The 144,179-nt window shown below is 37.8% G+C and overlaps 2 protein-coding genes and 1 long non-coding RNA gene across 11 annotated transcripts in view; 2 read left to right on the top strand and 1 right to left on the bottom strand.

The window, feature by feature from the left end:
• Window positions 1–29,831: 29,831 nt before the first annotated feature.
• LOC130457087 (uncharacterized) lies at window positions 29,832–37,483 on the bottom strand. The gene is made up of 2 exons (XR_008916088.1): window positions 36,757–37,483; window positions 29,832–34,388 (listed from the first exon to the last, which is right to left on the bottom strand). It is a non-coding gene; the product is annotated as an uncharacterized LOC130457087 (long non-coding RNA).
• Window positions 37,484–37,588: 105 nt separating this feature from the next.
• On the top strand, window positions 37,589–87,099 carry UAP1 (UDP-N-acetylglucosamine pyrophosphorylase 1). 7 transcript variants are annotated; one of them, XM_003340118.4, is made up of 11 exons: window positions 37,589–37,732; window positions 50,870–51,195; window positions 59,923–60,127; window positions 61,631–61,806; window positions 66,548–66,720; window positions 76,403–76,596; window positions 78,024–78,164; window positions 79,008–79,196; window positions 80,876–80,926; window positions 84,471–84,537; window positions 86,619–87,099. In XM_003340118.4, the coding sequence occupies exons 2-11, from the start codon at window positions 50,916–50,918 to the stop codon at window positions 86,709–86,711; spliced, it is 1,569 nt and encodes a 522-aa protein (XP_003340166.1). In that variant the 5' UTR covers window positions 37,589–37,732; window positions 50,870–50,915; the 3' UTR covers window positions 86,712–87,099. The 7 variants fall into 7 exon arrangements, with proteins under 7 accessions (XP_003340166.1, XP_056671441.1, XP_016285402.2 ...); XM_056815463.1 differs by lacking the exon at window positions 37,589–37,732 and adding an exon at window positions 37,813–37,931; XM_056815461.1 differs by lacking the exon at window positions 37,589–37,732 and adding an exon at window positions 37,867–38,037.
• A 42,646-nt stretch (window positions 87,100–129,745) lies between these two features.
• Window positions 129,746–144,179, top strand: part of DDR2 (discoidin domain receptor tyrosine kinase 2) — a 226,503-nt gene continuing 212,069 nt past the window's right edge. For 2 of the 3 annotated variants that reach the window (XM_056815466.1, XM_007480672.3), the window contains exon 1: window positions 129,747–129,959. The gene's annotated coding sequence lies outside the window, so the exon portion shown is untranslated. Of the gene's footprint in view, window positions 129,960–144,179 lie in introns of all 3 variants that reach the window. The other variant, XM_056815465.1, reaches the window with a different exon arrangement.

Here is a 144,179-nt window from a genome sequence, read left to right on the forward strand (position 1 = left end):
GGGAAATGCAGGAAGAGGGTAAGTGCATTTCTTTCTTTCTTTTTTCACACAAACTGTTTCTTTTATTAGCCATGCAAAGAAAGAGAATCAAGAAAAAAATAAAAGCAAAATTAATACTTCAATCTGCACTCAAAAGTTCATCAGCTCTGTCTCTTAAGGTAGAGAGCATTTTTCATCCTGAGTCTTTTGGAATTGCTGTGGATCATTTATATTGATCAGAGTGGCTAAGTCCTTCACTGTTACCATATTGCTGTTACTACTTACAATGTCCTCTTAGTTTTGTTCACTTTGCATCTGTTCATTGCAGATCTTAACAGGTTTTTCTGAAATTATCCTACTCATCATTTCTTAAAGCACAATTGTATTCCATCACAATCATATACCACATCCAGTTCAACCATTCCCCAACTGATGGGCCTCTCCTCAATTTTCAAATCTTTGCCACCTCAAAAAGATATATCTCTATATAAATATTTTGTATATTTTGTATATTTGTATATATAAATATTTTGTATTTTGTATATAAATATTTTGTATATGTATAAATATAAATGTATATTCCTTTGATCTCTTTGGGATATAAATGTTGTAAGTGATGTTGAGCACTAAGACAAGAAAATAAAAGATGAAATGTTGTGCGTGAAGAACAGCAAAAAAGACACGTTAAGAGTCTTCACTTAGTTTCAGAAAATCAGTTTCACTAATGGACACTTGGTTAAACAATTCATGTGAAAATGATTTTGAGATTTTAGTGGGTAATAAGCTTAATAGAATTGTGTTACTTAAAATCTAAGAAAGTCATCTTAGGCTTCTTTTAAAAGAATAATAGTAATGGGGGCAGCTGGGTAACTCCATGGACTGAAAGCCAGGACTATAGATGGGAGGTCTTGGGTTCAAACATGGAATCTGACACTTCCTAGGTGTGTGATCCTAGACAAGTTGCTAAACTCCCATTGCCTAGCCCTTAGTGCTCTAACACCTTGGAACCAATACATAATATTGATTCTAAGACAGAACATAAGGTTTTTTTTAAAAGAAGAATAGTTTCCAATGAGAAAAAAGTGATGACTTTGCTATAGTCTGCTTTGGTCACCCCACATCTGGACTATTGTATTCCACTTGAATACATCATTTTGGGAAGGATGTTGACAAGATTCTGGAGTATATTGATAAGAGAATGACCAGCATGGAAAGAAGACAGTCTATGTTCTGAAAATTGCTTAGAGAATTTAGGCATTTAATCTAAAGAAGACAAGAATTGGGGCATTGACATGAGTTATCTTGTGGAAGAAGTTACACTTTTCTACTTGAAAAGACAAAGTTAGGAGCAATGGGTAGAAGTTTCAGAAAGTCATATTTAGGTCTCTTATTTTTTTAACTTTTATTTTTAATTTCATACATTGTTCCTTGGTTACAAAAATCATTTTATTTCCCTCCCTCCCCTCCCCCACCCCTCCCATAGCCGATGCGCAGTATGACTGGGTATCGCCTGTGTTCTTGATCAGAGCCTTTCCCCATGTTGTTGGTATTTGCAATAGGGTGTTCATTTGGAGTCCATTTCCTCATTCATATCTCCTTCGACCCATGTCATTAAGCTGTAGTTTTTCTTTAGTGTTTTTACTCCCACAGTTTTTCCTCTGGATGTGGATAATGTTTTTCCTCCTGTACACCTCTAGGTTGTTCAGGGTCATTGCGTTGCCACCAGTGGAGGAGTCCATTACCTTCAATTGTACCACAATGTGTCAGTCTCTGTGTACAATGTTCTCCTGGCTCTCCTCCTTTTACTCTGCATCATTTCCTGGAGGTCGTTCCAGTTCACATGGAATTCCTCCAGTGTATTATTCCTTTGAGCACAATAGTGTTCCATCACCAACATATACCATAACTTATTCAGCCATTCCCCAATTGAAGGGCATCCCCTCATTTTCCAATTTTTTGCCACCACAAAGAGCGCAGCTATGAATATTCTTGTACAAGTCTTTTTCTCCATTATCTCTTTGGGGTACAAACCCAGCAGTGCTATGGCTGGATCAAAGGGCAGACAGTCTTTTATCGTCCTTTGGGCATATTTGAGATTGTTCTCCAGAATGGTTGGATCAATTCACAACTCTACCAGCAATGAATTAATGTCCCCACTTTGCCACAATTTAGGTCTCTTATAAAGAAAACTTAGAATGATCTGCAAAAGATGTCTCCTTTAGAATATGAAAGTTTTCAAACATTCTGAAAAATGATTTGTCAAAGCTGTTATAGAGGGGATTAATTATCAACTCTGCTGGATTAGAAGATCTTTGTTTGAATTAATGGTCTACCACTTAGTACCTGGTAACCTAGGACAGATCACTTAAATTCTCAAAGCCTCAATCTTCTTATCTATAAAATTAGAGGACTAGATCTCGTGATTTCCAATGTCCCTTTCAACTCTACCCCTGTGATCTTGTGAGCCTATTACCCTATGATCTTTTGACTCCCCTCAGCTCCAATGTTCTGTAATCGATACAAATATGTTCTTCATTTTTGCTCTTTTGACCAAATCATTCTTCTAGAGGCAGTGATGAAACTAATTATGTTATTCCTACAAATTAGATATTCATATTTTCTAATGAGTGTCCAAATTTCAATTCTGTCACTTATTCCCAAGAGGACCTTGGACAAGTTGCTTAAGCCTGGACTTTATTTCCTATGCTGTAAAATAAATGAGTTAGTTTAGATGACTTTCCAGTTTTAAGTCTATGATGCTATGATACTATGGATACTAAAAGGTCCTAACCTTAATCCCTAGAATATTCTGTATTGAAAGAATTATCCAGAATTCCCTTATCCTCCTCTCCACTTTATTTATTTATTTATTTATTTTTAAAAACCCTTTCCTTCTCAAAATCAATATTATGAATTGGTTTCAAGGCAGAAGACTGGTAAGGACAAGGTCAGTGATGGTGAACCTATGGCACAGGTGCCAAAGATGTCATTCAGAATGCCAACTCTCTGTGGGCACTTGGCCACCCCATCCCATTCTGGAGTTCATAACTAGAAAGGTAGAGGGAACTCAGGTGGAGCTGTTCCCCTTCCCCTCTCCATCATGTTTTTCACATCTCCTGCCCCTCCACTCAGCTACACTTCTTCCCTCCCCTGTGTGGGGTAAGGGGGGGGGGGACATGGCAAGTGCTCTCTAGGGTTGGGGTAGGGCCCGGCACTCCATCTCTAAAAGGTTTGCCATCACTGGGTATTAAGTGACTGGCCCAGGATCATACAGCTAGGAAGTGTCTGAGGCTAGACTTGAACCCTGTAAGATTAAAATTTAATATCCAAATACATCAAGTATTACATTTAATAAGATTTATTAATAATAATAACTTGAAGTAAAGGAAATAAGAGCTAGAGCAAAGAGAGTTAACACAGCTGATGGAGAGTGAGAGGGTGGAGTTACAGAATTATATAAACAATATGCAATGACTTTACATGGACAAAGGGAAAAGGATTCTGGGAGATGAAGTCCAAGGGTTCAAGATTGTCTAATTACACAACCTGGGACCTTCAGTCTCATGGCCTGGCTCTCAATCCATCAAGTCACACAGCTGACTCCTCCACCTCTCCATTTTAAAGGAATTTATCTTTCTTTTTTTCTGGGGTAGCACTTTGTTGCTATTGACAATTTTAATTTTACACTGTTGGCAGTGGTATGATAGTACATGATTAACAACCATCTCTCTGAAAACTATGCCTGACACACTTTTTATTTTAATGTGCATTATTAACATTTTCTCCACCATTTTCTTAAGTCTAGACAATCAAGGAAGCTATAGATGAAGCCCTGATTCTTAGCATTTGCCAATTTATTAGGTGGAAGTGTTCCCACTGAAATTTTAACAATTGTGTCTCTTTACATCCTGGTTCCAGCATAGTAGGAAGTCAGTTTCTCATTATGCTAATAAACAAGCTTTCAATCAACAAGCATCAGCACCTGAAATATTTATTAGTGGCAGGGACCATTTTGGATGATAACAGAAAATACAGCCAGAAGCATTAGAGCACAGTATTTAGTGTAGCTTTGAAATTTTCTTATCCAAATTTCCTATTCCTAGATTTCTCTAGTGAGAATAAGCAATAGAGAGGAATCCTAGGAAATATCCAATTCCTAAAGAAGTGAAGCATTTAAACATTTTTATAATTGTATTTCAATAAAGAGCTGGTTTCCATTACTGTTGTAAATGTTTTATTTTATGTTTTTAAAAAGATTATTTTGAGAAGGGGTCCACAGGCTTCACCAGTTTGCTATAAGTAGGTGATAAAGGGAGGGAGAGAGAGAGGGGAGGAGAGAAAGAGGGAAGGAAGGAGAGGGAGAGAGAGAGAGAGAGAGAGAGAGAGAGAGAGAGAGAGAGAGAGAGAGAGAGAGAGAGAGAGAGAGAGAGAGAGAGAGAACGCCTCTACCCCCCTCCTTTAAGGTGAAATCCCTGCCTATAAGAATAGAATTATTTGGGGAGAACAATTCTCATTTCTAATTTTAAATGAGCACAATACTCTTTCTCATTTAATTTTGTGCTCATTATGTAGCCAAAGGCATGCTATGGTTCATGGATGATGGTTTTGTTCCTCTTTTATTTCTGGAGGTGTATGCCTCAGGAATTTTTAGGGTAAGATCAGTACAGAGCAGTTTTTACAGGAATAAAGAACTGAAATACTACCTTTTTTGCTACTTTCTTATTTTAATTAAAGCCATACTCTAGCATTATTTTTTAGTGATTATGAGGAAGTCACCTTTTGTTTGTAGGAAGGAGAACTCAAGTTAAAACCCTTATCTATATTTAGCCAATTCCATTGAAATGGCAAAAAGTGTTGTCTGGAAGCCTAAACACCTTAACTTATTAATATTGCCATTGATTTACAAGGTAGTGTTAGATGAACCTGTATTTTCCATAAATGGATTATTGCTTTCATGAATTCTCGTAGCGGTATACATTGATATGTATACCTTTTTTTAAACCCTTACCTTCTGTCTTAGAATCAATAGGGTATTGGCTCCAAGCCAGAAGAGCAGCTAGGTAATGGGGGTGAAGTGACTTGCCCAGGGTCATACAGTTAGGAAGTGGCTGAGGCCATATTTAAACTCAGGACCTCCTGCCTCTAGGCCTGGCTCACAATCCACTGAGCCACCTAACTGCTCCCACTCATATGCCTTTGACCAAATTACATCACTGCTCTATTAGATAGGATCACCCTTCTCTGAGGATACAGCATCAAGAGGGAAGAGGATATATTGGCGGAGTGTGAGAAAGGAGATGCCCATCTGATTACCCCAAGTAACCCTCATGAATAATTCTGTAACATGTCACAGTCAAGTCACAGTAAAATTCTCTGAGGCACATTGTTAATGTGTTCATTTTGAATACTGAGGGGTTGGAGTGAAAAGCAATATTTCTCTGTAATAAAGACATCTTGTATGAAATGACAGATTGCCCAAACCTTTTCCTTATTCTGAAACTTTCATTCAGTAGTACTTTCTTTAAGCATACAATGTGTCACTGAATTAATTATCTAAGAAGTGGTATTATTTGGCTGAGGGTAATATCTGAATTCGCTACAGATGCCTTTCCACATGAGCCACCATCCCAGGACTCTTCAGTTACTCTTGGTCACCTATATATAAACCCTATGGAGCAGTATCCCCATAGACCACTTGTAAAAGCAGCATGCAAAGGTAAGGAAGGAACATTGGAAGAAGACATGATTGACAGATGAAGACCACTGGAAGAGGAGGAGCATGGGAGAAGAACAATGACCTGGAAGAATTCCCAGAGGAAGCCAGGGCTTTTGAGATTTGATCTCGAGGTGAAAGGAGATTTCTTGCCTTGTTGGAGATCAACCAAGATCCAATTGATAGATAACCAGGAGAAACAGCTTTGGGACTTCTCCAACAGAGTTTTACAACATCCAGATACCTCTAACAATATCTGAAGAGAGATTCAGGTCCAAGTAGAAACAGAGAAGTAAAATCACTAGTAGGCAAACTCTGTACAGAAACTCACCTCAAATGGACAGATGTCTTGCCATTAGTGTTATTTCATCTAAGAACCAAACCAAGCGGAAATTTGCACATGTCCCCATAAGAAATGCCTTATGGCAATGCAATTTGGCAAGGGAGAGCATGTAAACTGGCATAGATTTTGATGCTAGGAGGAGAATGCCAACTGCACAAATACATAATGGCATTACAAAAGAGACCAGAAGAATTGCACAACATGGGCATAATCCAGCAGAGTTCCTTTAGATTGTGCATTATACAACATTGCACCAAGAGACACTGTCTACATCAAAAACTTCAACAGAAAGTCAGTAACAGACCAAAAGTGGAATGGACCACAGGAAGTTTTAGCCACTAATTCATAATCAGTAAAAATTTTGGGGAAAAATTCTTGGTTTCATGTTTCCAACATAAAGTCACAGGAAGCCATGACTAGTAGAGAGCACCCAATAGAAAGCCAAGAATGGGATGGAGCAGAAAGTGCTAAGGACTAAACACATAAATGCTACACAAAGACATACTTTAAACAAACTATATTAAAGGACACACAAAGATTCCAGTGCAGGAGAGGAGCAGAGAGAGAGAGGAGAGATTCCAGCTAACAAGATGTTAGATATCAGACAAAATGGTTGACAACCACGGAAAAGAAAGAAAGAGGAGAATCAAAAGCAGAAGGGAGAAAAGAATTACAATCCAAAAGAGATATATAGAATTACAATCCAAAAGAGTGTAAGTTGATATTGTAATAGTGGGATTTGGTAGGGGAATGAACAAGAAGGAAACATATAAAAATCAGGTTTATTTTTTGGGATAGAGAAGAAGGAAAAGGAGCAAAGAGAATTATTACAATTAATCTTAAACCCTGATTTCTATAAACCTACCTTAACCTAACTTAGCTAAGCTAAAACAATGTTTCCCCAACACCAAATCTCACAAGTGGAGTCCAATCAAATGGGCCAGGATCTTCAGATGAAAACTGTCCAAAGCAGGTCCAGTGGGGAAGTGGGTCTTCAGTCGTCTGTTCTAGCTGCCAGCAGCCAGTTCAAAAGATTCCTCTCTTCAGCTGATATCACCAAAAGCCAGAAACCTGTTGTCAAACCTCCAAACCCATGTTCCTTCAGGAGAGGAGTGCCAAGACTGTTGGGACCTTAGATTCTTTACCCAGATCTTGACCCTTAGGCTCTCATGGGACTCTGTGTCACACGCTCCTGTCAATCACTCTAACGTTTGCCTTACATAGTTCTTTTGCAAACACTCTCTTTCTATCACATTTCTTCTTATTACGATATGGACAGCTAAAATTTTGAACTATGCACATACAGATATGAAGAGATAGAAGGAGGACATTATGCAATATGTGCTGCGAAAACACAAAAACATAATTAACTTCACACTTTAGGGAAATGCATCCAACACAAGTCAAGTCAGAAGCTGAATCCTTCAGACACCAAGCAGACAAAAGGACAACATTGCAACTCTGGGTGAGTATATGCATCCACCACAACATAAAATGAACACAAACGGATCTTTGAGGACCTCGTGTAGATAAATGAGTGTCCAAATGTGCAAAATGCAAATATGCATCTATGCAAATATTAAGTCCCATAAGGTCTTAGTCAAATAAAAAGATCAACAGATTTTTCTTTTTCACTAACACCAAAGCAAGGGCTGTGTATATCAATTGTACATATATGTGTGTGTGGTAAAAAGTATAAATAAATGCATTACCATAGTTGAAAAGTAACTGTAGGGTTAGAGATAAGATATCATAAGGTGGTATAGAATGTAACATACATAGATAGTCATAGAAACAGGGAAAGCATAGGACAGGGACTCAGGGAAGTTCTGCCACAAGCTAGCTAGCTTAGGGAAGCACAAGCATAGATAGTTTGTTATATATAAGGAAATAAACTGTATTAGCTAGATACATAATGACAGAATAGAGTAAATTTAGTGATAAAATAAGATTGTGTTAGCAAATAGGTAGTTAATATTGTGTAATAGAGAGGTAAAAGGGGAGAGATTTATGATAAGGGGAGAAAGGAGATAAAGGGAATGGAGTCTTCCCCCTCTAAGGCAGGGACAGAGTGAGGAGGTGATGTTGATAAGCCAAGGAAAAGAAAGGAGAATGGGTTTGTTTTTCCCCACTCAGCACTCTCCAACACCCCCACCCCCCACTATGGCTGCCTTCAACTCTTAACTGATGGGTTCTCTGAAGGATCTCATTGAAGAGGCTTATGGTGATAAGCTTCTTTTCTTCCTGGGGAGAGTCTCCCCCTCAACCTCAATTTTCCCTCTAATAACAGTTTGAGTCAATTCCTGGGGCTTATTAACTGAAATTTATTTAAGGGAAACAGAAAAGGAACAGGGCAGATGGAGGGTAAGGAATTGAGGTCTAAGAAGGAAGGAGGGAGAAGGGGTCCCCATCTAACTACTGCCCTTTCCCCCAAAGTCAGGAAGATCAGGTTTGGTTCACCTGACCCTCTTGGGGTCAGAGTAAAGGTTCTTGGCTGCACAGTGAGTGTCCCCAAGTTAAAATTCAAGGAGGTTGATGGAACTCTTTCTTGGTGGACAGCTTATGTTTCAAAGTCCTGTCCAATTGGCTTGTCTTTTTGTGAGGATCTGGGGTCAGGAATCACAGGGAAAAAGATCACTGGATCAAGGAATTAGCTGGCGCTGACCGACCTCTCTGGTGGGTGTTTCCAGACAGAAGTCAGTTTCCAACTCCTAGATCAGCTCACTTCCTCCTTTCTCTACAAAGTTGTGTTCCTTTTTTCTTTTTTTTTACCCATCCTCCACTGCTATAGAATTCTTTTTTTATTTTATTTTATTTTATTAAAACCCTCACCTTCTGCCTTGGAATCATAATGATTCCAAGGCAGAAGAGTGGAAAGGGCTAGGCAATGGGGGTCAAGTGACTTGCCCAGGGTCACACAGCTAGGAAGTGTTCAAATTTGAACCCAGGACCTCCCATGTCTAAGCTTGACTCTCAATCCACTAAATTACCCAGCTGCCCCCAAATGCTGTAGAATTCTGTAGCTTTTCCAAGTTCATTTCTTTCCAAGATCGCAAATCTTCTCTACAATTGTTTAAATAACCTAGGAATAAGAATATTGTTGCATTGGTTACATTAGACGATTAGGCATTACTGTATGAAACATTGTATTGAAACCCTGTTTTAACTTTGAAACTTTGTATAACCCAAAGAATTCTTCCCTTCCCAAACATTCTTATACCTTTCATAGAATTAGTACATCAGCTTAGCCATAGAGTAGAAGGGGTCACAAAACGAAAATCAGGAATTGTAAGAGCAGCATGCAAAGTAAGGATGGACCATTGGAAGAAGATTTGATTGATGGACGAAGACCATTGGAAGAGGTTGAGCATGGGAGAAGAACGGTGACCTGGGAGATTTGATCTCAAGGTGAAAGGAGGTTTCTTGCTTTGTTGGAGATCAGCCAAGAGCCAGTTGATAGATAACAAGGAGAAACAGCCTTGGAACTTCTCAAACAGAGTTTTACAACATCCAGATACCTCTAACAACATCTGAAGAGGGATTCAGGTCCCCTCACACCTGTAGGGGCCACAGATTCTATGGCAGTGGAGCCTGGATTCCCTCCCACCCACCCCCAGCTTAATAGCACCTGCCTTAGTCTTACCTTAATCCCCAAATATTTTAATTTGGCTTGAGAGATAGCAGGGAAAGGAGGTGAATTCCTTGTTTGCTTTGAAACATCCAGAAAGAAGGACCTTTTTGGGCTAGAGATAGGGACGCGCTAACCTCAAACCGATATCCTGTGTTTATTAAACCAATTCAAACCACAGTCAGATGGGAAGGAAGGGATTTATTCAAGGAGTTTTGAGGAAGCTAACTTTCTGAGGTTACTGGTCAGCCATCGCAAAGTGCTGGTCAAGACTCCCCACTGAGTCAGTATAGGGGGAGAGGCTTGTCTTCCTGGGTGCTTTGTGCTCGTGTATTTTCAGGGTACCCCCTCCATCATCTATTGGGGGAGAACTCCCTTCAACTCCCCAATACTGGTTTACTACTGGGGATCCTCATTTTCCTGAGTTATACCCTCTGTTATCACAGCCCAGGAAGAGAGAGTGAGAGAGTACTAGAGGAGGCACTCCATCACGACTCCTACCTTTCCTCACTCATCTGTCCACAAGGAGTAGCTTCCTCAAGATCAATTAAGACCATCAACCAAATTATCCTTACACCTGTACATAAACCCAATGCAGCAGCATCCCCATGGACCACTAGAGGATGGATAAACCTGCTCTCCCCACCAATCTTCATACTGCTACTTTACTGCTTGACTTGGAAGAGGCTTTTTATTAAATTCTTTCTATCCAGGTTCCAATGAAATCTAGGAGATGAAATGAGAAATTGGTCCAGTATTAACATATGAAATCTACTATTTAGCTGACTTAGAGCCCCTATTCCGTAGAGGATCTTCCTCTAAGGTTGCTTCTCATGACATTCACATATAAAGGAGAACACTTAATTTGCTGTGATCATATGGCTGTTGCATATAGTGTGCTGGACCAAACAGTGAGGAAATATCACCTAGAATTATTTACATTTCCTACACCTCTTCTGAAGAGGTTTGGACAGGGAAAATTCCACCCACAAATACTCTAGCTAAGGGAAAAGTAGTAAAGGAAGAATCTTCCAGCCCTATCTCAGGTGCATAGATTACAAAGTAAAAGCAACTTCCCCACACTTACCTCCCAAATGGAACTTAAGATAACTGGTACTTTCAGCAAATCTGGATCTGTTTTCTCTTCAAGGCTCCCAGGAGCAATATTTGACCTGAATTTCCCATCCTCATGCCACTGCTGCCTGCCTATTGAATTCCTGTGCTGCTCACTCCAGAATTTCCACCATAGGGTCACAGGAAGAGAAGAGGCAAAAGAGAGAGAAGGCAAAGTGCAGATCTTATCCTTCTTATCCAGTTGTGCTGGCTTCTACTACCATCACACAAAAGAGTATAATCACAATGAATCAATAAGTTTTATTAAGCACCTACTATGTGCCAGGCAAGTGGTACAATGGTTAGAGAGCTTGGCTTGGAGTCTGGAAAACCTGAGTGCAAATCCAACCTTAGATAGTTACTAGGTTAATGACCCTAGACAAGCCACTTAACCTTGTTGGCCTTCATTTCCTCATCTGTAAAATGACCTGAAGAAGGAAATTATAAACAAATCTAGTATCTTTGCCAAGAAAATACCAAATTGTCATAAAGAGTCAAACATAACTAAAAAAAAACTAATCCACAAAAATGTGCCAAGCACATATCCCTATATCCTAGGGCTATAAGAAGAAAAAATAAAACAGTCTCTACTCACAGGAAACTCCCATGCTAATGAGAGAAAACACACAAATACACACACATACACATGTGTGTGTATGTACATATATATTGTTAAATCAAAATTGTCAGATATAAGAGATTCCGAAGGCAGTTAGTTAAAGGAGCCACAAAAGTCTTTATACAGAAGATGGTGCTTAAGCTGCACCTTATAGGAAGAAAATGACTATATGTGAAGAGGGAGTACATTTCAGGCACGTGGAATGGCCAGTGCAAAACTGGGAAGACTGGATACAGAATATTGAATGTGAAGAACAAAGATCAGTTTGGGTAGGTGAGACTATGGCGTGGAGAGGAATGTCTGATGATTCTGCAACGGTACATTTTGGATGAGTTGTGTAGAGTTTTAAAAGCTAAATAGAAAGAGTTTAGGGCTTATCCTAGATGCAATGGAAAGCCACTGGAGTTGGTTGAGCATGTCAAAACTGTGATGGAGAAAGTTGTGATATGGAAAGAATATTTATACAAATATAGCTCATGGGAGGTGTGGATAGATAACCTCTGAGTGGTCTACCCATAGATGGAGGAGGACTGTGTCTACACTACCAGCAGTCTATGTGGAAGAAAGGAGTAGACAAGGTTCAGGAACAGTAGGAATCTTTTTTCCAGCCTTCCAGATTTGGAGCTAGAATTTTGCTATTTGTCTCTTTTGAAATATCTCTGATTTAGGGGTACCAGTCAGGGTTCAGAAGGAAAGACGCTTCCCTGATCACACATACAGCAGAAGGTAGCCCTTAGGTTATACTCACTAGCTTACGCCTTCCCCACCAAATTCCACAAGCACACACACAAATCACAAATATTGAATAGTGAACAAGTGAATTTATTCAAACAAAACAGCTAACAGAAATTTGGTAAGTTCTACAAATTAGAATATACTAGAAAGTGATACCAATAATTGAATGTTCATTTGGGAGTGAGATCAAATCTCGACTCAAAACAAATTCCTTGCAGTAGCCTCTAGAATTGCAAGTAAGGGAGATCAAGACACATGATGTGACCAGTTTTCGTACATGTCTTTGGCTTTGAGGATTCCAATATGCCAGTCAAACTCTGTTTTTAAAGAGAAATGCAAAGAACCTCCCTAGAATCTCGTCTCTAATGTCTCTTCAAAGAGTGTTTAGAACCAAATGAAGTAAATTCTTTGCATGAATATAAAGTATTATGCTCATCATTCCCTCAGTTAAGTCATGAGTCATTTCTCCCTCTGCATATTCAGCACATACCATTGTGCTGGCTCTCTACAGAACTGCTTTAGTCTTTACTAGAAGCAGATTTACATGTGAAATGAATCTTAATGATATCTCTTATGTGGGGTTGCTGTAAAGTTCAAATGAGATAATGTGTAAAACACTTTCCAAACCTTTAAAGCATTATATTAATGTCAGTTATTTTCAAGAAGTTAAAGATGAATATAATGTAGAAAAAATTTGATTGTAAAATCATAGATCAGTATCTTTACAATAAAATTTCCTTTATATTTAATTACATTTTCTTTTTTTAATTAAGCATTTTTCACTCTCTTACAATAATTTACTCCTTCCCCCAAACCAACAACAAACAAATCAACTCCCTTTAACAAAAAAGCATAGTCAAACAGAACAAATTCCCTCATTAGACACATACAAAACTGTGTATTTCATTCTATTAACCTAACAGTCCTCTGTCATAAATTGGGTAGCATTATTAGTCCTCTGGAATCATGGCTGATTATTACATTGATCATAGTTCATAAGACTTTTAGAATGGTTCATTTAAAAATATTGATACGGTAGAAATTATTACAGAGTTTCTTCTCATTTCTATTTGCATCAGTTCAGACAAGTATTCTAAGCATTCTCTGAAACCATCTCCTTCATAATTTTACAATACAATAATATTCCATTCATGCATCTTATTTTGTTTAGCCAGTCCCCAATTGATAGGCATACCTTTGGTTTCTCGTTCACTAATACTGCAAAAAGAGTGGTAAGGGCTAGGGAATGGGGGTTAAAGAGACTTGTCCATGTTCACCCAGCCAGGAAATGTCTGAGACTAGATTTGAACCTAGGACCTCCCATCTCTAGTCCTGGCTCTCAATTCACTAAGTTTCTAGCTGCCCCCTACATAGTCAATTTTTTATAAAATATCATGCCAACTGAAATTTATGTATGCTTTTATATTCCCATTCAGTATTCCAAAGAGATATATCTAATCTCTAAAATTTAATTTGGGTCATTAACTTCTGTTTTGTTTGTTTGTTGTTGTTGTTGTTTGTTAGATTTAACTAGCTCTGAAAAGGATACCTCTCCAATCATAAAGAATTAACAAATATTTATTAAGTGCCTATTATGTGCTAGGCAGTGTGCTAGAGCATTGAGGGTACAAAGAAAGTCAAAAGATAGCCCCTTTTCCCAAAGAGCCCCCAGTCTAATGGGGGCAACAACATGCAAATGACAGGATAAAAAATAGACGATAACAGAATTAAAGAGAAACAAGAAAGGCGTTTTGTAGAAGAAATGATTTTAGGTAGGACTTTAAAGAAGCCAGTGAAACTAGCTGAAGAGAAGAGAAAGCAATCAATAAATGGAAGACAGAGAGGGAAAATGGTTAGATTCTGAAAAATGGAGTGCTTCATTTGAGTGGTTGTAAGGAGGTCAGTGTCACTGGACCAAAGGATATGCTAAAGGAAGGGAATGATGTTTAAGGTGTAAGAAGACTGCAAAGGTGTGTGTGGTGGTGGTGGTGAAGTTAATTTTTTTAATTAAAATTTTTATTTAATTAATTAATTTAGAATATTTTCCCATGGTTACATGATTTATGTTCTTTCCCTCCTCTCCTTCCCTCCCCCCATAGCCAATGAGCAATACCCCTGGGTTTTACATGTGTCATTGATCAAGACCTATTTCCATATTATTGATGTTTGCACTAGGATGATCATTTAGAGTCTACATCCCCAGTCATATCCCCATTGACCCATGTAATCAAGCAGTTGTTTTTCTTCTGTGGTTCTACTCCCACAGTTCTTCCTCTGGATGTGGATAGTGTTCTTTCTCATAAATTGTGGTGGGGAAGTTATGAAGGGTAGGTAGGAGGAAAACCAGGAGGAGCAGAGTCATTTATGACTATCTATCTAGAGAAAAAAAGTTCATAGATAAAAGGATAATTAATAGTGTGGGAGGCTACAGAGGTCAAGAAGGATTGAATGAAGGCCAGTTAAGAGAATGTTAGTAACTTTGGAGAGAGGAATTTCAGTTGAATGATGAGGTTGGAAGCTAGACTGTAAAGGATAAAGAAGAGAGTGAGAAGAAAGGAAGTAGAGGCACCCATTGAAGATAGTCTTCTCTAGGGGTTTAGCCACAAAAGAGAGGAGAGCTAGTTAATGGGATTTCCCTCTTGAGAGACATTCAAGCAGGGTCTATATGATCATTTGTCAGGAGTCTATCAGGCAGAAGATTGAACCAGGTAACCCCCAATATCTCTTCCAGCTTTAATGTTATAAACCTGTGGCCTACTGTATGGGAATCTAGAGGATACTATAAGGAGAATTTTCCCTTGATGTTCATGTCACTCCTCTGTCCTAATGAACATTTTTGTTATTTGACATAGTTTTTACTCTGTTGGTAGAGAATGACTGTAATGGAGAGCCATATATATATATGTATGTATGTATACAATGACTATTAACTACAACATCCAACACTGAACCTGGGGAAGTAAGTATTCCCAAGTCACATGAGACTTTTTCTGTGCATGTTTCTAGAGACAATAATGTAATACTGAAACAGCAACTCACATTACAGGAGTGCCAGAAATTACATAGCTTTTGCTGGCTTAGAGCTAAGGATTACAAAAATTGGATATGATATCTCCATCTGGACTCAGCTTTTCTATAAGATGGGAAATGGAAACCATTTGGAGTTTAAAGAGGAGGAGGAGGAGTATTAATCCAGTCTTATGATCTAATAGTTGGCAGTAGCTCTTATGTGGAAATCTGAAGAATTAGTGGGTCGGGAGAGGTAGTTTTAGAAACATTCACTTTACCATCTATCAAACTTTTCTTCTGTATCTCAGAATCTCTGAATATCTGCTCTGTTTATATAACTGTATTAACTATTTTTTGAAACATAGTGGTTGACATGGATATGTTATTTAAGATTTACAAAACTATTTATTTTGTCACAGTCAATTCAGATAGAAGGATAGGGAAAATGCCATCATTTGCATATTACAGAGGAGGAAACAGGCCTAGAGAGGGGACAATGACTTCCTTAAAGTCACACAACTAGTAAGTGCCAAATCCAGGAAGAGACCTCAGGTTTCTTGTTGGAAGACCTATAGTTTCTTGGGAGTATTAGAACCAGGACCGTAGAAACCATCTCTTCTAAGCCCTTCTGAGTTTTAATAAGGCTCAATAACTTTTCCAGGGTGATACAGCTAGCTGATGGCTAGAAAACATTCCTAATTCTAGTCATCTTTCCTTTGCCCCATACTGCCACAAAGTCCAACCTGCTTATTTTATAGCTTAATACAACAAGCCTGAGAGGTTGAGACTAAACCAAAGTCTCATAACATGTTAGTGGCAAAGGGGGCAGAAAACCATTTTTTCTGAACTTCAGTGCCCTTCCACAAGCCCATGCTGACTGTCCTCTCCTAGAAGGGAATAACAAGCTCCTTGCCACTCTTTCATGTTGCTTCATTCACAGCCTCCTGGGAGAATAGCTCGTTAAATGATGCTTCACAAGTCATTTTATAGCTTGGCAGGAATGCTAAATGTTATTGAATCTGTGGAATTGACTAGATATTTCCTCCAAAAGTAGATTAAAAATGTTAACTGTTTTGCCCAGCTAATCTGCATGTATCATATGAATGTTTAATCCAGACCCATGTGAAATTGGAGCAGCTAGGTGACTTAGTGGATAGAGTGCCAGGCTTGGAATCAAGGAGACCAGTCTCAGACACTTAGTTGTAATCTGACCCTGGACAAGTCTCTTAACCCTGTTTACTTCAGTTTTTGCATCTGAAAAATGATCCAGAAAAGGAAATGGCAACACACTTCAGTATCTTTGCCAAGAAAACCCCAAATAGAGTCATGAAGAGTCAGATGTGACTGAAATGACTGAACAAAAACAAAATGTGCAACTGATGAGAAGAGCAATCTAGAAACCACTCAATTTGGCCCAACCCTATGATCTAATATTAGTTGGCAATAACTCTACCAAATACAGGATATAGAGTTGTTGGATCAGGCATTCTATTCAGAAGTCAAACAATCTTGCAGTTTTTAAGTGAAGATTTTCCTGGTAGCATTTTTTTAAGAACCAAAAATACTGTAGAAACATTCATTGTATGTCTCTATTCTTTGACAAGTAGGAATATTCTTCTGCACAGTGGAAAAAAATATTGCCACTTGAAGACAGAGGCTCTGGATCCCAAGTCCACTTTTATACTTACTAGACATATAACATTCAGCACATGACTTCACCTCCCCTGGATTTCAGTTTCCTCTGTATAAAACAAGGGAGTTGAACTAGATGTGACTTGCCCAGGGTCACACAGCTAGGGTCTGAGGCTGGATTTTGACTCAAGACTTGGAGCTCTATCCATTGTACCACCTCACTGTCTAAGATGATCAGTTTCTCTTACTCAGTCTCCAATATTTGGCAGCAAATACTTTCCCATTGGGTTGTTATATTTAAGGATTGCTACTAGCTTTCTAAAAAGTGAATAGAAAGATGAAAGAATGATATATGTGTAGAATTTATTGATGCTTACTTATAGAATAGCTGGCTAATGGAAGATGATAGAGAAGGGAAATGGAACATGACAACTATTGATGTTCTTCATTGGACTGATGGCCCTTCAGGTCTCTTAGCTTCCCATATCTCCAGAGGGCCGTGGGGCTGTGCTTTTTGGCAACAGTTCTGAATCAGCTATCTTTAGCAGAGTGCTATTTGAGGATGAATTGTTATTGCACATATAGAGAAAAAGCTCCATCTCTGATATTGACAAATATTTACTTCTTGACTAGTCTCAAAAGTTTAGGAGTGCTAATAAGTTGAGACACCAGAAATTATTAAAGGTTCAAATTGCACTAAGCCTTTTGGGACCTCAGAGAGAGGGAGGGAGGCAGTTTCTAGTAATTAACCTAAAGATGACACACATTTAGTGATTTGGGGAAGCAGCAGTAACCTCAGGATGGGCAGACTGCCCAATTTCGGTACTAAAATAACTGTCTTGAGAATGAATTTTGTGAAGAGTGAATCAAACTTTCTTTGTCTATCAATCAGCAATTTTTAAATTAATCAACCAAAAGCTTAAACTCTACTTAACACTAAGTAAGGGAGTTCCCAAGTCATTTGCTAAAAGTGGGTGACAACCCCAGAGGTGACTGCAATTGGTTCCTGTAAAGTGGAGGAAGGGACAGGAAGTGACTTGGAAAAAAGATTATAAAAAGTCCTGAACTTTCTGTCCAAGGGATCTTCCGCTTGGGTCTTCGGCTTGAATCTTCGGCTTAGAGCTTTGGCTGGTGACATGCTCCTGGGGGTGGCTTTGGACTTGAACCTTGGCTTTGACTTGGGACCGTGGCTCTTGGACCACTTCTTGAAAGACTGCTCCTGGATCTTTTCCTTTGGATTTCGTTTTGAGTGGATGAATAACTGGTTTTCCCTTCCTGGTGTCTGGAGAGACTAATTTGAGAGAGGCCCTCTTCTCCTGGAGGAGGCTGCATTGGTGGAACCTTTGCATAGATACTAGGTCCTTGGGCTGAGGGTTGCTGGGGCTGAGCCAGACACTGGAGCAACATTTAGTGTGATAGGTTAGACATTTTCTCTACTCTCTTCTTACATTTCTCTACTTTCACTCTTTCCATCTCTTTGTAAATAAAAGCTCCTAAAAGTCACTTGACTTGAGCTATAAGATTTTTTAATCAATGACCACAAAATTACTTTAGAATTCTCATATTTTAAGTCAAACCCCTAAATTTAGTTCCTTACATTTTGAAGAATCTGCCATTATCTTAAGGGGAGAACAATAGGAGAAGCTGACTCAGCTGTCTCCCCCCTCTGTCCCCCCTCTCCCAACTCTTTTCCTGACCTTCTGGACTTCAAAGCCATGCTCTTTCTACCACTGTCTCATCTTGGAACTTCCCTGGCACCTGAGGCCTCTTTCTCCCAAAATAGCCTATGTGTGATTGTGTGCAAAACAGGGTATGTCCAGCCTTTGGACCCACCACATATACTACTAGCTCAGTGCTTGAGTGCTCTGAAGTAAGGGAAATCCATGATGCCTCCAGCCAGCCACAAGTGCCTCAGTGTTGAAAGATGAGGATGCTTTGGGGATGATGCAGCAATCCCTTTATCAGCCACAGAGTGCTCAGAAAGAATTGATTACTTAGTGTATCTAGGGAAAGGAATGACCCCAATCCTTGTCAGTGCTTTTTTCTCACTCCTCTGCAGTATAGTGGTTTTTAAGCTGTATGATAGCTAGAACTAGGACACAATGAGGTAAGACTGAGGCTGGGACCTGATAATAGGTGATTAAATAGCCCTCCTGAAGAGTGCTGTATCCAGTCTTGGAGGCAGTCTAATGAATCTAAAAGGTTCGGAAATTCTGGGTACTTTGGTTAGAGCTGCCCAGTGGGGTAGGGAAGAGGAAGTAGATATTCTCTGTTGGAGAAGATGATCGTCAACAAAAGGAAGAACCCAAGCTAACACCTTGGTTTGGCTTGCCAGAAGTCATGGACCAAAAGGAAACTGCTTAGACAGTGCAGAGCCAGGGTAACATATAAAATGTCAGCAGTCACAAAAACTGCTTCATGTTCAGTCCACCAGCAAAATGTAATAGCAATCATAAGTTATTCGTTACTGATTCTTTAAGTCTTATTAGGATATATGGTGAGATTTTATGTGTCTGTTAGTATCTTTTGTGTAGATGAAATAAAAAGCTTTCCCATATTGATTTATACCGCACTTTGAATACTTTTCTATTCCTTCCTTTGAAGGGACCCCATAAGAGAAGTCTAAAGGAAAGAACTCAGATGACTGACAAGGCTAAGCAAGAGAACCTTCTCCGATGATCAGCAAGCCTGAGAAAGTGTCATACAGAAATGATTGTGCATGTCTCATCTCCTTAAAATCAAAAGTATATTATTCTAAGTTTTTAAAAAGCTAAGGATACATTTAAATAATTAATCTTTCAAATGATATCTCCTATAAATGTGTAGCATTTACACTTTAAAGTTATTCAAGCTTAAAATTAAAACTATATTATTAAAAAAAAGCTTGAACTGAAGTAAAACACATTTAAGTAATTAATCTTTCAAATCATATCATTTGCAAATTTGTAGCATTTATAATTCTGAAGTTATTAAAGTTTAAAATTACACTAAGACTTTGGGGACCTCGGATAAATAAACACACACACATATCCTTATTGTCTTGTCAGTGGCTCCACCAATCTAAAGCTCTGCTTCTACCTCACCACCAAGTTCTTTCTTGCCCCCACCACAAGTCTTTGCCCCAGCCTTCTTCCTTAGAGGAATACATACACTTGTTAGTATCCCCTTAAGTTTCCCTATCTAGGGAAAAAGTCCCAGTGACCCTTCCCTAGTTAGGGATTTGCATAGAGGACTCTAAATATAGAAGAGAGACAGAAAAAGAGTAAGGAATGAGGGGAAAGGCAATGTCAGGCAAGTAAGGGTACATGCATAGCCAGGCTGAGGACAGCTTTTGGATCTGAGAAAGAATAGGCTCAAAACCACTAGAGATTTCTTCAGACAACAGGTATTCATATTTAGTAATTTACCACAGATATCCTTTGTATACAAGCAACCGCCAATGTTTATCATAACATTCTTATAATAAATGTGTCAATATGTGAATTAGTATGTTGCATTTTTCTGTTGGAATAATTTAATAATAACTCATATAAAATATTGTTCTTTAGGGTTTGGTATGCATTACATTAGATATTTAGGATACACCTTGAATACATTGTTTTGTTTGAGCCTTAGAACAACCCTATGAGACAGGTGCTATTATTATCTCTATTTTACTGATGAGGAGACTGAGGTAAACAGATTAAGTGACTTGCCCATGGTCATGAAGCTAATAAGTATTTGAAGTGGGATTAAAACCTAGACTTGATTCTAAGTGCAATCAATACTGTGGCCACTGTGCAGCATTGCCTCTTGGAACCAAATTATGGTTTAATTATATTATATATATATATATATATATATACATATATATATGAGTATTTTAAGGATGATATTAGAAAAAAGTATTATTTTATTAGTTTAGAGATAAGAAGTAAAGTGGTTGGCTTGAGAAAAGAACTGGAGTTTGAAGCAGAGTTGAGAGCATGTTGATTTCAGTTGTTGACAGTTATAGCCATTTTTCTGTGTCAATTACTCTCTCTGGCAGTTGGGAGTTGGTCTCTGGCAGTTGGAAGAGATCCACACTCAGAGATTCTCTCTCAGAGCTGGATCTTTGCCTCTCTCTCTCTCTCTCTGTTTGAGGGAAAGACCTGAAGGAGCTCAGTGTTTTCCTTTCCCAACTTGGTAAACACTATTGACTATCTATTGTAGTTTTATAGATTGATTTAACTCTGAGAAGACCAAAGAAAAACCTGTTAAGACTCAGAGTCCTAACTTGATTCTTGTTTTGAGACTCAAACAGCTAGCCTTTGCTATATTATAATTTGAAGGCGAAGTTAAGAATTATAAGGATAATAGTGGTAGTTTTATTTAGATAGTATAAATTTGAGTTAGTCAGATCAGGGAGGATTAGTGTAGCCTGTGAAACACAGGAAAAGTGGTTCCTTGAGGAACTAGGGAGTTTATTTGGGTAGATTTAGAATCCCTTAGAATTAGAAATCTTTGTTATCCTTATACATTTCAATAAATATTTTATTTTTATAATAAGAGTCTCTTTAGCATCCTTGCACCTGGCGCTGAAGCGAAGTTCACATTTTGAGCTTCACTTCATCACTGAAGATACATTTGATTACATCTATCAAAAGTATCCCAACAGTTTTGAACTGGTATTGGCAAGTTTTCTATCTATTTTTATGTAGCTCACCATTTATTGTTTTTTATAGTATATATATATTATATACATACATATGTACATATATGTATATATGTATATACATATCCTGGAAAAAGTGTACATCTGTGGTCAGGTTGGTCTTAGGGTAGATTAAAGTCTTCACCTTGAAGAAATTGACTGGCCATATTTTTCTCCCATGTTTCAAATAGAATTTTCCTTTTTGTGAATGTTTGTGTTCTAGCATCTGCCCAATACATATTAAGCCAACTTCTCCTAATTTGTCATCTTACTGCCCAGGAATGTTAGTTTTAGAAGGTGAGCTAATTGGATAAGGACACCAGTCTCCTGTTGAATGCACTTCAGGGAGCTATACTGTAGTGTTGTTATTGTTCAAATGTGACTAACTCTTCATAATCCCATTTTGGGGTTTTCTGGGCAAATATACCGGAGTGGTCTGCCATTTCCTTCTCCATCTCATTTTATAGGTGAGGAACTGAGGCAAACAGGATTAAGTGGTTTGGCCAGGGTCACAGACCTGGTAAGTGTCTAAGATCAAGTATGAACTCATGAAGATGATTCTTCTTGATTCCAAGCCCAGTGCTCTATCCACTGTACCACTTAGCTGCCCCATTCCTTCTCACAAATCCTCCCTAAAAGGAGTCAAATTTTAGAAAATCTGTGCCATTAGCAAAAGAGACTAGGAATGATAATAGCATGCATTTACACATTCCATTATTAGAAAAAACAAGTAAGCCCAATAGGGACACGTACCAATAGTCCCTGATAGTGGATTCTTTTCAGTTTACCAGTCATTCAGTGATGGCTAATTGGCTCCTATGCTTCTTCAGGTCTTTACTTCTACATAGCAGGGCTCCTGAGTAATTCAAAGGACCTCCAGGAAGAGAAGAGGTAAGTGCTGTGCCATCTGGTGTCAAAAAATGTTCCAACGTTGCTATATAGCCAGTCAGGTGAATGAATGTGCCTGAGTCTCCTCCCTCTTTTCCACATTCCTCTTCTGAAGCATTACTTTTGTTCAAGAGACACATTCTGAGTTCCTGTTATGTGGAAGACACCAAAAGCTTTTCTCTTTCCAAGTTCTCTATAATATTAGGGTGCAGAGATAGAGAGGAGAAGCAAAATAAAACCAGGCTAATTAATACATTAATCAATAAGCATTTATTAATTGCCTAATCTAGGAATGCAGAAAAAAATCCAAAATACTCCTAGTTTTCCTTCTATTATGTAGAAGGAAATTAAAAGTATACACAGAATATATACAAACTACCATTATCTGGTTACTTTGCAGATGAAAAAACTGAGGCCTTAAGAGATTAAATGACATTATTAAGGTGACATAGGTACATATAGAACCAGGATGCAAACCAAACTCTATTTCCAAATTCAGCATTCTTTTTTTCTAATCCACCATGCAAAGACCTCTAATCTCTACAACATCACAATTAAAAAACCATTAGTGAGATCCTTAAATACTTAGATGTTGCAGTGACTATTTTTGAAAAAGAACGATTCCTGGAATTATTGCGAATCACTTAGGGCAACCCCTGGAAAAATCAGGTTTCCATTTGAATGTCTACAGTTAGCTTTTGTTAATAACTATAAGATGTTTAATATAAGCAATCCCCCCCAAAGTCTAACATCTAAGATGATAACTAAATAATAACAGCGAGCATTTATGTAGTCCTTTAAGATTTGCAAGGCAGTTCAAATGTTATCTCATTTTATTAAACATTTCATACTTATTATAACAAGCATGTTAGTTTTAGATTTATGGAAACATTTTAAACACTGTGCTCTGTGTGTACTTTATAGTACAATGGGGCCCCTTGTTTAGTTGAAGTGCATAGTACATTCATACTTCCGGCATAGGATTTTCCTAATAGAAGCAATGTGGTGGGGAAAGCCCTAGAGAAGGGGTCAGGAGAGATGAATCTCAGAGGCATAGTCCTGACTCTAAATAGCTGTGTGATGTTAGGTAAACCACCCAACTTGGGTGGGCTTCAGTTTCCTTAACTGTAATATTAGAAGATCAGGGTACATTACTTCTAAGGCCCTGTCTGGCTCGGATACTATTACTTAAAACAGGATTTTATTAATTTAAATTATTATAATGTTTTCTAGTGTTTTTCTTTTTACTTGAATAATTTCCAGCTTGGTAAGAGTGGCCACAGCTTGTCGTCTACTGACATAGCCTTAGATAATAATAATACTTGAAGGTTTGTGAAGCAGTTCTATACAGGTTACCTCATTTGTTGTCACTGAAAACATATTACAGCCAATGAAAATGCCTAGAGAAAGGAGATGAGGTTTCTCATGTAAGGAACAACAAGTTGTCCAATGTCACCAGACTGCAAAGTAAATGGAGGACAGTAAAGCATACAAAGACTGGAAAGGTAGGGAAGAGAGGAGATGGTTATGAAGGGATTTGAATGTTAAACAGAGAATGACATATTTGATCCTGGAGGTAATAGGGAACTACTGGAGCTTAATGACTGTGTGTTGGAATGCTGCAGTCAGACCTACGTTTTGGGAAAATCAACTTAACAGCTTAATGCAGGATTTATTGGACTGAGGAGAGATTTCAGACAGGGGACCAACCAGCAACTATTGAAAGAGTCTGGGTGCAAGTTGTTTTCAAGGTTTTGAAGTGTCAGAGGAGAGAAGGGGTGAAACATGTGGGTCATGTTAAGAAAGTATAAATAACAGGACTTGACCACTGAGGAGTTTAGGATGACACGTAAGTTTCTGAACCTGGGTCTCTGGGAGGGTTGTAGTACCCTTGACAGTAACAGAAGTTTTGATGAGGAGAGGACTTGGGGGAAGGGATGAGGGTAAGATTCAATTTAGGAAATGTTGAGCTTAACATGTCTAGAGGACATCCAATTTGAGATGTCTAATAGGCAGTTGGAGATTCATGACTCAAGGTCTGGAGCATATATATAATTGAAACCACGGGAGCTCACCAAGTCAATCACCAAGAGAGTAATTTAGAGGGAGAAAAAAAAGAACCCAAGACAGAGCCCTGATGGATACCCTTGTTTAGCAGGCATGACCTGGGTGAAGAAAGAAGACTGAGAAGGAATCAATCAACAGCTAGTGTCGGAGTCAGGACTAGAATCTAGGTTTTGTAAATCTTGGAATTTCTCAGACTTGTGAATGTTAAAAATTTCCACATTGAGGAATCCTCCATTGGAACAAATTCCCTACTGGGAAACATTCCCCATTTTGATGTGAGAACTCGCCAGGATCAGAAATGGTAGGACATCTACTCCACCTGTACTTAAGACTGCTTTAAGGGAGAAAACTCCTTGCTAAACAAAGTACTTGGACCCATGCTTATATAATAAGGCAAGGAGTTCTTTGAGCCATGCCTGTTTTTTAGAATTGATACAATGAGATGCTAGGTACCTAAAAGGGTTGGGCAAGTTTTCTCTTAATGAGATTAGTTGACTCAGCTGTGTTTTCACTGGTTCAGACTTACTGAGGAGATTAGTCAACACAGCAGCATTTTTTTCTGGTTCAGACTTACTGAGGAGGTTTGTCGACTTAGCAGGAATTCAGATAGGAAGTCCTTTGGAAAACTTCTACAGTGATAGGTAGATATAAGGACTTAGGGGAGGTGACATAGGAGAAAAACCCCTATATAAGAAAAAGCAGAAACTCTTGAGAAAAAAAATCCTTTTGGAGGATCTCTGATGAGGATCTCTTGGGAAGAATATCTTGAGAGAGGCTCTGGAGAAGGGAAGCTCTTGGAGGACAATCTCTAAGGAGGTCTCGCTAGAGCTCCTCTGAGGGGACTCTGTCCCTCTGGAGGCTCTGGAGAGAGGCCCTTTGGAATAGTCTCTGGCTGGAAGGCTCTTTAAGGAGGATTCTGGCTGGAACTCTCTCTGGTGAAGTCAGCTGAGATGGAGCTGGCCTGGTGTCACTAGAATCCTTGCTTAGACAGACCTTGTGGTGAGTGTTAAAAGACTGACTGACTGATCTCTCTCTCTTAAGACTCAGGTCTAAGCCATGTTGGCTTAAGGCCCTTCATACTTATTTCCTTTTTCTCTCTTTCTCTCTTTTCTTTAATTCCACATTTGTATTAATTAAAATCTCTATTTCCCTGGCAACCACCTTATATTTGATTTAAAAACCAAGACACTGTAGTGAAACATATTTTCTGCGGTCAAATTTACTCACCCTCTCTTATATCTATCACAATTTATATCTTCCACCATTTTAACTTACTACAGTTTACAACATCACTCTTTTAACTGTTACAGTTTAAGGCCTTCAACCATTTTAAATATTACAGTTTCCTGATTCTCAATTTAGGGTTTTTCCTGGGAAATCCTTTATGACTTCTTGTGGTCTGTCTCAAGGACTCCTCAAGGCCTCCTAATCCTGTCTTCTCTATGACGTCTGTGGAGCATAATACCTGGCACACAGTAAACACTGCCTAATTTCTTCATTGCAGACATTGACGAGTGCCATTGTTGGTGATACAATGGGAGGACAAGCAAATAAAAGGGAGACTGGGAAGACAGAGAATTGAGTGGAACAAAGATGATGTTCATTTCTCCTCTTTTTTAAAAAAATTATTTAATTAGTCAATTTAGAACATTTTCCTTGGTTACAAGAATCATATTCTTTCCCTCCCTTCCCCCATCCCTTCCTGGAGCTGATGTGGGTTTTACATGTGTCCTTGATCAAAACCTATTTCCATGATGTTGATGTTTGCACTAGAGTGGTCATTTAGAGTCCACATCCCCAATCATATCCCCATTGACCCATGTAATCAAGCAGTTGTTTTTCTTCTGTGTTTCTACTCCCACAGTTTTTCCTCTGAATGTGGATAGTGTTCTTTTTTGTAAATCCCTCCAAGTTGTTCAGGATCACTGCATTTCCACTAATGGAGAAGTCCATTACATTGGATTATACCACAGTGTATCAGTCTCTGTATATAATGTTCTCCTGGTTCTGCTCCTCTCACTGTGCATCAATTCCTGGAGGTCATTCCAGTTCACATGGAATTCCACTGGTTCATTATTACTTTGAGCACAATAGTATTCCATCACCAACAGATACCACAATTTGTTCAGCCATTCTCAAATTGGAGGGCATCCCCTCATTTTCCAATTTTTTGCCACCACAAGCACAGCTATGAATATTCTTGTACAAGGCTTTTTCCTTATTATCTCTTTGGGGTACAAACCCAGCAGTGCTATGGCTGGATCAGAGGGCAGACATTCTTTTATCACCCTTTGGGCATAGTTCCAAATTGACCTCTAGAATGGTTGGATCAATTCACCACTCCACCAGCAATGCATTAATGTCCCAACTTTGCCACATCTCCTCCAACATTCATTACTTTCCTTTGCTGTCATGTTAGTCAGGTTGCTAGGTGTGAGGTGGAACCTCAGAGTTGTTTTGATTTGCATCTCTCTGATTATAAGAGATTTAGAACACTTTTTCATGTACATATTAATAGTTTTGATTTCTTTATCTGAAAATTGCCTATTCACATCCCTTGCCCATTTATCAATTGAGGAGTGGCTTGATTTTTGTACAATTGATTTATCTCTTTATAAATTTGAGTAATTAGACTTTTGTCAGAGGTTTTTGTTGTGAAGATTTTTTCCCAATTTGTTACTTCCCTTCTAATTTTGGTTGCATTGGTTTTGTTTGTACAAAACCTTTTTAATTTAATTGTCAAAATTATTTATTTTGCATTTTGTAATTTTTTTCTAATTCTTGATTGGTCTTAAAATCTTTCCTTTCCCAAAGATCTAACAAGTATACTATTCTGGGTTCACCTAATTTACTTATAGTTTCCTTGTTTTTATTCAAGCCATTCACCCATTCTGAGTTTATCTTGGTGTAGGGTGTGAGATATTGATGCAAACCCAATCTCTCCCATACTGTCTTCCAATTTTCCCAGCAGCTTTTATCAAATAGTGGATTTTGGTTCCCAAAGCTGGGATCTTTGGGTTTATTATAGGCTGTCTTGCTGAGGTCACTTACTCTAAGTATATTCTACTGATCCTCCTTTCTGTCTCTTTGCCAGTACCATTTCATTTTGATGACCACTGCTTTATAGGATAGTTTGAGATCTGGTACTGCAAGGCCACCTTCCTTCACAATCATAATGAATCACCCTTGTGATCACTTGCTGGAGTCTTTTTGCTAGTATTCTATTTAAGATTTTTGCATCTATGTTCATTAAGGAGATTGGTCTATAGTTTTCTTTCTCTGTTTTTGACCTGCATGGCTTTGGAATCACTACCATATTTATGTCATAAAAGGAATTTGGTAGAACTCCTTCTTTGCTTAGTCTGACAAATATTTTGTATAATATTGGGATTAGTGTTCTTTGAATGTTTGATAGAATTCATTTGTGAATCCATCTGGTCCTGGGGATTTTTTTAGGGAGTTCTTTGATGGCTTGTTCAATTTCTTTTTCTGATATGATGTTATTTAGGTATTCTACTTCTATTAATCTAGGCAATTTATTTTTGTAAATATTCATCTATATCACCTAGACTGACATATTTATTGCCATATAATTGGGCACAATAGTTTTTTTAATGATTGCCTTAATTTCCTCTTCTTTGGAGGTGAGGTCTCCCTTTTTATCTTTGATACTGTTAATTTGGTTTTATTGTTTCCTTTTTTAAAATTAGATTTACCAGTACTTTGTCTATTTTGTTTTTTTTAAAGTACCAGCTTCTAGTCTTATTTATTAAATCAATAGTTCTTTGACTTTTGATTTTATTAATTTCTCCTTTGATTTTTAGGATCTCTAATTTAGTCTTCATCTGAGGATTTCTAATTTGTTCACTTTCTAGTTTTTTAATTTGCATGCCCAGTTCATTGACCTCTGCCCTCTCTAATTTGTTAATATGCGAACTCAAGGATATGAATTTCCCCCTAAGTACTGCTTTGGCTGCATCCCATAGATTTTGAAAGGATGTCTCATCATTGACATTTTCTTCAATGAAATTATTAATTTTTTCTATGATTTGTTCTTTAACTAACTGATTTTGGAGAATCATATCATTTAATTTCCAATTCATTTTTTATTTGCTTCTCCATGTACCCATAATAATTATTTTCATTGCATTGTGACCTCAAAAGGTTGCATTTATTATTTCTGCTCTTTTGCACTTGTTTGCAATACTTTTATTCCCTAGTATATGGTCAATCTTTGTGAATGTACCATGTGCTACTGAAAAGAAGGTATATTCCTTTTTGTCCCTATTTATTTTTCTCCACATATTTACTAACTCTAATTTTTCTAAGATTTCATTCACTTCTCTTACATTTTTCTTCTTTATTTTTTGGTTTGATTTATCTAGTTCTGATAGAGCAAGACTCAGGTCCCCCACTAGTATAGTTTTTCTATTTATTGCATCCTTGAGCTCCACTAGTTTCTCCTTTAGAAATTAGGATTCTATGCCATTTGGTGCATACATGTTGAGTACTGATATTTCCTCATTGTCTATACTGCCTTTTATCAGGATGTAATTACCTTCTCTACCTCTTTTAACTAGATCTATTTTTACTTTGACTTTGTTAGATATGATTGTGACTCCTGCCTACTTTTTATCAGCTGATGCCTAATAGATTTCACTCCATCTGCTTACCTTTACCCTACATGTGTCTACCTTCCTCATGTGTGTTAGGATTTTGGTTTCTAATCCACTCTGCTATTTGCTTCGTTTTATGGGTGAGTTCATTCCATTCACATTTAGAGTTATCATTGCCAGCTGTGTATTTTCCATCATTTTGATTTCCACTCCTAGTCTTGCCCTTTCTTCTTTCACTATTTCCTTCTACACCAGTGTTTTGTTTTTATTCAGTCCCTCTAATTCCACTCTTCTTTTACTTCCCTTTCTATACCCCCTTCTTATTCTCCTCTTATTTTCTTCATGGTCTTTTTAAACCACCCCCACCCTCTCTTTCCCTTGTACTACTTCCCTCCCCATCAGTCTGTTACCTTCTACTTCTCTATAGGGGCTAATCAATTCTCTGCCCCAACAGATCTGATTGTTCTTCCCTCTTTGAGTCAATTTCAATGCACATAAGAATTAAGAATTTCCTTTCTCCAAACTCTTTATCCTTCCACTGTATTGGTGTTCTCCCCCACTCCTGTCATGCACTTCTTTATGACATATAAATTTACCCCATTTTGTCTCTTTTCCCATTTCTCTTAGTAGTAACCTCTTTTTTTACCTATTTGTTTACCTATACACACACACACGTATGTGTGTGTGTGTGTGTGTGTGTGTGTGTGTGTGTGTGTGTCTTGGCATTTCATCCCATACAGTTTTTCACTGTTCCCTCTAAGTATAATTCTTCTAGCTACCCAGGTGATAATAATTTTTAAGAGTTACCAATATCCTCTTTTCTCTTAGGGATACCAATCATTTTAACTTATTGCATCCCTTAAAAAAGTTTTTTTTTTTTGTTTATTTTTCACTTTCTTAATTACCTTTGATGATTCTCTTGAGTTCTGTGATTGGGCATCAAACTTTCTGTTCAAGTCTGATCTTTTCTTTATGAATGCTTGGAAGTCTTCTATTTTTTTTTAAATGACCATACTTTCCCCTACAATAATATAGTCATTTTTTCTGGGTAGTTGATTCTTGGCTGTAGACCTTCTTCCCTTGCTTTCTGGAATATCATGTTCCATACCTTTTGGTCCTTCAGTGTTGATGCAGCCAGATCCTGTGTTATCCTAACTGTGGTTCCATGGTATCTGAATGACTTCTTAGCAGCTTGTAATATTTTTTCCTTGCTCTCGTAGTTCTTGAATTTGACTATAACATTCCTGGGTGTTGTCAATTGAGGATTATGTACAGGAGGTGATCTGTGGATTCTTTCAATCTCCACTTTTCCCTCTTGCTCCAAAATGTTGGGGGAGTTTTCTTGGATAATTTCCTGTAAAATTATGTCCAGATTTCTCCTTTTGTCATGATCTTCTGGTAGTCCAATGATTCTTAAGTTGTCCCTCCTGGACCCGATTTCTAAATCTTCCATTTTGTGGAGGAGATGTTTAATATTTTCCTCAATTTTTTCATTCTTTTGATTTTGTTTTATAGTTTCCTGCTGCCTTATGAAATCATTTGCTCCTAGTTGTTGGATTCTAATTTTTAGACTGAATTTCTTCCCTGGATTTTTGGTTATCCATCTCCTTCGGATCTTTCATTTTCTTTGCCTCATTTTCAATCTCGTTAATTTTGGCTTTCAAGACACTGTTTTCTTGTTTTAGTTCAAGAGCCCCTGTTTCCAGATGCTTTTTAAGTTCTTTTCCCAGTTGTTTTCACCTCTTGTGTTTTGAATTGTATTTTGAGTTGTTCCAAAGCTTGTATCCAATTCACTGGAGTGTCTTTGTTTTTGCTTTGTGTTCCTTGATCTTCCTCTGTTCATTGCCTGGATAGAAGTTGTCAATTGTAATTTCTTCTTTCTTTTTCTGTTGTTTAATTCATATTTTCCCCTTCTTTCCCCCTGTAGTTGCCTTAGTTTTGCTCCTCTCATTATGTGCTGGATCTGTGGGTTTAAGCTGTTATGTCCTGAAGAGGCTTCTTCTCTGTTTTATTGATTGAACAGGTTAGTCAGATCTTCTCCAGTTGACAGTAGAAGCTGAGAAGGAACTGGGCTTCCCACCCTCTTGTTAAAGTTATTGCCTTTAGATTGTTGCTGTCTTTTCCCCTTGGAGCTTTGACAGCAAGGCTTTCAGATCAGTCTGTGGGGGAGGGGTATTGGAGCTTAAGCTTCCCTGCCCTCTGAAGGCTTCTTATCTGCCCTATTGATGAGATTGAGTTAAGGCAGAGTTGATCTGGGAAGCTGGCTGTGCCCTGTGGGCAAAACCTCAAGTGGGGAGTCTTGGCTGCAACTAGGCTGCCTGCTCTGTGCTTCTCCAGCTGCCTCTATTTCACCTGTGTTCAATGCCCTGAGCCTGGCACAGCTGTGCCAGTAAAATACTCCCTCCAGATTAGCGCCCTTACACACCCAGAGATTCTAGCCACTGCTGAGAGGCTCAGCACTCTAGGTGGGGGAGGGCTCCTGGGACCTTCCTTCTTCCTCCCCCTTAAACTTGCATGTTCCTGAATTCAGGCTTTTTTTGGGGGGGGGTACCTTTTAAGTTGGGTCCAGGAGGAGGGTTCCCTAGTTCTATCCTGTTGTTAGATATGGTTTTCAGTCCCCTCAAAGCATTGTGTTTTTGATTGGTGAGGAAGGGTTTGTGGAGCTCTGAGCTTTTGCTATCTCTAAGCCGCAGTCTTGGCTCCTCATTTCTCCTTGAATCCCCATAATCTCAAAACCGTGAGCTAAGGCTTTAAAATTTTCATTCCTCCCTTATGGGAACCATCTTTCCCCACTAAAATAATCTATTGCTATCCTCTGAATGCACCTTATATATTTCTGGTTTTATATTTCTTCTCTAGCCATTCTTTTGTCATGAAAATAATGCAAAGTCACATAATGAGAAGAACACTGGTTTGATGTCAGAAGACCTGAAATTGAATCATTACTAATTAACTATTACTAATTAAATGGCATCCAGGGCAAAGTCACTTCTTTTGTGGCCCTAGTTTCCTTGTCTGTAAAATGAAAGAGTTAAACTAAATAATTTCTTAAGTCATTTTCATATCCAAATTCTCTACCTTGCCATTCCTCTCTGTATATTAACAGTTTACCCATCCTTCAGGACCCACATCTAATTCCTTCCTTTACAAAGACTTCCCTGATTGTAGCAATCCACAGAAATTTCTTTTCTGAATTCCTATTTCCTGTACCTATTCATGAACTCCACATCCTATTGTATGTGCTTTTCATTTGGCATGCATAGATGAAGTGGCTTACTAAAGGTCATAATAATTATTGTAATAGAATTTGTTTACATTATTTGTGTTACAGTGTACCATATGCTTTATTGAGGATACTTCTTGGTATGGTTCATATATATCTCATATACTGAAATAGATTGTAAGGAACTTGAGGGCAGCAGGTATATACACCCTCTTTCCAAGATGCCTAGAACAGTATCTTTGAACAAAATAACCATTTAGTGAAAAATGTATTCAGCAAATTTGATTGAACATTTTATTTATGCTACTAGACTGGGACACTATTTTTGTCACATTTTGTCTTGATATTATCTTGTATGCCACTTGTGTCCCAAAAAGTGATGAAAAATTAGTTATGGCCTATTGCCATGCCCCCCCCCCCAATGTTTTGTATGTGACTATATATGTATATGTTAACTTTTCTGATAGAACATAAACTTCTTGAGGACAGGGAGTGTATCTTTTTTTGTCGTATTCTCAGAACTTAGTATCATGTCTGGTACATAGTAGGCAATTAATACATTTTATTGATTAACTGATACATACCCTTTCATTGCCTTTTAGGTGACCTGTAATTTGGGGGTTTGAAGAAGACATGCAATTTTCCAAATGCAATCTAGATCAATTTAATTTCTTTACTAAATTCTGGCCCCAACTCAATGACTCCTCCCACATCTCTTCAAGAGATATGTACTGAAGGTCTTTAGCTCATTGGATAGGTCATTTGTGAAGAATTTACTGAAAGACAAGGAACAAGAATTACACAGTATGAAATGCAGCAGGGTTGCAATCTACACCAATGAAATTAAAATTAAAAGCTCATTCATTGAATCCTGAAACTATACCAATTAGTTCTGGAAGTATTGGTCCAAAACACTACAGATACACAGCAGCCTCATAGTTCTATCATTCCCTATTCCTCTTCTAATACATACTAAATTATTAATAGTACATATTTGGTAGTAAGTTTGGTAATCAGAAAAAGGATCCTGTAATCTTCATAGTCAGAGGAGCTGAGTTTAAATTCTACCTCTGATGTCATTACTTTGTGTAACCTTTGGCAAACTATTTCATCTCTGTGGCTCTTTTTCCTCATCTGTAAAATAAAAGGATTGGATAGATGGCCTCTCAAGTCCCTTTCACCTGCAAGTCTATGATCTTCTGGATCATTTAATTTCTAAGATGAACATTCCCATGTCTGTCATTTTAAAGAATTTGAATGATGCTGTATTCTTATTTTTGTGACATGGCCTTTCCACAAGGGGAATTCTGACAGTGTGCCATAAGCACACGATAGGCCAAGAAATACATCACTGTGTTCTTCCACACATTTCCCTTTCTCATCCTCATAGGTTCAGGAACTTTCTCTTAGTTTAGACTGATATCTCTTTTCACCAGATAAGAGCTTGGCAAAGTTCTTTCTATCATTATTAAAGGACCACTGTTGTAAGAGTCTTAAAGGACAGATATTTCAAATTGGGAGATAAGCCTGGTTACTCTGCAGTCAAGGTGAAGCTAGGACTTTGCCTCCTTCTGAAGGTATTACTCTGTACATAAGGAACCAGAAATAGTAAAGAGACCTTTGGGAATCTGGAGCTATCTAAACTTAGCCCTTATCTTAATGTTCACCAAAGATACCTGTACTAGAATTCTAGCATTGTATTTTTCCTATTTTCATAAGAGGAAGGCTGAATGGTGCAAATAAAGGAATCCTGTTTTTGAAGTCAGAGTCTGAGTTTTATTCTCAACTTTGCCCCTTTCTACCTATCTGTCTTTGGACAACTAATCACTTGACCAATAAGAATTTATTAAGCACCTCCTATCTGTCAGACATTGAATCTTGCAACTATACCAGTTAGGTCTGGAGGTATTAGTACTGGGTACTAGGAATTCAGTGGCAAAAGTGAAATAGTATCAGCCTTGAAGGAGGAAGTCACTTAACTTCTCTGGCACTCCAATGTAAAATGAGGGTATTGGATAATATAACCTTGTAGGAATCTTGTCTCCTTTTCTGCTGTTCTCTTCATTGGAACATTTATCTGATTAATTACAAGTCAGCTTTTCCTTATTCATAGTACTGATCATGTTGTCCATTTGCTTATAAGATGGCTTCCTTTTGGAAAGTAAAATTAAAATGTTAGTTTGTCATTCTAGGCCCTCCACAATCTGATGTCAGTCAGCCTTACTTACCATCCTTTTCTCAGCTTTATGCCCTTTATATGAAAATTGAACTATATGATATACTTTCTCCATGTATGCCTTTTCTCAGGGGGTTCTGACTTCCTGGGATGCTTTCCCCACTGATATCTTCTTTTATCTGTTCAGTTAAATTTTTTATTCATCCTTTAATGTTCATCTCCAAGGTTGCCATCTCCTCTGTGAAGCTTTGTGATTAGAATTCATACCTCCTCTGTCCTTGAGTCTTTCTTCCTCTGATTAGAAAGGGTGGAGTGTGGACATCAGAGAACTCCTCCCATCCAGGGCAGACATCTCGTAATTTGACATCTGGCATCTGGACTTTATTTAGATACCTCCTCTCTTCCCCTCCCCCCAACCCTGGAAAGGAAATATACTCTGAGGGCTACTAACCAATTCCTTCCATTTCTGACCTGAACTATGTTACTAATGGCTTTTGTTTTCTAGCTAGGATGTTGTATTAATTTGCCAAGTGATGCTCTTATTTCTCCAAGGAACATTGTGCTTTAGGAAATCTTGTTCTTTTTCTAGAAGTCCTTATTCCTTGAAATGGTGGACTTGCAAACTCAGACAGTTTGGAAAGAATTATCAAAACTAGTGCTGCCCAGAAAATGTCCCTTTTGTGGCTTGAAGGTCATATTCCAGGACCACAGACTGGGGAATTCAAAATACATGAGGTTGAGATTGAGGAACATAGTCTGTTAAGTTTAGACAAGACACTCTTCATCTTTAAAAGTGGGGTCTCTACTAAGTGCCTTCTGAGGGCTCTTCTAATCCTAGGCCAATGATCCCATCATCCTATGATTAAAGTTGCCTGCAAAATAATTAGCACTTCTTACATGTACTTCTGAAGCCATGAAATGCTTCTAAGGGGAAGGAAACTGGACATGGGCACAAATTTCCCCCTTTCCCCACAAAAGTGGATCTGTATTTCTTTCCTAAGAAACTGATCAATAAGCCCTATCCTTATATAATTCACCAGCAGAGACTGTTCCCAGGGAAGTGATGGTGATATATAATAGGAGTGCCTTTGAGAGACTTTGTAGCATGAAAAAATATTCTGTAACTGATTCCAGTTAGCTAACATCAGCTTCTTTGACTGGCTACAACATTAGAATTGGAACTGGTGGTGCTTCAAAAGGTATTAGTCAGCCTTGGTCTCTCTCTCTTGGTTGGACCCCTTTTCTCCTTCTGACTCCTTTACTGATGATGTCCAGGTAGAGACAATGCTATAAGAGGAGAGGCTTTGGGTCATCTCCCTCTCAGGCTGACATAAGACCTAGTGAACAACCAAAGCTTTGATTCTTGGTCTGCCTCAATATTTATTAAGTGAAGAAAGTTGTAGATTCTTGCCTTGTGAGTTTCAAAAGTGGAAAGTATGAGTCTTGGAATCTTGGGAGTCAAATCTATTTGGACTTTGAAGCTGGTCTATCAATGATGCTCCAAGAAACAAAGAATGACCTTTGGGACCCAGCCCATAGTAGCTGAGAATATGACCTGTTCTGTAGTGATGCAACATTTGGATGTAAATGTGAAGGAACTAATGCTATATAGAAATTGTACTGAGTCTGAGCCCACTTTCCCCAAACATTGAGATGACAGAAAGGAGAGAGTCATCAGGGCATTGAATATACTGTATTTCTATTCTTGATACAACTTTGAAGTAAATATTCCTTTGTAAATGTTAATCAATGTTAAGTTGTTAAAATGGAACCAGGGAACAAGTGACTATTAACAATATGTGTGGGAGAGTAGAACACACCAAGAATGGAGGCTTGAGCTGATGGCATTAGAGAAGAGACACCCCTAATTGTGCAGGGCCGAGTCCCAATCAGTTTACCACCATCTTAAAGGAAATTTGTAATTACAGGAATTATTTGTATCTTCTAACCAAGATTAGAACAGGCTATCTATATCTATGCACGTTCTGAGGGCTCCCCAAAGCACTTCCAGAGGTCTCTTATATGCCTCTGGATCAAAAAGGCTCTGCTCTGTAATTTGTGGTTAATTGGGTAACTCAACTAGAGTTGGAATGTCTAGGTTGGAATCCCTCCTCTACCACTTTACCAATTGTGTGGCCAATCAATCTTTCTTGGTCTCAGTTTCCAAATCTGCACACTGCCTGCTTGGATCTCTAAAGTTCCTTCCAACTCTAAATCCACAGATTTCTATGAAATTTTGAACATAGTAAACCTGTACACCACTTCCTTTTCTTGGGCTTTGGTATCCAAGTATGTACAAAGAGATCTTTTTTTTTTTTTTAATTTTTTAAAAAAAACCCTTACCTTCCATGTTGGAGCTCCAAGGCAGAAGAGTGGTCAGGGCTAGGTAATGGGGGTCAAGTGACTTGCCCAGGGTCACACAGCTGGGAAGTGTCTGAGGTCAAATTTGAACCTAGGACCTCCCATCTCTAGGCCTGGCTCTCAATCCACTGAGCCACTCACCTGGCCCCTACAATGAGATCTTTGGGCTACTTGATCTCTAAGGCCTTAAGCCTTCCAGCTTTAATTCTTGTAAAACTATTTTTTTGGGGGGTGCGGGGGAAATCCTGGAAGAGCGAACAGAGGACGGGGCTCCTGAACTAAGCCTGGACAGGTAGGGAAGATTTGGGATTGCAGAACTGGGGTCAAGCAAAGTCTCAGGCAATCCTCGGAGGAGGACAGGGAGGGAGGAAAGCCGGAAGCAGTGAAGATTGGCATCAGATTGTGGAGGGCCTGGAATGCCAATATCAGTTGGAATTCATCCCCCTTGTCAGGGGCAGGGAAGGACGTGGGCCGGGCCCAAGAAGGGAAGAAGATAACGGACGAAGCCGCAGCAGCTCCTTCAGAAGTCACCTCTCCTGAGCAACAGACAGCGTCACCACCACAGCATCCAGGAGCGGCCGCGCCCACCAGTCAGACTGACGCAACTGCCACCTGGTCCCGGCCCCAGAGGGGCGGGGCCCGCCTCCTTCCGGGACGTCCAACCCCATTGGGCCTCCCGGAGGGAGTGACGTATAGGCGCCCCGCCCCATCTGGCCCGGCAGCCCCTCTCAGCACCAGCCCCGTCGCCGTGGCGCTCCGGGCGCTGACGTGTCCGGTCCGGGGCGGGGCCTCCGTGCCCGCCCCCCCGGCTCCGCCCCCAGCCGGGTTGAACCACTGGGCACGGGCAAACGGGGGCGGGCTTGCCGGAGGCTCGCCCTGGGCTATAAAGGAGGGGCGGCCACAGGCGCCCCGAGCGGTCCAGCTGAGACATTGAGATCCGGGTGCTGCTGGGGAGGAGGTGAGCTACTGCCCTGCTCCTCTGCCTCCCTTCGTGAGGGTGGGCTCCATCGCGCACGCGCAGCACAGGTTGCGGGCACCGACACATCCTCCACGCGTGCTCGTGGGCTTGTCCACGCGGATGGGCACGCGTGCGCCCTGATGCCCTGCCTGCTTCCCTTTCCCTTGCCAGTTAAGCTGGTTGGGCTGCTGGATGTGGGGTGGGCAGCGGGGTCCCATGGAGAAAGATGTCAGGGGGCGAGGGCCTGGGAATAAGCACAAATTAAACGCTTATTTTATGTCGGGCAAGCGCTGTACCAAGACCAGGTGCTGGGGGAAAGTCAGGGAACTCCTGGGCTAGTGTGGGCTTTCCTTGACTGGCCAATGACATCAAGCGGTTTTGGGTGGGGAGGGAGATCAGCAGTGGGAATTGGGCTGGGGAAGGGAGTGATCCGTATGGTCAAAGGTGAGGCCAAGGTGGGCATTGGGGCTCTCTCTGGGGGCTTCTGCAGGAGGACCCTCTGGTAGGTGGGTACGTGCTGCTGTTAGTGGGGAGCAGGGTGGGCAACTGATTTCTTCTTGTTTTCTTTTATTTTGAAATTCCATTTTGGAGGGAGGCTGGGAGTTATTGTTAATGATGTTTTTTGGGCGAAGTATAGACTTTGGAGGAATCCTTTTAAGAACAGAGGGGAGGAGGCTGTGTATCCTGAACATATAGGTTTGCTGATTTTGTATCAGAGTTTGGGCCAAAGCTATAGCAAAGCTGTGAATAGTTTATAGGTAACTTGGTGAATGACATGCTAATGGTACTTTACTGCTTTTATAAGGATATGATTATATAGTTCGTTTGAGTTAAGGAAGTCCTGGTGAGATTTATTGTGTGTTTTGGGGGTGGGGTGAAGACTGTTGAGTTGGAAGAAACTGAATATAATTGTCCAAGTCTTCTCCATTAGTCATTTGGCTTATTTAGCAGTAACCTAGAAATGCTTCCTTGAATATGTTGCCAAGCATTTACAGGATCAAGTATTGTAGCTCTCCAGTACTAGTTTTCAAAGTAGTAACTGCCTTTACCTTAGCAAATGGTTGCCCATGAGAATTTTGACTCATGTTCCCATTTAATGTTATTTTTTACCCCTTTGTCTTTTTGACAAAATTTTAACAGTTTGTGTACTTATTGTACTTCAACCTTTCTGGAGAGACAAATACTTGTAACAAGTTTTGTTTTAATGTTTGTTGAAGTTGGCTTCAAAACAAATATACTATTAAAAAAAATAACCCTCATCTCCATTCTTAGAATTGAAACCAAGTATCAATTAGAAGGCAGGTGAAATGATAAGGAGTAGGCAATTGGGCTCATGTGACTTGCCCAGGTTTACACACCTAACAAATATACGGTTAACAAGAAAGGTACTAGAAATATCTGCCAGGTGATGATTCTTTTTCTAAGCCTGTACTTTAAGGGTTACTCTTTCCTCCTTTAATTAAATGTATCCGACATTGTCAATTAGCCTTTTAGTGATGAATAGTTTGGCAGTGGAAACCCATGTGACCTACAGGAGGCACAATTTCACAGGTTAAAGAAAAACATAAGACTTTCTGACCACATCAGAATGATTTCTAGAGCAGTGACATGTTTTGTTTTTTAATCTGGAAAGCAGAATTATAGAAATCAGAGTTGCAAAAGTTTTCTAATGGAAGTTCAGATTTGATTTGAAGTCAGAAGATCTTGTTCTTATTCTAGCACTGGGCACATATTATCTATATGACCTTGTTGAATGTTACTTATCTGTAGCCATATTACAGTGAATTCATCTACTTTTATCTCATTTTAGAATCTAGACAGACTATAGGGCTTGGCAAGTACTTGGATTGAAAAACCATTCTCTTCAGTCCTCCTTTTCCTTATGTATAAATAGTTCTCAACAGTTCCCTGCAGCCCTGGTCTCACTTGTATCTTCTGTATTATCCTCAGAGTAATCATTTAGAATCTTCTTTTAGGAAAGCACTTCGTGTAGGCCAAAAATCTGTGACTAGCTATCCTATTTGTTCCTTTTTGTTGCCACATGTTCATATCTCAGTGGAATTGAGAGGGAGGGGTTAGAGAATAGAAAGGGAGGGGAAGGGAATAAGGATTTATATAGCACCTACTATGTGCCAGGCATTTTATTTCCATTGATTTCCTTTGATGGGAATGGAAAGACTAGTACTGTGTTTGTGAGACCAATGATATAATAGTTGTTTCTTATTCCTTTATTCCTGCACCAAACTTCCTACATCATCTTTCACAGAATCATAGAATTTCAGAGTTGGAAGGGAACTCAATGACCATGAAATCAAACAGTACCTGAAACAGATCCTTTCTGACAAGTGGTCATCTTGCCTTTGTTTGAAGATCTCCAGTGAGGGAGAATTTACCACTTCCCAAACGAGTTCATTCCATTTTCTGACAACTCCAATGATTACTAAGTTTTCCCTTATATCCATCCTAAATTTTCCTCTTTGCAACTTGTGTCCACTATTCCTAGTTCTGTCCATTGGTCCAGAAGAACAAATTGAATCCCTGCTTCATTGCTTAAAGACAGCTAGCATGTCTCTTCTCTTCCAACCCTCAAGTCATCTTTTCTTTAAGCTGAACCTTCTGTGTTCTTTGAACTGAGCCTCATATGGCAGGAACTTAATGCCCTTAACCATCCTCCATTTTCCTTCCTGAACACACCTAGTTAGTCAGTGTCCTTTCTGAAATGTACTCAGAACTAAAAGTCAGACTCTGTCCCTGACAGTACATGGGGACTATCCCCTCCTTATTCCTGGATATTGTGATTCTCTTGTATTTGGGTTTGCCCTTCTCACCTTCCTTTAATTTTCTTGATCTCACAGAAATCAGACTCACAGATTTTCTCATGCCCTTCCCCAAAATTCCTCTGAAAACACTGAGCCAAGTGGAGAAGTAGGCATCCTTCTTGCTCCTCTTATTTCTATACTATATTTGCCCTCTTTGACTCAGAAACTTCTCTCTCTTTGAGGTTCACTAGTTCCAGATCCTGATCATAGTCCTCTGTGGTACCTCAGTTCATTCTCCCTTTTTTTCTCAAGGAGTTTAGTACCTGATATACTTTCTTGCTCCTCCCCTCTCTTGGAGTTTTTAACTTGAAGATTTCAATATATTTGTTAATGACTCTTCAAACACCTCTGATTTCTCAATTTGTCAATGTCCTCAAAGTCTGGGACTTAAATTTTTTATTTAACAAAGCATTGTGGTGGTCATATGCTTGATCTCAAAATCAGCTATAATTTTCCTACATCAAAGCATCATTGGATGACTTTGTTTTCATGAAACTCCTTGAAAATGGCATAATGAAATAACATGTACCTAGCACTTGAAGGTTTGTAAAGTGCTTTGCGTATGTTTTCCTGTTGTTTTCATTTATTGCCTTTCCTCTCTGTCCTGAATTTGTGGCAGTCTGGCTTCTGATCTTAATGTTTAACTGAAGCTACCCTTTTTACTTTCCCAATGATCTCTTAATCCTTTGACCTTTTGTCATCCCACATCCTTGACTTCTCCACACTACTTAACGCGTTCTTCCTTGGTTCTATTACCTTGCTCTTCTTTAGCCCTACTTCTTTTCAGGGTCTTTTGCTGAGACTGAACATCCATACATTACTGAGTTGTGTGAGTATACATACCCCAGGATTCAAACCATAGCCATCTCTCTACTATTATTATTTTTTGGTGGTGATCTCATTAGCCACCTTTATTCTTTGTAGATGATTATCAGACCTGTTTCCAACTTTCCACTCTCCTGAATTCTAGTCTGATATCATAGCCTGTTGGACATCTCTAACTGGATGTCCTATAAGTATCTTAAATTAAACATATCTAAAATGAAACTGATTATCTCCCCTTCCCTGCCCCCTCAACCCTCAACTCTCAACTATTCTAACCTTCCCTATTTCAGTTAAGGGCACTTCCCTCCTTTTAGTGACCTTTTCCATTCTTCATAATTGCCAAAGTTTGTCAACTCTTGATTATGTCTCATTTTCTCCTCTAGTTTAAGACCCTATTTTCCTGATTGCAACAGCCTCCTCATTGGACTCATGGTTTTTGGTCTTTCCCTTCTCTGATCCATCTTCCTAACTGCTAAAATAATCTTTCAAGTACAAGATCGAGTAGGCCACTCCTTTGCTTATTAATAATCTTCCTTGGTTTCCTATTGTCCAAAGAATAAAATACATATTCCTCAGTTTAGCATTAAATCCCTTTGCATATTAAAGCCTATCTGATTCTAGTCCAATTTTGAAATTTATTTCACCTTACTCTTCTCTTCACTCTTTTTATTCCATCCAAGCTGTGCTACTTATTGTTCCTTGAATTTGACATTCCATCACTCTTGCCCTTTCTCTGCAAACCTGGAATTCACTCTTCTTTAATCTGTTGGGAAGAATACTTCACTTTTTAAATTGTAAATGTTCTCTAATCTCCTCAGGGTATTATGCTGATAGTTATTGGTTTACTTGTTTGAACCTCTCTAGTTGATTGCAAGCCCTGGGAGGGCAGGAACTTTTTTTTTTTTACATCTTATTTCTAGTGCAGTATTTTGATATTGTTTATTGAATGCTCCTCGGACTAGGTTAACTTCTGCATTGAATACCTCTTCCATCTTCAACTTAAGTTTATTGTTTGATCACAATAAACTTGACATTTAAATATAGGATGTAAAATGAACTTTTATCTCTATTCAGTTTCTTCTTATTTGATTTGTAACAGTGTTCTAGCTTGTCAAGATCTCTGGATTCTGACCTTGTCATTCAGCATGTTTGCTAGCATTGGAATTGGAATTGGAAGCAATTTAGTACCATTTGTAAACTTAGTAAGCATGCCATTTATTCCCTTATGCAAATTATTGATTAAAATGTCAGATAACACAGGATTGAACATTGAGCCTAAGTATACCCCACTGGAGACCCTTTTCCAAGTTAATATTAAACTATTGATGACTCCTTTTTGGATTTAGCCATTAAATCAGTGTGATATTCTCTGTTTTCTCTGCCTCTGACATTGTAATATTGCTGAACTCAATCTATCTTTTCCACAAGAATATCTTGAGAGGGTGAGGTCAAATCTTTGATAAGATTTAAGTAAACTATTATGTTGTTCTTCTAACCTATCAGTATCCTAACACTGTCCAAAAAAAAAAAAAAGAATTATTTTTGTGATCATTACCTTTTCTAAATGTTCTCTAACCATGCTTTATTAATATAGTCGAAAACTTTGCTGGAAGTTTTAGTGTGCAGGTTCCATCCTTCTCATTTTTTGGAAAATCATGACATTTGTCTGTTTGCAGTACTTCTGTTACCCACAGTCTTTTCACAGATTGCCAGTAGTGATTTGGTAAACCATTCTGCTTGTTCTTTTGGTAATTTATATTTATAATGTGGCTAATCATTGGACTGTACGTACATTTAGAGCTAAAAGAGACCTTAGAGATCATTGATTTTAACTCCCATGTTTTAGGGTAAGGACAATGAGGTCCATAAAAAAGAATAAGTAATTTTACCAAGGTCTTACTTATTAAATGTTGAGGCAAGAATTTAAACCCAGCTCCTTTGGCTTCAAAGCCAGCACAGTTTCCAAAGCATCTCCCTTCCTTTTCTGAGCAAGGTGGCTTGAATTCATTATAATAGCTAGATGCTTTTAACATCTCTTTACTTATTTTAGATATCAACTCCATGTTATCCGTTTTTTGTTCTGTTCTTTCCACTCAGAGATCATCTTGGTAAAGAAAACAAATAAAAAAGGAGTTGATCAGTTTTACCTTCTCTCTCAGTCATCAGATTCCTTTTCTGATCCACCTCTTTGCTTTAAACTTGAAACAATCTTCCTTTTCATTCTTAGCTTTCTTTCTTTTTTTATACCCTTTCTTTAAAAAAAAAAAAAAAACCTTTCCTTCTGCTTAGAATCAATACTATGTCTTAGTTCCAAGGCAGGAGAATGGTAAGGGCTAGGCAATGGGGGTTAAGTGACTTACCCAGGGTCACCCAGCTGGGAAGTGTCCGAGGCCAGATTTGAACCTAGAATCTCCCATCTCTAGGAACCTCTAGGCTCTCAGTCCACTGAACTACACAGCTGCCCCAACCTCTGCCCTATTCTTAGCTTTCTTTAACAGCCTCACCTATTCTATTTTAGCACTTTCTTATGGGTCTAGGCTATGCTTTGTATTCATCTTCCATTATAACTATTCTTGTTTCCATTTTCTCCACATACCTTGTTAAAAATTTAAATGGGCTCATAGGTGCCTTTTGCATCCATATTAGTTTTTAGGCAACCCCCCTTTTCCTTCCTCAGAGGAGCTGGATTTTTATTCCTGAGACTTTCTCATCCTTTCAAGACTGACTTTCCTTCTGGAATTCTAGTATAGGAACATTTATTCTTCTGAATCCTTTGAAAATTTCAGAATCTTGGATGCTTGTCAATTTTCCCCTGGTTTTCCTGTCTTCTCTTAGAAATTATAAAATGGAAAAGAAGGGCCATATCTTTCAAGGTTTCCATCTATTTACACACAAACAGTCTGTTCTTCTTTGTTTTAATAATTAGTCAGAAAAGAATTTCCTTTTGGATGTATATCTGTCTTTTGAAGGAGGAAATTATTTTTAAGTTAAAGTCAACAATTTTCTGCTTTTGACAGAGAAAGAGTTGTTGTATGTGCTCAGATAATTGAAGTTCTTTAACTATGTATACAGAAATGTTTTGTTGCATCAGAGGACTGGAAAGTAAGGGGGTGTCCATGAATTGGGGAATGGCTGAACTATGGTATATGAATGGAATGGAATACTATTTATGCCATACAAAATGATGAAAGAGTTAAAAAATCCTTGAAAGACTTATATGAAGGGATACAGAGTGAACAGAAATAGAACCATTTATACAATAATAATCATATTATAAAGAAAAACAATTTTGAAAAACTTAAGAATTCTGATCAGTGCATTCAACAGCTATAATCCCAGATCAATACTCAAGCAAGCTATCAAACTCCTAACAGAAAGGTGATGAACACAACATGCAGGATGAGACATATTTTTGGATATGGCTAATGTGAGAATTTATTTTTCTTGATTTTGCATATTTGGAAGAAGGGTTTTCTTTTTTTTCCCATTGGGGATAGAGGTGGAGAGAAAAGTGAAAATAAATTTTGTTAAATAAAAAACTAAACTAAATTTAAAAAGTAATTGGAATCTGTTATTACTACCAAATCATACCTCTTTGTCAGACTTGTGATTTATTTCTCCATCTGCTCATCTATTTCCTTTTTTCTGTCCTGGTGGTCTCTGTATCATCTCTAATGATAATGATAACGATAATGATAAAACAGCTTCTATTTTTCCTAACACTGATTTTCACCCAAATGCATTCTTCATTCTTGTTTCCTCTTATTTTGGGGCTTTTTCATGAGTATGTCTTTTACCACATAAGGCTACCTAAATTCCTAACCCCTTAAAATTTTCATTCTGTTTGTTTTGAATGAGGTATATTCTTCCAGAGGGGTGTATGGAATGTCCAGGAAGCTCCCAGGGCTTGCCAAACCCTTTTCAGGGCTCCATCCAGAGAATTAGAGGTCTACTCCAAACTTAGGAAAGCTTCCCTTGGCAGATGAGAACAATTTATTCTAACAGCCATGAAGGCAATTAAGCAGATCCTGTGGTGCACTTAGAGCTTGTTCAGATGTAGAAGATGCCAAGGTCATCTACTTCATTGCAGTCATTTTGATTTTTGTCTTGCTGTTGTACTTTGATGACTGCAAGACAGAGAGAGAGGCTTTGTGCAGCTCTGCCTCACTTAAATCCAATTCATGAGCAAGTCAAGATATTGCCCATCATAACCCCAACATCATGATGCCATTGGTCCTCTTTGAAAGTGAAGGACAACTACTACGATTCTTCCAGAGCCATATTTCAGAAGATAACAGAAAGGAATGGAACAGAAAAACAAATAGGAAATAGTTATCTAGTTGGACATGTCTCAAGAACAGGGAAGAAAGCCTGTTCCTAGGTGGACAAAAAAGCTGCTTCAGCTCCCTCCAGCAAGGCGTCCCTTCTGAGTGATCTCTTCTTTGATAGCAGCCATACATCCACAGAATTACTCCTGGGAGAATATGCCTTTGCTCTTCAGTGTATGGATCTCCCTCTTCCTTGGGAAGAGCCTCTCATTTCCTTCTTTCTTACAAGTTTTCAGATGTCTTTCTCCCTTTTTAATGTTGTTCTACTCTCCAGCCAAGTCAGAGTAGGACTTGAATGGAAGTTAAAAAAAATCACAGGCAATCTATTTGTGTCAAAAATGAAATCAAGGACTATTATGAACTCATATAAGGGATCAGCCCAAAGTATATTATGGACTTTCATAGACCATCCATGGTGTTCTTTGATAATTGATTTTTATAATGGAAAAAAATATATTTTTTTACTTTGTTGTTTGTATGAGTTTTCAGTTATCTGCTTTTGGGTGAAGATGGTATCTTTTTAAATTGCCTTTTTTTTGAGTGAGGTTTTGTTTTTTGTTTACTCACCTGTTGTAGATACAGAAGGAAAATTGCTTGAAGCTTCATTCTTTTGTCAAGAAATGAGAAAAATTTGCAGTCTTGTTGAGACTAAATACCTCTTGTAGAGAAGCAGCATCAGAACACTCTGGACTTGGCATCTGCAGTATCTGGGTTTGAATTTTGCCTCAAGCTTCTACTCACTGTGACCCAGGGCAAATCATTTAATCTCCCTGAGCCTCAGTTTTCTAATTTTTATAAAATTAGAGTTGTAGGACCAAAAGTGCTAGATCTATAATCCTAAAATCCTTTCTCTCCATTCACATAGGCTTCATTCTAGGTCAGGTCCTCATTGCTTCTATCCCTCTACTTTTATTCCTTATTTCTAGCCTCTCTTTTCTGATCTGCCCTTCTTAGCCAGTAAACAAATCTCCTCAAGACACTTCACTGCTCTCCATCGAACATGAAGCCCAAACTCCTTAGCCTGGCATTTAAATCCATCCACACCTCAGCCTATCCCCACTCTTTTAGACAGATTGCAAATTACAGCAATAGTGGACTTCCAAATATTTCCAGAAACTCACTGGGCCTTCCCTGTGTCCTGATAGAAGCTCTCCCAAAGGCCTGGCCTCTAGACTCTTCTCATCTCAGTCTCTTTTTTCCTTTTAGGTATAGTTTAGGGAATCACCTTTTCCATTTATCCTTCCCTGGGTCCCTGAGGTGTCTGGCTTAAGGTTTATTGCAAGTCATTTTCATTTTCTTGTGAATATTCAGGATCTTGGTTTATTATCAATTGGAAACACATACAGTTCCCTTGTTTTGTGACTCTTATCATTGGTAATCGGGCATTTTGTTTTTGTGACCTATTTCCCATACCTTCTGGTTGATTCTATCTCTGCAGCATATACAAAATGTTTTATTGATGCTGCTTTTTTTTTTATGTCATCACCATTGATGGGGTTAGGGAATCTTCATCTTCCCAATTGAATCCTTTCTTGTGACAAGCAGTTAAGCCCAGATATCCAGGTGAGCAACTGCATCTGGCCATATAGGGAGGATTTTGACCTTGTTGCCTCCTCCCTCTCTAGAGGGAGGGATGCTTCTTTATGTGTTTGCAGGGAACTTTGGTGTTTTTACAGTTATTCAGAGTTTGGCTTTCTGGTGGGGGTTTTTTTCAGTATCATTCCCAGTGAATTTGGAAGAAACCTTTCCTAATCCCTCTTAATTTAGTGCTTTTCTTCTCATAATTATTTACCATTTATCCAGTATATAGCTTATATATATATATATATATATATATTTGGTTATTGTCTCCTTCAGCATATTAAAGGCAAGGACTATCTTTTGCTTTTGTCTTTGGGAAGGAACTGACCTTGCTCCTGGTTATAACTGTTTTATATTGTCATTATGCCTTCAATTTCTCTCAAAAGCTATCATACTTTTTATTGGTTTTGGGGGTAGGTTTTTGGAAAGAATGGGCCACTCAGGCAAGAAGCAGCATTTCTCATCTCAGTTAGTGGACAAGTATTTGTTAAGTTCCTACTATGTGCCAGACGCACCTATGCCAGGTACTAGGGTATAGAGGGTGAAAATGAAACCATTTTGTCTTCAAGGAACTTACATTCTAAAGGAGAAATAGTATCTCTGCATATGTAAGTATATACAATATCATTTTTGAGAGGCAAGGGAATTAACATCTGGGGAAATCATGAAAAGCTTTATGAAGAAGGTGGCACTTGAGCTGAGTGTTGTTGGTGGCTAAGGAGCCTAAGAAGCTGAGATAAGGAGGGAGGGCATTCCAGGCCTGGGCAACAGCCAGAACAAAGGCAGGGAGACATGAGACAGAGGGAGGAGGGTGCTGAACAGGAAGAAGGCCAACTTGGCTAAACCAGAGTGTGTGAAGGTGAGGAATATAAGGACTGTGTTGGCAATCCTATGGCATATGTACTGGAGGGGATTGCTCCCCTTCCATGTGTGTCTGAGGACATTTCTCACATGATTCTCCATCCAAGTGTCCAGCAAGCCAATGGGGGCGCTTCTTCCCTTTTCTGCTTGGGGTAAGGCAGGGATGAGGGGCTCACATGCTGTAAGAGTCTTTAAAAGGTTTGCCATCACTGAGATAGGAGGACTGAAAGGTAGGGAAGGGCTTTCAATGACAAATCAAAGACGTTCTTTTGCTGTATTTTGTCAAATCAGATGTTATTGTTTTCTTTTTTGATATCTTCACCTATATTTCCCACTCTGTTCCTTCCCTGCCTGTCCTAGGGAACTGTCTTATAACAAAGAATAAAACAAGAAAAAGATAACAAGATAGACCAACATATTTTTTAAAAATGACTGATGCAGTGTCACATACCCCTGGTTCCCTGCTTCTTCTCATCTCTTTCCTTTGGGGTCAAGCTTAGTCATTCAAATCGGTATTTGTGGATTTAGTCTAGCAATTTTAAACCAAAGTGTTCATTGATTTGACAGTAATAAAATGTCCATTTTAGATAATTTTCAATGTTTTAAAATTTTGTGAACAAATCATATGATCCATTTGAACTGAAGAAAATCTTCAGATGGCTTCATTTGTACATCCTCATTCTGTTGGGTGTCATAGCGAACACCGTTAGTAAGTAATAGAGAACTCAATACTACTTTTTATTGAGATGGATGAAATGTATATACTTTATAATTTTTTACTTTTTATACACTGATGAGTGGGGGGAGCTGATGGATTATTTTCTTTTGGAATTGAGACACCCCTTCCTCTCTCATTTCCTCACATCATTGGAACTACAAAGACCTGTGGGCTCCTCCTTTTGTATTGTCTCTCACATCTGTGTCTCCTGCTACTATCTCATCCTCCTGGTCTAGGGCCTTGCTATTTCATCATTGGGTTCCTGAAGTTGCCTCCTCATTGGGCTTCCTACTGGATTAGAGGCAGTACCGTATAGTGGAAAGAGCTCTGGTCCTGGAGTTAGAAAAACTGAGCTGGAAACTGCTCTGATGTTTACTGTAATGAGAGTGAGGATGAGGCTAATGACAGTGCTAGCTAGCATTTATAGAGGGCTTTCAGGTTTGCAAAACTTTTTACAGGGGTTATGTCACTGTCACCATGTAATTGTGAGCCAGGCACCTTATCCTCATCTATCAAATGGGGGTGGGGTGGGGTGGAGTAGATGACCTCTAGGCTCCTTTCCAGCTCTAGATCTTCTGAGATTGCATAATCTGGTAAACTTCTTGGAGCTGTTTCCTCTTCTGTAAAATGGGGATAATAGTATTTTAATGACAGCCTACACAGATCGGATGGAAAGTACTTTACCAACCTTGAAGTGCCATATAAACGTGAGTCCTTAATATCTCAGGATCCAGAGCTTCAAAGGATTTTAGAAGTCATTAAGCACAGGGATTTGTCACCTTGTGTGAGTGTGTGTGATGGACCCCTGTGGCAGTCATGTGAAGCCTTGGTATAGCAAGAGGGCACAGTAGATAGAATGCTGTGCCTTCAGCCGTCCTAGACCTGAGTTCTGGTATCTGAGGCTAGATTTGCTTTGTGATTCTGGGTAAGTCACTTAACCTCTATTTGCCTTAGTTCACTCAATTATAAAATGGGAATAATGATGGCACCTAGATCAGAGGGTTGTTGATTTAGATCACCCTGATAATTCTATAGGATACTAAGGTAGAGAGAACAAAGTGACTTACTCAAGGTCATATAAGTATTCAGTAGAGAAGAATTTTCCATGGGCCTCTACTTTGTTTCTAGTTCTTTACTAATACGAAAGTGCTGTTATAATTTTGGTATAAATATTTTTTGGTATAAATAAAGACTTTTTCCTATCAGTGACCTTCCATGGGAGTAGAGGCCTAATAATAAAATCTCTGGGTCAAGGGTATTATTATAAGGAAGATAGGTTTAGAGCTCTAACGTTATCTTTCTTTTAATAGTATTGACATTTTAGTTACTTTATTTGCACAATTGCAACCAATAATGCACCAGTGGGCCTATCTTTCTATTATTATTTTTTAAACCCTTACTTTCCATGTTAGAGTCAATACTAAGTATTGGTTCCCAGGAAAAAAAGAACAGTAATGTTTAGGCAATTCGGGTTAAGTGATTTGCCCAGGGTCACATAGCTAGGAATTATCTAATTTCAGATTTGAATCCAGGACCCAGGTCTCTAGTTCTGACTCTTTATCTACTAAGCCACCTTGCTACCCCTCTCCCAGTATTGGAGATATTCATCTTTTGTCATCTTTACCAGTTTGCAGAGTATGTGATGAACCCCATGGTTATTTTGATTTGCATTCTCTTATTTTTCATGATTTGAAGCATTCTTTCATATAGTTGCTAATAGTTTTCAGTTCTTTTGAAAACTGTCCATCTTTGACTGCTTATCTATTGTGCTACATTGTTTCACTATTTTTCTTTCATCTTAATAGTTTTTAGTTTACAATTATAACTTCTTCTAGGAAACATAGTATCTAAAAGATTGATGCTACTTGCTTTAACTTTATTTAAAAAAATTAATAACAGGTATTTACTCTTAAATTGTATTAAAATTTACATTTTAATAGAAAGTACTGTCTTGCATATGAAAGTTATACTTATTATTAATGATTGTTCTCTTTCATCCTTACAGTTATAGCTTACAGCCTTTTTATTACAAGATTTGGAAAGCTGATATTATGAATGTGAATGAGCTCAAGTGTAGGTTGTCCAAAGCTGGACAAGATCACCTACTGCAGTCCTGGGATGAGTTGGAAGAAGCCCAACAAGTGGAACTTTATGAAGAACTGCAAGCAATTAATTTTGAAGAATTGAACTGCTTTTTCCGAAAGGCGATGGAAGGATTTAATCAGTCTTCTTGTCAGGAGAAGGTAGATGCGCGGATGGAGCCTGTACCTCGAGAAGTATTGGGCAGTGCTACAAGGGACCAAGAGCAGATCCAGCACTGGGAAAGGGAAGGTATTTAACATATTGTAAACTCTTCTAAGGCCCACACTTCAGAATGAATAAACTTGCTAAAAGTAGCCTAAACAGAATAGATGAAGCAGATCTAGTCTGACTGATACTGGCTTAATCTTTATATTTTTTGAGAGTGATCATTTGCAAGTCCATTTGCTCATCTGTTGTACAATGTTTTACTGAAACTAATCCTAGAAGTCACTTGGCATAATAGATAAAATACTGGACTTGAAGTCAAGAAGACCTGGGTTCAGATCCCCCTTTTGACATTTAGTAGCTGTGTGAACCTGGAAAAGTTTCTTAACCTCTATTTTTCTCAGGTAACTCTTGGTAATATTGCATAATCTGGTATTTCTCATACCAAGAGTTTCCTATGCCAGTCAAATCCTAATTCCTTATATATAATCCTAATGCTTTTATAAAAGTCAAATGTAGTCCAAATATCAGGAGAAGTCCATTGAGTCCTGTAATATCAGACACTGCTATAGTCCTCATAAGAATAGCTGGCCTTTTGGTTAGCATTAGAAGATTTCATTTCAGAACCTGTTCTTTTTTATTATCTGCTGCTGCTTTTTTCTGTTAATCATGCTGTCTGATTGTTTCCTCCATTAGATAGCATTAGCGTAATATAGAGATAAGCAAAAACCATACCTTATAGCAGTGATGTCAAACTCAAATAGAAGTAGGGGCCAGCAGTTATTTACATTCTAATAGAAAAAAATACTGAGTCTTGCAGATGAGACCTGTAATTATTGTTAATAATCTCTTCTTTCGTCCTTATAGCTATAGCTGTTACAATCTTATTATAAGATTTGGAATATATAATGTACATATAATATATATGTATCCTATATCAGATATGTTTTATACATGTATATATACACATATAATATCCATATCCTTATGTAACATAAGAATCTTTGCAGATGCATATTTTATATGCATATAGAAAAATCACATATCAACATTCTATTATATTCTATTTATATTTATTTTGTTAGATATTTCCCAGTTATATATTAACCTGGTTCTAGCGGCATTCAAGAGTCTTGTGGTTCGGCATCTTTGCCTTAGAACCCTTGAATTTCTGGTAGCTGTCCTTTCTTGGCACTTGAACTCTCTCATTAAGACTTAAAACAGTAGCTTCTAAATGGGTATTTCAGATAGCCTCAGAGAGTACCATGATTCTTAGTCTTAGACTCCATGGGTCCTTCTTAATAAATATTGATTTTTAAAAGAACCATTGCTCCAGCATGCTCCCTAGCCCTAATGAAAATATCTAATGGTAAGTAAAGGACTTCACAATTTGTAAATTGCTCTTTTTCTCAACTGATCATTACAACAACCCTGCTATTCTCATTTTACAGATACGAGGAAACTGAAACTCTAGAGAATATATGGCTTTCTCAAGGTTTTGCAGCTACTAAATGCCAGAAGTGGGATTCTAATCCCAATCTTCTGACAACAAATTCATAGTTTTTTATGCCACACCAAACTGACTTCACCCCTGTCCCTGCCTCTGAGTAGTTCTTGAGTTTTATGCTAGTGATTTAAAGAGATCACTTACTTCAAAGCCCAGCTATTGTCAGGCTGATTCTAGCATTAATCACCATCAATATGTTTTGAGTAAGGATGTCTCATGCCCTAATACAGCCAGAATTTCTGGAATTAAAATGACATTGTTCTTTGTAGGAAACCTGCTTTGGTCTTATTGTTCATAATTGAAGTAGAAAATAAATGAAGTTCCCAAGTCTCAGGTTGACCTGATAGTAGAAGAAGTGAGTGTTTGATGGCCTCTTTATGTTCTCATGTTAGAAATTTGAGAGTTATGTACAACTTTGGGATACAACAGAAAAATTAAAATTGGAGACTAATAGAATTAAATATTAAGTATAACTCAAGCCTACTTTTGGCACAGTGCCAGGGTGTAATATTAATTTATAGTTTAAAGTCCTGGGTCAGGATGGTCAATTTTGAAATTGCCTATACATTTTTGTGTTTATTTAACCATGTATTTGAATGTTGACTTTAACAAACTGAGTGACATGTAGTAAATTTTCAAAGGCAAAGGAAGTTGCTTATGTGAGGATTGAAAGAGGATTTCATAGGTACATTAAAATTGTTTTAGAAAGAACATTTTTAATCAATAGAAAATGTTTATCTATAGTGGTATCAGTTTTAAAATAGTATAGAATTATATCCAAACTCATTTGTAAATATGCTTAGTTAAGAAGTAGACAAATACTTTTTCATTTTATATTTTAATTTTTTTAATTGTTTATTTTTAACATTCTTTTAAAATTTTAAGTTCTAAATTTCTCACCTCTGCCCACTGTAAAATTAAAATACAATAATTTCAATATTATATTTTATAATATTTATTAATAATCACTAGAAGTAACAAAATAAAAAGGTAACAAGATAAAACCATGTGCCCATGGCTAATCTACCTGTTCAAACAACTTGCTCTACCAATGTCCTGACCCAGGAAGCAAAGAGACCTAGCCATGGAAGACCACCCTATTTATCCCTTGTCTATGTCAGCACTTAATGACAGGAAGTCAGTGGGCTCTTGGGAAATGTAGTTCAAAGGCACAAGATTTCCAATTATATACCATCCATTGAGGGGATAAACAATATGATATCAATTATACATGTGAAATCATGCAAAACACATTTACATATTAGCCATATTGTAGGAAAAAGCAAAAAAAGGAAGTAAGAAAATTATATTTTATTTTGCACTCGGAGTTCATCATTTCTTTCTTATGAATCCTTTGGAATTGTCTTGGATTATTTTATTGATCAGAATAGCCAAGTCTTTCATATTGGATCATCATTACAACATTGCTATTATTGTTCACAACAGTCTCCTGGTTCTCACTTCACTTTGCATCAGTTTATATAGGTCTTGTCATATTTTAATGAAAATGTCCCACTTATAGCACAGTACTCCAACACTCTCATATACAGCGGTTCTCAACCTCTCAGTTTGTAGCAATGAGAATACATAATGCATATCAGGTATTTACATTCCCAATCATAACTGTAGCAAAATTACAGTTTTGAAGTAGCCACCAAAATAATTTTTTGGTTTGGGGTCACTGCAACACGAGGAACTGTATTGCGGGGTCACAGCATTAGAAAGGTTGAGAACCACTGATATAACACAACTTGTTCAGCCTTTCTCCAATTGATGGACATCCCTTCAACTTCCAATTCTTTGCCATCACTAAAAAGAGCTACTGTAATTATTTTTGAACATAAAGGGTTTTTCCTTTTCCTTTTTATCTCTTTGGTATATAGAGTTAACAGTGGTCTTGCTAGGTCAAAGGTTCTGCACAGTTTTATGGTCCTGTGGGCATAATTCTAGCTTGTTCTCCATAATGGTTGGATCAGTTCACTACTCCATGAGCAGTTTATTAATGTACCTATTTTTCCTCCTCTACTTTAGCATTTGGCATTTCTAATAGGTGTGAGTGGATACTCAGAGATGTTTTAATTTCCCTTTCTCTAATCAACAGTGATCTAGAGAATTTTTTCATATAACTATTTAGATAACTGAAAACTATTTCATATCCCTTGACTATTTGTCAATTGGGAATGGGTTTTTATTTTGATAAACTTGACTCAGTTCCCTATATATTTGGGAAATGAGGTGTTTATCAGAGAAACTTGCTGTAAATTTTTTTGATATTACTCCATTGTGTATGGTACCTTTTAGAAAAATGTAGTTTCCCAGATTATCTCTTTTAATTAGGTCTGTTTTTGCTTTTGCTTTGTCTGAGATTGTGATTGCTACTCTTGTCTTTTTCACTAAAGCCTAAGCATAATAGATTCTGCTCCAGCCTCTTCTGTTTTAAGTGTCTCATGCAAGCAATATATTGTTGAATTCTAGTTTCTAATCTATTCTACTATCTATATCTATTTTATGGGTGAGCTCTTCCTATTCACATTTACAGATATGACTGCTAAATGTATTTTTCTCCATCCTATTTTCTTCTGTTTATCCTTCTCTCATTCTCTTTATTTTGACCCTCCTCAAAATTCTTTGTTGCTTCTGACCACTGCTTTCTTTAATCCACTCTCCCTTTTATTACTCACTCCCCAATATCGTTTATTCTCTTTTCCTCCTATGTCTTTACTGGGTAAGATAGATTTCCATACCCAACTGAGTGTTTATATAAATCTGTCCCTCTTTGAACCATTTCAAGTGAGAGTGAGGTTCAAGAATTGCCTACTACCCCAACCCCCCATTTTTCCTCCATTTTAAAAGTTCTTCCTTGAATGCCTCTTTTATGTGAGAAAAATTTTCCTGTTTTACCTCACCTTTTCCCAGTATATCCCTCTTTCTCCTCCCTGAAGTTTTTTTTTTTTGAGATTATCTCACCAATTAATTCATACTCATGCCCTCCGTCTATTTGGACTCCTTCTAACTGCCCTAATAATGATAAAGTTCTTATGAGTTACATGTATCATCTTCCCAAATAGGAATGTAAATAATTTAACTTTTTTGAGTCCCTTAGGATTTTCTCTTTCATGCTTACCTCTTATGCTTCTCTTTAGTTTTGTATTTGAACATCAGATTTTAAGTTCTGGTCTTTTCATCAGGAATGCTTAAAAGTCCTCAATATAATTAAATATCCATTTTTCCCCTTGACAGATTTTTACTCATAGGCAAAGACTTCTTAACAGTATCATAATGATTCTTTTGGATGATTATATTGAGACACATTCCTAACTGTGAATGGGTCTCAGGCAAATGTGTTAAGAGTAGTCTTTTTTTTTTTTGAGGGAGGATAAGGTATAAACTACAAGATTACCTGTTGTTAATTGCCCATTTAGAAAACTATTCTCAGGGGCAACTAGGTGACTCTGTAGTTAGAGAGCCACACCTAGCTATGGGAGGTCTTGGGTTCAAATATGGCCTTTAGTCACTTCCTAGGTGTGTGATCCTGAACAAGTCACTTAACCCCCATTGCCTATCCCTTACCATTCTTCTGCCTTGGAACCAATATACAATATTGATTCTAAGATGGAAGATAAGGGTTAAAAAGAAAAAGAAAATTATTCATTATTTAATGGCCAATTTCCTTCATTTGAGGTTTTAAAAAATGTTCATTTTTCAATCATGCTTGATATGTAAAATATGATTCAGAAAAGCAGCCACAAAATTCCCCTTTATACGACTGAAAGCATGAAGTGTAATTAGCATATGAGGAGTAATTATTTCACATGAGTGAAAGTACTTGCATATTGAAAAAAAATTTATTTAGGAAATACTTTCAACTATAAAAAGCACCCCCCAAATCCTTAGATACCTCCTCCTAATGTCAGTTTTGAATTTCATTTTTTCCTGTACCCATTGGGTAGCTTATGTTCCCAAGCCCCTCATGTCAGGTTGCTGAGAAATGAAATTAAAATCCTCCAGCTGTCTCAGTGCACCACCAGCACTAGTTTTCAAATAAATACCCAAGTTTGTGTGTGTTTGAGGTAATGTAGTCCAAGCAGGAAGTTGTTCAGGAAGCACTTGACGTTGGGAGTGTCACCTCTTAGCAATGTTTGCCATAAAAGTTTTCAGGAAGAATGTCCAGATTATATAGTCTGTAATGGCTGCACATAAGTGGAGAGATATGTGTATACCTTGGGAGTGTTCTACTCTAGTTCTGTGTCTGCTACTAAGATTGGCCAGAATATCTGGCCTGTCTTAATGAGTGACAGAACTTGAGAGAAACAAAAGAATACAATGAAAAGAAAGATATGTACCTTTCTTCTTTTTTTTTTTCCTAAGGAGTCATAGCAGTTTATACTTACAGCATTTTAAGAATTACAAAATGGTTTCTTGGTAGATGATACTGGCTATCTGATACCATGAGGGGATTAGTCATGCCCTAGATGGTACCTTTGGAGACCAGAGGTAGGAAGAATAAGAGGTGGTAGTTGGTAACTGTGCAGTAGAAATATAGAACCTCAGAAAACTCTGATAAAAGTTAGAGAATTTTGTGGTCTATGGGTTATAGTAAGCACTCCATTAAAAAAAAAAAACTTTTTATGAGGAAACAAAGAACAATGCTGGAAAGCAGGAACAGTCTGGGAGAATTGAGTAAGACCCAGGAAAAGGCTAATTTAGGGAGATTTATGCAACTGGGAGAGGAGGTAAAGAAGCCAGACTCAAATTTGAATAACTATAAGATCATTTTCAGCTTGGCTTGAAGTGAATCTAGGGCCCAGGCAGAAAATCCCATAGTATTTATTAAAGGAAATATATTACTATGTGCCAAATCTCACTAGGAAGTACAGTGAGTGATGGCCAGGGTCTCTCTGTTGCTTATAGATGGCAAACAGACTTTGATTTAGAACTATGGAGATGCTCTAGACCTTGTTTTCTCAGTGATCAGGTAATTTGAGAGATAATTGGCTTAGGCTGAGAATAGAAATAAAAGCAGTCTAGCAAGGAATATGAAAATGACCCAAGAAATTGGGGCTTCTGGGAAGAGATAGCTAAACTGAGATAGAGTGTCCCTCCACCAATGGAAATCTCAGGCCTGGATTGAAAAAAAAGAGTAGGGAGCCATAGTTGGCCACAGATCTCCTTTTTGTTATAGCATATTGTGACCACATAGTGAGCAGAGTGGGGACTATCAAGTTCATGTCTGTTCATCCTTATAATTTATGTCTCATAGAAACAGCTTGACTTAATAAAGTGCAGAATAGTATTGCCCCAGAAATACAAGTTTTTCTTTCTTTCTTTTTAAAAAAAAGTAGACCAAGATCTTTTTTTTTTCTAATTCAGTGAGCATGCTCCTTGAGATAAGGAAACATTTAAAATCATCTTTAATTTCCCATTTTGTTTTATAGATTGGTTTTGAAATTTTTTTCAAGGTCCTCTTTTTTAAAAGTTTATTTAATTTAGAATATTTTTCCATGGTTACATGATTCATGTTCTTTCCCTCCCCTCCTCCCATCCCCCTCCTGTAGTCAGTGAACAATTCCACCAGGTTTTACATGTGTCATTGATCAAGACCCATTTCCATATTATTAATATTTGTACTGGGATGATAAATTAGGGTCTACATCCCCAGTCATATCCCCATCGAACCATGTGATCAAGCAGTTGTTTTTCTTCCATGTTTCTACTCCTACAGTTCTTTTTCTGGATGTGGATAGCATTCTTTATCATAAGTCCCTCAGAATTGTCCTGGAGCATTGTATTGCTTCTAGTAGAGAAGTCCATTATATTCTATTATGCCATGGGGTATCTGTCTCTGAGTACAATGTTCTCCTGGTTCTGCTCCTTTCACTCTGCATCAGTTCCTGGAAGTCTTTTCAGTAGACTCTAGTGACTTCCTATCACCTCTAGGATCAAATATAAAGTGCTTTTTTGGCATTCACATCACTTCTTAACTCATCTTTCTCCCCTAACTACCTTTCCATTCTTTTTATACCTTATAACTACTCTCTTGCCCTATGATCCAGTGACAGTGGCCTCCTTGAAAATCCTTGCACAGAATATTCCTTTGGACAATGAGCATTTTCATTGACTGTCCCCTATGCCTGAAATGTTTTCCATCCTCATCTTTACCTCCTGGCTTCCTTGGCTTCCTTGAACTTCCAGATATAATCTCACTCTCTACAGGAAATCTTTCTAGATGGCCCCTTAATTTTAGTGACTTCTCTGCTAATTATGTCCTGTATTTTATCTTGCTTATAGCTTGTTTGTACATAATTGTTTGCATATTTTCTCTCCTATTAGATTGTGAGCTCCTTGAGGGCAGAGACTGCCATTTGCTTTTCATTATATCCATAGCATTCATACAGTGCCTGGAACATAGTAGTTGCTTAATTAATGTTTATTGACTGACTGGTTGTCTAGTTAATAAAAGGTCAAAGGATATAGATAGAGAATCCTCAAGGGAAGAAATTAGTTTGGCAGAATTGACCAAAAAAGGGAAAACGACAAATATTATAAAGGCTACGGGAAACTGGATGTCTAGCATGTAGTGGGCACCTATTATTGATATGGTTTAACTGTTGTGATAAGAAATAATAAAAGAAATGGTTTTAGAAAAACCTAGAAAGATTTGTATGAATGAATGCATGCCAAAGTAAGCAGAGCCAGGAGAATGATGTATATAATGGCAACAGTAGTATCAAAACAAATGATTTTGGAAGACTTAAGAATTCTCATCAATGCCTTAAACAACTATGATTCCAGAGGACCAAAAATGAAGAATGCTACCCACATCCTGACAGAAGTGATAAATTTAAGACATTAATTTCTGGACAAGACCAGTGTGGAAATTTGTTTTTCTTAATTATGCATTTTTGTTACAAAGGTATTTTTTTCTTTCTCAGTGGTACTGGGGATATGGAAAAGAAATGCTTGTAATTGAAAAATATAATGAAAAGATTCATATATATCAAGGACTTTCAAGTAGCCCACAAAAGAAAATGGGAAGTATATCTTATGCTTTAAGCATGGCTTCCATTTCAAATGAATGATTTTAATTAAGAAAAACTTATAAATACAATTATGTGCTGATTTCTAGTCATTCATACCTTAAAGCTAGAAATCATGCATTTGTGGTCCTCTGAGTCACCTACATATGAGTGTTAGATCAAGAAATAGTTACTTTAAAAAAAAGTTAAGTCTTTAAAGACAGAAAGAGCTATGTAACCAGACAACTTTGTGACCAGTTGGTATCAATACATTTTTTTCTCTTCTAGGACTTCTTCAGATTTCCCAGAACAAAGTGGCAGTTCTGCTCCTGGCTGGTGGTCAGGGCACAAGACTTGGTGTGGCATATCCCAAAGGAATGTATGATGTGGGTTTACCATCACATAAAACTCTCTTCCAGATTCAAGCTGAGCGCATTTTGAAACTACAGCAGCTAGTTGAAAAACATCATGGCACCCAATGCATCATTCCTTGGTAAATATGTCTTTGGCTAGTATTACCCAATATAAATGGGTTTGTAATGTTCAAAATGCATTTTCACTATAGTAATAAGACATTTGTACTGATATTACTGGGAGAAAGGGGCATTGTAGTCATATCATTTACCACTTACATTAACATCTGTATTCAAATAGTTCACCATACAAATTTTGTTAGTCATTGTGGTTTCAATTGGTGGTGTGCTTATGTGTTGTTGTTTTTAAACACCCTGTTTAAGGTTAGAAATAAGAGAGAGAATCAGATATTTCATAAGAGTAATAGAGATAGAGTAGGAATCAGCCATACTGAATAAATGTGACTTTTTAATCTGAAAATTTGTGTTAATCCTCTAGGACTTTGCCTTGTGATCGTCAAAGATAATATCTGAAAATCTAGGTTTATAAGTATGAAAAACTAAGGTTATAACTAAAATATTCTGTAACTTAGAGAATTTACTATAGTACTAGAGGTACTATAGGTAGCCTATGTAAAATAGGACATTTTAAACTCAATTCATTTTACATTGGACTTTCCCATGTGACATCTGTTGTCCTGCAAGTCAAAGGAGACATTTTGCCTTGACTTATGGGATTTTCCTATTACTTTGGGGCAGGCAGTCGTGGAAAACATGAAAAATAATTTCTCTAAGGCTAATAGTAGTTTGGTTTCTTTAATCCCTTATTTACTCCCTCTGTCCCCATATAGCATTTCTCTTTTTTTTGGTATTAATAAGGCAGAGAAAACTGAATTTCTTTACTGCTTTATTCTTTTTTAAGTCATATCAATATAAGTGAAATCATATTTTTCTCTTTGAATTGTTTGAATTGCATCTGCCCTTATATGCCTCTCCAAACTTCTTGGAATGTATATCATTCATTTCAGTATTATCTTGGAAATATGTTTATTAGGATTCTCTTGCATATGCTTAGTACTCATTGTTGAGGATAATTGACAGTCTGGATTGAATATTTTTCTACTGTTCTGATGTGTGTCCATCACATAAAGTGACACACTCACCATGCATGTAAATTTCTAGAACAGAGTTTCTATCCAGTGAGCCACTTGTGCCAGTCAGGGTAGAGGGTTATTTATTGTTTTATGTTTGGAGAGTCAGTGGGAGTAGATATTTCAAGAGGATATTTCAAATTCCATTTCAGAATTTTTGTAAAATTACTTGCAGTTAAGCTTCATTCCTACAGATGTCTCACATAAAATGTGTGCTGAAGTTATCTGGAAGAATTCAGGTACCCTAAGAGTCTTAGAAATGTACCTTGATATATTTCATAGCAGAGTCCCAGTACTGACTTAAGGAATATCCTAGGAATACTCTGTGCTTGGAGGGCAACTAATAGGAATTATCTAGGGAGAAAGAAAAGGACAGTAAAGAAGTCCATACCTCCCCAATGTTCTGCCCAGTGTAGATTACTGCAGGGACAGGTTTCCTTTCTCTGGTTCATAGAGAATCATGATTTTTGGATGTTTCTTGTGTCTTACCAGGTACATTATGACCAGTGGTAGGACAATGGAATCTACCAAGGAGTTCTTCTCTAAGCACAAGTACTTTGGTTTAAAAGAAGAGAATGTAATATTTTTTCAACAAGGAATGCTACCTGCGATGCAGTTTGATGGGAAAATTATTCTGGAAGAGAAGAGCAAAGTTTCCATGGCTCCAGGTCTGTAATAATCAGTAATATGACTATAGAGGCTAATGATATGAGTAATCAAACTTCAGTTAGCTAAGTGAGCTTTAATTGTTCTCTAAGGCTTTGATAATAAAATATGATCATTAGACATGATCTTCAAAGGACTTCTTCAAAAGTTCAGATATATAAATTACTTAATGAAATGAAAATGTTTGGTTAGTCATCCATTAGTTTTGAGATTTATTTTAGAGACTTTCATTCTCAAAAACTCACAATTAACTTGTCTTTTCTATCTTCATTCTTTCTCATTGTTGGAATAATTGCTATTGAAACATCTTTCAAAATATTCTTTGTAATCTTATCAAATGTTAAAAAAGTAATTTATGTATGTGAGAAGCCATATGGGAAGTTATGGATATTACAGAACCTGGAAAGGGATAATAATAACTCTTTTATGTCTAATCCACTCCACCCAAGTGTCCTTTATATGCAAAACTGCCCCTCAGATACTGCTTGATGGAAGAACTCCAGATGAGTAGTTAGCATTTAGCTGACATGCGCCAGGGGCTGTGATAAACTCCTCTAATTTTACAGAGTTTAATTGCATCTGAATGCCTGCATGCTTGCACACAAATGATGTGTATGGGCATAAACACGCTGTTGTAAAAAGTTGCGTTTTGATACCATTTTGTGATCATTTGATATGTTTAACCTCACTCTTCATAACATATAGTGATTGAGACACGAGATTTTAGACCTGAAGGTACTTAAGAGATCATTCATTTCAATCCTCTTCTATAATGATGAGGCATAACAGGCCTCTTGAAGACCCATTTGTCATCCCACCTTGCCTTTCCCCCTTCACCCATAATTCTGTCATTTTTTTCTCCTTACACTATATTGCTTATGCCCTATAATGGTGCCTGCTTGGTACTCTCCTTTTTTTTTTATTGGTTTCCTCAATTCCAGTTTGTTTTAGGGGAAGAAGAAAACCTTTTTTCTCACTTTTTTTCTTTGAAACCAAAATGTGGTCCTACTTTTTGATATTTCAGAAGGACTTAAATGTAAAGGAAGGCAAAGAAATAATTTGTGGATGAAGCCCTGATTTCAAATCCTGCTTCAGACTTAGTTATGTGACACTGCCTCATATATTTACATATATAACAGTTGGGGAAGGTTACAGTGTTACAGATATTTGAACTAAAATGACTCTCATAAAGATGTCCTGATCAGTTTAATTTCATGGTAAACTTCAGGTCACCATAGCACAAATCCATTGTAACATAGTTTGACTTTTCACACATGGTACAAATCAATTGTTAAGTTGATTTTGATATTGATGTGAGCCAACATTTGAGCCCCAGGGGCAGTAATTCTCCTGAGGCTAGTCTGCATATGGTCTTCAGATTGCCAAACGTACAAAGTTGTTTCCTATGGAAATAATTTCCCCCCATAACATTACTTTATTTAATTTTGTGTTTTCATAGAAACATTTAATGACGTTAGGCAGAGTCAATAACTGTAACTAGCCATTCTTATTCCTTGCCTTCTTTTTCTATGGATCATAGGATCATAGATACAGAGCTGGAAAAACCCTCAGAGGCCATTGAATTTTATCCCTCAGAAAGGCAACTGAGATCCTTGGCAACCTGATCAAGGTTACACAGACAGCCTAATACATGAAGCCTAAATTAGCAACATTCCCCTTCAGCCTTGCTCTTTATATCCTATCACCAATATGGTGGTTCCCCATGAAAGTATGTGCTCTGGGCTTTTTTCCCTCTGGGTTTATTTTGTTCGGGATCCTCTTGCTTACACCATTGCTAGCATAGTGCTAAACTGATGCGTGTTATGTCTAGTTAATACTGGATTACTTTGTTTGGCCCTTCTTTCCCTCTTATTCCATATCTACCTCTAAGATGGCCATTATTTTACTGATGGGGGAATAGCTTTCCAGCCAATAGATTCCACATGAACTGGACAGAAGTATATACTTGGGACATAAAACATTTGGTATGAACGTATTTCTTTTTCACTCCTGAACAACCAGGGAGAATTATATTGTTGCATACGGACCAAGACTGTCCCTTCATCCTTCCACGTCTCCATCCAGGGGTTGTCACTGGAAAAAGGGACTAAGAACTAGTTAGTGACTGAACCAAATTAAGAGCCCAGGTATTTTTCCTCCCACTTCAGGATACCCTCTACTGCATCATTCTGATTTCTTGGTCATATGTAAGATGTGTTTGTTTTGGGTGTTCTAATGATAGATATTTCCACATGGAATAAATTACAAGTGTTACCTTTGAATGTTTCTATTTTCTTTGAGACCATGATAATAATAATGATGATGATCTTTGATATTTTATACAGTGCTTTAAGGTTTGGAAATTTTACATATGCTATCCTGTTTGGTCTTCACAACAACTGTGTGAGATAGATGAAATCGTTATGTTTTCTTTACAAAGAAGAAAATGGACTAGTAAGGGATTTGCCCAGAGTTAATTAATTAGCCAGGAATTTGTTGAGATGGAGTTCAAACTGAGGTCCTCCTTATTCCTAGTTTAGTGCTCTGTGTACTACACCATGTTGCCTTTCCATGGAGCCTAAGTATCTGGAGGACTTCACTCTCTAAAGGGTACCATGTATGTCAAAAATTTCCTTTGGATTAGACCAGGTGCCCTCCATAATAGTGGAGAACATCTTTGGTGAGCATCTGCCTTCTTGTTTCATGCTTTGTTGGATATTGTTCCCAGACTTGGAACTATGAGGGACTGTATTCAAGTTCCATCTTAGAGGCTGACTAGCTTTGTGACCACAGGCAAGTCATAGGGACATATCATGTGTGTGTTTGGGTGAGCTATTCCTTATTGGAAGTCTTTAAGGTTACATTTTTTCTCTCCTGATTTAGGATTAAAAAAACAAACAAACATCAAAAGCCCTCTATACCCTATAAACTCTACTTCTCCTACTTGGTTACCTGACTGTGAAGATGTGTTATGCTAGAGAATATCATTTACAAAAAGCTGCCTATTCCCTTCTCCTGTTTATATGAAATAAACCCTGTGCATAGTAAGCATTCTCATAAAGCTTTTATAGTTGTACTTTGAAACTACTAATTTTTAGCAACCATCCATTTGATACAGAGAGGCAGAATGAGATAGTAGAAACTTAAAGTTGGGCTTGGGGGTGGGAGACCTTGATTCTTCTCCAATCCCGGACACTTATTAATTGATTTTCCATAGTTAAGTTACTTAACTATTAGGAACCTAAGATTCTTCATCAAGAAAAAGGAGAAAATAATATTTGATCCACTTGCCTCACAGGGTTGTTGTGTGCAAAGAATTTTGCTTTTTTTTCCTTGAAGTTCTATATAAATGTGAATTATTGTTATTAGAATAGAATATTTTCCTCCTTTTTCTCCAGAACTTAATTTTGGACCCCTTTCCCTTTATACCAAGTAACTTGGGGAAGACTCCTATATAGTATGCTTTGAAAAAAGCATATTAATATACCAATGTCTCTGCCCCACTCTGCTCCAAAAAAAGAGATGAAAATAGTTGATTAGTTGGATTAGTTGGAGTGTGTGATTAGTTGGAGGGAAAGAGACCTAAATATTTTTTCTTTGGGGGTGGAGATTTCAATTTTGAAATCCTCATGATATACTCTTATTTATTATTTTGTGAAAAGCTCCTTATTAAACATTGCCTGTGGCTTTGTAGAGAGGAAAAATATGTGGAAATTACACTACAAACAGCCTTGGGGTTGCACCTTAAAGAGATACCAGTTCATCTCCATTTCCATTATTTATATCCTTCTGATTCATTGGCAAATGATTTTTGATGATGCCTCCAAATAGTCATATTTTGAGACTGCAGAACATGTCTTTGGGGCTGTAACTTCATAATTAACTTGTTGCATATTATAGACATTAATAGAACTTGAAACCATATGAGATAACTTTTACTTTTTAAAAGAATTTGTATTTTATAAATTTATTAAATGACACACTTGAGGGAACTGAGTAAAGAACAGAGATAGGAAATTAAAGTTAGTTAGATGATGTCCTTGTTATTTTGGCTAAACATAAGTGTTTAAAAGATATGATCATCCAGGACAATGCAAAGGAACTTATGAGAAAGAACTGTGGGAACAGAAATGCAGAAGAAAAACATATCACGTGGTTCAATGGGGATATGATTGGGATTTTGATGTTAAAAGATCACTCTACTGCAAATATGAATAACATGGAAATAGATTTTGAACAAGGATACCTGTGTAACCCAGTGGAACTGCTTGTCAGTTCCTGGTGGGGGGGTGGTGAAGAAGGGTGGGAAAAATCATGAGTCATGTAACCATGGAAAAATATTCTAAATTGGTAAATTAAAAAAAAAAAGATATGATTAGGAGCAGCTAAGTGACTCAGTGGATGGAGAGCCAGGACACAGGAAGTCCTGACTTCAAATCTGGCATCAGATACTTCCTAGCTGTGTGATCCTGGGCAAGACCCTTACTGTCACATTGCCTACCCTTACTGCTATTCTGCTTTGTAACTGATATGTAGTATTGATTCTGATACAGAAGGTAAAGATTAAAAAAAAAAAACCAGTTAATGATCATCTAGCATTTGACTCCTTCCTTTCTGGAACATTTTATTTTCCAACTTTATAGTCTGAAACTTAGAAGTCCTTGTATGGCTTAGAAACATACATGGCCTTTGGGGTGACATTTCATAAGCTTCATTTCATTAATGAATTATTTTACTTCTCAGATGGGAATGGTGGTCTTTACCGAGCTCTTGCAGCCCATGGCATTGTAGAAGATATGGAAAAGAGGGGCATTTGGGGTATCCATGTCTACTGTGTTGATAATATCCTGGTGAAAGTGGCAGACCCACGTTTCATTGGATTCTGCATTCAGAAAGGAGCAGACTGTGGAGCTAAGGTAATGAATGTCCTACTTACATCAGCTGCATGGGGTTTTGATTTTTGAACCCCAGGAGTCAGTAAAGTCATGCTAACAACAATGTCAGGTTTCAAATTTGTCAAATCAAAGTGACTTTGTGAAGACCTTCAATTGTTATTTCCTGGAATCATAGGAATTATAGAGTGGAAAGATACTATGGAGGTCATTTAGGACTCATTTTCCAGCTGAGGTACTGGGTCTGGAGAGGGAAGGAGAGCTGGGGCCACACAAGACAAGAGGGCAAGCATTGGAGTCTCTGGGACATCAGACACCTCACCAAGCACTCTTTCCATTGTAGTATTCAAACACGTTGGCATTCTTATTCTCCACTAGATAGTGTTTCATTTTGGAGTTGATATTACGCAGTGGCTTGGCCTGGTTAGGCGTCTGCTTCAGACGTTTTTTAGGAAGACATTAAAGGTGGGTGGTGGCACATTTTGCAAGTCCTTCTGATGGAATAAAAAGCAATCTAAGTGTATCTATGAAAAAGGTTGGTGCAAGCTTCCCACTTAAGAACCTTATTTGAGCTGCCTTTCTTCCATTTGGCTTACATAGTCTTCACTTGCCTCTTGAAGTGGTTTGAGATGGCATTCAGAGACCTCTTTAAGACAGAATGTGCTATGTCACAACCTCCCTGCATGGCAAATAGGGCAAATATTATTATTCCTGTTTTACAGGGGAAGCGACTTGCCCCATAGTCATAGTAAGTGGTAGAGTTGGTCTTCTGATGTCAAGTCTGATGACTTGTCAACATTTTACCAGACTGATTTCCAGGAATCATCTGATCTAGTACAGGTGAAGCTTTGACATTTGACATTATTAAGCATGTTTTATATATAATCTAGATGCGCTACATATTTAAACTATACATATTATGTATTTAAACTTTTCTCTATAAGTGTGTATATATATATATGATTATATATATGTCTTTAAGATTACACAGTGAGTAGTAGAGCTAAAACTGAGAGAGACAAAGAGAATTTAAAACTCCTCCTTCCCCCAAATCCTAAACTTCATATAGTTCTTCATCTTGATGATTTTAGTGATTCTTGGAGAATCCTCACCATTCACTGACAATGAAAATTAGCTTTATGTCCTATAGAACTTGAGACTATTTGTATTTAAGAATATATGCTTTATGAGAACTACAGAAAACTAAAAACTTAAATAATGTTTTGTTAGAATGACAGAAGAATTCATTCTGATTAGCTAGCAGTACCATCTGTTTCCTTTGAGTCTGAAAAAAAAGTGGCCTTGTGTTAGTTTTGCTCCCAACAGGGATAAATAGCCTTATGGCCTGTTTTGGTCTTCTCTGTTGAAGAATAGCCCAACATTGAGGCAGTGCAGTGTCCGCCCATTTGATTGGAGTCCTAACCCTATTGCCTATAACAAGGTTACTCACAGTGAGAAATAAGAACAAAATTCCAATAAGAGAAGAGGGAGTGTTTAGAAATTTGCTGCAGCTTAGCATTATCATCCCATTCTTGTCTCTCATTGTGGTGCCCTGACGCTGGGTTCTCAAAGGTTGAAAAACTGCCAGAACACAAGCTCTGGTGGGCCAGTCCTGGCTGAAGAGGCTTTGAGTATAGACTTGGTCAGGGACTCTTTTTGTCTTTAGTACCAACCTAGACCAGTTACCAGGATGCTGGAGGGCATTTTTTTAACCCAGCAATTCTCAAATATCATCTGAGTTTGAACTGTTCCGACAAAATTATGATTTCTTAAAATATTGAAATAATAGGACAGACAACTAGAAGCTAGTGGTGTCTGGGGAGACAGAGCTCACAGGTCTAAGAAGACTGCCTTTTTGTCTCTTTCTAAAATCTGTTTCTCATAGATGTAAAATTTATGGATTATTTGTCATCCCTTTTTCTATAGGAAACACCTAAGATCCACTAAAGGAAACAAAATGTAGTTCTCACTCTTGTACACTTGGTGGCACTCTTCTATTCAATATCCATTTGTTCCTTTAGCCCACACTAAGCATTCTGGATTTTACAAGCTAAAAGGGCTCTTTGGGTAGGAGTTAGAAACCATCTAGTCTAATTACTTTCTTTACATTTTACAGGTGAGGAAACTGAGTCTCAGAGAGGTCAAAAGGCCTTCAGAGAGGCCCTTGGTCAGAGATACTGGCACTTGAGCCTTTCCTTCTTCAAAGTCCAGTGCTGTCTCTGAGCTTATTCACTGAATGAAGAGACACTTTAGCTTCTAGAGAGGTGGATTGTGTGCTGGACTTGGTAGTGAGGAGACCTTAGTTCTAGTCCCACTGCAAACACTGGTTGCATGATCTTGGATAAGTACATAAACTAGTTGTTGTTATTATTGATCTCCTAATTCTGTTTTTTGCCATTATAACACACATATCCTTTTGATATGGATTCAACTAGGTAGATCCCCCAAAGCTCAAATTCTAGAACTTTTTTGACTATGAAACAAAGCAGTTCAGTTTAGACCAATTTCACTAACAATGTTACTTTTACAAATTCTACATGTAACAGTGTCTTTTGTCTTATTAATAGTACTATGTAAATGTTTTGTTGGCATAATTTTAGAAAAGTTAAACTGATTCTGATATAATTATGGGAATAATAATCACGATACTTTATATCATATGAAAGTAGGATTAAACCTGCTTTATGTGTTTTTGAATGGCACAACTAGTATTTTTTTAAAGGTCACTGAATCCTATGTCTCCAGTGTTCCAGAGAAATGGCCATTCATCTTAGAAGCAATACTGTATGTCGGCTCCAAAGCAGAAGAGCATTAAAGGCTAAGCAATGGGGCTAAAGTGACTTTCCCAGGGTCACACAGCCAGAAGTGTTTGAAGCCAGCTTTGAATCCAGGACCTCCTGTCTCTGGGCCTGGCACTGTAACCATTGAGCAACCCAGCTACTCTCTACAGAACTAGTATTAAAGGGTGGAAGCTATTGAGAGGAAGATTTTGATTCAGTATGATAATTGTAATGTTTGTTTTCATTTACATAATGCTTTAGGGTCACAAAATACCTTTAAAAATGGATACCTTTTAATTTTTACGTGATGTTCATTACTGAAAATATTTAGTTTTTATTTCCTTTCTCCAGTGAGCTATCTCTTATAAAAAAGATAAAAAAGAAAGGCAAAAAAAAAGCAGTTTGAGTTCAGCAGAACCCACCAGTGCTTCAATATATGTGGTATTCTCTAGCCACAGTCCCTTCCTTACCTTTTCAGTGAAGGAAGGAAGTGCATCTTCTTAACTCTTCTCCAGTGCCAAACTTGGTTATTACCCATATATAACATTTAGCTCCCCCATCCCCCATATCTGTGTTGTTGTGGTCATTGGCTATATTGTTTTCTTGCTAACAGAACACTTTGACTTTCACTGTCTTACTATATGCTTGGTGCATAGTTACAATTAATAAATGTTTTTCATTCCCTCATTCATTTCATTCTCATGAAAGTGTTGTGGGATAGGAGATGTAGGAATTATTATGTTCTTAGTGATAAAATGGAGCCTTATCCTCTCTTAACCTCTCTGAAGTTCAGTTACCTGGACCAAATCTTTTAACTGACCTCCTTTCCTCTGGTCTCTCCTGCCTCCATTCCATCTTCTATTCAGATGCCAAAGTGATGTAAGTACAGCTCTGACTAGGTTGCTCCTCTGCTCAGAATCCTTTACTGGGGCTCCACAGGATTAACCACAGAGGCACCTGGTTTGGAGTGTAAAGCCTTTCCTGATCTGAGGCCAGCTGATCTTTCCAGGCCGATTGCATAGTATTCGTGGATTCTTCCTATGTTGTAGACAAACTGGCTGCCCTGCTCTTTGCCATGTACATATTTTTTCTCCCATCTCGGTGCCTCTGGTCAGGCCCTTCCCCATCTCTGGACTGTTCCTTCTGTTCACTTCTCCCTCTTAGAATCTCTAGCTTCTTTCAAAATTAGCACAGCATGAGAAGTACATGAAGACCTCTCCAATTTCTCCTAAATGGCCTCCCTCCAAATTACTTTGTACCAGTTCATGCCTACCTATCTATGTAAACATCTCCCCTCAAAAGATAAGCTTCTTGAGAGCAGGTATTATTTAATTTCCTCCCTCCCCCCATATTCCTCGTGCCTAGCACGTAGTAGGTATTGATTGATCTAGGCCACACATAAGGGATGGAATCTTGATTCAAACCTAAGTTTCCTGACCCCCCACTTCAGAGGTCTTTCTACTTTCTTTACCACACTCACCTATCTGACAGAGTGGTACACTGTAGAATGAGTGGGCTGTCTTGGATGGTGAGCTCCTTCCCATAGAAGTATTCAGGCAGAGGTTGGGTGGCTACCTCTCTGGAAAACTGGAGATGTTGAACTCAGTGACCAGTAAGCCCTCCTGATTCATAGAGGCTACAAAATCAAGGAGTGTTTTTTTTTTTGATGATACTTAGAAATGGTAATCATAGGATGTAATCAAATAAATTTGGAATAGTTAATTTTCTGATTATTTTGTACCAATACATTGGCTTTCTAGCTGTCTATTGCTTCATTAAAAAGATATTATAAAAATAAATGAAAACTTTTTCAAAGGCTTCTGGAATAGAAAGGATTAGTCAACCACCTCATTTTTGAACACCTGCTATGAATATTTAAGGTACTCAAAAATTATAAAAATAAGTAATAAATACACTATTACTTTTTTTCTTAAAATACATTTGTTGATACTTTGCTGGAAAAAAGGAAATAATTTTCTTAACCTTTTAAAATCTGTTACAAATAAAGGAAAATGAGAAAAATATGTTCATAATTGTCACACAGATACTGGGTAAAATCTAAAACAATTCAATTTCAAAATGTTTCATCATTCCATCACCAAACTTGAACTTATTACTTATTTGCATCTGCTCACTGCTGAAAGAAATTGGTAATGTTAAAGGATGCCAGAGAAACATTTTGTTACAAGGAAAGGAGATTGAATGTCTGGACTTATTCGTTATGATTTTAGCCCCAGATTGGAAACATACAGGACACAAGGAATAAAAGTGCTGGATATGGAACCAGAAAATGTGGAAAGATTGAATCTGGAAAAATAGAATGGAATATGAATTTGATTGGATGATATTGGGCATCCAACAAAACCCATCTCTGAAAGAAAATCCCTTCTCCAACATACCAGACAAATGGTTTCCTGATATAAGATAAGGAAAGAGACATTCCACATTGAGGAGAGAACAGTCTCTGAGAGAGACTAGCTGAAGAGAGAATGGAGGAGGGGAAAGAAAAAAAAACTGGGAATTCTAAAGAAGAATCAGAAGCAGGAAGATCTGACTGGCAGTTTGCTTCTGGCTTGGGGAAGGCAGAGGAGAGAGGTGGATTCCCTAAGCTGAGAAGAAGCCTATTTCTTTGGAGATCTACTGTCCCTTCTGAACCCCTGAATACCTCCAATAAGACTCAGTGACAGCAGTCTAAAGTCCTCAGTGGGATAGTGGATTGGGACTTTTGAAGGGAGCCATCCACAGACCTTTTTCCTAGGATTTCTCTCTGTCTCTTTCACCCTTACTTGTCCCTGGACTCATATTTTTAAGGTCTAGCTAGTTGAGAGTAGGGACAAGAAGCAGTTGGCAAAAGGGAGAAATCAGGGCTGAGAAGCCTGTGACCATCCAGTCTCTTGGGGGGGGGGGACAACCTGCAAGAGGGGACAATCTGTAGGACTTCCCTGTTTATCCACTTTCCTACCTTACATCCTTGCCATCCTCTTCCTGCTTGAACTCCAATAAATTATTTGAAATTTAAGATTTAGGTTTGGACCAGTCTCTAAACAACATATAAGGGGATTGAGGATTTGGGGAGGGTCACACCTCTCCCCAAAAGAGGGTTGACTTCTAGATCCCAGTGATTCAAGATTGCCTGACCAAAGGAACTGACATCTTTCCTTGGCAGCTGAGTAGTCCTAAGACCTCGAAAGGGGCTGACAGTTAATGTCCCTGGGAGAAGCAGAGGCGTAAGAAATCATCCTGCCTCTCAAGGATAGATTTGCCTTCAGGAGCCTAGGTTCCTCTTCAGGAGGCATCTTGCCATCTTACTGAGGCATTCCCACTCTAATCTCCTGTCCTCCATCTCCCAGAAACATCTCTGGGAAGACATACTCCTTTTCTTCAAGGAGACAGGACTTGGCTTCTCTCCCACCAGAAGTAAAAGGAAGAGAAGAAAAAATACAATCCTTTCACTCACTCTTACCCCTATTCTCTCTTTCTTCCTAACACCACCTCTTCTCCAATTCCTTCATTACATTGAAGAAGCTCAAGGAGAAGGAACACACTCCTTTCCTAGAAAACTCATTCCAATTTTAAATACTGTGGTTAGGACATTTTTGATTACCTCAAGCCTAAATTGCCTTTTCACAACTTCCACTCATTGCTTTAAATTCTTTCTTCTGGCCCCATGCAGAAAAAGTATAGTCTTGTGTCAGCCCTAAAATAATTGAAAATTATTTTATGCTCCTCTAAGTATTCCTTTCTCTTAAGTTAAACATATTCAGTTTCTTTATCAGATCCTCATATGGCATGAACTTGAAACTCTTCAGTGTCCTGGTTATCTTTTTCTGAAGTTCTCCAGCATATGATTCTTCCTAATATGTGGTGCCCAGAACTATGCACAATGTTCCAGAAAGTGAGCTGGTAATGGTACAAAGCAATAAAACTATCAAGTCCTTTCTTCCGGCTCCTATTGCTTCTTTTAAATGTATCTTAAGATTACATTGTTTTCTTGGTTACCATAACACACAACTGACTCATCCTAAACTAATAGCCCTTTAATACTGCTACATCTTTTTTCAGAACTTTTCTCTAGCTAGACTTTACTTCTATCATTAAGGCAATTTTTTTGAACCCATATAACCCAATTAATCATCAAATTCCCAGTTGTCTCTGATTGGCCAAACTGATTCACAGTGACACCAGCAGTGTATTAGTGTTCCTGTCTTCCACAGCCCTGCCAGCTCTTTCTCACTTTGCCAATTTGATGGGCATGAGATAAAACCTTATAATTTTAATTCTTCTTTCATTTGTTAGTGATCTGAAACACCATTTCATGTGGTTCTTGATGCCCTGCAAAATTTTTGAAAAGTGTTTATGTTTTATGACAACTTGGGTACATGGATGTCATTTCAAAAATCCGAGTTGAGTGATGAATTCCTTGTGCAACCACATGAATCTCTTCAAAAACTTTCATCTTCATTGGATTAATTTGTGTTTCTGTACAACATTTCTTTTTCTTTTTTTTTTTTTAAACCCTTACTTACCTTCCATCTTAGAACCAGTACTGGGTATTGGTTCCAAGGCAGAAGAGTAGTAAGGGCTAGGCAATGGGTGTTAAGTGACTTGCTCAGGTCACACAGCTAGGACTAGTGTCTGAGGCCAGGTTTGAACCCAGGACCTCCCATCTCTGGGTTTGGCTCTCTATCCACTGAGACACTCAGCTGCCCCCTGTACAATTTATTTCTTAAGAGAACCCCATACTGTTTGAATTTATTGGTGTCTTCTCAGTCCTTCCTATGAACTCAAGCCCTCCGTGGTTCTATAGTTCATATTAGATGGTGCCTTGCCACCCCTTAATTATCATGAATAGGCAAATGACCTGGATGAAAACTCATTTATCCTATATATTTGCCAGGTAGCTTTATCTTTCCAGTAAGCTTACCTTTCTGTTCAGTGTTGCTTTGATTATTCTCTGAAGTTCCTTCCAGATGAGCTCCATGGAAGCAAATGATGAAACTTCCCCATTCACTTATTTAAAAAGTGGTCCTCATGTCAGAGCAAGCACATCGAGCTCTCATTGGTTTGGCAACTGAATGCTTGATGGTGGCTTCAGTTATTTATACATCATCATCACAGACTGTGTTTACTTCTTCTGTTCTTAATATTGAAGGATAGTTTGTTTAATCTAATGAACATGTTCCAATTTAATAATAACAGCACTGTACTACACAATTTGGGGTTATTGATTCTAAGAATTCTACAGCATTTCGGAATTGAGTTTATTAGAGCCTTACTACAAGTCTTACAAGGTAGATACCTCAGGGAGTGCTATTTTGTATGAGGACTAACTCAGATTGAGAAGCTAAACCTAGGCCTTCTTGGTGCCTCTGTTCCATCTATTGGCCCACTCTACCTCCTATAAGCATTTGCTTCAAGATGAAGTTTTTTAGCTTGGCTTAGAACTAAAAACTAATTATTTTCAAACAACCTGAGTTCTTAATTAGGGTAACTAAGAAATGTCTTCAAATGAAACAAAATTCTTAAATCTTCCACTGTCCTTTGCTCTGGTAATTTTTTGCTTTCATCTTCCTTTTGGAAACTTGATTGTTTACTGATGCTTTTATACTTATCACTCATAATGTTTGTTTAAGCCCCAATAAAGTTTTTCTGATGCTGTCAGCAGATATTGTAGTCTTTCCTTGTTTGACATCCACTTATTGAGGCTGGAATGTTAAATCTATGTTTTGTGTAAAAGAGAGTCTGCCAGAATTGCCTAATTTTATTTCTAGGTAGTAGACTTCGACTTGTATTCTTATATAGTCACACCACCTAGAAGTATGCAAAACCAGTTGGTGGTATTCTTGGGAAATTATTTCTCTTTCTTGTTCTTTTCTTCTCCTTCTTCCAAATACCTGGCACTTTTAGTGTCATCTTTGGTTGGAAATTCAGATATTTTGTATTTGATCTACCTATGTATATAGTCCATGTTAAAATCAAGGCTATCTGATCTATTGGCATTAATTCTGTATGAATTTGAGACTCTTTACTCAGTTGATGCCTAGGGATTGTGAAACATAGAACTATCTTCATAGCTAATATTTACATAGATGAATAGAAGCCCAAAGAATCATCTTATTTCACTTATCTTTTGATTAGCTCTGGTTAGGTTCTGATCAACTGCTAACAGAACAGGCACAAATTTAATATTAGAACTGGGATTAAACTCCAGGTTTAAGTATTTCTAGTCCATTTTTCTTTAAGATATGTATATCAATTTGAATTTTATATACTCATATATGTATATTTTTAAATGAATCTTCTAATTGGAGATTTATAATTAGGTAAGCTGACAAGGATGGAGACAACTCATCTAAACATCAAATTAAGAAATATTCTGTATCAAAGCATATAAAGATTTTCAACTAATCTACAGAATTGTGTTTCCTCTACTGCATCATATCATTAGTCTTATATTCCATTAGGTTGTGTAGCTGATCTTGGGATCTTAAAAATTATTTTAACAGAGGACAACTTCTGTTAGATTCTCCAAAACTGGATAGTCTTTGCCTTTAGGCTTGGCTAAGAAAGACATATCTAGCTTTTGAAGACTACTAGTCTGACATTCCTCTAAACCAGTTCTTTGCTTTTTTTATATAATGGACCCCCTAGGGCAGGCAATCTGATGAAACCTTCATGCTCCTTCTACGAATCTCTTTTTAAAAAGGCATAAAGTATATAGAATTACAAAGGAAGCCCATTATTTTGAAATAGAATTATCAAAATTAAGTTTGTAAAAATTTCATCAACCCAGGCTTAAAAACCTCTGACTAAAGGTTTTTTTTTTTTTTTGCTAGTGGAGATAGTCTAAACAAAATCATAGTAAAGTATGCTAAAGCATGCCAGCAGCTTTTGAGTGTTTTCTCTTTTGTTTCACTTGTGGGCAGGTTGTGGAGAAGACCAATCCTACGGAACCTGTTGGGGTGGTGTGTAGAGTTGATGGTGTCTACCAGGTGGTAGAATATAGTGAGATCTCACTGGCCACAGCCCAGAAGCGAACCCCTGATGGACGGTTGCTGTTCAACGCAGGGAACATTGCTAATCATTTCTTCACTGTGCCTTTCCTGAGAAGTGTGGTCAAGTATGGACATTCTAGAACCCTTGATCCTCTTAGTCATTCTTTAACGAGACACAAATCCACTTCTGTATTCCTTAACATTTTGTTCCTGGTGGCTTGAAGTGGTTGATCCCCAAATCAGAAGCCAGGAACCTCTGATGTGGAACATTTGTACAGTGCTTTCTCAGTTACCAAGCTCTATCATATCCATAATCTCACTTGACCTTTATAGTAACCCTTTGAAAGAGGGAAAGAGGTTTACCAGCTATATGACTAGAAGTAAATTATTTACACATTCTAAAACCTCTCCCTTAGTTATTCCTACCTCCCTGCTCTTATAAGAGTAATTTTGAAAATTAAAGGAGGTAATGAATATGCTAAGTGCATTGCAAAGCTCTTTACAAGGGTAAAAGAATTTTTTTATTATTCATTAATAACTTTTTTTTTTAAATATTATTTTATTTGGTCGTTTTCATACATTATTCACTGGAAACAAAGATCGTTTTCTTTTCCTCCCCTCCCCCTCCCCCTCCTTTCCCTCTCCCATAGCCGACGCATGATTCCACTGGTCATTAATAACTTTTTTTATAAAAACCATCTTTGCTAAGTTTGGGAAAGCTGAATAGTGGGAGGATGATCAACTAATGATGAATTTGGTCATAGAACTCTTGAAGACCATCTGTTGGTAGGAAGAGGCTGTAATCTACCTGTGTAGAAGGAATACTCACCCCAGTGAGATTAGAGATCTTTTGAAACATTGAAGTATTATCAGTAGAATTGTCAATCTCAGTAAATATTTTAAGTGGGTACTGTGTTAGGCACTATATCAAGAACCAGAGATACAAAAAAAAGATGGAATACAATCTCTATGCTCAAGGAGCTCACAGTCTAATGGGGGAGACAACATGTAAACAACTCTGTACAAATCAGATATGTACAGGCTAAATTATAGGAGATAATCAGTAGAGAGAAGGCAGTAGGATTAAGGGGTAATTTGGAAAGGCTTCCTGTAGAATGTGGGATTTATCTGGGATTTGAAAGAAGTCAGGGAAGCTAATTTGGAGGGATGAGGAGGGAGAGAGTTCCTGGCATGAGAGGCATTCAGTGAAAATGCCAAGTTGGTAAAAAAAAATGAGAACATAAAAGGAACCAAAAAATGAGGTCAGATTCATGAGTTTGTGCTGTATTTTTGGTCTCTTAATATGACTATTGCAAATTGATTTCCTTACTGTAAGAATAGGTATATCTGTTCATTTTATAATTTAGAAGTGGATTGAAACTTACTGTTGGTACTGGATACTTTTAGTATTTTATTACTGGCAGTTTTGGTGTAGAAAGTCACTAAATGATCAAGAACAGATTTAGATTGGAAATTTGGGAGCAAACAGATAACATCAATAGATTACCCACCATTCTTGGAAGCTGATGACATCATTCTTTTCCCCATCTAGCATTTATGAACCGCAGTTGAAGCATCATGTGGCTCAGAAGAAGATTCCATATGTGGATAACCAGGGGCAACTAATTAAGCCGGACAAACCCAATGGGATAAAGATGGAAAAATTTGTCTTTGACATCTTTCAGTTTGCTAAGTATGTTTTTTTTTCCTATGCCCAAACAAGATTAAGCAAATTCATTGTAATGCTGTCTCTTACTCTCTGAGCTGCTTCAAAGAAACTCTTGAAGACATATTATGTCTGTGATACCAGACATGGTTATTTGATTATAAGTATTCAGTCTAGACTTGCTATCTCTACCCCATGGAAAGCCTCTGTCCTAACAGTTTGGTTAGAACTGTCCAGGGGATAAATTCCTGGTTTCAACAGTTACCTTATCAGGCTGACTGCCTTGCAAACTTAACTTTTTTTTTTTTGAGCTTTGAGTTTGTGTCAGTTAAGCTAAAGGTTCAACTGCTTTTTATTTAGAAGATATTTCTGACCTCTGAATAAATGTTTGTCCCAATGCAAGTTTCTAAAACTGCAGAGCTCTCAAGTTTTATTAACATAAGAGAACAAGAGTTAACATTTCCTTTGCTATGAATAGCTTCTCTCTCAATTCATCTAAGCAATTCTTTGGTCTCTCTCTATCCTTTTAATATTTTTGACTCCAAACAAATTTTAGCATGGTCTTTCCTCAGGTTAAAATTTCTAGTTTTTCTGAAATACAGTTTTAGTTTGAGACATGAAGATACTACTTCAATTTCACATTGGAGAGAAAAATCTCAAGTTTAAAATTTGTAGCATTGAGATTGATATATATATATATATATATGTATATGTATATGTATGTGTGTGTGTATGCATTAAATTATTCAGCATTCCTTTGGGATTAGATTGAAAGAGCAGGAATATTGGAGATCCAGAAAATAGCCATGTTGGGAGTTAGAGAGGATATGTATTATTTCACAATAATTTTCTCTTATGGTTCTACTCCAGGAAATTTGTGGTTTATGAAGTATTGCGGGAAGATGAGTTCTCCCCCTTGAAGAATGCAGATAGTCAGAATGGGAAGGACAATCCTACAACTGCAAGGCATGCTTTAATGTCTCTGCATCATTGCTGGGTCCTCAATGCTGGGGGTCACTTCATAGATGAAAATGGGTCTCGCCTTCCTGCCATTCCACTGTAAGTATGACTCATGTGGATGCTGTGCTCCTAATCATTTCCCTTGAGAGGACTGTATCTCTCTCTCTCTCTCTCTCTCTCTCTCTCTCTCTCTCTCTCTCTCTCTCTCTCTCTCTCTCTCTCTCTCTCTCTCTCTCTTCTCTCTCTCTCTCTCTCTCTCTCTTGCTCTCTCTCTCTCTCATATTCCATTATTCTCTACTCTTTTAGAAAAGAGAAAATAGAGAAATAGAAATATGAGGTGTTTTTTATTAAATAATTTGTTTATGATGATTGCTCCAGATAAAAGAGACTATTTTCTAGATAAAGATTTAACTTCTTTGAATTTCTCATTACTGTATCATACTGTCTTATTATTAGTTCCTGATTGAAAGTAGATCATTTCTTTCTGTGTGCCTCACACATTATGTGGCGAAAGAGGCAACATAATGTAGTGAACAGAGAAGGGTCTTAAAGCCAGGGAGAGATGGATTCCAGGGCTACCCCTGACATATTTTGGCTTTCCGCCAGAGGGGTCAGCCTTGTGCCTGTTCTCCTTTCTATACTGGGGCAGAACTCCCATGTGTAGCCTGAACCAGGTTAAAATGTCATTGGGAAACATTTAATAGAATAAAAAGTACAGAAAGACGCAGAGAGACGAGTCTGTGTGTGGCCCTTATGCTGACACCTTTGCTCTAAGCAACTCTCAGTACAAAGAAGGTGCTAACTTGCATCAGTAAAGGAAGTTTCCTTGCCCAGGAGTTCCCCAGGCCAATGAAATCCCCAGGTTCAGCTCCTCTTCTTATCTCCATTATGTAATATTCTCCACCAGACTTAGCAACTGAAACATGTCAGACAAATTTTTTCCATTTTCATCTCATTGAGTTTGTATGACTTACCTAGTTGCTTCCACTCCAGTTCCTAGATGTCCTGATTACTTGGAAGCAGCTGAATTGCTGCTGTCACAAACTCTGAACTCCCATCTCCCTCAGAGATCTCAAAACAGCAGTGAATTTGGTCTCCCCAGTTCTAATTTTAAGTGCCCTGGAGGGTAATGCATTCCATTAATGCTCTTCAACCCTCTTGGATTAAGAATATATATTACTTTGGATTTTCAGACATTAGTAATAGCTCTAAGTATTCAAGATATAGATAAAATAATGTGAAAGATATGATGGTTTTCTTATTTTCTGTTTAAAACACTTCACTATTGCTGGAGGCCTGACTAATGACACATTATGAATTGACTGCCTGGGGAGGGTTGTGGCTAGTGAGCCCCCTATTATCACTGGAGATGTTCCATTAGAGCTGGCTCTCTCTCCTGTGATGATTTTGCAGATGGCATTCATGCTTTGGATAGGAGTTGGACTAGATGATAGATGAACTCTTTTCTGTGTGATATGCATTTCATATTTATTGGCAACACATTAATGTCTGCCTTGTGAAAGAGAATGTGATCTCTTTCGATTCATGGGAAAAAGTTGGCAGATTTCTGCATAAGGGTTAACAAGGTTGATCTGTGAGTACCCTGAAGTCAATCTGTCTTGTATCTTTTTTTTACTTTGATTTTCTTTGTCTTGCAATTTCAATATTAATAACAAAGTAGGGTAGGCCATTCAAGTGTCTTGTGTAGTCTCATTGTCTTTCATTATTATTGTTTTATTTTTGTTCATTCCCATTAATGCTTGTTTATTCCCACATAGCCATGCTACAAATGGAAAGTCAGAGACCCTCACAGATGATGTCAATCACAAGTAAATATACCTGGCTGCTTGCAGTGCATGGTGATGGGGCTATGCTTCCCTGGGTACTAACGGGCCTTGCAGCTCAGAGTACTGAAAGCCTTCGAGCCACCTTTGGGGAAAGACATTGACTTGAGCTTTTGGAGGGCTGCATTGCTTACCTGGTGGTAGGCGTCTGGAAGACACTAACGCAAAGAATTGCTGTGCATGTTGGAGCTGGAGCATGCTTTACTAAAGAATCTGACAGAGGGTGGTCAGGTTTGTCATAAATAGACCAATTCTAGAGTGAGAGCAAGTTAGAGGTGAGCAGTGGTTAGTATGGTTTCAGAGGACCCTCTAAGGATTCACTATAGATAAAAATGACACACTTAGCTTTGAGAATTGGGCTTGTGTGGAAGAAGAAAGTGTCTGAGACACACAGACACTTCATTAATTACTTGAAACTTTAGTGAAAATGTTCTTAGATCAGTTCACTCATGACTCTCCCCTTCAGTCATTGCATACTAGTTTTGCTTTCTTTGTGAAAAGAATGAGAAAGTGTAAATTTTACCTCTTTCTGTTGTTATTTTGGATATCTGTTTTTATCTAGAATCAGGACATACTTTCTCCAGCCTAGTGTCTCTCCTGGGATTTGATGAAATCAACATCTTTGCACCTGAAATATTTATGCATTCTAAAGTTTAGGCTTAAGTTTGCATTTTAAATGTTTATGCAAATGTAAAATGAATTGGGAAAGGAAAAAAGAGGAAAAAGTTTGGGAGGGGAAGTCTTTTTAATTTTTAAACAGGGCAGCTATGAAATAAACTTTATCTTTCTCCCACCACTGTGACACAACTGGGTCCTGAGAAGACTAATAAATGTCAATTCCATCTAGAATTCTCTGCCACTTTTGAATGCAGGTGAAGGGCTGTCTACTTCTTATCAGGACAATAGCCCAATAAGATGGCACTTCTAGATGAGGAAATGAGCTCATTGTTTTGGTTCATTTTAGTGAATGGTCAGAGAAGCTCATTTTAAATCTTGAAAACTGTTGACTGGTTTTCTTACTTGAGAATTCCTTGTCATTTGTTTTAAGCAGCTGCTACTGTAAAAGAAAGAAATGGTTCTTTATAATTGTTTCTGTAACTTCTTATAATGTCAACAAAAAGAAGATTTGAGTGTCATTTAGTTACATCCTTTTTTTTTTAGTACTTAAACCTTTTTTATATTGGCATTTGTAGGCCAGTTAAGTCTAATTTAGAATTTCTTTCAAAACAAAGTAATGAAATGCTGAAAATTTTATTTTTATTTTTATTTTTTGGTGGAGAGGGGTTTTGAGAGCCAGAGGACAACATTGAATGGAAGTGAGGATTGGTAGAGAAGAAGCAAAATAGGGTAGAAGAAGAATAGGCATTTTTGATAGAAAAGGCCAAGAAACAACAGTGACCTGGAAATATCATAAAAGTGAAAGAAGCATAGATGCTAGTATCTGGAGAGGGTCCCCAAATTTTGTCAGATGACAGAGGCTGGAGAATTTAAGCTCTTATTGGACTATCTGTTTATACCTTGAGATTTTAACATCTGTCTTGTCATTGGTGCTGTGAAGTTTTATTTTTTTGGCTCTTCAAACTTTTGAGAGAAGAATGTTTTTGTGCTCTTTGTTTTTTCATTAATAGTATGCAAGTCAATGAGGGAAAACAAAGTAAACAGAAGAATGTCTTTTTTTTTTTTTGCCTTTTAGGAATTTACTTCCTAGTTAAGAATGAAATAGTTAAATAATACTGGACAGTTAGATATAATTATGAGCCAAGGGGGATAATAAAAATATATATGAGCTATAAAAATTCAGAGAAACAGGGGTCTGAGATTGTTGAGGAAGACCTCACAGAGGAGATCGACCTTGAAAGAATTGATGGGTTTAGGGAGACAGAAGGAAAGGGGTTGGGGCATTTGAGCTGAGGGGTTAAGTACAAACAAAGACATAGTAGAGAATGATCTTGGCACATTGAGGAGAAGGAGAGTAAGGAGCTAGTCCTGGTTTGAGTGGGGAGTTCATGTTGAATAGCAGTAGGATCAGAATGTTGGTCAGGAGGGAGTTGTTGCAGAGTCTTGACTGCTAGGCTGAGCAGTCCTGCTTCTCTCTAAGGATGGCGATAAGTGATCTAAGTAAGGACTCTGACTGTGGTGGCTTATTCTCCTGGTGCCTCAGTTTATTTATTTTGATCCAGAGTTGTGACTTCATTGTTGTATGCAGCCCCTCTTTGTGCTAGGGCACATCAGCACATGCTGAGTAGGCTTGAGTCTTAGTTACCTCTCAGGAACTGAGGAGCCAAGGGACTTGTCTAGAGGGATTTGTCTGGTATGGCTCAGTGGTGGCATTTGAACATGGGTCTAACTCGCCAAGGTCAACTTTAGCCACTCTGCAATACTGTTTCTCACCTTAGGTCTTCTTCAGAAGTTATGGTTCAGTGCCATAAGGTTAGTAAGAGATCAGATCCCTTTGATTGTTGGCCATTGTTTCCTTGAATGAATGTAAGGCCAGAAGCCAAGGGACTTAAAAGTATTGTCAACATTATTGACTGGCAATATTTTAATATTTTAGAAACTTAGGGTCTTAAACTGGACTAAATATTAAATGAGTTCATCCAAAAGAAGGCAGAGAATTTGGCCTTATCATTGTTGTGATACTGATGGAGTCAGCCTAAGGACTGGATGAAGTCCACCATCCACCTGAAATTTCCAGGGTGTCCTACTTTTAAGAGGTCTTTGGTAAGAGACCCAGAATTCTTTGGAAGTAAAAATTACCAATCCTTCTTTGTTAAATGAGTCAGTCTGGCTTATTTAGGGACATTTGCCCTTTCGTTTCTATATCTCAAGAAAAGTAGGTACTAAGAAATAAAATAAAGCGTTGAAGTCTGGAAATAATAAGAATATTTCAAAGAAGTAGGAGAGGGTAGAGCATGTCAATATGAGCAAAGTTATTTAAATAGTAGTGCCATGGAATATCTTTTTTCTGATATGAACTCCATTATGCTCTCAGTTATCACTAGTGTGGGGCAGCAAGGTGGTGCAGTGGATAGAGTACCAGGCCTACAGTCATGAAGACTTATCTTCCTGAGTTTATATCTGGCTTCAGACACTAAAACTGTGTGACCCTGGAAAAGTCACTTCACCCTGCTTGCCTCAGTTTCCTCATCTTTAAAATGAACCAGAGAAGGAAATGAGAAACCACTCCAGTACCTCTCAAGGAAACCCCAAAATGGGGTTATGAAGAGTTGGACATGACTGAAAATGACTGAACAACAAATCACCAGCATGTGCCCTGATAGATTTTGGGATCAATGTGATTAGCTGTGAAGGTCACTTCCCATGAATTTAGCATTTTTCAATCTAGGACCAATTGTTGATGTGAAGTGCATTTGTTGATTGCATTGAGAGTGCAGGAGTTGATGTGAACTGTGTTATCGCCCAATCTTCAAGGCGGTAACTATCTCTCTTTCTTCCCACTCTAATAAATAATTAGAAAAGTAGAGATTTTGATGTTTGTGCTTTTCTTTCTTTTCTTTTTTTTTTTTAGCTTAAAGGATGCTAATGATCTACCTATTCAGTGTGAAATCTCACCCCTTGTCTCCTATGCTGGCGAAGTAAGTTCACTACCCACCCTGCCCCCTGCCTCAATTTTTACTTAAAAGTTTACTTCTATCCACAAAAACATCATAGGACATAGACTCATCAGAGCAAGAACAAATATATATTTTTTTAATTTATATAAAAGTTTACCAGTATTTGTCTCCCCATGACAAGCATTTCAGGTAGTAACTGAAGGCATAATACACATTTTAGAGATGAGGAATCTGGGACTCAGATTAAGTGATTTTTCTACTGCTATATATCCAGTAAGAGTCAGATGAGAGAACTGAATGCAAGTTTCTCTTTGAAACTGGCACAACAGTGCCTCCCTAAGGCTGATGTTAAGAAGAAACAAAGTGCTCTCTTATGTGAGGTAGGAAGCAATGGTAAAGGAAATCATATTTCATAAAGGCATAAAAGTGGTAGAGGTGAATATTGGGAACCAGATTGTCTTTGCCATGCATTCTCCCACTCCAAGGTATAGAGAGACAAAGCTGGATTAGGGAGATCTGTGCAAATGCATTCTACCTCAAATCAATCATTTTTCATCTGAATGGCACTAGGGAACTTAGGAAAGCTGAATTGGGAAATTGACTCCACTCTGGAATAACCCAAGAAGTATGATTTGGTGTGGAATTCCCTCAACTTATTCTTAGAATACATAGGAAAAAATCTGGACCAAATAATTGACTTGGGTGTCCATTTACTCATACATCCTTTTTTTAGGAAGTTATTTTCTTGCTTGAGGTTTTTGTACTTCCTTTTTTAGGTCTCTCATTTCCTCTCATAATTTTTCTTCCTCCTCTCTTTTTATTTGTTTTGTGTTCCTCTTTTGAAAGTCTTCCAAAAGTTAATTTAGGGCCTGATGTCCTTTTACATTTTCCTTTGAGGCTTCATGTATTTCCATTTTTACGTTGCCATCCTCTTCTGGACTTGCATTTAAAAAAAATTATTTAATTGATTAATTAAGAAAAGTTTTCCATGATTACATGATTCGTGTTCTTTCCCTACCCTCCTCCTACCTCCCTGCCAACACGCAATTCCACTAGGTTTTACATGTGTCATTGATCAAGACCTATTTACATATTATTGATATTAACACTAGAATGATCGTTTTAGAGTCTACATCCCCAAACATATCCCCATCGACCCATGTGATCAAGCAGTTGTTTTTCTTCTGTGTTTCTACTCCCACAGTTCTTCCACTGAATGTGGATAGCATCCCTTCTTATAAGTCCCTCAGAATTAATTGCTGCTAGTAGAGAAGTCCATTACATTCGATTGTGCCACAGTGTATCCATCTCTGTGTATCAAGAACAAATATTCTGAGTATTCCTTGACAGAAGAGAACTGTGTTATGGGAGAAAATTTGAGAAATTGCATTTATTTTGGATATCCTTGACCTCTGCAACTCTTCACTTTTTAGATGTCCTGGGCCCCTTTGGCAGTCTACCAGTAGTATCACTAAATACACAAAATAAAATCCTTTCAGCTGTAAAGGAATTAATTGTATTATGATAAATTTATTAAATTTTTTTTAAGTTTACAGACCCTAGGTTAAGAATCTCTGCAGCTATATTCTGCTGCCATTAAAACTCTCTATCAAAGCCATGAGCATACTTTAGTGCTCCTAAACCTCAAGCTTGAGGCCTCTCTCTAAAGTTCTGAGCTCCTTCCCCCAACCCCATCCTATGACCAGCACCAAGCTCTGCGCACACAAAATCTTTATGATGAAATTGTTGTTGCCCTCCTTTGCTCCCAAATGGGTTGTCTTTGTATCTGTTAATGCATTGTAGCCTTAATCTTTGATAATCCAGTTTGTGCAGATGCACAGTCGGTTCTGTTTATTAACCCTTGTGAATGGAAGGGTTCTACACTTCTCTGGGTGCCTTGTTCTTGTGGGGCTCTTTGGTAACATCGCAGGGCTGTATGTCCACCTTCTGAGACCATCTTCTACTTAGGTATAGCTGCATTGGGTGGGGAATGGTTGGAAAGAGTCTTCTCTGGCACTTTGAAGTTAATCATTATATAATCATGCATTGATTCCCTCTTTAAGTTCTAATTCTCAGTCATGTTTCTTCCTCCCCACCTTTAGGGCCTTGAAAGTTATGTGGCAGATCGAGAATTCCATGCACCTTTAATCATTGATGAGAATGGTGTCCATGAGCTGGTGAAGAATGGCATATGAGCTACGTGGTGGTGCACTGTGTCCACAGGAACCACTTTCAGTTGTAATGGATCTGCTGCAAACAAATGTAAAGGGCAGTCATTGAGGACTGAAGTTTGAGAATCCGTCGGGTTAATTGTTTTGCTTGCTGCACCTCCTGCAAAACTCTCTGGAGACCTTGATGCCCAGACTAAGGAGCAATGATTTCCTTCTGGCTCATGGCTCATTGGAGTTCTTATTTATATTTTTTATTGTATATTTTCTTCTCATACAAAGAAAACATTGGCTCTACAAGGAAATTTCCTCCAGCTTAAATACCTTTGAAGGTATTTTTTCTGTCTTACTCAGAATTGAAGAACATTTATTTTTGAAGTTGTACATAGTAATAAACCATTGTATGTGAATCATTTATGTTATACAAGGTTTGAATTTTATTTTCTCTCTATTAAAAAACAACAACAAACCTTTACCTTCTGTCTTAGAATTGATACTAAATATTGATTACAAGGCAGAAGATGTAGGCAATTGGGGTTAAGTGACTTGCTCAGAGTGATACAGATAGAAACTATTTTAGGTCAAATTTGAACCCAGGACTTCCTGTCTCCAGGCCTGACTTTCTATCCATTGAACCACCTACTGCCCCCTGCCCCTGATTTTTTTTAGACATTACCTTTTTATGAAATAAAACAAAACAAAAATTAGACTATAAAATAAACTTCTCGTCTTACTTTTGGGCTTTGGACCTTGTAGAATTAGAGTTGGAAAAGTCATTAAATCTGAAACCTCATTACTATCTGGCTCATTTTAAAAAAGAATGTAGCCTACAGATTTTATGAACTACCAAAAGATAATGCGCGGGGGAAAAAAGATCCTAGGAAAAGCCTACAAATTCATGCAGTTTTCCATCCCATTGAGCAGCATACTCAAGACTGATCCCTTTTTATGACTTCAGTATTACGTTCTTTTTACTTGAGATTTTGGGATTTAAATGCATCAGCACCTTGCTCTCCCAGATCACTTTTTTTTAAGTTAATATAGTCTCTCCCTCCTCCTACATCCTAATTTAGAAAGCAAGACAAACAAAACACCTCTTATAAACATGTAGAGTCAAGCAACACAAATTTTTGCATTGATCACGTCTTACCAAAATGTGTGACCCTGTACTCTGAGTCCATCACCTTTTAGGAGGTAGGTAACATATTTTCCCTAGGTATTTTGGTTGGTCATTGTGTTGATCGATCTTTCAAAGTTCTTTGTTTTTATAATATTGCTGTAATTACCTAAATTGTTCTTTTGGTCTGCTCACCTCATTCTGTGCCAGTTCCTAAAGCTTTTCCATATTTCTCTGAAATCATCCTTTTTTATCATTTCTTACAATATTGTTGTATTCTCTGATATACAGATACCATAACTTGTTTCATCCATTCCTCATTTGATGGATTCTCCTTCAGTTTCTAATTCTTACCACAAAGTGTTCCTATAAAGATTCTTCTACCTTTGGGCTTTTTTTTCCGCTTTATTTTAACGCTTTGGGTTGTAGTGCTAGTAGTGAATATTGTTTGATCAAAAAATGTACATAGTTTTGGGGACATAATTAATGTACCATTTTTCCCACAGCCCCTCCAGCATTTGCCTTTTCCCCTTGTTTATCATCTGTACCAATCTGTTGTTCTCTCTTTTAAGTCAACAAATTCTAGATATTGATAGATTTATAGCATGTTGGTGCTAGAAGATCATTTGTTTTAGGCTTCATTTTACAAATAGGAAACCAACCCATAGATGAAGTGACTTGTCAGAGCAAACAGTTGAGCTCAGATTTTCTGACTTAAACTACAAGACTGTTTTCATTCAACCCTTTTTTTGCCAATTTTTTTTCTAGTTCTCTGTCAGTGGATTAAAAGTTTTAACCAGTAATTCTCCATGGCCCATGAGATTTCCTAGGTTATCCATAGGCTGGTCTGAAATTCAACTTGAATATGTTTTTGAGTCTTTTTGTATTTTAAAAAAAGCACAAAAATTGCCATATGACTTTTTATCCAAGATACATTTTCATAAGATACTAATTTTTTTAAATGAAAGTATTCATTAAGGGCTTAGTATGTGCCAGTCACTGTTAGATGCTGGAAATATAAAGTCAGAATTGAAGCAGGCCCTGCTCTGGAATCACTGATATTCTATTATGTGAATTAGCTAGCTCTTTCCAGAATGGGAGAGTGAGCACTGAACTTAGTTTCAGATGACATGGGTTCAAATCACAAGTTTGCTGGATTACCATGGGATCATGCGACTGTCACAACCTCTTTATTTCAGTTTGATGTTCATTAAAAGGCTAATTATACTTGCAATACCTCTTTCAAATACTTGTGATGGTTGAACGAGATAATACCTGAAAGCCACTATCAATCTTAAGGACCTGAATAAATATAAGCCATTATTTTATTGAAGTGTTTTAGATCCTGAAAAGCTTGAACACCAGCAGTTTTGTTTAGATCATATGGCTCCTTGGGATTTAATAGCTTTTACTAGATCATCAAGCTGGGAGTCAGATGACTTACAAGCACTCCTAAGCATCAATCTCATTTCCATTAGTGATAAGTCATTTATGTCTCTCATACAATTTTCTCTCTTCCCTTTCATTACTCAATACAGATTTTTTGAGATTTTTTAAAAGGGAGAATCAAAATTCTCATTTAAATTCATTTATATTTTTATGGATAGGGAAATGTGAGGGAGGTCCAAGTGGTTGTAGAGATCTAAAGAGCAGAGCAAATGGAATGTGAGATAATCTAATGGAATGAGTCACTCCTTTAGTTAGGTCTCTCCCTCTGTAGATTTATATCTGGAAGGTATCTTAGAACAGAGGTGCCAAACTCAGAGGCATGGCAAGCAGCCACATAAACATGTGAAAAAGTAATTGGGGAATTAAAAAATATTTTGTGATTTTCTTTAATTACATAAAAACTTTCCAAATTCTCTACAATCTGATATAGATTTTATCTGGACAGTCATGTAAAGCATTTTTTCAGGTTAGTCATTTTGTGGAAGAAAACAAAAAATGAAGAAAGAAAGTGAAATATAGTATTTTTGGCTTGCATTCAGACTCCATCAGTTCTTTCTCTGGAAGTGGATGACATTTTTCATCATGAGTCCTTTGGGATTGTCTTGGATCATTGTATTTCTAAGTCATTCACAGCTGTTCATCCTACAATATTTCTATTATTGTGTATAATATTCTGTTTCTGCTCACTTCACTTTGCATCAGTTCATTTTCTTTTCTGAAATCATCCTTTTCATCATTTCTTGTATTTCATTGATTGTATTCCACAATTTGTTCAGCTATTCTTAGATTGATAGGCATCCCCTCAATTTTCTAATTGGGGAATATTTAACAAAATAAATAAAAATACAACATAGATAATGTTTTTAAAAGTCAACATCCTGCCTTCAGAGATCCATTCTCATTCTCATTTGATGTTATTGGCTTAGAAGTGATCACTAATGTAAGGTACCAATGAAGAAATAGGTCCAGAGAACTGGTGACTTTCCTAAGGTCATACTGATAATAAGTTGCAGAGCAAGAAGTTAACCTTGTGTTCTCTGACTTCAGGCCTCCCAGTACCATCATTTCCTTGGACTTCATTCTATACTTAACTCCTTGCCATTTTTTTTGAAGTCTCAGCCAAAAGAAATGATAATTACATTTATGGAAGAGTATCCAATCAAAAGTCAGAAGACAAAGATGAGAATCTCATTTAATAGTTGTGTGACTTTTGGCAAGTCACTAATTGAAACCTACATTTTATAGAATCTGAGCTGAAAAGGACCTCAGGACATCTAATTCAATCCATCTCTGAAGGAGAATCTAGAACATCCCTGACAAGTAGTGATAGATGACTTCAGACCAAAGCAGCCTATTTATTACACTTTTGAACAGCTTCCTTAAAAAGTATTGTGCCAAACTCTGTCTCTTGACAACTTCAACTTGTTCTCCCTAGCCCTGCCCTTTGGGGGCATTTGTCTTTCTTATTGCAACCATTCAAATATTTTTAAATGGATATCATGTCATCCTGAAGTCTCGTCTATGTTGGCGATTCATAGGATAAGAAAAGACAATTTGAAGCTGGAAAGATCCTTCTTTAAAGATGAGACCCACAGCATCAAGGAACCCATGTTCTCCAGTTCTCTAATACAGTGCTTTTTATCCCGTCCTGTGCTTCCTGTTGTCAGTTTTTTCTTTCCTTTTTAATTTTTGGATCAGATTTACAAATCTTTAGACAAATATATTTTCATTTGGCCTTACACTTTATTCTGACCGTATCTATCCTGAATTGCTTTCTTCTCATCTTTAGTAATTATTTACTTCCCAGTCTTCCTTCTCTGAAGCTGCTGCCTTCAGTGAACAGCAGTGATGAAGGTCCTACTGTTCACTTAATGCAGGACTCTCATTCTATATTTAGATTGGTGTGGATGATATGATGGTATATATGGAAAATCCTAGAGATCAACCAAACATTAATTGAAATTGTCTAATTTTAGTAAAGTAGTAGAATAGAAGATAAATCTATGTAAATTATCAGCATTTCTATATATCACCAACAAAGTCCTGCAAGAATAGATGGTAAGGGATATTTAAAATAAAAATAATAAAATAACCATAAATAGAATAAAACACTTAGGAACTTTCCCTAACTATTTTTTTCTTTTAATAGTTTGTTCGCAGTTTCTTTGATCAACAATGATTAGATTTTTACCAGATACCTAATGTAATTTGCCTGAAGTCACATCCAGTGTTCTTTCCAACCCAGATCATTCCTGGTACTAGTCTAACCTACTATGTGTGAATTTTGTTCACCTGTAGCCCTTAGAGTCAGAAGCACAAGTAGTAGACTCTTTGGGTCACTGGGAAACTTTTTTTTCCTTCCATGCTTGTCAAGATACTCAGACCTCTGTTATTCTTGTAGGTAACTCTGTTGTAAGGTTTTATCTGTAGTTAGCTTGTTTTTCAGACTTTCTCTAACTTTCCTTCTTTCCCCCAATATTAAATTCCTGGTTTCTTTGACCAGAAATTAGCAAATTCCTGCTGAATCCCTACTGTAAATTGTAGTTGGCTTTCATCAAGGTAGTTAGGTAGCAGTGGTGGATAGAATGCTTGGCTTGGAATCAGGAAGAACCGAATTCAAATTTGGTCTCAGGCACTTATAGGCCCTGGGCAAGTCATTTAAACCATGTTTCCTTTGTGTAAATCAAGAATGATAATACCCACCTGTGGCATCCCAGGTATATTCTAATCTTGAAAGTATTATTGATGTATTAATATTGTAACCTATGTACTCATGTACCAGACTCATGGTCATATAATTTCTTGATCATTGTTTTTCATTGGTACTCTATTAATTCTGACCACTCTCCAAACCTACAGTCCAAAGATCAAGAGAATTCCTGGGCAGGACATTAGCTGCCACAGGGTCCTAGCTCCTACCTTGACACACCAGATTCCTTATCAAGTCAGATGTTTGATTAACCTCCTCCTCTTTGATCATGTGGTTGTCAATTGGGACAATGTTAAATCTTATGCCATATCACATATTCATTAGCTACCTCCCATGCCTCATTCCTTGATTCTCCAATAAAAGATTGGGGACACATGTAGCACTCTCTCTTTCCCACCATCAGAGGAGCACACATGCTGAAGTCCATGTTGTTGAACTCTTTGTGTCTGAGTCTTTCTTCCTTCATTGTGTTCTCTCTCTATCCCCTTCACCCATTTTCCCTCGGTTTCTAACTTTCCTTCTCAGGTGTCCACCCATAAAGATATTAATTTGTGGATGCAGGCAACTACACAACCTCCAAAAGTTGTTGTGAGGACCAAATAAAATAATAATAAAATAAAAAATAATATTTGTAAACCACTTACTGGCAAATAGTAAATACTGAAATGTTTGTTTCCTTCTTTCATTGTTTCCTCCAAGAAAGTTCTATATAGATAGAAATTGAACTTCCAACTTCTTTTCCCTCTTCCAATTTCTTCTCCCTTTCCACAGTTTACCTGAAATTAGCCATAATTTTCTCTTCAATATCCCTATTTCTAGAACCCTGCAGTGTCAATTCTGTCTAGGAGGAGAGAGAGGGCTTATGAAAACAAATGACATATTAGTGAAAGATGATACAGAACAAAGAATGATGGGTTTGGAGTCAGAGGAAGGAGGACCTTTGAGTCCCAGCTCTGCATCTAAATATGGGACTGTTACCAAATCATTTAGCCTTCCCCAAATTCAATTTCCTCATTTTTAAAATGAGGGAATTGGATTAGAAAGCCACAAGATCCTTTATGGTTCTAAACCACTGATTTTATGAAGCATCTTGATTTTGGTGGAGAGAAGAAAATCATCAATTTTCCAAAAATGTCATGAAATGTCCTTTGGTGAGAGAACTAAAATGATTGCTTCCCCCAAATTTCCTTTGCCACAGGCATTGAGAATTCTTATACTTGCTTTGAAAATGTGTGTGTGTGTGTGTGTGTGTGTGTGTGTGTGTGTGTGTGTGTGTGTGTGTTGGAGGGGTGGTGGGATCTGAAGGACTTAAAACTTGCTATATATCAGGAAGCAATGATACCAGCCATGGAGAAAGCATTTTAAACTTTTGAGCAAAGTTTTAAAAGGATTCTAGAAGAAGAAGAAGAAGAGGAGGAGGAGAAGGAGGAGGAGGAGGAGGAAGAAGAAGAAACCCTGCCCTTATTACTTCATGAGTCATCCCTTCCAAATCATTGTCTTCTTTTTCTGACCTTAGAAGATTCCCTTTGCTCTAACTGGTATCAGAAAACATTTCTTGCCATATTATTGACTTCTGTCATATTTGTGATTTCACTGAGCAAAGTTTCTTTTACTCTTTCCAAGTTATGCACAAATTTTCCATTTCTAATGACCTATTCCTTGCTATTGTCAAAACTTTAAAAAAAATCTTCACTTGATCTGATCATTTCTATTATGTTTAACATTCTGCACTCTGAATCCTTCATTTCTTTATCAGGATGGGCTAGCTTGTTTCATCATGAGTTCCCTGGAATTGTATTTGGTCATTAATTGATTGGGAATTCCTAATTCTGTCAAAGTTGTTTGTCTTTATCAAATTGATGTCATTGTATAAATTGTTCTCCTTCTTATTCTCTACATCAGTTCCTACATGTCTTCCCAAATTTCTCTGACACCACCCCATCCATTATTTCAGACATCATTCCATCACATTTATATACCATAATGTGTTTAGACATTTCACAATCTATGGGCATCCTCTCAGTTTCCAATTCTTTGCCACTATAAATCTATAAAAATTTTTGTAAAGCCCAAGTTAGAATTTATTTTGCTTAGTACAAATCTCTCCCTTAATCTTTTTACTCCTCACCCCAATTAAAATAAAATAAAATTACATGCTTAGTAATCACCACTACCAACAAAAACAATTTAAAAATGCAAAAAGTAAAAAATTACAAACTTCACATTGTTTACAATTTATTTAAAATATGCAAATTATATTTATTCTAATATAAACATACTTTGCTTTTGAGTTCCCTTTCAATTCATTTTACTTTGATACTTTTTCTCTTGATTTTGTGGCTGTTATTTTAATATATATATATATATAATCATAGCACATATTCTTTTCTCTTTTCATCTCTTCATATATTCTTATAATTTCTTTGTATTTCCAATATTTGCCCATTACATTCAAATATCACAATCCATTCAGCCATTTCTCCAAGTCATCAAATTTGTGTTATCTCTAGTTATGCTGTCATTACAAACAAAGCTTCCATGAGTATTTTCATATATACACAGCATTTTACCTTCTTGATAATGCCCTTAGGGCCTAATCTTAGCAAGGGGATCAATGAACATGTCAATAAACATGAAAGTTTTATAGTTCTTAATGCATTTTTACATCTTGTTTCCTAAGAAAAAAATAGAAAGCTGCTCTTGAAATGTGATATTAGGAATGTTTCTCCATGTTCTATCAGCATTTAATTTGATCAGTTTCACTAGTCTGGTTCTCAGTTAACATATATTACCAGTACTGTATTTAGCTAGATTTGTCCTTAGAGAGTAGACATACTCTGTTGCCAGGACCATATCCTTCTTAAAACCAAGTTTTTCTGGCTTGGTCATACCCAGTGGAACTTTTCTTCCGGTGTCACAATCCCTCAGGAATGCAGGATTCCTCCACAGTATGATGAGTATTAAATCTGTGTGTATTTTTTAGAATACTTAATTCTCTCTAAACCATTGTTGTCTCACCAGAAACTAGTTTGGTCTATGTGCATGTTTAGGCTTAGATCAAGCTGTTAGCTTCATGTAGGTAAAGTGGGTGATCTCCAGATATTTCTATCTAAGATTTTATTCATCTCCTTAACTTTTTTATTATTTGTTTCCTGGTTAGATTTATCTAGTTCACCTTACAGGGGAAAAAAGTCTCCTATTATCATTATTTTATTATCTGTTTCCATCTGCATCTCATTTATTTTTTTCTTTAAAAATATGGATGCTATGACATATGGTGCATACAAGTCCAATATTGATTTTTCACATACCCCCAACATAATATATTTATCCTCTTCATCCCTTCTAATTATATCTATTTTAGTACCAATTCTGTCAGAGATCATGACTGCTACCCCTATCTCTCACTCCACAATCTTTCTCCCTTCTCCCTGTTCCTTTCTGGTTCCTTGTTGAGTAAAATATTTTTCCATACCAAAATCTGTGTGTATCCTTTCCTCCTTTGTCTAGTTCAGATGAGAGTGAGATTCAAGTGTAAACTATTCAAGTATTAATAACTCATATTCCTTATTGTATAGATTTCTATTGGGGCAGCCTGATTAGGTGAGATAATTTAACCTATCCATCCTCTCTCTTTCTTCTCTAAATGTTTTCCTTTTCTCCTCCCTTTCCTTTCTGCTTTTAAAACCATTAAGGGGGCAGCTGGATAGCTCAGTGGATTGAGAGCCAGGCCTAGAGATGGGAGGTCCTAGGTCTGGCCTCAGACACTTCCCAACTGTGTGACCCTGGGCAAGTCACTTGACCCCCATTGCCTAGCCCTTACCACTCTTCTGCCTTGGAGCCAATACACAGTATTGGCTCCAAGATGGAAGGTAAGGGTTTAAAAAAAACATTAAGTCATATCAGGCCCTCTCTCTGATTTGATTCCTATGAACCTGATGATGACAGGGTTCAGAGGGAACACATTACCTTCTCCCCATATTAAAACAATAGTTAGACTTTAAGGTATGGCCAGACCACTTGCCATAGAGGTCATGTCCATGCCTTGCCTAGGCACTGGCAGATCTCCCAAGATGTAGTTACTCTGCATTCCTGATCAAGTGGATAAGGGTAGCCACTTTTGATTATCTGGGTACCTGAAAGGCTGCATTATTAAAATTCTTAAGTCTGAGACAGGCTCTTTCTGTCTTATCTTCTCTCCTGTTAGTTCCTTCCTGCTATGTCCAGATAGTGAAAATCATAGTTCTTCTATAGCATGGATACCATGAACTGAACTGGTGAGGAGGAGAAGGAATGTACCCTATTTTACCCTGTATCCAAGAGATGGACCTAGGGGTACTTGTTTCTGTTCTGTTTCACTTGACTTCAATTTCAAGTGCCAACAAAACTATGGAGACATAGAGTTAGGGATGGGGTTGTTAGCTAGCTCAGCAGAGTGGTACTGAGAAGACACCCCCCTAATCCCCAAGAGAAGATTTTAGTTTAGAACTGGGACAGGGCTTATAGGAACTGAGATAATCTGTGAATCTTACCCCTTGCCTTCCCCAGAGACTAGACAGAGTATTATAAAAGGAGAAAGGAAGATGGTTTCTTGGGCTGGGAAAGTACATTTATTATTTGAGATTATATCTAAACAAATATTTTCTTGTAAAATCTATTCTGATTGTTAGTGGCTGAATTGAACTGAGGTTTCAGAGGACCCCATTTTATTCCCGCCATTAGAAAAGTACCATCAGTGGGAGCTGGAACCATATGCAGGATGCTTAGATGCATACCGCAAACACAAGGATATCATAGAATCCTAGGAGAGGTGAAATGTAATTTACTTGGCCCTTCAGGCCATGGGGTGATAGGGTTGGCACTGTTTCATTAATGTTTGTTGACTAACTGACTAACTGGCATGAGATCATAGATCTTCTAAGTATGGCCACTCTGGAGGTCTCAGATACCATGTCTTCATACTTTTTGTTCTCAGTACATTAAAATGCACTTTTCTGAAGCTGCTGCCAATACCCTTGTTGCTGGCCCACCCTAACCTATGGACTCAAAGGCTGTCCAGTGGGTTGCTTTGGATCATGGAGGTTAAAGGAAGCCCAGAAGTCAAAAAAGGAAGAAACAAAGAAGGAGAGAGAGAGGGAGGGAGGGAGGAAGAGAGAGAGAGAGAGAGAGAGAGACAGAGACAGAGACAGAGACAGAGACAGAGAGACAGAGAGTGAGGGAGGGAGAAAGAGAAAGAAAGGAAGGAAGGAGGAGAAAAGGGAGGAAGGAAGAGAGAGAGAGGGAGAGACAGAAACAAAGAGACAGGGAGAGAAGGAGGGAAAGAAAAAGACAGAGATAGAGAGAGACAGAGAGTAGAAAAAGATCTTGAGAAGGAATTTGTGAACACCTTTGACTGAAAGTGAATGTGCCCTAGAGTAATGAGTGTAAAATGTATTTATAAAGTAGACTTTATTTCTTGACTAAAATTTTTAAAAATTTTATTAGCACTTGCAGTATAAGCTAGTTCCTGTGAGTCAGACACATGTCATCAGTTTGAGGCTTGTGTTGGATTTGTTGGCACTTAGAGGAAAGTACTCGTTTTTGCCCTGGGTAAGTTTGGTGCTGTTCAGTAGAGGGCAGCAGACCCACATAGTATGGGAAACGCTCCCCAGAAACAACTTAAAAGTAATGTGTCAAATGCCATGGAGGTGGGAATAAACTCAGTGGTCATCTAGCCCAAACTGGGCCCCTTCTAATCTCTCCCCCTCCCTCCCTCCTTCCCTTCCTTCCTTCCTCCCTCCCTCTCTCTCTCCCTTTCCCTCCCCCTCTCCCTCCCCCTCTCCGTCTCTCTCTCTCTCTCTCTCTCTCTCTCTCTTTCTCTCTCTCTCTCTCTCTCTCTCTCTCTCTCTCTCTCTCTCTCTCTCTCTCTCTGACTGAACCTGTGTTTTTATTGCTACAGGAAACTCTTAGTGAGGAAACCCTCTTTCAAAGCAGATGGGCATCTGCTGGACTATTTATTATCTTAGAGCCCTGGGAGATTAAAGTGATTTGTTTAGATTCATTCAGACAGTTTGGATAAGAGGTAAGATTTGAAGAGAGGTCTTCCTACTTCCAAGGACAGTGCTCTATCTCCTGGCCTGCTTTGCCTCCCTCAAATCTATCCTTTAACAGATGAGTCTTGAGGCTCAAGGAGGGGGAGATAGTTTGCCAAAGATAACTAGGTAATTAGTAGGGAAGCCAGGAGTAAGAAGATCTTCTGGTCTAGTTGTCTTTCCACCTTAGCTTTTTAGTTTGGGAGCTTGGCCATTCCCAAGAAAAGAGTTTAGGTGCCTTTTTTCTTTATTGGGAAGGGAGAGATCTTATTTTGTTCCTGTCTCTGTGCTCTTAAGTTTCTGCCCAACTGTGCAAACCAGGTTAGTCAAATCCCAAGATAGTAAAGGCATTCTGGTCAGAGCTTCCTAGTTCCACTGTTCTATTCAGCCCTATAGACTACCAAGCATATGTCCAGTTGCTCACTAGGGGACTCTTAAATAGTCTCCCTAAATCTGTAATTTTTCCCTTTTCTTATGGAATCAGAGAATGTTGGTGCTTAAAAATACCTTAGTGATCTTTTGGTCTAATCCTTTCATTTGACATTTGACAGCTGAGGAAACTGAGGCCCACAGAGATGTGGCTTTCCCAAAATAAGAAATCCAAAGTTGGAATCTAGATTCTTTGACTCAAAATGTTTTTCCATATTTAGAGAAAAAGAGTCCAAACCAATCTCCCCTACCCTTAAATAATCCTGTGTTTCCTAAAGAAAAAAAAAACTATCAAAAAATAAAAATGAGAGAAAACGAGTAATTTTGAAATAATTTATTTTGAATTATCTTAGTAGCCAAGGAAGAATTTTTAAAAGATCATTTTCTATTTCATGATGGTTAATAATTTAGAAGTAAGGCAAAATGTGAAATTCATCTTAACTTCAAGGCTTCAATGTGCTGCCACATAAATAAAGTCCTGCTGATTGTTGTGCTGATTGTTGATTTTCTTTCCTGTTGACTTGAGGGAAATGGTGAGTAGAGGTGCTGAGAACATTAGCCTGACTGAGTTAGCTGGGGCAATTACAGCCGAACTTGCCTACTTGAATCCCGATTTAGATTCTCTCACAGCTTGTCCTATTTGTCAACTTGCGCCAGTTTTCCCTGACAATGGAAGTCTTCATATGATAGTGGGTACAAAAGAGGTCTTTTGTAACAAGATAAAAGGAAAAAATGCACCTCTGAAATTTCTGAAATACTTATTCCTTCTCATTTCACTTTAGGGTTAATTTCAACCTCAAAAGATCAAAAGCCCCCACAGCTATTTCCCTTTTGACAATAATATGGGCAACCATTGGATTATAATATGTGCAACCATTGGCTTATCATCAACCATTGGAGGCCAAAATTGTCTGTCCAACTTTCCTTGTAATAGAGATTCTTTATCTAGGGTTTAAGGATGGATTTCAGGGGGATCTTGAATGGGAAAAATATGCCTTTTTAATGTTTATTTTATTTATTCATTAATCTTTAACTTAAATTTAGCATTTCCTTCAATTATGAATTAAAGAAAATATTCTGAGGAATTCCTGTGCTTTCCCAGAATGCCAAAGAGGTCCATAACACTGTAAAGATGAAGAATTTCTGATTTCAAGGCGGATGAGTTCCAAGCTTTCACTTAACACCTAAAAAAGGGAGGTGGGAAAGATTCATTGGAAATTCTCTTTAGACAACAGCCCAGTATGATGGATAGACATAGAGACCAACATAATGTTGGGAACTTCCAGGAAGGATATTGAAAGCAAAACAGGGGATGTTGGGATACTCTTCTGCAAAACCATAGCCTAATTATTTATCTGTGCTGAGAGTACTGTGGGCATTGCTATTTTGTTTTGTTTAAAAACCTAAACTGGAAAGATGTGACAATTAGCGATGAGGCAGAGAGAGGTGACTTGGGAGATAGAGTGATCTAGTTAGTCATAAGACCCCTTGGTTAAGAGTTGGATTATCAGGGTTCAGATCTCAGGTCTGCTACTTATTAATGCTCAAGAAAGTAATATGACCTTTGTGCCTTGGTTTTCTTTTCTGTAAAATGAAGGGTTTGGACCAGAGGACATTTAAGTCCATTTCAACTCTATGGCTATGATTCAATGACTATAATAATAGGATAGTGTTTAGAATGAGATAGCCAATAAGTATTTACTAAATGCCTATTTTGCACCGGGTACTGCGCTAAGCCCTGGGGCTCTGGGCTAAAACCCAGTAAAAACAGGAAGACTTCATTTTACATGAACTCAACACACACAAAGTTGGGTGTACAAAATTAGAAATCAAAAAAAGTAAAGGCAGAAAAATATGTAAACTAATTTTTAAATCACATGTTTAATCCATGCCATGTTCTCAAACTGCATAGTCTGAGAAGTGTTTGTATGAGTCAGTTACATTATTTTGAGCCAAACATTAGCTCCTGCTCAGTTTTTGTCCAGATTTTTCTCTTCCAACGAGTCATGTCCCCTTCGGAGCAGTGCTTCTCTTTGTTTCGTGAATGCTAGTTAGTTATTAATAATAGCCCCAAAGTACAAAAGTCATTACACTAGTAGTTCTGATGAGCCCAAGAAGAGTCATAAAGTGCATCAACATTAAGTGTTTGTATAAGAAATAAGAAATAATGAGGTTTGCTATTATGCACTATTTCAACTTATACGAAGGGTCTTGAAACATATTGGTCATATAAAGTGAAGTCCTACTGTACTTTCATATCAAGATTGCAAAATTTTGGAACTTATGACAGAGGGCTAGGTTAGATTTTTCAAAGTTAGATAAAGTCATAGTTTATAGCAAGTTGGTTCAGTGAATAGAGTTCTGAACTTGGAGTCAAGGAAAGATATAAATTCAAATTCTGTCTCAGACATTTACTATCTGGGTAATCTTGGGCAAATCAGTTAACTTCTGCTTCAGTTTTCTCATCTGTAAAATGGAAATAATAATTGTATGTACCTCCAGGTTGTGAGGATCAAATGATTTAATAATTGAAAAGTGTTTGGCAAATGTTGGCTATTATGTTATTATTATTATTGTTAGCATAATGAGAAAATGATATATTTGCAAAGCACTTTAAAATATAATATTTTTACTATTGAGGTTTCATTTTAATTTTTACAAAGCACTATGTGAATATTAGCCTTCATTATTACTAGTGAAAGTCAGTCCTTGGAATAATTCATATCATTTTGAGTTGGATTGATCCTTTGCCCCTAACCTTCCAAGCCTGGCTAGGAAGAGACAGTCCTATTTTTGCATTAAATGTCCATTGGATGTAAAGTAGGATAAAATTCTGGTCTAGAAGGAATGTGGGTCTACTCCCATTGCATCAGTTCTGTTTGTTATTGTTGTTGTTTTTATGAACTGGTATAGCTACGTAAGTAACTTGCTTAAAACACAGATGAGTCAAGAAAGTAGGAGATGTTTAGATGACCTCCTCTATCCATCCTTGTTCAGATTGTGGCTTAATTAGAACCTGAAGTGGCCTAAGATAATCTAGCCTCACCTCCTAATCTTACAGTGGAGGAAATGTGGGCCAGAGATGCAGAGTGATTTGTTCAGAGTCACATGCTTTATTATCAAATAAGCTCTATTTTGTATGGATGAGAAATATCTTTGGTCAATGAATATTGGTCTGCCTAGAGTAGCAATGCTTGTGAGGTTCCATGACCTTGCACAGATGAATTTTTCATCCAGACATGATTACAAAATGACAATTCCTTGGATTAAAGACTTAAAGATCCAGTCTGTTTCCATTTGAGGGAGTGTAGCCAAATTGAAAGATGCTATTGAACTTGGTATCAGAAGACCTGGGTTGGGGTCTCAGCTCTGCTATCTCTGATTCTCTGTCCCCATTTCTAAGATGGACATAATAGTATATTCACTACCTACTTCACAGGATCATTTTGAGAACCAAACAAGAAAATGTCCATAAAACATTTTGTAGATCAAAAAATGCTATAAATATGTGATTTCCTATAGCTGGTTAGAGTTACCTAGGAATTCCTGTCTTCCCTGAGCCCTGTGGCAGAGAATTTCTCTTTGTCTAGGTGTTGGGCTATTAAAATGATTAAAATGAACATTACTCTAGGGTTGCCCTTTAGTTGAAAGCCTATCTTTACTATCAGGGATAGCCAGAGCTACTTCAAAATCAAGCCATTTGGTTTTGGCATAATGTAGAAACATCTCTTGGACCTGGGGTCATGCTTGTTTTCTTTTGTCTCAGGATTGTTTTTTTTTCATTACCCTTTTGATATTATTGGAATTAACCGAGCAATGGTCGGAGTAAGAGTGCCTAGCTCCCCAGATGTGCCGTCATAGAATATCGGAGCTAGAAATACACTGGAGAGATCAGTCAGTCAGTCAGCCAGTTAGTCAATAAGCAATTATTAAGCTCCCACTACATGCCAGGAACTATGCTAAGTGCTGGATGCACAAAGAAAGGCAAGCGATCATTTCATATAATCATAACTGGAAAGAACCTTGGAGGTCATTTGATCCATCCACCACATTTTGCAGACAAGGAAATAGACTCAAAAAGATGAAATTACTTTCCCCAAGTTATAAAGCCAGTTAGTGGCAGGAGTTGAATAACTGTTTCCCCCCAACCCTGTAATTTTCAGGGTTCTACTTACCCAGTGTAGACAGCCTTAAATGGCTCCACTATCCTACACACTGTTGAAGCTGCTTATCTAAATAAACCTCCCCAAGTGTTTGCCAGATGAATGAAGAGGCCCAACTCAGGGGGATTTTCCTGGCTTTACTTCCCTGGTGGGTTGGATGGGATTCAGTTTGGCAGCTCTGGAACAGAGCCTAAAACTCCGTGAGGAAGGACTGCCTAATGACCAGTCTCTCCCTCTCTGCATTAGACTCGTCATGTTGCTATGCTAAGTCAAAACAAAAGGGATGAGCAGAAGAGAAGACCAGAAGAAGTAGAATGAAAAAAGTTGGGGCCACTCTTGCCCTCTGAGTAAGGTGCCAGTCTGGCCCCAGCTGATTCATCCATGCCATGCTTCCTGGCAGCAGGCATCCCTGACACTGACATCTGAAGTACAGGCAGTCAGTTAAAATGGACTAGAAAGTCAATGATATGGATGGGAGGATGGCTAAGAATTCATCACACAGACCAGCAAAACCAAAGGCTCAGGCTCCTACTAGAGCTTTTTTTGATTACCTCTGTTAAACCATTGACTCTTGGGGTTGAGAAATACTGCAGGAGCTGTTTAGTTCAACCTGTGTCTCAAGAGGAATCCTCCCTACTAGGAAAAAAATCCAGGTTTTTCACAAAGATCTGTAGTAATGGGAAACCTTTTGTTTATTGAGAGAGAAAGAGAGAAAAAGTGAGAGAAAGAGAAAGAGAGACAGAGACAGAGAGACAAACAGAGAGAGAGAGAGACAGAGAAACAGAGAGAAAGCGGGCAGAGAGTGCATGTGGGACAGAGAATGGGAGAAGGATAGGGACTGTGAAAAGGAGAATGGAGAGGCATAGGGGAGAGGAAAAAGGAGAGAGGAGAGTGTGAAAGAAAGGGAAAAGGATAAGGAAAAAGATTAAGAGAGAAGAGTACAGGAAGGAAAGGGAGAAGGGAGAGGGGGAAGGAAAGAAAAGAGGGAGATAGAATGGAGAAGAAAGGAAGGGGAAGGGAAAGGAAGAAGGAAGGGAGGAAAAGGAGGAGGAAGGAGAGAGGGAGAGAAAGCAGGAGGGAGAAGCAGAAGATAGTTGGGAATCATCTCCTGATATCAAGCTTCTGTATCAGTGTGCCTCTTTCTATCTTAAGTTCATTGATCCTATTTCTGCTGTCTGAGAATCAAATCAGATCAAATCAAATCAGCCTAATCCATTTTTCATAGATTAGACTTTCAGGTACTTGAAGCTAGTTATCATGTATTCCATTCGTTTTTTTCCTTCTGTTAAATAAGTATTTCCAGTTCCTTCAGTTGATTTCATACAACATGACCCTTCACCATTCTTCCACTTATCCCCAACATGGTTGACCTCTTCTGGATTTTCTCCAGTTTATTAATGCTCTCTTAATGTATAGTACTAACCCTATGCTTCATACGTGATCTGACCAGAGAAAAATACAAAGTATTATTAAACTTAAGGTTGGGTGATTTATAGCATGGGAGCAACAGAACAAATCCAAAGGAAGCTAAAGCTGACTCGCTACCATCCCCTATACATCTTTCCTCCCTTCTCCCTTTCTCTTCCTTTCTCTCTCTTCTCATATTAAACCTATCCTTTCATCTTGGGTCTTTCAATGGAGGTGTAGTGGGACCCTCCACCATGATCAAAATCCATGGGTGTCTTTCAGCATGAAGGAATTTTTAAATTTATTTTTGATATTGATTTTGATATTGATTATTGATTGTTGATAAGGCCTGGCTGTTTCTCAGAGTGTAGCTTTGTCCAATGCAATTAAAAATACCACATACCAACTAAGTTAACTGAAGTAATAATGATAATAATAATGATCAGCATTTACAAAGTGCTTTAAGGTTTGCAAAGCATTGTCTATACATTAATCTCCTTTGAAGTACACAGAACATTGCAAGTAGAAAAAGAAACTAGGTTTGCTATCTCAAGAGACATTTTCAAAAGGCACAGTCAGAGAAATTAAGTTAGAACTGACAGTGCTAAAGAAAATCACTAAAAAAGACTAAATGAAATGCTAGCTTAAGAAATCAAATGATGAAATTAGGTGAAAATTAAACAATAAAAAAAAGAATGAGAGGAAATGATGAAGACAATAGCCAATATGGAAAAGACAATAGAATATCTCAAAAAAAAATTCATAGAAAGAAAAGACTTATTAAGTGGCAAGTGGATCTACATACCTGGGTATAAGATATTCTGTCTAAGATATTTGGCCTATCTTGACCAAATAATTTAATTCCTTTGGATCTCAGTTTTCTCATCTGTAAAATGAAAGGGTTGAAATAGATGACCTCTAAATTCCCTTCCAGTTCTAAATCTATGATCTTAATGTAATATGTACTTGAAAATCATTAAATAATATGAACTTCTAGAAAATAAAGTTTTAATGCTTCAAACAACTCTCAAAGACTGTAAGTTATAAAGAAGTTGTTTATCTGCATTGGTAGAGGAGGTTTCCTCATTAATAATTCTGTAAGCTATAAGCTGGACCAGAAAGAAAAATTGAAAAATGCAGAGATCCAAGTGATGATTCTGACAGTAGAGCATGTTGCTGTAATGTTAGACTCATCAGCATCCCAGAGATTTAAAAAGATCCAAAAAAAATTCTGGACACTATTCTTCAGGAAATTATTGAAAAAATCTTTTTAGAATTGACTTTAATAATTGGGGAAATACAAATGGTACATCAACAAGAAAGAATTCAAGATTTAACACACCTAGATACACCATAATTAAGCTCTACTACTACATGGGTAAAAACATATCACCAACTTCCAAAAGAAGTGAAGGAATCATTTACCAAACACAAATTATTAGGATCACAGCAGACTTTTCCAGGAAGAGAGAAGAGGTTAATGGAAATTGGAATTAATAAAATAAATATATAAAATAAATTTTTATTATTTATGCATTATATTGTTATATTTTATTATCTATTGATCTATAAAATTAAATACATTACCTATGAATACTTTTTGAATTGGAGTAAAATAAATAAATCTAGAATTACCTACCCAGGGAAACTTATCAGTAAATATAGAAGATGGATTTTGGTGGAGCAGACTTTGAAATCGTTTACAGAAAGATATTTATTTCAAGGAAGTCTTTTGAACAATAAATAAACCTTCCAGCAAAAAAAGATAAGAGTTTAAAACAGCTTATTTTGTAAACTGTGATAACATTTAGAGCATTATATTTACTAAATCTCTAATGGTTTCAAAAATGTGTTTTGAAGAAATAGTGTGGGAAGAACCCCATAAAGGGAAAGGGAAGGATAGATTTGTGTAATTCCAAAACAAAGTTCCATGTTTGATGAAGAGGAAGTCCAAATTAAAGTTAATGATAGGATTATAAAGTGAGCAAACTTTCTTCAGAATGGTTCTGTTAGGTTTGGATTCTTAACAGAAATAAAAAGACCAAGAATTTATGTATTCCATTCTGAGTGACTAATTGAAGAAAAGATCAAAGGAATCTGTGTAAGGTCAAATGCAAATCAACTGTTATCACTTTGTCCCTCATTAAAATGCACACAATTACAATATTAATAGGCAGAATTTGAAGATATGCTTCTCACAAAAACTGCATTTAATACAGAAAGACCTAAGCAGATCCATAATGAAAGACCATGAATTTAAAATTTATCAAGGTACTAGATGAATCATGAAATGTAGGGACACTACTAATGATATTCAGACAAAGTTGAGTTCAAATTGGAAATTATGAAATGAGATTAAGAAGGACATCATATTAGGACATTGTATTATGCTAAAATAGTCTATTCAAAATGAGAATTAATTTTCCTTAAGTATATGGACATCTAATAATTCTCTAGCAAAATTCACAAAGGAAAGTCTCAGAACTGTGCAAGAAGAAATACATGAAAAAGAATAGACAACTTATGTGCTAGTTCAGTCATTTCAGTTGTTTCGGACCCATTGGGACCCCATTTGGAATTTTCTTGGCAAAGATACTGGAATGATTTTCCATTTCCTTCTCCAGCTCATTTTACAGGAAACTGAGGCAAAGAAGGTTAAGTGACTTGCCCTGAGTCACATAGCTACTAAGTTTCTGAAGTCAAATTTGAACCCAAGTCTTCTTGACTCCAAGCTCTGTACTGTATTCATTTTACCACTTAGCTACCCTACAACATATCTACAGGAATCATAATAAAAATGTTATCCAAATAGAGCTTTCAGCTCAGCCAAAAGCCATTGAAATAGGGAGAAACTCCTATGGAGATGGAGCCCAGCAGCTATTTCTGCAGATGATATAAGTATTCAAGACTTAGAAAGGAAAGTTCTTGCTACCAAAGTCCATGGCTCTGCCAAATGGTTCATAATCATCAAAACTGATGAAGTTCTATCAGCCAAAATGATATTAAAAAGAGGCATCAACATCTGTTTTTTCACCACACTATAAGGAACACAAGATCTTTCCAGCTGACTTGCTGCTGAAACCTTCCACGTGTGTTATTCTCTCAATGAGAATGAGAGCTCTTAGAGAGTCGGGGTTGTCTTACTCTTCCACTGGTAGCCTTAATACTTAAGTGTGGTTTACATATAGTAAATGTTTAATAATGTTTTTCCATTCATGAATTCATGAAGAAATTTAATCTGCTAATAATCATATGAAAAGATGCGTAAGACCCTTAATAGTTGGAGAAATGTAAATTTAAACAACCTTAAAAATACCACTTTATACATACCTGAGCTCTAAAAATTATAAAAAAGATGAAATCCAATGTTGGTAGAATTGTGAGTAATTGGGATACTCTAATACTGTATTAGTTGGATTTCAAATATTTTAAAGAATATATTAATTTGCAAATCTTATTTTATCTCACTGTTGGTACAACTCATTAATATTCTTTTCCCCTCTTATTGGAGGATAGAGTCATGAATTCCCAAATTATTTTTATTTGTAGTTCCACATTCTAGAAGACTGACCAGAATATAGTACATAATAAATATTTATTTGACTTTTGTCCCAGCAGTTCTTTTATTAGAACTCTTATCTCCTGGGTAGATAGGTACTTAATAGATGGAGTGCCAAACCTGCAGTTGGAAGAGCCTTGGTTCAAATATGACCTCAGACACTTCCTAGCTGTGTGACCCTGGGCAAGTCACTTGACCCAAATTGCCTAGCCCTTACTGCCCTTGGAGCCTATACTTGTATCCATTCTGAGACAGAAAGTAGGGGTTTATTTTTTTGAAAAATCTCTATTTCTAAAATATCATAAAATGGAAAAAAATAGCTATCTACACCAAAATATTACTCCCCTCTCAGCCTCCTCTTTCATCTTTGGAGAGGAGAGAAACTGGGCTTTCAGCTCACTCCACTTGGTGCCTGCATCTCTTGGTTTCTCTTTTATGTAATAAGATAGAGACTCACTGGAAAACACAGCAGATCTCTGCCAGCCAAAAGCAAACTCTTCTCACTAACCTCCGTTGCTTCCTTTCTCATCTCCAAACTCCTTGACTCTTTACTCCCATATCCCACTCCACAACTGCTTAACCTTTCCACCGTCTCCTTGGGAAGTAACAATCAATAATGAACATATTTGGGTGCAGGTAGATGGCTCAGTGGATTAGGAGCCAGACTTAGAGATGGGAGGTCTGACATTTAAATGTGTTCTCAGACACTTCCAGCTGTGTGACCCTGGGCAAGTCACTTAACACCTATTGCCTAACCTTTACCATTCTTCTTCCTTGGAACCAATACTTAGTATCAACTCTAAGATGGAAGGTAAGGTTGTTAAAAAAATGAAGTACTTCCTTTCATTTTAGACCTCATCATTTCAAGCTTCTCCCATCTTTTGATTCTACCTGAGACTGCATTTCCTTTTGATGACAATGCATCTTTGGGCTTCCTTTCCAACTAGGACTGTATCCTTCTTTCCTACCTTCAGAATTACAGGTCTTGATGGGGAAGTCAGAATACTCTTTCCTCCACATTGCTGCTTCTGAACTCTTTATCCTTTATTCCTATCACTCAGAAATTCCTTCTCCTTTTGGGTTTCACTCTATTAAAATTCATTATCCAGTCCAAATACTGGTGATTATTTTCTGATGACCCCCCCAGGACATTCTCCCTCCTTTGTCGATGAGTTCAGTGCTTGGTTCAGTCTTTCTACTCATCCTCATACCAAGGAAATTCAATATACATCTTAATGTCACCTTAAATGCCCTAACCTCTCAGCTCCCCAACCTGCTTCCTTTCTATGACCCAAGAGACTTACTCCATTCTACTCCAGTTACACACAGGGAGGTCACACCCTTGACTCTGTCATCACTCACAAACCCACAAACGTTCCACATTCATGATCACAAACAAACTCTGAAGTTGCTTTTTCTGATCACAATCCATCTTTCTGTGTCCCTTTTCTCTCTCATCCACCCTGATGAATTCAGCATCTTTCTCTGTGCAGATGATTTCCAAATCTACATATGTAATCCTCTTTCTAAGGGCCACTCCAGCATCACCAACCATTTAATGGACATTCTATCTATTTTTTCCCATTTGTTGTGAATGCTCTCTGTTCTTTTCCCATTTGTTTTTGTTGTTCATTCATTTCAGTGTCTGACTCTTTGTGACCTTATTTGGGGTTTTCTTGGCAAAGACACTGGAATGGTTTGCCATTTCCTTCTCCAGCTCATTGGAAGCTCTCTATTGGAAGCCAATAGAGTTGAGTGACTACCCAGAGCTAGTAGGTATCTGAGGGAAGATCTGAACTCAGGAAGATGAGTCTTCCTGACTCTCCTCCATTATCCCATACTGCCTCCATTAGTATAGCTAGAATATATACAAAATAAATATATGGTAATTTGGGGATCAAGGATACTTGGGTGCTGGGGTGCCCAGAGTGGAGAAATGGGGTTTCTTGCATGAAGAACCACAAGGAGGTCATCACTGGATCATGGAAGATGAGGGGCAGGGGTAGTTAAGTAAAGTGTGAGAAGACTGGAAAGATAGGGAGGCACTAGCTTATGAAAGGCTTCGAGTACCAAACAGGAGATTTTATATCTCGTCTTTGAGGTGTTAACGAGCCACTGGAATTTCATGTGTGTGTGTGTGTGTGTGTGTGTGTGTGTGTGTGTGTGTGTGTGGTGACATGGATAGACCTACACCTTTGGGATTATACAGAAATGCCCTGTCTTCAAGAGATTTACATGAGTAATAATTATAGTATCTTCTGTTTACCTAGCTTTTTTTATGGTAAGGAAGTGTATTTTACCATCCTCTCATTTAATCTCCATGAAAAAAATCTGTGAAATGGGTCAAGTATGATTACCTCCATTTTATAGACTTGGAAACTAAGGCTTATAGAGGTTGTGATTCACTCAAGACATAAATCTGTAGCTGTGCGATTACTGACAAAAGTATGATTATAGAGTTAAGAGGGAGGAGAGATGGAAAGATAACCCAGCTACTTCCATTCTATGACCTATGTCCAAGACTTTTAGGTCTACTAATTTTTTTCTCCCTTTTATCCAAACCTCTTCATTGGAACAAAACAGATTAAATGTACTTATACCAACACATAAATGACTATATACCCTCCCAAATGAGTATCTGTGTTCAAATATTTATAAAGCTTTTAAGATAAAGAAATGATATTATTGATATTATTTCATGCATAATGACAGATTTTTGGGTCAGTTTTTGTTTTACTTTCTTTTTGGTCTGGACCTTTAATTTCATTAGGGGAGGTAAATTCCAGTGTCCAAATGCTTTGACTGATCTGAAATTCTTAATCTTAAGAAGTTTACATAAGGGGCAGCTGGGTAGCTCAGTGGATTGAGAGCCAGGCCTAGAGATAGGAAGTCCTAGGTTCAAATCTGGCCTCAGACACTTCCCAACTGTGTGGTCCTGGGCAAGTCACTTAACCCCCATTGCTTAGCCCTTACCACTCTTCTGCCTTGGGACCAATACATAGTATTGATTCCAAGACAGAAGGTAAGGGTTTTAATAAAAAAAAGTAAAAAAAAAAGAAGTTTGCATAGGGACACCGAGTGTATAAAGCACCTGTGTGTGGTCACAAAACTGGTATATAGAAGAGGCAGTATTTGAATTTGTCTTACTGACTGCAAGGCAAATCCATGATCCACTAAGTCATACTGACTCTTGGGGTAAGAGGTAGAGAGGAAATTTTTGGGGGTGGGAGCTATGAAGAAACCTGAATAACCAAGTCTAAAACTTGATCTGTTCTGATATGTAATTTTAATATTCAATATATTTAATACATTCACTAATACACTGTTAGTGGAAATGGGAACTGATCTAATCATTTTAAAGAGCAACTTGGAATTATACCCAAAGAGTTACAAAATTCTGTATATCGTTTGACCCAGCATTATCACTATTGATTAGATTTATCTTCTAAAGATGGTGACCATATGGCACAAGTGCCGAAGATGGCACACAGAACACTTTTTGTGGGCATACAGCCATCCTCCTCCCCTGCCCCCCAAGTTCATTACTAGAGCTTCTCCCCTTTCCCTCTCTATTGTGCCTGATGACATTTTTTCACATCCCTCACTCCTCTGACCAACAACCCAATGGAAGTTCACAGTGGGTAAGGTGGGTATGTCACAGGCAGTAGAGTTGGAAAGGAACAGAGCTCTTGGGCCACTCTCCTTCTCCTCTCTACACTCATTGAAGACATTACCCAGTATTCTACCCAGTAGCCCAATGATAGCAGTTTTTCCCTCCCCTGTGTGGGGTAAGGAGTAGGGATATGCTCAGCACTTGGTGGGGAGGAAGAGGCACAGCACATGATCTCTGGTGGGGGGTGGGCACAGCACTTGATTACTAAAGGGTTCACCATCACTGTCCTAAGGTAATCAGGGAGAAAGGAAAAGAACCTATATGTTCTAAAATATTTATAGCAGCTTTCTTTGTGGTAGCAAATAACTGGAAATGAAGGTCTGTCCATCAATTGGGGAATGGCTAAACAGTTTGTGGCATATGATTGTGTTAGAATACTACCACATTGTAATAAAGAATGAGCCAGCTAATTTTTAAAAATTCATGGAATGATCAACATGAAATTATAAGTGTGGAATGAGAAGAACCAAGGGAATATTATATATAGCAACAGAAGTATTGTTTGAAGAATGACTTGTGTATGTCTACTTCCAGAGAAAGAACTGATAAATAAAAACAAGCAAGACATAGTTGTATATATACCTATATGTTTTAGTCAAATGATGCCATCTCTATTACAGAAAGGGAGATAAAGAAGGAGACAGATAACCACAAATTTTTTAAAAATTAATTTATTTAGTCAATTTAGAACATTATTACTTGGTTACAAGAGTTACATTTTTTCTCTCCCTTCCCTCCCCCAACCCTTCCCGCAGCCAACTGAAATTCCACTGGATAGTACATGTGTCCTTGATCAGAACCTATTTCCATGTTGTTGGTATTTGCATTAGGATGTTCATTTAGAATCTACATCACCAATCATATCCCCTCGACCCATGTATTCAAGCAGTTGTTTTACTTCTGCATTTCTACTCCCACAGTTTTTCCTCTGAATGTGGATAGTGTTTTTTCTTGTAGATTCCTCCAAGTTGTTCAGGATCACTGCATTACCACTAATGGAGAAGTGCATTACATTTGATTGTATCACAGTGTATCGGTCTCTGTGTACAATGTTCTCCTGGTTCTGCTCCTTTCACTCTGCATCAATTCCTGGAGGTCATTCCAGTTCCCATGGAATTCCTCCAGTTTATTATTCCTTTGAGCACAATAGTATTCCATCACCAACATATACCACAATTTGTTCAGCCATTCCCCAATTAGAGAGCATCACCTCATTTTCCAATTTTTTGCCACCACAAAGAGCACAACGAAGAATATTCTTGTACATGTCTTTTTCCTTATTATCTCTTTGGGGTACAAACCCAGCAGGGCTATGGCTGGATCAAAGGGCAGACAGTCTCTTAGCGCCCTTTGGGCATAGGTCCAAATTGCTCTCCAGAATGGATGGATTAATTCACTCTACCAGCAAGGCATTAATGTCCTGATTTTGCCACATCCCCTCCAGCATTCATTACTTTCTGTTAGCCAATCTGCTGGTTGTGAGGTGATACCTTAGAGTTGTTTTTATTTGCATATCTCTAATTATAAGAAATGTAGAATACTTTTTCATGTGCTTATTAATAGTTTTGATTTTTTTAAACTGAAAATTGCCTATTCATGTCCCTTGCCCATTTTTCAATTGGAAAATGGCTTGATTTTTTGTATAATTGGTTTAGCTTTTTATAAATTTGAGTAAGTAGACCTTTGTCAGAGGTTTTTGTTATGAAGATTGTTTCCCAATTTGTTGCTTCCCTTCTAATTTTGGTTGCATTTCTTTGATTACTCATTGTATTGTTAATTAAAATCTCTATAAAACCCAATTGACTTGGGTATATTCATAATTGGGAATATATTCCCTGGCGACCATCTTATATTTGATTTAAAAACCAAGACACTGTAGTGAAACATATTTTCTGCGGTCAAATTTACTCACCCACTCTTATATTATTCATAATTGTTTCCCTTTCCCTGGCTTCACCAATTTTAAATCTTACAATGTGCATATGTGTGTGTACGATTGCAATGGTAAATGACATTTACCAGGTAGTCTTCTGAATAAGAGTTAGACTACAACTGTAGAATCAAAGTCATTAGTCATTAAATACCACAGTGTGAAAGCCGTATCCCTCCCATCATAGGCTTATAGACTCAGAGAAATTTTAAGGTTGAAGAGACCTTAGAGGTCATCTGGTCCAGTCTCCTCATTTTGCAAATGATGAACCAGAGACCAAGAGAAGGGAAAGGACTTGCTCAAGGTCATACTATTCTACATAAATACTAGGTGGCCAAGCTAAAATTTGAACCCATATTCTCTGACTCCTAATCCAAGGTTCTTTCCTTACCCAGAGTGCCCTACTTAAAACATAGTCCCAGTCTAAGAGATGCTTACCCTCTGACTATAAATTTAACTAGCTCAACTTAGGAATTGCAATTTTATTCCATTTTATTCTGTTCCATTCCATTCCCTTATTTTATGATCCTTCACAGTCTGGAGAAATTTTCCAGGTGTTGGTTTCACATTGAGAAGACCTTTGCAGTGAAACCCTCTCTGGTTCGCACAATCTTTCGGAATCATTCCTCCCTCTCTGTTTTGCAACAGGAAAAGATGCCTTTTAAAAGAGGATTGTGAATAGTTTTTTTCAGTTGGTAGAGGCAATAAAAATATTGCAGTTCTAGTTTTTCTCTCTGCGTTGTTTTTTTCAAGAATTTTTCTAAAATTATGGTCTCTCTAGCAGCATATTTCCATAATCTGTTGTTTATTTTTGAAGTTAGGGTAGCGTTGCCATATGTCCCCATCCTCAACCCAGGTTACCAATTTTATCTTCATTTGACTCTTCTTTTCTTCCTAAAATAGCAAATCAGAGTTTTGGAATTCTTCCAAAACAGATCCCCTTTCTTTCTCTGGTTCTCTCCAATAATTGACCCCTTGTGAAGAAATAGAACAATAGCAAACCATTGGGAATGTGTGGGATTGGAACCCTTGTGGGAATATTTAACTACCAAGTTGCCTTAAGAGAAGTAAAACACATTCCAAGAGGGGAACCTTCATTTTGTTCTGATGTGCCCGGGGATTGTTTCTGAATTTGAAAATAGCCACTCTAACCCTCTTAAACTTTTGTGAAGAGTTGGGCGAGCAGTTGGAAGAACCTGGGAGCTGGTCTCTGACAATTAAATTCCCAAGCTACCCCCTTCCCTCCTCTAGGTTGGAGCTCTTGTGAGCTGGGTGAAGCACCCTCTGAACCTCAGTTCCCTCATTGGTGACCTGAGAATAATCTCCTTATACTATTTAGGTAAGATGATTGTGAAGATCAAAGGAGAGAATCTTTGAGAATGTTGTAACTCCAAAGCATTATGAAAATATAAACTGTTGGCATTATTATCCAATAGAACAGAAGCTCCTTGAGGTCAGAGACTTGGTCATTTCTTTCTTTATATCTTCACTATCTAGCACAGTGAGGAGGGGGAAGAGTTAGATCTGTAATTTCATTGATATCTCTATAAGACTTTGACCTCTTTGAGAGGAGGTCCCCCTCCCCCCTTTCTCTCTCTCTCTCAGTTTCTTTATTATCTCCAATGCACAGCACAGTGCCTGATACTAAATATTTAGTAACCCCTAACTCCCAGTGTGGAAACTCCCTGTCTCCCTGTTTCACTATAGATATACCCTACTTCTTTGTAATTTGCACTCATAAGAGACTACTTGAGACCCAAAGAAATCATGGAAGGGTTTGTTGAAGGATCCCATAACTAATCTACATCAGATGGAGGGCTTAAAGGCAGGTAGCACAATGGATAGAGCCCTGGATCTGGACTGAGGAAAACCCCTGTCCAAATTCAGCCTTAGACATTTACTACCTATGTGACCCTGGGCAAAGAAACACTTAACCTTTGTTTGCCTCAGTTTCCTCAACTGTAAAAGGAGAGGATGCTAATAGTATTTCTCTCCCAGAGTTGCTGTAAGAATCAATGGTATAATATTTATAAACCTCTTAGCACAGTGTCTGCCACATAGTAGGTGTTATGTAAATGTTAGCTATTGTCATCACTAGGGCATCTAGGTGACTCAGTGGATAGACTTACTGGAGTCAGTAAGACTCATGTTCCTGGGTTCAAATCTGGCCTCAGACACTTACTAGCTGTATGACTATGGGCAAGTTATTTCACCTTGTTTGCCTTAGTTTCTTCATCTGTAAAATGAGCTGGAGAAGAAAATGGCAAATTACTCCTGTTTCTCTGCAAAGAAAATCCCAAATGAGGTCATGAAGAGTCAGACACAACTGAATGACAACAAATATTATCACTATTGTCATGATTATCTTTGCTATTATTATTGCATGTTTGACCTTGGATCAGTCATTTAATGCCCATATTTCTCAGTTTCCCCATATGGAAAATAAAGGGGTTGAATTAGATGATGTCCAAGGTCTTTTCTGCTTTAAATACTTTGATTTCAGGGATTGTGCCAATTTATTGTTTCCTTAATTATCTCTTAAAATCATGATTCCTCTTTTTTTTTTCTTTTTTTTTTTTGGTCCTACCTCCCTTCCCCTCTTATAGAACATTTTGTGTGTGGTCACCTCTCCTGGTTTGGCATTCTCTCTGAGAAACCCAAGAATTCTCCATTACTCGAATTGCACATTTTGGGATATGGTTATGATTGTGTAATAATATTCTGTTTCAGATCTTGAATACTTTGTGGGTTGTTTCTAGAGACACTGTCTTTTAAAGTAATGCCAGAAAAAAAAGGAAAAAAAATAAAATATCGAGGTTGGAAAAATAGAGCCTGGTGAAAGATAGACTTGTCCTAAGATAGCTTCCCCTTCTTTTAGTTGGATCTTCCTCCTCTTACATAAATAGCAGATCTGTTAGGCCTATGTACTTACTTTGAAGTCAAAGGGCCTGAGTTCAAATCTTGGTTCTGTTTACAATCTGTGGGACAGGGGAAGATACTTAACATCTAGAGTTAGATCCAGCTCTAAATCTAATATTGATTAGAATTCAATCAAATAATTTTGTTATATCCGTGTACTAGTCTTAAGAATAAAAGTAGCTTGCATTTATCTAATGGTTAAAGTTTGACCTTCTCTAGCCTTCATGCCCTTCAGTAACAAAATGAAGAGATTAGATTAGATGATCTCTATTAGCAATTCTCCATTTTTTCAAATTTCAAGACCCCTTTAAACTCAAATTATTGAGGATCTGCCTCCCACAGAAGCTTTTGTTTGTATGAGTTATATCTATCAACATTTACCATATTAGAAATTAAAATGTCTTAATATTACTATGAACATAGATTTGATCTCTCAATCTCCCTGGAAGGGATTTGGGAATCCCAAGAGATCCCAGACCATACTTTGAAAACTATTGATCTCTGATCTTTGCTGGTAAATGTCTGAAAAAAAAAAAACTCCAGCCCATTTAGGACAAAATCCAATTTAATCAGGATTAATGACGTTTTCTCCATTACTTTCTTAAGTCTAGATAAATCAACAAAGTAATGAATCAAACCTTGATTTGTATCATTTGCTGATTTTGAAAGCATAAATGCTCCCACTGATAATTTCACAATTCTGTCTCATGATTCCATCCGTACCTCTAGTTGGAAGATAGCTTCCAGCTGTAGAAATCACAGCCCTGGAAAGTAGCTTCAATATCATATAGTCCAATCTTTCATATTACATATCAGGCAATGGAGTGTAAAGAGGCTTGCTTTAGGGACTAGGAAAATAGTCTTGAGACTTGAGAACCAGCTCAGCCAGTAACTCTCTGAATGATTGCCAGGAGAGACATTTAACTCTCCCAAATTATCCTTATCTGTAAAAAGGAAAGGAAGGACCAAGAGATCTCTAAAATCTTAGCTCTTAGGCTCCATTTATAAGGTCCAGAGAGATGAAATGATTTATCTACGGTGAGAAATAATAGCAGAGCTTGAATTAGAACTCAGACCTCCCAGTTCTTCGTCACTAAACTTTGTTGTTTAACTTGTTGTGTCTAGGATTGGTTAAGGGAAGAATCCTAAGACAGACTGCATTATTTACTTGATTAATATACAAATACACGATACCATACCACATTGTCTCCATATCCTGGAGAATACTATAACCTCCACTTTAAGGAAAATGGCCAGGGCAGCCACTTTCATCCTTTCATTCTGCTTTTGACTCTCTAGACTTTTTCTCCATCATGACATGATTTGGTACCTTCCCTCTTTCCCTTACTGATTTTCAGTTTTCCTTTAGTTATGATCTTCCTATTTTTTAGGTCTGTTCCTTCGAGGGCAGGGACTGTCTTTTTGTTTATATTTGTATTCCCAGTTTTTAGCCTCATCCATAGCATACAGTAAGCACTTAATTAATGCTTATTGACTTGATTTTCTATAAATCATTCTTTGCCTGGAGACATTAAAATTTGGCTTGCTTTGCTTTCATCCAGGGCGTCGAAAGGATTGGAAGAGGAAGTGGTAGTGGGAATTGAAGGAACCACAATGATTCTCTCTATCTTGTGACTCACTTCTGGAGCTAGCTCAGTTTCCTTTCTATTGAATTATGGGTCTAATTCAATTTCCATTTTGTGAGAAAACTTTATTCAATTATGGGAATTAAAAGAGAACCTTATGGCATTGTTTCAACCTAACCCTTCTTGGTTGGGATCTCCCTGCTATTTAGAGATCCTTAACTAAGGATCTTGGCCATACTGACCAGAAACCTAGTTAGATCCAAAGATTGATGTAAGGAGTTTTCTCACAATTATATATCTCAAGCAACGCACATGCCTTATCTGAAAACTGGAGCCACATTGGTCAATTCGTTATTGTTTCCATATTTCTTTGGTTGAATACAGACAGTTAGGGGGATTAGCCACCTCTTTTTCTGATTTTTAAGGAAATATACTAGTTTGTTCTCTCCTTCCCAACTAGGAAAACCCCAATCTTTCTTCCAAGTAGAAATCATTTGTATCCTGGTAAATTTTTCTTTTAATTAATTGTTATTTAATTATTTTTAATGCATAAAAATCTGACTTCTCCTGTATTTAGGGTCCAGTGCTGAAGCTGAGGAGACCTGGTCCCACTTTGTTAAGCAATTGACATGTATTGCTTGATAAATCAGTATTCTGGGAGACTTGGCCCTCTGTTTCCTCGTTATTTCATCTTTCACCTAGGAACATCTGAGTCTAGTTTGTAGCTAGCTGGTAAAGTGGATAGTGGAGTGCAATGTTAAAAGCTGGAGAATAATATGATTGGTAAATCAACAGAAAGAACTATAAAAGAAGGGGATCATAGGACCATCTTATGGAAACTGGAATGAAATGCAGGTGAAAAGATAAGTAGACTGTTCATCATTGTCCTAGAAGAAGACATATCCTGAGGAACCAAACTAGATAATTGGATTTGAGACAATTCTGGATTGTCTATCTGAATAAGACAATTTAGCTGAGGCAGTTGGGGTGCCATGAAGGAGAGGCAGGAAGCAGAATGTACCAGGTAAGTCAAACTATCACTACCACTACTGTCTTGACCATCATCTCTTCTTCCCCCATGATGGAGATAGCTTAGGACCCTGAACCCAAGAGTCTTGAGAATAGTAATGTTTCTAATCCAGGGCCATAATCCCAGGAAACAAACTTTGTAGAGATGAAGCCCAGCAACTGCTCACTATGGCTACTATTGAAGGAAAGGTGTAGACAGCTTTCAGAAAAGAAAGTTCTTGCCACTGTCAAATGACTCAGCACTCAAAACTGATATGATTTTCCCACTGGAAATAACATTAAAGAAAAGGATTAGTTTTTTAAAAATTTAGTTTCATGTAGAAACAATTTTTTACAATTGCCTTTTGACGTCTTTAAGATTCAAGTTCTTTCCCTCTCTCCCTACTCCCTTCCCCAAGGCAGTAAATGATCTAATATAGGTTATACCAGAGTTGGTACAATATATATTTCCCTATTGCTTATGTCATGATAGAAGACACATGTCATAATAAAATTTAAAGAAATCATAGAGGAAATAAAGTGGAAGATGGCATGCTTTCATCTGCAATAAGACTCCAACAGTTCTTTTTTTAGCTACGAATTGCATTTTTCTTCATGTGTCCCTTATGGTTATCTTGGAAACTTGCTTTGCTGATAATGGTTTAGTTGAACATCATATAATATTTCTGTTACTCTCTACATTGTTCTCCTGCTTCTGCTCGCCTCACTTTGCATCAGTTCATATAAGTCTTTTCATGTTTTTCTTAATTCATTCTCTTATTCTGTTATACACCACAACTTGTTCAACTGTTCCCCAAATGATGGACAACTCCCCAGCCTCCAATTCTTGGCTGCTACAACTATTTTGGCACAGGTGGATCTTTAAGAAAAGGCTTATTTGGGGCAGCTAGATGGCTCAATGAATTGAGAGAGAGGCCTAGATATGGGAGGTCCTGAGTTCAAATCGGACCTCAGATATTTCCTAGCTGTGTGACCCTGGGCAAGTCACTTAGCTCCCATTGCCTAGCCCTTACCACTCTTTTGTCTTTGAACAAATACACAGTATTAAATCTAAGATGGAAGGTAAGGATTAAAAAGAAAAGACTTAATTAACACTTGCTTTGCAGCTGCTCCTTAAAGACCTTTCCATCTGCTATGCAGCTTGAAACCTCCATTATGTGTCATCTCCTCCATTTAAATGAGAGCAAAGATTGTTCTACTATACTATTTAGATCCCCAGTGCTTAGTATGGTGCTTTGCATACAGTAAGAACTTAATAAATGCTCCTGACATTCATTCATTCAAGTACCTAAGATTATTCAGGGGATGTAGAAAGGGGTTCCCAAAGGACGGGGGACAGAATGTAAAAGAATAAAGGAAATAAAACTTTAATCCTGGAAACTAAAATCACAGTTAATACCATTCATTTTGGCTGTTCTGGAGCTGCTACCATACACTTCGGAGAGTCTGGAGTGGCATCTGTGAAGTGATATCTGAAGAGTGGGGAGAAAGGAGGGTAGTGGCCAGAAAGGGACAGAGCTGATCAGGAGGCAGTAGGGCAGGGCTAAGGCTAGCAGAAGGGATGAGAAATACCAAAATTCTGGGGCTTGATCACTGAGATTCTTAAGTGGACCTTCTCCTCTTCTCCCCCCCCCCCTTCAGTTTCTTTTATGTGTCATCTTCCTTCATTAGAATAGAAATTCCTTTAGAGTCAGGGCTATCTTTGATGTTCTTTGTATTCGTACTTAGTTCAGTGCCTAGAACAAAGTAAATAAATGTGTGTTGACTGATGGGGTCTTTGACCCCAAATCTAGAACTCTATGAAGATCTGAATTCTAGTTCTGGCTCTGGAACTGATTTAATGTGGGACCTTGGGAAAATAATCTTATTTATTTGGGTTTCACTTTCCTCACTGGTTCCATGAAGGGTTTGGGCAGAATGATCTTTAAGGTCACAATGGGTGCTATTATAATCCCCATTTTATGGATGAGAAAACCAAGATTGACTTTCCAAAGTCATGCAACTAGTAAGTGTTTGAATGCTCAATCCACTCTAGAAGACATTAACAAAGAGAACAGAGAACAGTGGAACTAGGAGATGGAGAGGTTTCTTCCCTCCCCTCTCTTGTAAATTCTTTACCATATCTCTGGACTGGACTAAACTAGGGAGCTAATGTGAGAAGCTGGGTCCGAGTGTAACCCTTTCTAGTTTGCTCAGTCCTGGATTATTGGTCCAATAGATGGCTTTCTGTGGTTTCTTAGTGTGGCACCGAGAAATCAGGGATACTTCTTAGCACTGGTTTTCCTCTGGGACTCGGATGATTGGATATGAGAATACAACAAAATTTCATAGAAAATGAAATGAACACAGTCCACATATGGGAATAGGAGACTTGGAGTCAAGAGAGGAAGTCCATCCTCTATAAAATAGATGCTGCACATACCCTTTCCTTATCAGCTATAAAACCTATAGAAGGGGCAGTTAGGTGACAGTGGGAAGAACACTTAAATCTTAGTTTATATCTGGCCTTAGACACTAGCTGTGTAACTGTGGGAACATCTCTTAATCCTGCTTACCTCTGTTTTATCATCTGTAAAACCAGCCAGAGAAGGAAATGGCAAACGATTCCAGTATCTTTGCCAAGTAACCCCAAATGGGGTTGTGAAGAGTTGGACATGCCTGAAACAACTGAACAACGATAACAATAACCATCACCACCTAGGGCAGTCACCAAAGGCATCCTATGCAGGATGTGGGATCCTGGGCAATGGCCTGAGAGTGGAAGCAGGATGTATCTTGTGAAGGAGGCAGGATACACATGTTTCTGGTGTCAAAAGGAAAGAGGAGACTCTCTTCTACATAATTTTTCTGTCTTTTTTTCCTATAAAATTTTCATACAGGAAATTAAAGCAATGCCACTGGTTGTAATATACTCTTCCCAAATAATAGTAGATTGATATCATCTTTTTGGTTTAGAAATCATTTTATGTAAGGTATTTCATTAGATCTCTGTAACAACTTGGAGACAGAAGCCAGTCAGCTGTTTTACTCTGTTTTGCAGATAAACAATCTGAGGTATGGAGAGAGTAAGTATCATGCCCAAAGTAACTCAGTTATATAAACACCCAGAAAACAAACAAACAAAATAAATACTAAGGACAGTATTTGAACTGAGATCTTGTGACTTTACAACTTTCTGCATAGGGTGATGCCAGCCTGCTTCCATATATGATAAAGTCCAAACACAAGTTGGAGATTTGGTGATCTGAAGGACCATGATATCTCATGGGAGATCACCACTGAGGATTTCAGTGGAAGAGAAGATGAGAGATAGAGAGAAGGAAGGCTTGCCTGTCTCTTACAAGGTCAGTTGAGTGTTGCTGGATATTCCATACAGGAACAGAGTGTGGAAAATACCAGTGGTGCTAGGAATTCCTCCCTGCTTTGAAATAGGGTGAGTATGAAGAGCTGAGAGATTATGTTTATGTTACAACTCAGGAGTGATGGCAGGGAATTCAACATCGAGAAGTGTGGGGTGAACATTAAGGCATAAAAAAATCTTTAATGGGAGATGTTTTAGATGACGGAATAATATATAATATTTATATAACACCTTCTGTCAGGGGCATTTGCCAGCATGAGCTCCATAGTTTTGAGGGAGTTTTAGGGCAGGCACAGAGCAAACAGTGAGTCTCCCAGAGCAAAACTACTGAAATTTCTTGGAACTTTTGGGCTTCTCCCAAGGCCCCATAAAAACACTAATGATGATGATATTGATGATGATGATGCTCTAGTATTACCATGGTCTTGTGATCTCAATGAAGTGTAGTAGTCTCTTGCTTTCACTCTACTGGCATACCTTCTTTTACTGCACTTGGCAGATAATGAAGTTTTTTTTTTGTTGTTGTTTGTTTTACAAATTGATGGTTTGTGACAACCCTTTGGTGTCATGTCTCTGTGTTACATTTTGGTCATTCTCCTCATATTTCAAATTTTTTCATTATTATTATACCCATTGTGGTGATCAGTAATCAGTAATCTTTGGTGTCAATATTCAGATTATTTTAGGACACTACTAACTGTCATAAGTTGTCATTCAGTTGTTTCAGTTGTGTATAACTCTTTGTGACCCCATTTGAGGTTTTCCCAGCAGAGATACTAGATGGGTTTGCCATTTTCTTCTCCAGTTCATTTTACAGATGAGAAAACTGAGGCAAATAGGAGAAGTGACTTGCCCAGGGTCACACAACTAGTAGGTGTCTGAAGTTATATTTGAACTCATTAAGATGAGCTTTCCTGACTCTATCCATTGTGCTATCTAGTTTCCTGGGTCCATGCAATTTAATAGGTAAATTTGGTTTATCTATTTTTCCATTCATCTATGAATTTAATGGTTAAACCTGGGTGTTGTCACTATTCCACCAATTGGTAGTTCTCTGCCTCTCTCTCTCTCTTTTCAGGAGACACAGCAACAATGAAAATAGACAAATTAGTAAGCCTATAATGGCCTCTAAGTGTTCACAAGAAAAGAAGAGTAAATAGATGTGGCAAACTTCATCGCTGTTTTATTTTAAGGAATTACCAAAGTCACCCCAGGCTTCATCAACCACCACCTTGATCAGCCAGCAATCATCAATGTTGAGACAAGACCTTCAGCCAGCAAAAAGATTATTTTACAAACTATAAAGCTCTATACAAATGTAGTGTTTGTGTTATTATTTAATAAAATGGGGATCATAATATCTACAGAAGATTTTCCCAGGATTTTGTGAGGCTCAAATGAGGTTATTTATATAAAACATTTTGTAAATCTTTAAGTTCTATAAATATCAACAATAAGAATATATCTTGTTTGAACATGGTTGTTTGGGTGTTATCTCCCCTGTTGGATGGTATTTTAAAATTATTTTACAATTTTTATATTTTAAAAAATCTTTTTAAATTAATGGATGTACATTTTTAGACATGATATTATTGCACACTTAATAGACTACAGAATAGTATAAGCGTAATTTTATTTGCACTAAGAAACCCAAAAATGTGTATGACTCACTTTATTGCAATACTTGCTATATTGTGGTGGTCTGGAACTGAACCCACAATATCTCTAAGGTACTCTTGTTTTACTAGCCCATCTTTTGTTTCCTGCTTAATCTTCCTCCAATGACATCTTTCAGATAAAATAAATCAAGTTGCCAGAAAGCATTTGTTAACCTTCTACTATGTGCCAGGCACTTTGCTTAATACTGTAGGTACAAAGACAGGCAAAACAGCACCTATCCTTGAGGAACTTCCATCCAATGAGGGATACAACATCCAAAGAGCTATATGCAGACATGATATGGACAAGGTATATTCTAGTAGTTGACATTCACGGCACTTGAAGGTTTACAACATATTTTCTTCAAATTATCTCATTAGAGCCTCACAAAACCTGGGGGAAAGTTTCTTTAGGTGGTAGAATCCCTGTTTTATTAGATAATAACAATAAGAGCAAACATTTGTTTAGGGCTTTACAGTTTGTAAAGTTCTCACACCCAGAGAGGTTCAGGGATTGCTCATGGTCATCCAGCTGGTAAGGGGGGCTTCAGACCCTGATCTCACTGACTCTCAAACACTCCCCACTATATTCCATCTCCTCTGGCAACTGAGGACTTCCAGGAGACCTGAGGAAGGTCATCAATGCATAGCAAAGTTGGATTAACTATCTTCTTTTTCCTACCAATGACAGAAGAAAGTGGACTCAGGGGGAAACACTGGATTTACATTAGGTCCAAGGCAAAATTTATTTTTCCAAGACATGTGGCTGGAGATTAATACCAGTAGAAAGTAGGGAGTTGCGGATGCTCCACCAGTTGAATATTTACTATATACAAAGCACTGGGAATCTAAAGAAAAAGAACAACTGGGATGCTTGCCCCCAAGGAGTTTATTATCTAAAAGGGGGATAAGACTTGTACATAAATTAATTGATGTAAGGCAAGATGGGATAAAGGCAAAGGAGTGGTCTTTTATTTATTTATGAAAAATCCTTTCCTTCTACCTTAGTATTAATTCTTTTTATTTTTTTAAACCCTTACCTTCCATCTTGGAATCAATACTATGCATTGACTCCAAGGCAGACCAATGAGGAGTAGGCAATGGGGGTTAAGTGACATCTGGGTCATATTTGAACCTAGGATCTCCCATCTCTAGGTTTGGCTCCCAAACTACTGAGCCACCTAGCTGTTCCCCTTAGTGTCAATAGAGAGAAAAGCAGTGAGGGCTAATCAATCAAGGTTAAATGACTTGCCCAGGGTCCCAGAGCTAGGAATTGTCTGAGGTCAAATTTGAACCCAGATCCTCCTGACTCCAGACCATTGTACCACCTAGCTGCCTTAGGAGTGGTCTTTTTAGAAATCACTCTGAGAAATATTTATAAGAAATATTAAAAAGGGATTTAAATGCCAAAGAGAGGAGTTTATATTTTTTACTATGATACTTATCATAGGGATCATGGAAGTGTCTTGAATATGAGGAGCAATATAGTCAGATTTGAGGAAGATTAAGTTGGTAGTTGGGCAGAGAATAAATTATAGAAAATAGAAAGGACTTGAGAACAATTAGAAAGTTATTGCTATGGTAAAATGTGGTCCTCAAATGGGGTAGTAGTATGGTGAAAACTGAATCTGGGCAAGGAAGACTGCTCCTATGTCTTGGGATACTAGAATACTATCAGGTGCATCCTGGTAAAAGTCTAATAATATCAGAGGAAATAATGAAAATAAGTGTGAATGAAAGTACCAGATCTGAGACTATACTATAAAGTGATAATTATAGAAATAATCTTGGTCCTGACTAAGAAACAGAATGGTGGATCAATGGAAGCAGTTCGATACACAATATAGAGGGGCAAAAGGCCTTAGTTTGATAAACCTGAAGATCCCAGCTTTTGGGATAACAACTCACTCTTTGACCCAAAAAAATCCCCCCAAAACAAAACAAAAACTGCTGGGGGGGGAAACAGTATGGCAGAAATTAAGTATAGAACAATATTTCCCTCCCTACAACAAGATAAGGTCAAAATGGATATGATTTAGACATAAAAGGTGATTCCATAACTAAATTGGGAGAACATAGAATAGTTTACCTATCATATCTATGAAGAAGAGAAGAATTTATGACCAAATAAGAGACAGAGAACATTATAAGATGTAAAATGAATAATTTTGACTATATTAAATTAAAAACATTTTTGTACAAACAAAACCAATTGTGACCATGAATAACAAACTTGGAAAAAATTTTATAACAAATTTCACTATAAAGGTGTCATTTCTCAAACATATAGAGAATCAAGTCAAATTTACAAGAATACTAATCATTCCCCAATTGATAAATGGTCAGAGGATATGCACAAGCAATTTTCAGAATGAAGAAATCAAAACTATTAATAATTATATATAAATCAGTCTTGATGAGAGAAATTCAAAACAACTCTGAGGTACCACCTCACACCTATTAGATTAACTAATATGACAGTAAAAGAAAGTGATAAATGTAGTAAAATTGGGACACTAATGCATTTTTGATAGTGGTGAACGGATTCAACCATTCTGGAGGGCAATTTGGAACCATGCTGCAAGGGCTATAAAAGTGTGCACAGTCTTTGATTCTGTAATACCACTACTGAGGGTGTAACTAAAAGAGATAATTAGAAAGGACCTACTTGCACAAAAATATTTATGGTAGCTCTTTTTGTGCTGGTAAAGAGTTGGAAATTGAGGTGATATCCATCCATTGGGAAATGACTGAACAGATTGTGGTGTATGACAGTGATAGAATACTACTGTGCCATAAGAAATAATGAACAGGATGATTTCAGAAAAAGCTAGAAAGACCTACATGAATGGATGCAGAATGATATAAGCAGAACCAGAACCAGGAGAGCACTGTATGCCTTAAGACCTAGTTACTCTCAGCAATACAATGATCTGAGACAATTCTGAAGGAATAATGTCAAAGAAGGCCATCTACTTCCAGAGAAAGAAGGGTTGGAGTTGAAATGCAGAACAAAGTATACAATTTTTCACTTTCGTTTTTTTGTTTTTATTTTGGGATTTTCGTTTTATGTATTCTCTTACAACAATAAATAGTATGGAAATATGTTATGCTTATAATATGTGTTTAACCCTTATCAAATTGCTTAACAATTTGGATGTTATAATTTCAGAAAGTATGTGGAAAATTATTATTTGCGTGTAATTGGGAAAATAAAATCTTTTAAAAAGCTTGAAAATCTCTGAAAAAAAGTATGCATGGCACTTTTAAGTTTAATCTGTATTATTAACTTTTACCTTACCACTTTCTTCAGGCTAGACAATCAACAAAACAATAAACTTAGTATTTGTCAGTTTCTGAGGTGTAAATGGTCACACTGAAGATTTAATAATCAGCTTCCAAAAGCTGGTTTGAACTGAATCTGGTGCACCTCTGAATGCTATACATCTCAGTAGTAGATTTCTGTTGTCTCTGATATTTTCTGATCTGAAGGTTATGGGACTGAAAGAGCATTTCAGAAGCCTTCAAACTGCCCCCACCAAAGATGGGAACTTAAAGATAAATTACTCAATATCTTCTTGTTGTTAACCAAAGTCTCAGAGTTAAAACTCATAGCCTGTTCACAAAATTAAATTTGCATTATTTAACTATACTGGGTGTTAGAAGTCTTTCTTTATATCTAACCAAAATATTTTCTGTTGTCATTTAAGCCTATTATTTCTAATTCTAATTTTCCTACTCTATTTTTAAAATCTAATTTCTAATTAGGAGTTACTAATTTGATTTTATAAAAAAAGTGAAACTCTTTATAATTCTGGTTTTGGGGGACCAGGACTATCACTTCTCTTAGAAGTTTTTTTTATTGGAATCTGGCTAAATATATCTAGTATAATCTTATCTGTTCCAGAGGAAATGATTTCTTGAAAAGTGTAGCCAAACTGGCATAATTGTAATTCATTTTGTCAGAGCCTGCCCCATATTATGATGGATCAAGGTAATTGCCTTCAGATTTGGGTTCCCTGCTGTGGGATCCAGGGGGGCAGGGGATACTCTAGGAAGGTAGTGATCAGTTTGGAGGAAAAGAATATATCTTTCCAATTTGCTTTAAAAAGACCATATGCACACTATTAGAACATAAAAGGATGGAGAGTAAGCTTAGGACTGGCTTCCCGGGAAATAATTTCCCTGTCTGTTTCTCTGTCTCTCCCAATGTCTGTCTCTCTTCATGGGCACATCACTACTTTCTTATATGTATATATACAAACAAACATATACATAATATACATACAAACACATTTATGCTGCCATTTTGCCTTTTAGGCTGAAGTTGATGCTAACATTTGCCAGATTTCATTTATACTAGGTGGGGGGCAAGGGTAGGGGTGGAGAGACACAATGTAATTTTACTTTAGTCTCTCATACCTCTTAGGAATTGGTCCAATGTGTTATTATGACTTAAAGTCTTATGATTTATTATCTCGATCGCTCCCAACCTTCTCCTCTTCTTGCTAAGTAAACTCAGTTCCTCACATTTTTTCATTTAGGTTTTTATTTTCCAACTCTCTTAATTATCCCTGTGGTTGTTCTCTGAACTCTCTCCAAGTTCTTCCTCCCATTCTCATGTTGTAGAACTCAGAACTTTGCCTGAACCAGAGCTGGGGGATAAAGGGAGGGCTTTCCAACCCTGCAATATTCTACAGATGCTTCCCAGACTGAGGGCTATGGCAACTTTGTTTTGGATTTCTTGTCCCCTCGCCTGGCCAACCTATCTCTGGGCTTCCAAATTTTTTTTCCATCAAACACCTGCTAACCCAGACTTCCTGCTCCTAGCTGACTTGTTAGCCCTTCCCACTTCCCTTTTTATTGTCTCTCCACATTTCTTCTTCTCTGATCCAGCAGCTCTGCTTTCTAAGCTGGTCTGTCTAAGCAGCTGTAGCGGAGAGGAGGTTCAGATGACTCAGGGGCCCTGCTGGCAGGGGAGCATCTTTTTATGAGGAAATGAAACTGGTTTAAGAGAGAAATTTACCCTTTCAGCTTCAGCATTGCTCTGCATCTTCCCCATAGGCTTCCCGGCCCTTAGACCCCCACTATATGGCCAGCTGTCCTGACCAGCATTTCATCTCAGGACCTTAAGCAGCAAGTGAAACCTGACAATGACTCGGAATAATCCAGCCTCTGAAGAGTTAAGGCTCTCAGCCCTTTGGGATGGAGTGGATTATTAGTTATGATCTTGGAGAGTTGAGCTAAGACTCCTCCCCTGTCGCCCACACGCCCCTTTCACATGATGTTTGGCCGTGGCCCCAGGAAAAGAAAAAGGAAAAAAAAACTCAATTAAAAATAATTAAAAAGTTCTTCTGAAAGTTTATGTTTTTATTTTGTAGTACAATACAGGACAGCAAATGGCCCCTCAAGAGGGGCTGCCCAGCAGAGGGATTTAGTGGAGAAAAGGCATCCTGGTTCTCTCTTCATCGTTTGTTTTGTGGGGTTTGATGTGTGTTCCTGGTGGGGGGGAGGTAAGCAAGTAAAGGAGTAACGTGGCCGGAGGATCCATGGCTGTGGCACCTTCAGGGGCACATTGCTGCAAATCCTCTCCATGTGCTCTTGCAAAGTATTTGGGAAGTTCCAAATTGTTAAAGTGGAAGAGAAGCCAGTCCTTCAGTTTTGTTTGTAATCTAAGCCCAAGTAAGGAAAATGAGGTAGGGGGTGCAGGGTGGGGAGAGGGACTGGAGGGTACGGTAGGAGGGGCCAGAGAGAGGAGAAGAGGGCTGGGGGAGGCGGAAAGCAACTCTGTCTTTAAGGTTGTCCCATGGTTATGCATATATTTTTCTTCTATGAATGGGTTTTTCTGTAAATTATAGCTTTGCCCGTGGTCCCTTGGGTCAAGAGAAATAGTCTTTAAACAGAAAACAGCTCTGATTGGTGACTTTCCTGCTTCCTCCCCCAACCCCCCTTCCTAATTGAAACCAAATGTGCAATATGTTGGATGCTGGGATCCCTGGCCCTGGCCCAGGAATCCTCAGAATGCGAGGTTTCTCTCAAGGCATCTTGCATCAGCTTGTGGATGGATGTATGCTCACCCCCAGCCTCCTCCATCAGTGAGCAAGGGGAGAAGCGGGCTTTCTCACCAAACTTTGCCTGCTGGGTTTGGGGAAATACTCTGGATCAGGACTCGCCACTAGCCCTGGGCTCAAGTGGTTGCTGGCCTTGGACTCAAGTAAGTTAACGGTTACCCCCAACCCCCATCTCTTCTTAGGCTGCTTCAAAATGAAAGTTAAATGAGGAGGAAGAGAAGGAGAGAGAGAAAGAGAGAGAGAGAGAGAGAGAGAGAGAGAGAGAGAGAGAGAGAGAGAGAGAGAGAGAGAGAGAGAGAGAGAGAGAGAGAGAGAGAGAGAGAGAGAGAGAATGAAAGAGAGAGAGAGAGAGAGAGAGAGAGAGAGAGAGAGAGAGAGAATGAAAGAGAGAGAGAGAGAGAGAGAGAAGGAGAGAGAGAAGGGGAGGGAGAGAGAGAGAAGGAGATCAAAAACGCAAGAGGACAGCAGGGCAGGGCAGGGGAGGGGCCCCCACTTCGTTGGGGCCTCATTGCTGGAGATCTCTCCTCTGATCTGGATCCCCTGGTTTGGAGATAAGGAAGAGGGGAATCGGTAACCCAAGAAGACCAGGGAGTCAAAAAGGAGGGTCCATAGCGGCTGAAGGCGGCAATAAACAGAGTGGGGGCGAAGGCCGGATGGGTTCCTTTTGGAGCCACTTTGGGGACTAGGAAGAGGAAACTGGGGTTCCCTTGGGTCAGCTCTTTTCTAGGGCCCCCGCTCTGGGTGGGTGGGGCAGGCAAGCCTTCTTTGCCATAGTTTCCAACATCCCCCTCCCCCTCCCAACTGCAGGAGAGACAACTTTGCTTGGCGTTTTGGAGAGTAGATGGGAGGAGCGATTGAGTCAGGCAGGGTGCTACAGGCAGCCCAGGGCCATCTTTCCGAAGTTTCATGGGTTTTAGAGGTGGAAGCGACCCTCCGGCGCATCTCATCCAAGCGCATCCCCTTCTCTAATTGTACCGAGGAGGAAACTACTTGCTCTCCTTTCCCTCTAGGTGATAGGGCTCTGGTGTCTCTCCCTTTGTTACTGTCTTCCTCCTCTTCCTCCCCCCTGTATTCTTTTGGGATCTGAGTCTTGGCCCAGGTTCAGGAGTCCCATCCAAAGGAAAAGAGCATTTTTCCAACTGGCTGGAGTTCTCAGTCAGCTCAGCCATTTGAGAGGAGAGTTCGACACAGTTCAAGCCAGCAGGGGATACAGCACCATTTTGCCGACTTTGTCTTTCTTCCTTTCATCTTTGAATAACAGAGTATGGATACATGGAGGTGCCCATGGAAAGCCTTTAGGCCTACCCCTCCATCTGCAGATGAGGGACCTGAGGGTGAAGCCACTTGTTTAAGGTCACAGAGTGACATAGTCAGGATCATCACTCACTTGCCCTGACTTCTAATCCACCACTGGTTCCATAGGTACCATGTTGCTTTCATGGCATCAGCATAGCATGGTGGAGAGGGCACCAGAGTTAAAGTAAGGAAGACCTAAGTTCAGATCCTGTCCCCAAAACTATATGAGAGACTCTGGGCAAGTCACTTATTCTTTCTTTGCCTCAGTTTCCTTATTTGTAAAAGGAGAAGGCTAAATTTGATGGCATCCAAGGTTTCTTTCAGTTCTGACTCTATGCTTTTGGGACTTGGGATGTAGCATGCTACACTCAAAATCAGGAAGGTTTAAATCCTGCCTCTGACTCTTGGGCAAGTCACTTAATTGTCCTCTACCTCAGTTTTCTTATATGTAAAATGGGGCTAATAATTCATGCCTGCAGTATTTATGCATTAGGATTATAGTGAGGCTCAAGGGAGATATGGTATGTGAAACGCTCTGCAGATTTAAAAATGCTACATAAAAGTCAATTATTATTGTTCTTAAATATCATGGTGGATCATTATAATTTAGTTCTGGAAGGGACCTCAGAGAGCATCCAGCCCTATCCCCTCATTTTACAGATGAGAACACTGAGGTCCAAAGGGGTGGCCTGGCTTTTTATAGGTTCATCAGGTTCCAAGTAGCAGAACTTTGAACACCCAAAACCACTTTTCCTACCTCCTGTGGCAATATTGTTTTTGTAGCATGAAGGTTTCATAATTATTTTCCCCAAAGCAGTGGGTCTGTATATCTTGAAAGGTGAGTTAGTTGCTTCAAGGAAAAGGAAGTCGAGAAGCACCCACTATGTGCCAGATATGTTAAGCAATGAGAGAAAGGAGTGGCATAGCCAATCTCTACTGTTGTATTGCTTGTGATTTGACTTTGCTTTTCTTTTCAAGTAGTTTTTAGAGTATGAAGAGTCAAAAAACATTACATTTCTAATTGAGGTCTATCTTGTGGATTTTGTGTTGCCATCTATTATTTATGTGATGTTGAGCAAGTTATCCTCTTCAGGATTCATTTTCTTCCCCTATAAAATAAGAGGTTGGACTCAATTAGGCATTCTTTACCCTTTTGGTGATAGGAACCTCTTGGGTAGTCTGGTGAACTATCCAGATGAAGACAGTGCAATTCATTTTTAAAAATTTGTCATGGAAAGAACTGGTAGTTTTTAGTTAGAGGTTTTTGAAAATAAAGATCTATTTTTTTCATATTTAAGTTCACATAGGAATCCAGATTAAGAACTCCTGGACCAGAAGATCTTTTAAATCCCTTCCAGTTCTAAATCCTTGGGAATGGGACGAAATAACTTTTATTAAATGATCACTATGTACCAAGCATTGTGCTAAGTGCTAGGAATACACAGAGAAAACCAAAACAGTTTTTGTTCTCAAGGAACTCATATTATAATTGGGGAAACAATAGTTATAAGAGGGTTCAGATGCAGGAGCAGATGATAAGGCTCAGTAGTCCTTAGGATTGCAATATCTGAGAGTTTGAATGGTACAGGCTTCCTTCCCTTCCCTTCCCTTCCCTTCCCCTTCCCTTCCCTTCCCTTCCCTTCCCTTCCCTTCCTTCCCTTCCCTTCCCTTCCCTTCCCTTCCCTTCCTTCCCTTCCCTTCCCTTCCCTTCCCTTCCCTTCCCTTCCTTCCTTCCCTTCCCTAGTGTCCTAGTGACCCTAGGGGCTGGAAAGGAGGGTGGAGAAAGATAAAAAGAAAGAGGTAGCCTCTTGAAGGAGAGCACACTTAAGCTGTGTTTTGAAGGGAACCAGGAATACTATAAAGGACTGATAAGAAAGGGCACTGTGGTATTCAGTGTGTTCAGAGTTTTAGCGAAGGGACATGGAGAAAAGCATGAAGGCAGCTGATAAATGCTCATTTTGGAATGATGGGCTAATGCCTGACTGGGAAGGGCCTTCAGTTCCAACCCCTGGACTTATGGAGCACAAGAGAGCAGGGAAGTCTCATGGTCCTATATATGCTTTATGAATATCAATTTGGAAACTGTGTAGAGGGTTGATTAGAAAGAATTGTGGAATGGAGGGAGACCATTAAGGAGGTTACTGCAACAATCTGGATGAGGTTATTAAAGAACCTGAACCAGGGCAATGTTTGTGTGAGTGGAGAGATGGATTTGAGCAAGGACCCTAGTCTACAAACATTTATGAAACATTTACCACATGCCAAAAAGCACCATCCTGAGCTTTGCTGATATAAGGAAAGGCATAGTGGTCCCTGCCTTCAGCATCAGGCATACTAGCGAGGGAGACAACATGTAAATAACTATCTATATAGAATGACTTTCTCTACTCCAGGAAATCTTCCATTCCATTATCAAAGTGATCCTCCTAATGTTTAGGTCTGATCATGTCACTCCCATATCTAATAAACTCCAATAGTTCCCTATTACCTTCAGAATAAAATATAAAATCATCTACCTAGCTTTTAGAGGACTTCATAACCTGACCCCTCTCTCCCTTTCCAGTCTTTGTACCTTGTACTACCTTGCACATACTTTATCATCTAGTGACAACAGCCTCCTTGCTTTACCTTGAACAATACTCTCTATCTCCTGACTCCATCTATTTTCATTGGCTCTCCTCCACATCTGAAATATTCCCCTTCCTTACCTTTAAGGAAAAACCTCCAGTTTTCCTGATCTTCAAGTCTCAGCTAAAATTCCACCTTTTTCAAGAAGCCTTTCAGCCTTCAGTGCTAATGCCTTCTCTTGACATTGAAAAAAAAAACATGGATATATATATATATATATATACATTTATATGTCTGTGTATGCATATATACATACATGTGAACAAACATATATAATCTATCATCTATGTATTTATCTCCATAATTTATCTATTTATCCATCCATCTATCTATCCATCTATATATGTATGTATGTATCTATTTGTACCTAGTTGTTTATACATTGTATTTCCCATTATAATGTGAGCTCCTTTCTTCATATCTGTAGTGGTTAATATGGCTGCTGCCAAATAGCAGGCACTTAAGAAATATTTGCAAATTGATTGATTAATTGCAGTGTAAATAATAGTAATTATGATCATAATAATCTGGATACACTAGGCATGGCTCATAGATTTGTAGGCTTGTGTGGAATCAAAACATTATAAACTTAGATCTATAAGTCATCTAATCCAACTCCATTATTTTACAAATGAGGTTGAGAGGTTATTTGTCCAAAGTCACAGAAGTTATAAATGATAGAGTCAAGATTTGAACCCAGGTCCTCTAATGTCAAAATAATTCACTAGTCAAAAGGCCAGTCAAAAAAGCTGACTGTACAAAATTGAGTTCTACCAGAACTTATCATGGAATTTGGGTCATCAACAGCATCTTTTTTATCTTTTAGGTTCTTCTCTTTTAAGAAAAATGGCCACTGGAAGCAAGGATTTTACTGGTATCAAAGTAATCAGCAGTTTGCTTCAGGGTGCCAAAATTTAGACAATTTAGCTCAGTTACCAGGAATAATGCATTCTTCCTTGTCCCCAGTTGCTACCTCAGATACTTATTTCTCCATAAACTCCTTTCCTTCCCATCTCTATCAATTAGTTAATGCTACAGCATCCCGGCCTCATTTCCAACTGAATTTGTTTATGAAAGTCAATTTAAAGTAACTTACATTTCACAGGTAAATGAAAATGAAAGAAAACACACTATCCAAAATAGATTCACTCACCTCCTCATGTCACTCATGAGTGTGTGTGACTCATGTCACCTCCTATAAAGCTGTCCAAAGCAGAGGCTACACATGGACTTCTCTATGTTCCCTCTCCATTTCCTGAAAGGCACATTCAATCAACTCTCGTCAGCAGGAAGGTGAACTTTAGGTAGTACTGTGATCTCCATGAGTTCACTGCCTCCAAAGATACAGATGCAGCCCATCCAGGACTCACATCCTGTATGACTCTTGCTCTTACTTTCTTTTTTCTTTTCTTTTCTTTTTTTAAATAACCCTTACCTTCCGTCTTGGAGTCAATACTGTGTATTGGCTCCAAGGCAGAAGAGTGGTAAGGGCTAGGCAATGGGGGTTAAGTGACTTGCCCAGGGTCACACAGCTAGGAAATGGCTGAGGCCGGATTTGAACCTAGGACCTCCTGTCTCTAGGCCTGGTTCTCAATCCACTGAGCTACCCAGCTGCCCCCTCTTACTTTCTTTTAAGTTCTCTGCAACAGGTTGGGAGCTTTTCTCTGATTCTTTTGACATTATATACAGAGTTCCTTCTTTGGGCACTGCTGCCTCTTGATATATGACTGGCCCATGAGTCTTTCTGATATCTTTTATAGGTCCCTCTTTTCTGGTGCAGAGTTCAGTTGGCAAAGTGTTACAGCCATCTATAACCTTGAAGTAGTGGACAGGCCATTGGATCTGAAGTCAGGAAGATCTGGATTGGCATCCTGCTTCAAATACTTAGTAGCTACACGATGTTGGACAAGCCATTTATCTTCTTTGGCTTTGATTTTCTTTTCTATAATATAGCTATTCTCACAGGTCTCTTAATTTTTTTTTAAACCCTTACTTCCACCTTAGAATCAATACTATGTATTAGTTCCAAGGTAGAGGAGTGTTAATAGCTAGGCAATAGGGGTTAAGTGCCTGGGGCGACATAGCTAGGAAGTGTCTGAGGTCAGATTTGAACCTAGGATCTTCCATTTCTAGACTTGACTCTCAATCCACTGAGCTACTCAGATACCCCAGTCCCTTTTAATTCTATAGCTATGATCATTTGTGGGGCTCTGTCCTTCAGTTCTTTAGAGATTATATCAAGAGTCATAATCGTTATAAAATACTGGACGAATATTGTTTTTTTTTTTATCTCCCCCCTCCCCTTAGAAAGGAGAAGCATAGTAAAGGCAATCCTGAAACAATTTATTTCCTTGAAATAGCTTTTCTAAAAGTAGAAGACTCTTGTGGCAGAAGATAAGTTCTAAAAGTGCCCAAGGCTTCTGAAATATTCCAAGAGTATCCCAGGTACAGCTAGGTAGCTCCTGGACCTCCTCACTAGCATTCCTAGGGGAGAAAAGGTGGGAGGGAGCAGTTATGTTAATTTACCTGCCCTTTAAGTTTGTCTTTTAGTGAACTCCAAGGTTTTTCTATGCACACCTAACTAGATGGCTCAGTGGTTCGAGTGGCTAGAGTTTTCCTGACTCATCTTCATGAATTCAAATCCAACCTCATACACTTACTAGCTGTGTGACCCTGGGAAAGTCATTTAATCCTATTTGCTTCAGTTCTTCATCTATAACAGGTTGGAGAAGTATCTAGTATCTTTCTAATATCTCTGTCAAGAATATCCCAAATGGAATCATGGAGAGTTGAACACAACCAAATAACAAAAGATATAAGAAAATGTTGGAGAAAATATTAATAATGCAGACTAAATTAAAAATTTTTAAATCTCCTGTAGAGACTGATGCTAAACATTTAACTCAATACTCTTGCACTATTCCTTGCCCTATCACATTCCCCAGGAAGTCCTGTACCTTCTTTCTCACTTGATATCCTTGGATTTCTCTGAAATACATTTTGATTTAGAGATATCTATCACATCCCTGACATACACATTCTTATAGGTTTGGTGATGGAAGAGTCCCTAGGGATCGTTTAATCCAAATAACTCATTTTACATATAGGGAAACAGTCTCAGGGAGATGATGTGACTTTTTCAAGATGACACAAATAGTAAAAATGAGAACATTATTTTAAACAGAGACTCTCGGACAACAAATACAATATTCCTTCCACTATATCACACTTTTAATAGTATTTCCAGGTTCCTCTACTTGGATGTGCCATTTTTTCTGTCACTGAGCTCTATAGTAACTTGATGATTATGAAGCACTCTAACTCTTCTCAACTCACTTTCTTGGATTTGTATAGATCTCCAAAAATTGTGACTCTTCAGAAACATTTAGACTAGAAATTATTTCACTCTCTTTAAGGATTCTTATTTTTGTTGATCTTCCCTTGGTGTTTTTTCATTCTAGTTCCTTTCCTTCCTATTCAAGTAGTTATTTGTTCCCCCTCTTTGAAGAATTATATGATTTGACCTTAAATATCTACATCCCAGATGAACTTCAATATTCTGTGGCTTGAGATCACCCAGAGAGTGCCACTTTGTAATAAAATTCTTTCTAAATGTGTGAAAGACCCTTGCTGGGAAGCATAAGTTCTTTAACTTCTCGAGGCTTCTGACATCTCTGAAAGTATAGGGTACTTCTGAATTTCCTCACAAATCATCAGCATTCCTGGAAGGACAGATGAAGGGGCCAGTTTTGTAATTCATCTGTTTCTTGGATTGGGCCATAAGGGGATCCCTAAGGGCTTATCATATATCAAATTAGACCAATCCAAGGCCTCTGGGCTCTTTGGTGGTCTCAAAGACACTATGGGTTCCATGCTATGGAGGAAGAGTTCTTAGGATGCCTTTTCTTAAGCAGTATGGCTTGTCTTATCTTCTTTGCTAATCAGTGTAGCTCACATCTTGAAAAAGCACTTGTATGAGTACTTCTATGTACTCTGTAATACTTTGTACATAATACTATGTACAGAATACAGTTTACTACATAATACTATGTATGGACTACAGAAAGGGATCTCTTCTCAATGCATCTTACTAATGATTATGAATGAACTCTGAATCATGAATTACTAATGAATCTGGATTTCAATAAAAGATTTCACCAGTGTTACTCTGATTTATGAAAGCAAATTAATTTTTTTAAAAAGGAGCATAGTTTCAAAATAGAGAGGTATAATACAATATTCTTTGCAAATTTGGTTGGAATTTGAGTACTGCTTGAATTAGAAAATAAGTTATTTTAATAAATCTAAGAGACCTCTAATTTCTAGAATCAAAGAAATTTAAAAATGTTTTATTGCATATGTTAGATGGCTTGAGTTTTATCATTTGAAGGTAGGGCTTATGTCTTCTGTTTTATATTGTATCATACAGGGTGTGTTTAATTAGGCTGGAAGCTCCCTGAAGGCAGAATTTGTGTTCTTTTTTCACTTTTGTATCACAGTATCTTAAACTTAATAAATACCTACTAAATATTTTTGAAGTCAATTGAATTGAACAGGACCTCTTTTTAATTTATAAATTTCAATTTTTATAAATTACATATAATAACAAATTTCCATAAAAGTTTTTCTAAGTTATATGATCTAACTTATCTCCCTCTCCCTTCCCTTCCGTCTCCTAGTGCTGACAGCCAATTCAATTTGGGTTATATGTGAATTATCATGAAAACATATGTCTATTTTGTTCCCTTTTGTGAGTTAGTAATTTTATAAAATGAAAACTCCAAAACATAAGCTCAGATAAAGAATTGAAAAATTACATACTTTCATCAGCATTCTGACTCCAACAGCTTTTCCTCCAGAAGTGTATAGCATTCATTGTTGTAAGTCCCTTGGAATTGTCTTGGATCATTCTATTATTTATAATACTTAAATCTATCACAGTTGATCATCCTACAGTATTGCTGTTACTGTGTACAACGTTCTTGGGTTCTGTTTATTTCACTGTGCATCGGTTCATGAAGGTCTTTCCAGCTCTTTCTGAAATCATCCTTGTTATCAATGGGCTTTGGCTCTATCATTCTGTCTTCCTTGAGTTGAATAGTGAGAGAATCATGGGTGTTGACAATGCATTGCCATTCAAACATGTTTTTTTATTTTCAAGGCTAAAACTTATGGCTATTCTTCCCTTAAACATCCTGGAAAGATTTTTTTAATCCATTCTTTCTTCTTTCCTCTTATTCTCTCTGTCATTTTCTCTTCTTCCTTTTCTTTGCTCCCTCTTTTCCACACTCCCTCCTCTTCTGTTTCTCTACTTTACTCTTCTTTTGAGATCCTTTACTTTTACATTCCACCATGACCTTTTCCTTAGGTGAATTACCCTAGAACTTGTAGTGGTTGAAACTGGGTGAAAGGAGAGATGGATAATTAAGAAAGAGTACTTTTTTTAACCTAAAAAATCTCTATTTATTTCTTTTTTCCATCTAAACTTTATGTGCTTAGTACTAAAAATTGAGTAATTATACTATATAAAGCCTTACTAAAATCCATGTAGATTCAACAATTTATGCTTAGCAAAACCCCAATTATAACCAGTCCTTAACCCCACCCACTCATCTACCTCCACAATCCCTTGAGAGACCTGGCAAGATGTTTTCATAGTATTAATAATAGTTATGACATAGACTAGTTGACAAGTGACTTCCTCTTAAAGTCTGATTTTTTTTTGGACCACCTTCAAGCTTTTTCCCATTGGGTCCTTTCCTCCCTCCCTGACCCTTTTCTTGACTGAAATGCCTAACTTTTTCATTGTTTCCAGCTCCTACCTTCATAATCATTCATTAAGTGATGGATGCAGCAATGTATTTCTCTGGGATGGTATATAAAGCCTATCAGACAAGTCATTTTTGAAAAATGAGTGTGAAAAATAACTTTCTCCCCAAATTTGCATTTTACTTCCTTGGCTTGGTGTTCAGACTTAGGTTGGGCAGATTTTCTTCTCTGTTTTAATGTAAGTAACACCAAACCTAAAAAGCAAGAATATCCTAAGATCCTCCTGAAGTAGATGGAAGGCAAAAAAACTGAGGAACATAGTATTGAGAACTGGATATCTACCCAGTTATGTTCTAGGTCAGTGATGGTGAACCTTGTGGAGACCAAGTGCCCAAACTGCCCCCTCACCCACATGTGAACTTCCCCTTTACTTAAGACAGGTGAGGGAGGAAGTGCTCTCATTGGGATGCTGGGTAGAGGGACAGGAAAAGTGAAAAAAGTCCTCAGATGTTGTGAAGAGGGGGAGTGGAGCAGTCATCTCTGGCATGCGTGCCATAGGTTTGCCAACATGGTTCTAGGTTCTATGTGAGATACAAAGATAAATTGAGAGTCTATATTGGATAGAGTTCTGGACTTGGAGACGGGCAGACTTGTGTTCAATAATAATTCAGACATCTACTAGTTATATAGCCCTGGGCAAATGACTTAACCCTTCTTAGCCTCAGTTCCTTATCAGTAAAATGGAGTTGATAATAACAGTACAAAATAATGAGTATCAAATGATTTAACATGTGCAAAGCACTTTACAAATCTTAAACTGCTATATAAATGCTAGCTATTATTATTGACAGGTATTCACTATTATTACTTATGACTAAAACATGGCCTTTGCCTTCAGGAGGTTTATAGACTGTCTGAAAGAAACAATTAAGGAACAATAGAATCTAGACCTCAATTTTGTAGTATGGACTCCAGGGAGTTCAGAAAAGGGTTGGATGGATGAGAAAGAAAGAAAAAAGTGTTGCCATTCTGCTTGTTTTGGTCATTGACATCACCTACTCAGAAAATAGCTTCAGTCATGGGACCATCAATTGTGAGAGCTGAATTAGATCTTAGAGATCATTGAATCCAGCCCTCTCATTTGACAGATGAGGAAACTTGAGGCTTCTTGGAAAGTGGAAGTAGTTTTCGCACAGTCCACATGTCTGAACTGGAATCAGAGCAGAGGGCTCTAAACTCTCAATTAAGCATTCTTTCCACTACACCAGTCTCCAACACTAGCCTGGAGCTACATGAATGATTTGGGATTTTTTAAAGGTGCTTCTAATATTGATTCATGTCATTGATATTTTTCAACTAATTTAATTGAGGATCTTACTCCCTAGGGATTTTTCTTTTAAGGATATTAACAATAACAGGGATGGCTAGGTAGTGCAGTGGATAGTAACTTACCCCTGTTTACTTCAGTTTCTTCATCTGTAAAATGAGCTAGAGAAGGAAATGGCAAACCACTCTGATATCTTTGCCAAGAAAACCCTAAATGCCTTCTTGAAGAATCAGATATGACTGAATGTTAAACAATAGTAGCAATAAATATTCACAACCTTAAAGCTTACAAAATGCCTTCCTCTGAATATTGTGATCAGCATTATTAATAACAATAAAATATTTAATAATAATATTTATAAATATTCAATAATAAAATCTATAAATAAATCTATAATAATAAATATTTAATTAAATATTTAATAATAAGTTAGTAATGATATTGTAAATAAAGTATTATCCCATATAATAAAAGAGGAAACTGAGTCACAAAGAAATGAAATTATTTTCTTTGGGTCCCAGAGGGTTGGATCCAGGACTAAAGTTTACCTCTTTTATCTCTAAGACCAGGTTTTTTTATTTAGGATATATTTTATAGCCTTTCAAAAGAATTTGTTGGAAAGGAGATTTCACCTTCAAAGGTCTTGTGGAGCCTGCCCAACACCATTGCTGTGCCTCACTGCCCTGATCATTTCCCTTAAGACTTATAAAATTTAGAAGAATAATGAAAGGTACAAGAACAGCTGGCACCCAGCCTACCCGTGCCTTCGAAAAGTTCTGGGCAATTCCCCAGCTTCGAGAGAAGAGAGCCTGGAGGGTCCTATGAAAACTCCAGCTCTCTCTGGCTCTGGCAGCATTGAGAGCTATCTGAGCCATTGGTAATTAATCAGAAGCATGGAGGAAGCAGGCACTGTGGTAGGAGATGAGGATCCAAGGACAGTTTCCTCAAGAGATTGCATTTGGATATTTTAATGGAGGAGGCAACATGAGCCTGTTTTGTGCATGTATGTATAATAAAGTTGTGAATATATGTTATGTGTGTATATATACATATATACACAAAACACATAATAAACGTGGCTCCATTAGAATGAAATCATGTATGCATATGCGTACGTATTAATTTATAGGCATCTATGTATAAGCATGTGTTTGTTTGTATACACACATACATATATACATGCATAGGGCAGCTCCAGCAGCACAGTGGATGGAACACTGACCCTAAGGTCAGAAAGACTCATTTTTTTTGAGTTCAAATCTGTCTTCAGACACTTACTTGCCTTATGATCCTGGGCAAGTCCTTTAATCCTGCTTGCCTCAGTTTCCTTATCTGTAAAAGGAGCTGGAGAAGGAAATGACAAACCACTCTAAGATCTTTGCTGAGAAAACCCCAAATGGAGTCACAAAGAGGTTGACACAACTGAAATGACTAAATAACAGCAACAAATGTCTGTGTCCCTATGTATGTGTGTGTGTGTATGGGAGATAACTTAAGAGGAAATGTTAAAGTGGTTGGGAGTGGAAGAGTGGGTGAAGACCACACAGGCCTGAAGAACATGGTGCTTGGGCTGAATGTTGAAGGAAACAGAATTCTATCAACCAGTTTTCTATAGGCGTAGAGATGGGAGATAAAGAATCCTATAAGATTAGCAAAAAGTCAATTTTGGCTGGACTACAGAGTGTTTGGAGGTAAGCAATGTCTAATAAAGCCAAAACTAACCCGAAAAGAGTCCAAGTTATAAGCCCAGCAGAGAAAAAATGCAAAGTTTAAACCCAGAGGTAGCATTAGAATGTTTTTAACTTACTTATTAACTTATTAATAAGTAACAGTTTAATAAATTATAAATGAGTAACTTATTAATAAGTAACAGTTTAATAAGTTATAAATGAGAAATTTATATTTAAATGTAAAGTTTAAATTCAAAGGTAACATTAGAATGTTTTTTAACTTATTAATTTATTAATAAGTAACAGTTTAATAAATTATAAATGAGAAATTTATATTCAAATGTAAAGTTTAAATTCAAAAGGTAACATCAGAATGTTTTTAATTTACTTATTAACTTATTAATAAGTAACAGTTTAATAAGTTATAAATGAGAAATTTATATTTAAATGTAAAGTTTAAATTCAAAGGTAACATCAGAATGTTTTTAACTTATTAATTTATTAATAACTAACAGTTTAATAAATTATAAATGAGAAATTTATATTCAAATATAAAGTTTAAATTCAAAGGTAACATCAGAATGTTTTTTAACTTATTAATTTATTAATAAGTAACAGTTTAATAAATTATAAATGAGAAATTTATATTCAAATATAAAGTTTAAATTCAAAAGGTAACATTAGAATGTTTTTAAACTTAAGTAATAGTTTAATAAATTATAAATATAAAAACATAACAACTCAATGTATTAATATAAATATTTAAAAGTAATAATATTATTTATTATTCCAAGGCAAAAAAAAATACATTAATGGCTAGGCAATGGGGGGGTAAGTGATTTGCCTGGGGCCACAGAATTAAGAAATGTCTGAAGTCGGTTTTGAATCCAGGACTTCCTATCCCTAGGACTGGCTCTCAAGCCACTGAGTGTAGCTTCCTTTTGGAATGTTTTGAATGGAAAGGTGTCATGGTCAGAACACTGCCTCAGGAAAATCACTTTGGTAATTCTGTGGAGAATGGATTAGAGAGGGGAGATATTTCAGGTAGAAGGACCAATGAAGACGTCATTGCAAGGGATGAAGGCTGAAACTGGGGTGAGTGCAGAGAACTGGCCATATATGTGAGAGATGTGGTAACTGTAGAAACGACATGTTCTGGTAATTGACTGGATATGTGGGGTGAGTGAGAATGAGGAGTTGAATATGATGCAATGGGGCATGGCCATGTTAGCAAAGGAGTATTTGCTGATGCTCATGCTTGCCTCTCTAGTAGGGTTAGTTGCTCCTGGTTCCTCAGACATACCTTACTCATCTCTGACTCCATAATTGGGGTCAGAGTTAATCTCACCCTCTCTTCTAACATCATTTTTTTTGGTGAAAATGAATTTATTGTCTATTTATTATTTACTAGTCATACAACTAATTCGTGTCAAATAACCAAGATGGACGCTCTTCAAGCCTCGGGTTTAGGTGCCTCTTCAGATTTGGATCTTCCGCTGATCACAATATTCAGAGGAAGGCATTTTGTAAGCTTTAAGGTTGTGAAAGTTGGGAATGTATTCTTGTCTCCTTTCCCATACAGTTGAAGCTTGAATAATTCCTTCTCCACATCTTGTTGAGATTCACGACTGATATCCAGACGTGCTCCAGCTGTCTGTCTTTTGGATTTATAT

The sequence above is a fragment of the Monodelphis domestica genome, chromosome 2 (assembly GCF_027887165.1).
Source record: "Monodelphis domestica isolate mMonDom1 chromosome 2, mMonDom1.pri, whole genome shotgun sequence".
Classification (NCBI taxonomy): Eukaryota; Metazoa; Chordata; class Mammalia; order Didelphimorphia; family Didelphidae; genus Monodelphis; species Monodelphis domestica.

Excerpts from the sequence above, each read along its gene's own strand:
- UAP1 (XM_056815462.1), top strand. The coding sequence starts at position 38,095 with ATGACATCAAGCGGTTTTGGGTGGGGAGGGAGATCAGCAGTGGGAATT. Across the intron at positions 38,235-50,869 it reads TTCTGCAGGAGGACCCTCTG|TTATAGCTTACAGCCTTTTT; the intron begins GTAGGTGGGTAC and ends TCATCCTTACAG. Across the intron at positions 84,538-86,618 it reads TTGTCTCCTATGCTGGCGAA|GGCCTTGAAAGTTATGTGGC; the intron begins GTAAGTTCACTA and ends CCCCACCTTTAG.